The sequence below is a fragment of the Macaca thibetana genome, chromosome 14, assembly GCF_024542745.1.
Source record: "Macaca thibetana thibetana isolate TM-01 chromosome 14, ASM2454274v1, whole genome shotgun sequence".
Taxonomy (NCBI): Eukaryota; Metazoa; Chordata; class Mammalia; order Primates; family Cercopithecidae; genus Macaca; species Macaca thibetana.
In genome coordinates this window covers 101,881,006-102,002,966 of record NC_065591.1, presented here as the reverse complement: position 1 = coordinate 102,002,966, position 121,961 = coordinate 101,881,006, and the positions used below count along the sequence as shown (strand labels likewise).

At 38.7% G+C, this 121,961-nt stretch overlaps 1 protein-coding gene across 4 annotated transcripts; it reads right to left on the bottom strand.

The window, feature by feature from the left end:
- Nucleotides 1-779: 779 nt before the first annotated feature.
- Nucleotides 780-78,998, bottom strand: ZC3H12C (zinc finger CCCH-type containing 12C). Of its 4 annotated transcripts, none has more exons than XM_050757685.1 (6): nt 78,922-78,998; nt 35,903-36,654; nt 19,876-20,015; nt 13,137-13,371; nt 9,251-9,357; nt 780-8,279 (listed from the first exon to the last, which is right to left on the bottom strand). In XM_050757685.1, the coding sequence occupies exons 1-6, from the start codon at nt 78,943-78,945 to the stop codon at nt 6,883-6,885; spliced, it is 2,655 nt and encodes an 884-aa protein (XP_050613642.1). In that variant the 5' UTR covers nt 78,946-78,998; the 3' UTR covers nt 780-6,882. The 4 variants fall into 4 exon arrangements, with proteins under 4 accessions (XP_050613642.1, XP_050613643.1, XP_050613644.1 ...); XM_050757686.1 differs by lacking the exon at nt 78,922-78,998 and adding an exon at nt 78,712-78,785; XM_050757687.1 differs by lacking the exon at nt 78,922-78,998 and adding an exon at nt 73,590-78,338.
- Between the last annotated feature and the right edge of the window lie 42,963 nt (nt 78,999-121,961).

Below are 121,961 nucleotides of genomic sequence, written 5' to 3'. Positions count from 1 at the left end.
CCTTTCCCCACAGTGATCTAACTTTTCCAGCCTCGACTATTAAAGAGATAAAAATTTCCATTTCTGTTCATTCAAATCTATTCAATTTATTTTTACAAACAAAATCCTTATTCCTGTTGGCTATGTGGCCCTGCACATTCCAGGCCAGCTAAAGAAGTTGAACTCCTTGAAGGGGGCATGTATGTACCCTCGTTCTCTGTGCCCCACTACCTGTCAGGGTGTCGTGGACATCAGTGCTCAAAGTTTTGCGCATCCTAGTAAATACCACTGCACCAACATGAGTCTTTTCGATACATTTTTTTTTTTGAGACGAAGTCTCGCTCTGTCACCCAGGCTGGAGTGCAGTGGCACGATCTTGGCTCACTGCAACCTTCTCCTGCCTCAGCCTTCTGAGTAGCTGGGATTACAGGCGTGTGCCATGAAGCCCAGCTAATTTTTCTTTTTGTATATTTAGTAGAGATGGGATTTCACCATGTTGGCCAGGCTGGTCTCGAACTTTTGACCTCAAGTGATCCGACTGCCTTGGCCTCCCAAAGTGCTGGGATTACAGGCGTGAGTCACTGCGCTCGGCCCTTTCAATACATTTTAAATCAATTGGCAGCCCTCATAATCAGAAAAGAGGATGTCGTGCCATCTAGCATTATCTTACAAACTCCCTGGACGAGGTCCCTACCAACAATACTCCTAGCCAGACACCTGATGATACTTCAAAAGCACCGGGAACCAACACTATAATGACGGGTTAGGGAAAAAAAAAACCACTCTCATCATGCCTTAAGTTATGTCTAGTTGTCTTTGACATTTAATTTCAATTTTCATAGAAATTAATTATGGCTCTAACATTTACATTGATACTGACCATGTGTTTATCTTACACAATGCTCACAATGTTAAGCTCTGAATGCGGGCAAAGTAGAGAAGTATGATGCTTTTATTTATTTAGCATCTATGGTGCCATATGAGATCAATTTCTTCATTAAAGAAAAACCAGCAGAAGAAAAAAGAATTTTTAAATTTTTTTCTCAGTGGCAGAATCACATAGCTGTTTTGATATAGATTTCCAGTAGATCTAAAATACTGCTTTGGGAATTATAAAGATTCCATTACAGAAATACACAGAACAGAGGATAAATACAATCACATCAGTTTATCAGATGGTTGCACTGAACATCTTTTGCCTTACTTTTCCTATAAGAAAAGTTTGCAGGATCAAATAAAAAATTCTACTAGCAGCATACGACTCTGGTTTGGGAGAAAAAACCCTGAAAGGAAAAGATAAAATCAATAACCTGGTACACTTGCAATGAAATGCTTTGTCTCTGCAGAAGTCTGCATGTTTGTGAATATTTCACATAAGAAATTTCTAATTTCAAAAAAAACTGAAGGAATTCGAACACGTATTCTTCATAAAAAGAAACGTTTGCTTTTCGATGCCTTCTTTCCTTGGAACATAAGCTGCTTTAAGAAAGGTGGCGAAAGCTTTAATGAACAACATTTTGTTATTCATCTGAAATACTTGGACAGAAAATTGGCAAATTTGGTATATGGTTCAAGAAGTTAAAACGTTAGGGATTTTATAAAGCTAAGTTAAAACATGCACATTTTCTACTGCCAAGTGGCCAAAACCTTAAATTGTCTTTAAATCTAAAAGACTAAGGATCTTAGGGGAAAAGCCACTTTCTAACATATAACAGTTAACACTGCAACAGGAGTTAATAAGCAAGTTAACCGAAAGTATTAAGGAAAAACAAAGTAACCACTTAAAAAAAATAAACATTGTTAAAACCCAGAGTTGCATTCCAATTTTAAAATAAAGTTTAACTATTTAAGTGGATAATGATGTTCATGCTGTTTAAATGTTCTTATAAAAATGATATTATCCATGCAACAGCCGGTATAAAGCACTGTGAATGAACATGCTCAGCAGCGTGTACTTCCAACGAACTCAGAATTACACATGATCATATGAAGAATATCATTGACCAAGGACAGTCCCAAAGCATCTAAAAAACCTAAAGATCTGGACAGACAAAGCAGAGATACATTTTATTTCTTATAAAGAGTTACATTGTAACATGCCACTCACATTATAGCTACGATTACACTAGTCACAAGTTTTAATCTTACAGAATAAAGCTATAGCATGTGAAATTACAATATATTTATCTTCTTTAAAACCATTTTTAAAGAATGGCAGATATATCATTTATTAGAAGCCAAAACCAACAGAAAAATGTAACTGGTAAATGCAGCCAAAATGTATTTGTGGCTAATTAAATGCTGCAACAGATTTTTTTGGTCCATGAGGCTGTTAAAAAACAAAAGGTTGGTAAGGGATTCCCATTTATCAATAGAAATGAAAAGTTCATGAAAAAAATTCAATACATATTAAAACATTTTAACAGAATGCTTTTTTTGTGTGTGGTGAAGCACAAGAAATATCTCTAATAAATAACGGGTGTAAACAGGTAAAAAACTCAAATGAATTAGGATGCTTTAATATGAATGTCTAACAATCCTCTTTTGAAGGATATCAAAAACTACCAGATTTTCTTTGAATGTCAACTGAAATGCAATTATGATTTCTTCTGTTAACATATACTAGGATTTACTTCTTGAGATCAGCAAACCCTGGCCCACAGGCCAAATCTGACCTGCTTCCTGTTTCTGTAAATAAAGTTTTATTGGAACACAGCCACACTCATTTTACATGTTATCTGTGGCTGTTCTTATGCTATACAGCCAGAGATGAGTAGTTTTTACAATGGTATTTTAGGCCCATATGATTCCTGTATTATTTACTATCTGATCCTTTACAGAAAAAATCCGCCCCTGCCCTAGGGGGCTAAGATAGTGTATGTTTTTTTACTTTTATTAACGCTCTGTTTTCTCTTATTCTAAGGCATGTGTGTAATCCATCTCTTTTTAATACCTCACTTTATTTGTCAGTGTATACCTTGGAAACTTAACATGTTAGCTGAATTACCATCTTTAATATATTTGGAACATAAGTATATGTCCAACCAGAACCTGTTTGATTTCAGGTCACTTGAGAATTCTCCAGGAGTTATATGACAATAAAATGGATGCACCACACACCAACAGAATGGCCAGAAAACTGTACATCTTATTTTATCTTGAATAAGGAAGCTGAATAGCAAAAAGAATAACGAAAACCATATATACTTTAAAGTAAATACCATTGTAAATCAGAGGAAAACAGCTTGAGTTTTCAACACACACACACACACACACACACACAAACACACACACACCCCCCAGAGCCATCCTCCCACCTGTCACAAACAAGAGCTATAACATAAGCAAAGTATATTTGTTTTATAAATATATTACTGTCTATATACATATAGATACATCCATAAGACATGTTAAATAATTATTTGTATAATCAATACTACTTTAAGTTTTTTGTGTACTTTAAAATTACACATTCTATTAAAAATATCAAAATAATTCTTTTAAAATACCAAGAATAAAACCAGTGAAGAATCGCTTTCCATCCAAGTGGTTCTAAATCTTATCATTGGCTGTCCAGACCCCAGACTTGGTCGTTCACAACTCAAAGAAACATAGTTCAATTAGAGAAAAGTTAGCCATCAGAAGCACTCCCCCAACCCCTGTTTTTAATACCTCATAACAAATACATATTTGTGTATATATAGATATATATAAAATACTCTTCAGTTATATTACATATTCTCATAAATGAATTTTCATAAAAACACAAAGGTCAAGTTTCCACCAGTATCAAATATTGTATACTGGGGTGCATTTCTTCCAAATGTGTAGGTCAGTGACAAACTCTTATCAGGATATATAGAGAGATCATAAAAACAAGACTGAAAACGTCTGTATCACATGCAAGAAAGAAGGAAATACCAAGAGCCAGTATTTGGCCAGTTAGGTGCTATTCCCTCTGGACTAAGACACAGAGACAACAGACTGGCTACTTACTGTGTAAAGTACAGTCAACTGTCAATTATTCAGGGGCAGAATATTCCAATCTGAATCCTTTTTTTGTTTTTGATCAGTTGAACATTTCTGGCAATTTCACTTATTAACACACCTCTCTGGTTACTTATTAGCAAGTCTGGTAAAAGATTTGGTTAGAGAGAAAGTTTTGGCTAACATGAAGGCTTGTGATCAGCTATGGATTTAATTTAATGATGGACTCCTTTGACTTATTGCTTTAGATAAGTAAGAATTTGCTGTACCTAAAGTCTGCCAATTATCTCATTCTACAGCTCTGAACGCAACATTGGTGATTCAAAACAAGGGGACAAATTGTCCTCTTCACATAAGAAAACTGCTATTTTTAAACTCATAATTAATTACACTGAAGGATTTAGTGTGGGTAGTTCAGAGCTATTCACTTCAGTAGAGGTGGCAGCTGGCTACACTATTTTCCCATAATTTAAAATCCATGAGGCAATGACAAATAGTCAGCTAATAACACAAGAAGGTCAAATTCAAAGTGTCACACACATCTCACCTAAGATCTCATTTAAATAAATGGAGTAAAATTTGGCGAATGTTCAAATAAATGGTAAAATGAAGAAAATGGAAGCAAAACCTACATGTATAATTTAAAAGTGATTTCATACTAAAAAAAAAAAGTCTTAGAATATGACTAAAATAAAAGATATTACACATCTGTAACCCTAGTTTTGGCACTGGAGTTAGCCTCTACGTTTAAACTTGCTTTATAGTGACCAACCAAATCAAGGAGAACAATTTCACAGGTGAGTAGCGTTGCTCTCAGACAGACACCACTCACAATGGGTTGTGTGGTCTCACCCATATTATTTCTGGGTACAGATGAGTGCCACACTCATTTCAAACACAACAGCAATAATTGTGTAGAATACCACTTTCCTGAATTAAGTTTGCTGAACACGGTTCAGATTATTGGTTATGTCAATATGCACAATGCCTTTTAGAAGCATTTACTGTATACCCAAATCCTACTTCGTGCAACACACAGTGTCGCACAAGTAGTGAAAATGTTATCCTAGTCAAAGGTGCTTGGACATTATTTTCAGGCAGCATTTTACCTTTATTTTAAGTTCACACTAGGTAAGTTTTAGGAGAAAGAAAATGCCAATAAATTTATGTAATGTGTTTTAATATATTATATAAAACTAAGACAAACACTTTTATTTATCTAAATTGTTATTTTTATTTTCTAACCTATTCTAGACCTCAATTTTACTTAAAAAATTTGTATTTAAATAAGGGATAAAATGTTGCCCAAAAGTCTAATCATAGTTACATACTTGTGTTTTAACTAGATCTACAAATCAAAACAGTTCTTATAGTTAAAAAGATACAATTTGTATCAACAGTAAAAGGTACTTTCTGGTTTTTCAGGGCTTTACTTCAAACTGTAGCATGTAGAATAATCAGAATAGCCAGGGCATCTAAGCAGACTACAGAAAAAGATCTGAATGAGTCTGTTACACAAAGTACAATTCAAAATCTGGAGGCAACCGTCAAGTGATGTCAGTCACACAACTGTCTGCCACTGGCTGCAAAATCTGTCTTCTAATCCGCAGAAATGTATTCACCGCTAGCAAAACCCATGACTTTGAAACCAGAAATATCCCTTACTAATACTAGAACAGACCTTAGTCTGTATCTAAAACTACACTATTTGTGGCAAGAATCTGGCCTTAATAATATAACAGGCCCCCCAAGAAAACTACCTTCAGGAAAATGGAAAATATACAATATCTTACAAAAATTTTAAGTTACCATTTACAACTTCTCCATCACCATTTCTATAGTGCAGTATCAAGAAATGTTGCATATCCTCAACACATAAACCCACCTCAGGCCAGCCTTGATAAATAGCAGGAAAGCTAAAGAGTATGTTAAATATAAAAGTTGCATTGTGAATAATTAGATTCATTAAAAACAGGCAAGTGCTGTGAAAGGGTTATTTTATCCAGTATTGTTGTGCCCCAAAACAAAAAGACAGACATATTAAAAATACAGGTTAATGGAAATCTAGGAATTCAATTCCACTTCTACTGTCTAGAAGCACATCACAGCTGGATAACAAAGCTCTAACCTGTAACAGTTATAGCTTTTGCCTTATTCATTTAAAAAAAAATGGAAACATTTTTTCCATTGATTGCATCTGCTTTCTTTTAAATCAACCATATTAAATTAACTAATTTCTTAACAGAAAAAAATCCAAACAAAAATAACACAATGAAAAGTGCCATATTGTAAATCATTCTAATATATATACTGTTACCCATTTCAACATAAAACTGGTAACTTACATTTTGTTTAAAATATAAAGTCAGTGCTGTAGTATATCTTTGTTTCTATAAATAATGATTATAGCACAAAGAAACCCACTTTCCCCAAATAAAAATAACTTAAAAAGCTGTAAAAGAGTCTAATTAAGCTTGGCTCGAAAAAACAGTTTGCTAGGTCTAGTCAAATGTCCCACATTCTGAAGGTATTGTAATTGCTTGCAATTGATAGACAAACACCAAGTTAATAAAACACAAAACAAGGATAAAAAGTGCTGCATATAAACCCCTGATGCACCAAAGATTAATATCAAAGATCACAGATACATCTATTAAATCAAACTGGAAAAATTTCCAGCCAAGGATATAGCTTTAAAAAGGAAATGTTAAAAAAAAGTTTAAATGTAAAGCAATCCCGTGATACTTCCACCATGTGGGGCTATACATACAGATTCCATGATACAGTATTTCACATAAATGGATACTATATAACCTCCTTGCCGAGAAGGAGATCACATGTGCTATTGTAGCAAACCTCCCTCAGCATTTGAGCTGAACAAAAAAACTACTAAACACCACAAAGATGCATCATCTTTCAATAACCCAGCTGGGATTTCTCCACTAAAATGGCTGCGGCGAGCTGCTGGGCGTCTGTCATGTGAGGATTCCTTTTCATGACAATTCTCACAAGGTCAGGTGGGAAGATGTTGCACAAATTGATATAAATCTTTTCTCGGTTGTCTTGATACCTGGGGGGATCTTGCGGCATTCCACAGTACGGGATCCGCCAGGCGGGCTCCTGCTGCTCGGGCAGGCTCTGGAAGGTGAACTGCTCATAGCACGGCTGCGTGGAGTTATCGGGCAAGGAGTAGGTCTGCCGGTACCCATAGGCGTCGATCCCATAACCCGGCCTCTCCCAGCCTCCCAGGCCTTCCTGGCGGGAATAAGGCTTTCTTTGTCGTGAAGGAGAACTATCATAAAGTCGAGAGTCAGAGATGCTGTCTATTCTCGTGGCCACCAAGGACCTCCCTAGGTGTGGTGCCTTAGAGTGTGCTGAACTTGGAGGAGAGGGGTAGTCGCCGGGACAGCTGGACCGGGCGCCCACAGCGGGGTGCTGCAGGTGCAGAGCCAAGTGCGGAAGAGGAGGCTTGTGATGGAACTTTGGTTCTTCGTGACTGTAACTTTGCACTCTGGTTAAGGGGTCGTGGAAATTCTGCAGGAAGGGTTGAGGATTAAGGCGGCTGTGAGGGTGCATGTGTTGACACTTCAAATTCTCCTCTAGCTGTGAGTCGGGGGAGCTGACATAGGACCGGTCATTGTAACCCACGTAGGAGTCACTGCTCCCACAGCTCATGCTCCCTTCACTGCTGCAGTCAGAAGCTACGGAACTTATTCTATAATCTGTGTCTAAGGAGAAACGCCTTTCAGGGCTTCGTGGGCCTGAGAGACTCAGATTTGAGTATGCATTCAACATGGAATAATATCCAATGTCGACAGGCGAGTCACATTTTGGATACTGTTCATAAGGCATTAGCGTTCCATGATTTTTGGTTGCCATCATCATTGGAGGATACTGTCCCTGTGGTCTTTGATCCTGAGGTGGGAAATGAACTCCAGATGGAAGGCCATTGCTTAAAGATGTAGTGCTTTGGGGTTTTGCAGTAGAAGTAGCCGGGATGCTAACTAAGGAAGGTACAGACCTGGTTTCCAATTTGTTTTTGGTGGGAAGCTTTTCTTCTAGGTCTTGGTAGACTTGAGTCCTTATGCTTGGATCTGATTGCCTCTTTGGAGCACCTCGTTTGACATCAGAAGAGCTATCAGCCTTGGTGCTACAAGGAACACTGTTGCTTTTCACCAGTCCTCCTTCGTTTGCAGTTTTGGCTGCCGTATTTCTAGACATGGCACGGAGTTCATCAGCCACTGACCGCTGTGGCTGGCTGCCCCTTTCGGGATGATAATATTTGCACTTGTGTCCATAGGTACACTTCTTTCCTAAGAAGAGTAAAATTAATTAGGCAAAGGAGCATACCATCAGATCCGGAAAACACAGTTTGGCCCTATGATTTTAACGTGTAGAAGAGACAACGACAGAAATGGGAGCTGTTTTAAGTGTCACCCTGTTCTTTACTCTTGAGAAATGTCACTTCTCAGTCTTCTCACTTCCTTACTATTAAGAGCAGTAGGAAGTTGGCCGAATGAGTAACAATCACCTCCAGAACTTTTTTTTTTTTTTTTTTTTTTTTTGGGACAGAGTCTTGCTCTGTCACCCAGGTGGAGGGCAGTGGTGTGATCTCAGCTCACTGCAACCTCTGCCTCCTGGGTTCAAGCAATTCTTATGCCTCAGTCACTTGAGTAGCTGGGATTACAGATGTGCGCCCCCACACCTGGTGAATTGTTTTGTATTTTAAGTAGAGACAAGGTTTCGCCATGTTACCTAAGCTGGTCTCAACTTCTGGCCTCATGTGATCTGCCCACTTTGGCCTCCCAAACTACTGGGATTACAGGTTTGAGCCACTGTGCCCAGCCACCTCCAGAACTTTTGGCTAATACCTCTGTGTCCTCAACTCCTCCCTGCCTCTTCTCTTCCAGTAGGACTTTATAATTAGGTAGGAAATTCTGTTTTGAAGAGCACAGTGTACTATTGTAGGGCGAAAGAACCATGCTAATCTGATTTGTATCTAGATGAAAAAATTCCAAATTTTTATTCACTTTGAAGCTAACTTCATGTAGAATTAACAGTGTTTTTTGAACCATGTTTTAATATAAGGAAATGCATTTGTATTGAATCCAAACAGGTAAAAATAATTCTTTTTCATGGCCAAGACATTTTCTGAAATTTAATTGGAATCCAAAGACCTGCATATTATGCCATCCAAAATTTTAAGTGTTTATTTTTATTAACAAAAGTTTAATAATATATTGTGTTCTAACGGCATATACTCAATATTCATAAAGCAAGTTACCATATGGACAAGGCTGCTTTTTGTGTTCAGGAACAATAGGTTTCTTCCTCAGAAAATTATCCAGACTGGGGCCATGTCTGCCAAGAGGGTCATCAGGGGGCATGAACCTGTCACAGAGAAAATAAAAAAATGATACCTAAGTTGGAAGCTGATCATTTAATTCTAAAAAGAGGACAAAGATTTGTTCACTCTAAGGAATTTTTTTTGAAATTTTAATCCAAGCGTTTTGATTCAATGTTTACAGAGTAAAAAAGAAATCAGTAAATGAAGTTCTCATGTCTTAATGAAAATTCAACTGTTTCGAGCTCTGAAATTGTATTTGTTTTCATTCAAGTAAGTTTTGAGTTGAGCATATCCTATTAATTCTTCCTTCCTCTCAGTCTTGGGATTTTGTAAGGGTTTTAGAAAATGATTTCAGTCACACTTTAGGAGTTTCATCAACACAGACCTCATGAAATAGATTGCTGCAGGTGGGGCGAGGCGGAGCAGCTGAGAAGGGAGGGGCTAGAACACAATGGGAAGGCACAAACTTACCGAACACGGGTTAGCGCCAGGCACTTTACACACTACACCACGGCGTCCTAACCATGAGCCCATGAAGTATCAGCTCCATTTTACAGACAAGTAAACTTCTCTAATTTAGGTTTAGATAAATTAGGTGATTTTTATCCAATGTCGCATGGCACAGTCGAGATTCAATTATATCTAACTCCAATCTATTCTCTTTCCTATTTGAATGCGCTTCTCAGCTGAGATAGAAAAAATGCTAAGGAAATAAACCTAGTATTTTGGATGGACTAATAAAGAAGAGAAGAATTTATGGCATGAATAATGAAAAGAAGTTACACTTGAAGAATTCTGCTGTTCATTATATCACCATTTGAACTTAAACCCAAGTATTTACCTATAAAATGTGAATAATGGGAATAATGTAAGAACCCTTAAAGGAGTGTCAACATGGCTGATTATTAACACTTAGCAAACACAGTGTTCAGTATTATAAAACAATATGGTAACATTACATGTTACAAAACAGAAGATAAAGTCACTCAATCCCACAATCTTAATACAATTACTTTCCATGTCCGTGTTAGATTGAAGTCATTTTCATTGTGCACATATCATTTTACATGGCTTTAATCAAACACAAATATGATTTTACACTTTGTCTTTTTAACATAAAAAACTTTCCCATGTTTCTTAATAGCCTTCATAATAATTCTTTTTATCTTTTTGACACAGAGCTTTGCTGTTTCACCCAGGCTGGAGTGAAGTGGTATGATCTCGGCTCACTGCAACCTCTGCCCCCCGGGGTTCAAACAATTCTCCTGCCTCAGCCTCCCAAGTAGCTGGGATTACAGGCACCCACCACTACACCCAGCTAATTTTTTTTGGATGTTTAGTAGAGATGGGGTTTTGCCATGTTGGCCAGGCTGGTCTCAAACTCCTGGCCTCAGGTGATCCACCCACCCTGGCCTCCCAAAGTGCTAGGATTACAGGTGTGAGCCACCACACCTGGCATAATTCTTTTTTTCATAATAACCCTGAAGAGCTGAATAATATTCCAGTAGGAGATGTATCATAATTTGATTGATTTCTCTATTGTACATTTAGTTGCCCTTGAATTCTTGCAATTATAAATAATATAGAAATGAACACATCTGGTCTTTATTTATTCCTCATTATATAGTCCAAGAAATGAGATTTTTGGGTTGATAGAACACAATATTCTTGAGGCTTCTGTGAACCTCTGCCAAATAATATATCAGTGCATCTTTAATAGCATGAGGCATACACAAAACTATTGTTGTGAATTAAATGAGTGAGAAAATATATTCTTTTTAGATTCATTTGCATTTTTAATTAGCACAAGAGGTGAACTTTTTCTACATATTTATAAATACATTTACTTCTCATGAGACATGCTTGTTGATGTCATTTGTTCATTCATCAACTTTGAGACTCTCATCATGGCCAGAATCTTAAATTAGTTTAAGAACTTTAAAAATTCATGTACAGTCACGTACTGTATAACAGCTTGGTCAACAATGGACTGCATATATGACGGTGGAGCTGAAAAGTTGCTGGTAACGTGATAGCATAATGTATTACGCATGTGTTTGTGATCATGCTGATGCTGGTACAAACAAAGCTACTGTGCCCCCAGTCGTATAAAAGTGTAGCACATACTATTACGGACTGTGCATAATACTTGATAAACTACGATGTTACTGGCTGTGCATCATGGCTCACGCCTGTAATCCTAGCACTTTGGGAGGCCAAGACAGACAGACAGCTTGAGGCCAGGAGTTTGAGACCAGCCTGGCCAACATGGTGAAACCTTGTCTCTACTAAAAAAAAAACCAAAAATTAGCCAGGTGTGACGGGGCATGCCTGTAATTCCCGCTGCTCAGGAGGCTGAGGAATGAGAATTGCTTGAACCTGGGAGGCTGAAGTTGCAGTGAGCCGAGATGGCGCCACTGCACTCCAGCCTGGGCGACAGTGCAAGACTCCGTCTCAAAAAACAAAAAAACAAAAGAAAACTAAAAAGTCCCCAACTACGTTACTGGTTTATGTAGTTACTATATTATACCTTTTGTTTTTATTTTAGAGTGTATTCCTTCTACTTCTAAAAAAAATGTTAACTGTAAAACAGCTTCATGCAGCTTCTTCGGGAAGTATTTCAAAAGGCATTGTTACCATAGGAGATGACAGCTCCACGCACAGTGCTGCCCCGGGAGACCTTCCAGAGGAACAATATGTGGAGGTGGAGGACAGTGATTCTGATGCTCCTGACCCTGTGTAGGCCTAGGATAATGTGTTTGTGTCTTAGTTTTTAACAAAAACTTTAAAAAGAAAGAAAAAAATAAAAATAGAAAAGAGCATATAGAATAAGGCTATAAAGAAAGAAAATGTTTTTGTACAGCTGCACAATGTTTTAAGCTAAGTGTTATTACAAAAGAGAAAAACGTTTTAAAAACTAAGAAGTTTATATATTAATGGTAAAAAAGTTATAAGCCAAGGTTAATACATTATTGGAAAAAAAAGTATTTTTTGATAAATTTGGCATAGCCTAAGTATACGGAGTTTACAAAGTCTACAGTGGTTTATGGTAATGTCCTAGCCCTTCACATTCACTCACCATACACTCACTGACTCACTTAGGACAACTTCCCATCCTGCAAGCTCCACTCATGGTTAAGTGCCCTATAGAGACGTACCATTTAGAAATCTTTTATAGCATATTTTATGGTAAATATACCTCTTCAGTGTTTAGGTATGTTTAGATATACAAGCATATCGTACCACTGTATTACAATTGCCTACAGTATTCAGTACACTAGCATGCTATAAAAGGTAGCCTGGGAGCAACAGGCTGTATGTATCATATCGCCTAAGTGTGTGGTAGGCTGGACCAGCTAGGTTTGTGTAAGTACACTCTACGATGTTCACACCCATGACGAAATCGCCTGAGGACGAACTTCTCAGAACATATCCCTGTTGTTAAGCCAAGCATGGCTTATTGAGTAAGCTATCAACGCTCTACATTGATTTTGAAAGGCAGTCCCCTTTGAGGGTGAAGATGGGAATTCCCCCTATGTCTATTTCCTCAGGTTCTTCAGACAGAGTCTTAGAAGACTTCCTCTACCTTAGGTGTTCTGTGAGTGACTTACAGGGAAAGGTGGGGCCTGCCACTCACACCGGGCCTCCTGTGGCAATGATTCTGCAGTTTTCCTGACTCCCACTGAGGAACAGTGGGGAGATCAGTTGTTAGAAACCTGTTTGAGGTCTGGACAGTGGCAAAAAGAGAATTCTGTAGCAGCTACCAGGGATAGTTATATTTTCACAGAAGCAATATCATTGGCAAGTAAATGGTTTTACTTACTTGTCATTGACAAATGAATACATTAATAATCGTTCATCTATGAACTTCTTCCATTCTGGTTTCTCGTTAGCCAAATCCCTGTAGTTATCATTGGACACAATGATACCATCCGACTCAAAAGCCAGCTTCACGATGAACCTGTCGTCATAGCACACCACTCTCCTCCCCTGGACTCGCCGGGATGGCGTGAACACCAGGATTTTCTCCTTTTCTAACTTACGTAAAATTTCCTGATCTGCAAGAATAATGATGGTAGGATTTCAGAAAGGAAATACACAGATAACACACATGGCAACTTTCATACAATGTGAAATTCTAAAACATTAGCTGTATATATGTAGTCCTTTAATTAGGGATTATGATTTAATTTGTAGATACAACATAATTTCCAACTCTCAATAGTATTTTTCCTTCAGGAATTTTAATAATAAAGGCTTTAAAAATAGTTAAAAAATATGAACAGTGTAAAATTGAAACATGACTGGGCAAATTCTGTCATTATGTGAAGCTTTTGCTTAAGAGCTGGAGCCATCAGCACGACCACTATGGACACAGCTTCTTCCACGTTCCTACTTGAACACCGTTCTAACAGAGCAGCTATATGTTGTGTGGGGTTCAGGTGTGAGCAATACATTTTTTTCCTCCTAAGTTTGTTCGCATATTTTGTAGTTGTTTTCTTCCAACTAGTGGGAGAGTATGAAAGGAAGCAGAAGTTGTCGAGGTAGCAAAGGGAAAAATCTTTAAATGCAGAAAGTTCAGAGAGAGAGGAGGCAGTGAGGTCACAAGTGTTGTTATGAACATGGCTATGATATGCTTCATGACCTTTCTGTGAGACAGGGTAATGAATGCCAGCATTCTCGTGGGGGTCGAACTGAGTAAGAAGTAAGAAGTGATTATGTAGAGAAAGCATCTGTTGATTAGAAAAGGCCGGGTAGAGAGATGCTCATTTTGTCTGTGGTTGGCATAGTCTTTTTTTTTTGTGACTGAGTTTTGTTCTATCGCCCAGGCTGGAGTGCAGTGGTATGATCTTGGCTCACTGCAACCTCCATCTCCCCAGTTCAAGTGATTCTTGTGCCTCAGCCTTCTGAGTAGCTGGGATTACAGGCACCTGTCACCATGCCTGGCTAATTTTTGTATTTTTAGTAGAGACGGGGTTTCACCATGTTGGCCAGGCTGGTCTTGAACTCCTGACCTCAGGTAATCCACTCGCCTCAGCCTCCCAAAGTGCTGGGATTACAGGAGTGAGCCATTCGCGCCCGGCTAGTTGGCATACTCTTATGGCACTTTGTAACTCTATTGACTTGTTTTGTGATTTAAAAAAGGGTACGAGAGTTCATATGTTGATCAATGATAAAAATTCTCTTTCAACCATCCTTTCCTTCTACTTTTGCTCCTCTGTCCCCCATTTTTCCACCATTGTAAATTCTGGCACAGAGTACGGGGCACAAACCTACAGATGTCAGGATTTTTTTTTTTTCTTCTAAAAGCTCACTACTTCTCAAGGCTTATTAACTGGACTTACTAAGTTTTTTTCAATCCATCTCCGCAACAGATGATTATTACATACCTTCCTGGTATTGTGCTAGGTGTTAACAGCCATCAAGACTAAAAATGACCTCTCCAAAGGAGCCTCAGTCTCACTGCACTGGACAGACACATAAGCCAGGTAAGCAAGAGTTGTAATTGCCACAGCAGAAGTGTGAGCTGGGTACGGATGGAAGAGTGACGTGGGTCAGCTCTAATCCTGGCATACAGATTGATGATGCTCCTGACAGAAGAATTCATTAAGACCAGACATTTAGGAGGCTGAGGCAGGCAGACTGCTTGAGCTCAGGAGTTCAAGACCAGCCTGGTCAACATAGCAAAACCCTGTCTTTACGAAAAATACAAAAATTAGATGAGCGTGATGGTGCACACCTGTAATCCCAGCTACCCGAGAAGCTGAGGCAGGAGAATTGCTTGAACCCTGGGAAGTAAAGGTTGCAGTGAGCTGAGATCATGCCACTGCTCTCCAGCCTGGGCAACAGAGTGAGACTCTGTCTCAAAAAAAAAAAAAAAAAAAAAAAAAAAAAGACCAGACCTTTGTATGAGTGGAAGAAATGTGGGCATCAGCAAATCATGGACAAATCTCAGGTTCTGCCACTTTCCACATCAGAAAATCACAATCTTGTTGAGCCTGTTTCTCCATGTTTTCAAACGCAGTTGATAAACTATGAGAAGTACATGAGTTAACTTACGGCAAAGCAGCTAGCACAGTGCCTGGCAAGCTCTCAATAAACACTGTGCTCTTCAACTTAATTTTGTTTAATAGATGTAACTGCCGATCGCCGATCTCTTTTTTTTTTTTGAGACGGAATCTTGCTCCGTCTCCCAGGCTGGAGTGCACTGGTGCGATCTCAGCTCACTACAACCTCCACCTCCCAGGTTCAAGCGATTCTTCTGCCTCAGCCTCCTGAGTAGCTGGGACTACAAGCGCGCGCCACCATGCCCAGCTAAGTTTTGTAATTTTAGTAGAGACAGGGTTTCACCATATTGGCCAGGGTGGTCTCGAACTCCTGATCTCGTGATCCGCCCGCCTGGGCCTCCCAAGGTGCTGGGATTACAGGTGTGAGCCACTGGGCCGGCCTACTGTTGATCTCTTTTAGAAACGAAAGAATACCAATGCAAAATCGAGTGCCCCGTCTCAATTATAGGAGTTGTCATATTATAGTTTTGTGTGTTAACATGATAAGCATTTTGAGGGCAGGTGCCATATGTCATTTATCTTTGTATCAGCACCCAGCCCATGAGGCATACCAGTAGATGTTCAGTGACTGTGGAGTGAATAAATGAGTTACTTAAACCGATATACTCTGAAGTCTTTCAGTTCATTCATAGTCTTACATTCATGAGTAATCTATGGCATTTTATTATTTGCGAGGATGTTTACTCATCTATGCCATGTCTTGATCCTCACCAAAGTGAGTTGTAGATTAAGTTCGGTGGCCTCACAGTCATCATGCTTAATTTGCATTTAATTGTTAATGAGGTTAGAAGGACATTAATTAGAATGACATAAATAATCCTGACCTAAGTAATATGGGTTCAGTAAAACTAGAAAGTTAACTGAATTTCTAGTTCTTAGCACAGCACTTGATACACAGCTAGTGCTTGTTTAATATTTGATAAATGAATGGAAGATTGGCAAAAGTGCTAATCTGAATCTACGATGCTGACAACTTGAAAATATTTCTTATCAAGTGTCTTTTTTTGGTGCAGTGAAAGAGTATTAGGCTACTCAATTTACCAGGTATTATCTGGTTGAGGGATTTAGTCAAGAGAATTATCACCCTAGGATTATAACACCTAAAAGCCTCTGACATTAGTTTGGCATTTTACAAAGCAGTCTGCATACTGATGTGTTCCAGGGACTGGCATGCTGGTATTTTTTTTTTTTTTTTGAGACGGAGTCTCGCTGTGTCACCCAGGCTGGAGTGCAGTGGCGCGATCTCGGCTCACTGCAAGCTCCGCCTCCCGGGTTTACGCCATTCTCCTGCCTCAGCCTCCGAGTAGCTGGGACTACAGGCGCCCGCCACCACGCCCGGCTAGTTTTTTGTATTTTTAGTAGAGACGGGGTTTCACCATGTTAGCCAGGATGGTCTCGATCTCCTGACTTCGTGATCCACCCGCCTCGGCCTCCCAAAGTACTGGGATTACAGGCTTGAGCCACCGCACCCGGCCTGCATGCTGGTATTTTTAAAACTAAACTTAGACACAGTGTACTATCATTTTCTCTTCTTCTTGCTTTCATATTCCTTTCATGTTCAGGAAGCTTTAAAGTCATTTACATGCTTAAATATTGTTTTTTTTTTTAAGTTTACTTTATCCCTTCCCCCATTATCAAAACATTGTTAGGTTCCTGTAGAAAATTAGAAAGGTAAGGACAAGTACTAAGAAGCAGGGAGAAATAAAGACCTCACAAAGTTGCAACCAAGAGGCAATTACTGTTAACAGTTTGGTATATTTCCTTCTCATCATTTTCTGTGTATTTTGTTCTTTCCATTGTTGATATATGTGTGTATATATATATGTATGCCTGTCTGTGTGTCTGTCTATAAAATAAAATCTGCCTTTTATGTAAAACAGCATTTCCGCAGATCATTAAAAATTCTGCCTGAACATTCTAATGCATATTCTATCATATTGATACATCCTAATTGATTGAACCATTCTTCTAATGAATGAACACTTTTTTTTTCTATTCTAAATAATAATACTGCATGGGATATCTTTGGTCATAAGTATTTGTCTGTACTTCTTATTTTCTTGGAACTTATTCTTAGAAGGCGAACTAGTAGATCCAAGAATATTAATATTTTAAGACCAACTACTTTCTTGACAGGTTGCAACAATTTCCACAGCAGCCTATGAGTAACTGCTTCAGGGAAATGAGTGTTATCAAATTTTTACTTTCTGCTAATTTTTTTTTTTTTTTTTTGAGATGGAGTCTTGTTCAGTTGTCCAGGCTGGAGTGTGATGGTGTGATCTCAGCTCACTGCAACCCCTGCTTCCTGGGTTCAAGCAATTCTCCTGTCTCAGCCTCCCTAATAGCTGGGATTACAGGTGCCCGCCACCAGGCCTGGCTAATTTTTTGTGTTTTTAGTGGAGACAGGGTTTCACCATGTTGGCCAGGCTGGTCTTGAACTCGTGACCTCAAGTGATCCATCCGCCTTGGCCTCCCAAAGTGTTGGGATTACAGGCGTGAGCCTCTGCGTCTGGCCATCTCTGCTAATTTGTTGGGTAAAAAATAACATTGTTTAGATTTGCATTTATTTAATTACTAATTGGGTTGAACTTTTTTTCTTATTTAGTGCTTGCATTCTGGGAGTTGTCTATTCCTAGCCTTTTGATGCTTATATACCGGAAAGAAGTTTGTTTGTTTTTTTAATCAATCTGTATGAGCTCTTTGTATTAAGGACATGATTCTTTGTTGGATTTTTTTTCCTTAGGCAACTGGTCGATTATCATTTTTAAGAAAGTTTCTCAAAATGCAGGAGCTTTAATTTTGATATAATTTTATCTCTCTTTTCCTTAAGTAATTTCTTCTAAAAGTTTTAAATTTAGAAAATTCTTTTGGTCTCTGATGGTTTGATTTTTGACAATTAAGTCTTCAATCATCTGGAATTTATTGTTATATGGTGTAAGATAAGGGTCTAAACAAGTACACTTTTCCCAAAGGGTTATCCAATATTTGGTACTACTGGTTGAATTATGACCTCTCTGCTTTACGTTTATATACATAGGCTAGGGTCTGGTTCCATGCTCTGGGCTCCACCATGACTTGCCTATTCATTCTTATGTTAATTTAACAATGACATAATAATTATACATAAAAATTAAGTCTTATTTTTTTTTTGAGATGGGGTCTCACTGTGTCACCCAGGTTGGAGTGCAGTGGCACGATCTCAGCTTACTGCAACTTCCGCCTCCAGGGCTCAAGTGATTCTCCCACTTCAGCCTCTCAGGTAGCTGGGACCATAGCACATACCACCACACCCGGCTAATTTTTTTTGGATTTTTGGTAGAAACAGGGTTTCACCATGTTGCCCAGGCTGGTCTCGAACTACTGAGCTCAACTGATACGCCTGCCTCAGCCTCCCAAAGTGCTGGGATTACAAGCATGAGCCACTGTGTGCGGCTGAAAATTAAATCTTAATCATACCCTTTGGGTATATATTAGGTGGTCTCTTTGTTTTTTATTTAAAATGTTTTACAGTTTTCTTTACACAGGTGCCTCAGTTTTTGTCAATACTGGATGTGGAGAGAAGGACAAGAAAGGTTGGAGGTTGATTGTAAATCACTGCAATTGGGCAAAATGTTCAACAACAGTAATGAACAGTTATAGAGGATATCATTGCCTGAAACTCAGACATTTAAACACTACAACATAATGCAAAATACATTTCTTTCTACTGGACTGAAGCACATCTTATGGTCTTACATGTCTTTTTTGAACTGTTGTTATTAGAATCTGACCGCCACCTAATGTCACAATAGCACATGAGAAAATTGGGGCCCAAAAGGGTTCATTGTGTGGCTCAAGGTCTTCACAGCTAGTGAGCAGCAAAGCCAGAATTTGGATCCAGATCTTGTGACTTCTGGCATCTCTCTAAAGGTCAGAATTTCCCAAAATTTGAAGTCAGAATTTCCATAAAAGTAAAGACAAAAACACCTGGCTTATGTAGTGATGATTAATGTTTAATTAATAAAACCAGATAGTTTTCAAACTCAAAACCAGGACAGGCATGGCAGCTCATGCCTGTAATCCCAGCACTTTGGGAGTGAACAGTTATAGAGGCCATCATTGCCTGAAACTCATACAGGTGGGCAGATCAGTTGAGGTCAGGAGTTCAAGACCAGCCTGGCCAACAGGGTGAAACCCTGTCTCTACTAAAAATAGAAAAATTAGCTGGGTGTGGTGGTGCGTGCCTGTAGTACCAGCTACTTGGCAGGTTGAGGCACGAGAATCGCTTGAACCTGGGAGGTGGAGGTTGCAGTGAGCCAAGATCGCACCACTGTACTCCAGCCTGGGTGACCGTGTGTGACTCCATCTCAGAAAACAACAACAACAAAAACCAACGTTAGTGTCCCACTGCATACACGGAGTAAGCGAAACGGATTTAGGATACCTGACAGTGCCAGACACTGCATGGGAATTACAGGAAAGCGAGGAACAAGCAGCCGCCTGGAATAAGCCTACCTGTAATGAGAGCATCAGGTCGGGATTGCTCTTTCCTCCACGCAGGAACAAAAACTGTAATATCTTTGTGGCCTCTTTCCAAAAACCAATCCACTGCCAATTTTATTCCTCTGCAGGAAAATACTTCTTTGTTTCCATGGCTGAAAGATTATTACAGAACACTTAAAACACAATAAAACCTAAATTTAAGTAAATTAATTCAAGTTTATAAACAGCAATTATTACATAATTACAACAGTAATAAGAGATGTCAGATTTAAAATGGAGTTTATAGCTCAGAGACACATCAAGATAACTAAGCTGAAAAATCAAGATCTGTGAGGAAAGACACAAAAGAAAATTGGGATGATTATTTTCCAGAGCAGAAACAAAAGTGAGTTTTCAAAGGTAAAGCTGTAAAGGTTAACTAGTCAGAAAGACACAAGCTGTTTTTGATCAGAATAAAGAAAACAGAAAGGGCTTCTTTCAACCACAGCAAGAAGAATTTCAGTCAAATGTCAAGAACTCAATACAGAAAAAAAAATCTGTAAAAACAGTGGTAAAAATCATTTGTAAAAAAATCTGTAAAAACTCATAAGTAAATAGTTACGAGTTTCTAAAAACTTTTCTTTCTCAAAAGTTCTTAGTGTATATTTCAATACTCAATGACTGAGTAATGCACAAACTTTATTAGGTGACCAATGTAAAACAACATACTACACACTCACTGAAAGGAAAAACATGTTCACAATGCTTAACTCCATAGAAGAAACACTTTGCATACACTGCAGTAAAAAGACACCTAGTTTCTGTTCAACTATATTGTGTTGGACAAGAATAAATGATGACAAAACGGCATTCAAAATTGGATTAGCAGCTTTAGTGCCTAAAAGAAAATGCCCAACTAAGAGTGTAGTCATTCAGTAAGTATTTATCTAGTACCAGGCCCTACCTGTACACTTTAACCTACTAATTAAAAAAAAAAATACTAATTCCAATGTTTTTGAAGAAAAAGCCTCCTGCTTTGAATGCAATAATTATGTTCTTTTATAGTGTGAAGGCTCTATTTGTTATCTATAATGGAGATATTTTTTCTTCTTAGGACTAAGGAGGGCTGAATGAAATAATGTAGGTAAATGCTTTATTAACCTTTAGCAGAAACTAAACATTAGGCATATTCATATTTTGTTCTAGGGTTCCCTGGGAAACCCTAGTACCATCTAACATATGGTTAATCATTTTTAGTAAAAAACAGAAATAGACTAACTTGCTTTGTAGATGTTGAAGGCTCCAAATACAAACAAGAAACAATACCTGGTTCCATAGTCCTGTCCTAATGGTCAGCATGATTAGATGGGAAATCAGATGCACTAAGTTTCAGGGAATAGGATAAGGAAAGGGAAATTTTGAGGTCATTTTATAGGTAAGAAGGGTGACCTGATAGCCTGGTGAATGCTCCAGCAAAAGGTACCAAGTGATATTAGGTTTCATGGAAAATACTGAAATACTGAAATCAGTCTTCAGAAAAACTGTAGAAAATGGTATCTCTAGAGAGAACACATGTACCAAGTATTCCTAGATACAAAAAGTCAGCTTGCTAAAACCTCACTATAATTTTACTTTGCATTAATGCTTTGAAATCTATTGCATTGTGTCTACGGCCATACCACCCTGAATGCACTGGATCTTGTCTGAAATCTACTGTAATAAGCTTTGCCAGTAAACTAATGATACTTGGTTTACTGAGAGTTGAGCATTTAATTGCTTCTGGCTCTAACGACAGGCCTGCATAAACATTTCTTCCTGGTAATTTCATTTGGTAAGGATAACTGTCACATTTACTCTAGAAATAGGAAATTCTATCTCCTAATTAATTAAATAACTTTTACTTTCATAAAATGTGTGTAAACAGCAAACCATTTACAATTACGGGATAAAGATTCTATAGATGATAAACAGGATACTGTACTATGCCATTCTGATATTAAAGGTTGTTTCATTATCCTCCCTCTCCACAAAGACTCACAGGGAAAAAACAAGGATGAGGATGAAAAACGGCACACCGTTAGTGGTAAATATCTCCATCTTGTTGAGAAACATATGATCCTCCACGTGTTTAAGAAACTGTGGTCAAGCTTTCTGTTGTCTGCAGCTGAAAACATCCCTAATTGCTATGCTAGGCATACCATGAACCAAAAGAAAACTGGCACAGCTTCTATGAATACCAAGAAATATATTCTATGGCAAAAGCCATTATTAGGAGCAGAAAAGTTATTATGTAATAGTTAATAGGAAGCTATAGTCATTCTAAACTCATCTCCAAATCAGTAACACAAAAGATCACAGAATTACTAGACAAAATGAAAAAAATCCACAACCATACTAATTGACAGAAGAAGAAAACATTGAATAAGGATATAGATAATTGCAATAATCAATTACAAGCTTGATCTAATGGACATATACAAATTCTGCACAAAACTAAAGAGAAAAAATATTTTTAAAAATATGAAAACTTTATAAATAAATTGGCTATGTACTAGGTCATAGAACAGATTTCAACAGATAGTAGGAATCTGTACCATACATACGATACACTCTTCCACCACAATATGTTATTACATTGCAGATATAACGTCTTGTTAAAAAATTAGTGTTGCTATAGCAGCAAAACCAATGTACAATTTTAATTTAAAAAGATCCAATTTGTAATGTAATAAAAGCCATACCAATCTTTAAAAAAAAGACATGCAAGACCTTTATAGATAAACTGAAAATCGAAAACCTATATTAAAGGGCATAAGGGAAGACTTAAATAAAAGAACAATATATTATTTTTATGGACAGTAAGATTCGATTAATAAAGACGGCAAGTGATTTCAAATTTATCTGTATGTTGCAATTCCAATCAAATTCTCCAAAGGTTTTTTTCACAGAACTTGAGAGGCTAATCTTAAAATTAATACAGAAAAACAAAAGGCCAGCAATAAGGTGACATTATAAATCAATGAGGAAAAGATGAACTATTTAGCAAATGGTACTAGGGCAACTGGTTATTCCTATGGAAAAAATAAAACTGCATTTTAATCTCACACCATATACAAAAAATAAATTGTTGATAGATCAAATATTTAAATATGAAAAGAAAAATTATAAAAGTTTTAGAAGAAATTACCAGAGACATTCACATCAGGATAGGAAAATACTTCTTAAACAAGACATAGAACTACATGCTATTAAGAAAAATAGATATGTTGGGGCACATGAAAGTTCTTTATACAAAAGACTCCATAAAAAAAAAAAAACAAAAAAAAAACAACAGGTCATAGCTTTGGAGAAGAGATTTGTAACATGTAAAACCAATCAAAAGGTTAGTACTCAGAATATAAAGTACTCTCATATATTAAAAGAGGTAGCCAGTTGTTTTTTAAGGCAAAAGATATGAACAATCAATTCACAGAAGAGGAAACTCAAATGACCAATGAACATAGTTTGAAAAGATGTTCAATAGTAAAGAAATGCAAATTAAAGCCAAAATGAGACACTACTTCACACCCATCAGATTGGTAAAAATAAAGTCTGCAAACACCAGATGTTGCCAAGAATGTGTGAAAGTAGGAACTCATACATCACAGGTGGGAGTGTAAATTGGTATAACTATTTGGGAGAGCAATTTGGCAATACTTCCATAAAGCGGAAGGCGTACTTTCTCTAAAACACAGTAGCTCTGCATCCAGGTACAGTAAAACCTCACAGGAACTCGAAATTAGATTCAATACAATTGGCAGCTGCCTTTCATCCTCCCCCCAGCCTTAGGTGGCACTTGGGGACAAGCTACTGTTCTTATCTTTTAAACGGCGAGGGAAAGGCAGGTAAGTGGGGATGAGCAGGGTGGGTCCCTGAGTTACCAGGACTTTCCTAGCCAGTATTCCCCTGATCAGGCCCCAAAATGAACGCTAACAGAGAAATCTCCAGAATGGCTATGGTTGTCTTGGAAGTCCGTGTCAGGCATCAAGATCCAGAATCATTCGTAGTATAATAACTTAAGCCTGAGCAGACAATTACCTGGCGGCTCAAACCCGCAGATGGGACTTGTCACGCTAGGAGAGGTTTTGGGAGACTGAACTTAATCTAACCTCACTGACGCATGATGAAGGATGTGACTCATCATACATGCTAGATACAATATAAGGGACAACTGGAGGAGGTACTGATAAAGAATTACAAAATCAGAGTGAGCCAGATAAGGAATGATGATAAACAGGATGTCAGAGTAAGTGCCATGTAGCTACTGATGCAAATGAACTATCTGTTGACTATTTACTAAAAAAGGACCGTAGCTTTAATTCCATATAAATAGAGGACATTCATCATAGCTCTATAGCCACTTATGGGCGGTCTGCAGGGACGCAGGGGTTTTCTGCTCAGTAACAAAATTAGTTAATTCTACATTTACGAATTAGCATGTTCCTTTGGGCCTTGATTACTTTTTTATCCCAACAATTTGGCAATAAGGAAGATTGGTATATCTCAAGTGAGTCCTTTTGCTGGGTGAATTTGTTGGAGGATTTGTGGTCACCCGAGATTAGGTAAGAACTCTGAATGTTTGCCAAAAAGTCTCCCTCTGACTACTTTGGCTGAGTGGGATTCGGTTCCCACTCAGGGAAAATTCCAAAGCCTCCCTGCAAATTCCAAGTTACAATTGAGCAAAATGGGTAACTCACTGAAGGTCCCATCTGATTCATCTTTAACAGTAGAAGAATATGAGATGCCTAGAATATTGTCAGTAGGTCTCTTTTTAAAAAATAAAAGGCTTCTTTTATTCTCTCACATTTGGCATAAGCGTACTTACAAAAATCCTGCTTTGCAATGGTCAAAAGAAGGCTCATTTGAAATAGACAAACTGATGTATTTACAGGAATTCTCAGAAAAACCCCACTCTAAAGGATTATTGGTATCTCTGGATCTCAGGAAATGAAAGAAGGAATGAAGTGGGCAGCCACAAAGAATGAATTAAGAAACCAGAGGAAGAGATTAAGTAACTGAAAGCTCCTATCTGTTCCTCCAGGTTCTTGACCCCTCTCTGCTGTTGCTCTTTCTGCTTTTTCTACTTCTTGTTACCCTTCTTTGCCTCTATCTAGGACCTAGAAGAGTGGGGCAATGACCTTCTGGATGGATGGATGATTCCCAATGGCTACAGGATCTGGAGATAACTTCTCTTGGAAGGGGGAAAATTGTTAGCCTTATTAGAATATTCTAACGTGGATTCTATCTCCAAAACTTTCCTAAACTGAACATGCAAAACACAGCTAGGGAGGCAGAGATGAAGAAGAAAGAACAAGGAGTCTGAGAGTCTGGATAAGAGACTGTCCTAGAATTAAGGTATTAGGTTGGCAAGTGGTTGCTGTGGTAACTTGGATGAAAGGGGAGGCAAAAGGAGTAATGATACCAAACAGCAAAATGAGACTGACACTACAGTGCCATACAAACCAACTTATTTTTTTTCTTTTTTTTTTTTTTAATGTTACTTTAAATTCTGGGATACATGGGTTGAACGTGCAGGTTTGTTACATAAGTATACATGTGCCATGGTGGTTTGCTGCACCTGTCAACCCATCACCTCAGTTTTAAGCCCTGCGTGCATTAGGTATTGGTCCTAATGCTCTCCCTCCCCTTCCCTCTGACCCCCCGACAGGCCCCAGTGTGTGATATTCCCCTCCCTGTAGTCACGTGTTCTCGTTGAATCAACTTATTTTTTCATCTCAATGTGAAGAAAATCAGCCCTACCCTTTTGTAGCTCCAGTGACTCAAATGCTTTTTTAAAGTGATCCAGGACTGCCAGGTACATCAGACATGGTAGGAGTGCATATGACCTTTTCCCCAGCTGATCGTACCCATCTTAAAGAGTTATTTCCCAGTGCTCTGAAAAGATCTGGAACGTTTGCCAAGGTGCTCTGTGGCACACTGGCTGCTGCATGGAGTTGCTCTGGCTGACTTTGTTTGACTAATGGAACAGGCATGATAGAGGCAAATGATAACCCCTCCTGTAAGGGAGTGCCCTGGCCTCAGGAAGCTGACTGCCTCCCCAAACAACAGGCGACTACCTCCTCTCATGCCTTAGAAACCCACCGCGAGGTGACCTGGGAGAAGCTGCAATGCTGCTGTTGGGTGAGTCCCCATTGATTTTCATCAGTGGTTCAGTGAGGCATTTTCTAAATTAACAAGGATGGATTTAAGAGCAGATCAGAATAGACCCTTATTCTTCTCTACGTTTATGGCAGCCTTGTTACTGGGAATTCAGGCACACGTAAAAGAAAAGGTATGTGGATGGTAAGAACAGACAAGTTTCTCAGGTATTGGCAATCGCAATCCAGTTTTGGGGAAAAAAAATGTAGGAAGATAAAGACAGAAATTTAAGACTGCAGTGTTACCTTCCCAGTTAGACTTGTTCACAAGGGGTGCAAACCCCTTTCTGGGACTACCAAGAAATAAGAGAAGTTCCTCTAATGAAAAGTCACTAGGGCACTACTATAGGAAGCCAGGACACTGGAAAAAGGGATGCTGGAAGAGACTGAGGAAGATGCAAGAGATGCAACCCAACCATGAAGCTTTACTACCCCCTCCAGAGATATCTCCCCTCAGAAAATCAGACAGGAAATAACCGGCAAGTGGCGCAAACTAGGAGCAAAAGTGACATAATGGAAGGGCCTCGGTGCTGGAAATGGGAGAACCTCATCTGTTTGCTTGTTTTTCCTGCTGTAATCTTTTCCCGCTCTGTCTTGTGGAGACTAGAGCCATGAATTCTGCAGTTTCTGCTCATCTTTCTTGTTTTTACCCTGACCCATTAAAACAAGTTATGGGGCCGGGCGCGGTGGCTCCCGCCTGTAATCCCAGCACTTTGGGAGGCCGAGGCGGGCGGATCACAAGGTCAGGAGATCGAGACCATCCTGGCTAACACGGTGAAACCCCGTCTCTACTAAAAATACAAAAAATTAGCCGGGGGCCGTGGCGGGCGCCTGTAGTCCCAGCTACTCAGGAAGCTGAGGCAAGAGAATGACGTAAACCCGGGAGGCGGAGCTTGCAGTGAGCCGAGATCACGCCACTGCCCTCCAGCCTGGGCGACAGAGCGAGACTCCGCCTCAAAAACAAAGCAAAACAAAACAAAACAAAGACAACAAATTATGGGTTTCTCTCAACCAGCTTCTACCTTTTCTGTCTCCTCTGAGACTCCTGAGCCAATAGGTCCTCTGTTCGAAGAACATGCCTCTTTGTTTCTTGCTGCTGTTAATTTGTTGTGAAGGGAGCGGCTGTGTAACCTAAGGGCCATCATATTCTGTACTCTGGGTATTTGGAAGATTCTGTGAGACAGGGCACTTGAGCTGATGAGTATGTGCTTGTTTATATCAAGAGTAAGTATGTCCTGGGGATCTTCCATGCTATGGGCCACATTTTGAAGAACAGAGGCGTCCTAACATCAGGGGTAACTAAAATACCACATAGGATAGGAGATGCTGATTTACTAGAGTTACTGCAACTTCCTCCCCAAATTTCTGTAATTTGTTGTAGAGCTCAGATTGGATAATAAGATAAGATTAATCTGCAGGCCAAGCTGTGAAAAGGACTACTACACTTTGGACTGGGTTAACTGAAACCTCATTACTTCTATCCAAAAATGCCCACTCAGTTTCAGACAAATGCAACTCCTTATGAACTAGACAATTGGAAATTAGGGAGAGCTAAATGAACATAAATTATCTTAACAAATATATTCTTCATAAGACTTTCACTATTATAAATTTTCATTTTTCTGTAAATTCACTTTGTCTCATAGCTCTTACAAGATTATCTTTACTCAAGGCTAATATATTGGAAAAGCACATAAATTCTACTTTTCTGTTCTTTTTTTTTTTTTTTTTTTTTTTTTTTGAGACGGAGTCTCACGCTGTTGCCCAGGCTGGAGTGCAGTGGCGCGATCTCGGCTCACTGCAAGCTCCGCCTCCCGGGTTCCCGCCATTCTCCTGGCTCAGCCTCCTGAGTAGCTGGGACTACAGGCGCCCGCCACCGCGCCCGGCTAATTTTTTGTATTTTTAGTAGAGACGGGGTTTCACTGTGGTCTCGATCTCCTGACCTTGTGATCCGCCCGCCTCGGCCTCCCAAAGTGCTGGGATTACAGGCTTGAGCCACCGCGCCCGGCCTACTTTTCTGTTCTTAACAGAAGGGGCTAAGAAGTCAAAATAATATCTTGCATCCTATAACACCATATGAATTGCCGCCGGAGAATTATGCTTGTTTGTTAATGGTACTACATTAACCACCTACAATGGTTAAGAGATAAGAGAGGTGCGTTTTATAATGCAGAGAAAAATTCCAGGGACCATGTATTTTAATGCAATGTACCTCAGTCTGGGACCTAGAGGGGAAGATGATGGGCCAACCATTTTTAGATCTGCCATACCTAAACAACCATAATGTTACATATTAATGTTTTCTTTGGGTATATATACAGATACCATTAACTAGGTTAACTGCAGAACAGGAAGGGTTATTTTAGAATTATAACTGTTACCTTCCAATGATAGACACGAGGAGTAATTGAAAAACATGGAAAAACCTAAAAAGAGAATGAAGGCATCTATAAAAAGAGACTGCCTCTTTTTAATACTTTATATGGCAGTGAAGAAAAGAACAAAGGAACCTCTTTTCAGTTATCTTTTTATTTCCTCAAATTTGATTTTACTACAATTTGCATATTATATAATGCTTGTTAAAAACCTTGGAAATTATAGGTGATCTTTATTTCTGAAACTTATATAATACGTATATTATTTACATGATCAAAGAAGACCTATTCTTATAAAGTCTTTTTCACAAATCATCTAAAATCTAATGATACGAAGTACCTGGAATGGCACATTTCAGTACTCCAAATAGAGATGGCTTTTGAAGATACTGAAAATAATACAGCCTCTGGAATTTGACAGGAGTTTAATTCTTTTCTTTACCACTTTTCTGTGTGACCTTATTCTGAATCTCAGAGATTCTTATTCTGAATCTCAATTTCTCATCTTTGAAATGAAAATAACCTCACCTACCTTATAGCGTTGTGAGAACTGAATAAGGTAATAAACCTAGCCAAGTGCCTGGCATATCGAAGGCTTCAACACATGTTAGTTTCTTTACTTTCTCATGTCCTCTCAGTCTTAATGTTTAGAAAATGGAAAAAAGCTTGTTTTGGAATAAAAATGAAACCGATAAAATACATCTTTATTTAATAGCTTTAATCTCACAAAAGTAAACTGTGACTTTTAGAGCAAAATGCATGATGTGTAGAGATCACTAAACAGTGTTTTAAAAAGAAACCAAACAGAAGATCAAGGTAATTATGGGATTCAAAAGGACATGCAACTGATTTTCTATAACCTTTTCATCTTTTATTTAAATTAAAAACTTGACCTGTAAGTTTGCTGTATTATAAGATGCACTTGCATAAGATACCTTCCACTGGGAAAATAAAGTATGACTATCAAGTTTCTATTACTTTAATGGGTAATTAGATTAACCCAACTATTGTGATAAGGACACAAGTTAGCAGGGTTTGTCAATGAAGTGGCTAGAATGGAAATATAAAGGTATCTTTTTAGGCTGGGCATGGTGGCTCACGCCTGTAATCCTGGCACTTGTGGGAGGCTGAGGTGGGAGAACTGCTTGAGCCCAGGAGCTCAACCAGCCTGGACAACATAGTAAGACCCTGTCTTTATATATATACATATACATATACATATATGTGTGTGTTTTTAAAAAGAATCTTTTTAAACTAGAAAATCATACTTGAATCTTTAGTATCAAAATCCTTCCAGTTTAGATATAGTTAATTATATTAGAGAAAGAGTATAGTAGATTTTAATCACAGAATAATTATAACAGAATATTAAGAAATATTTATAGAACATTAAATTATTAATATAAACTCCAGGTACTCTTCAAATATTTGGTGAATTAATTTTATTTTTTTCTCATATTTTAGGCCTGATTTTACATAAACCATCTTGGACACATGAAAATAGATTTTAATTTTAAAGGACTCTAAAAAAAATGACTTTAAGACCTTCTTCACTGATGCATTTTTCAATGTTTAATGATTGTTAAATTCTTTTACATCTATTCTGTATTCCTTAAGCAGGGGGAAGTACAGCTGCCTATCATCTTCAATAGGAAAATACAGAAACGTAGAAACAGGATGTTTTACTTTCTCTCATTGTAGTCCAATTAAATTTCATATTTATTTGAGAATCTATAATTCATCTCATGGGCATCTGGAGTTTTTTCTTTTGTATTGAAGGCTCATAACTATTTATGCATTCCTATATTGTTATTCTTATAGCTACTCAACTTTATTGTCTCTGATCTCTTTTCCAATATACAAAAATCATTCTGAAGCTAAATCTCATTCACAGGATGCTAAATATTAAACATACCACCAGAAAACTAAATCCATGTCCCTTGTTACAGATCATTTAAATCAATGCTTATCAAGCTGTGTTCCAAACAGAAATTCCATGGCATGGCAGGACCTTCTGGGGAGTACAGAAGGGAATTTTAAAGTGGGGAACACAACCCTGTACATCCTTCCCAATTCAAACAGAACTCTGCTCTTGCTTGATTTTAAATATTGGGCTTCCATGAAGAGATTTGCAGGACTGTACTGCTTTAAAGGAAAATAGAAGCCTGACAGTCATCGATTTAGGACAACAAAAATATTTAACACCAAAATTACTATGGAAGTCTATTATGAAATAATTATTACCCTTCAGTTGGTTATGAGCTTAACAGCAGTACAGTTGAGAGAGGTAGCTTTGAGAATTGAAGAGGCTAAGGAAAAAGGAAAGGAAAAAGATTTCCTTCACCATATGAGGTCTACAATTTGAGGCAACATCTAGCTGGTCAAGATCCAGTCTAAAGATGATAAAGAAAACACATCTGTTTAGCAGGTGTAAAAAGGTCTTATTAACGAAAGTAGAAAACATGGACTCTAACCACTTTTTCCTCATTTTGTGTAACTGGTAACACTAGTTAGGTGAAGATCTGTGATTAACTTTATTTCTATGTAATAGGATTACTAAGGTTGCCCATTTTTAGGTTAGAGTTGAAATAAGCACACTTGAGGTAATAGGAAAGTTCACTGCTGATTGGTCTATTAAAGTACATGATGTTGATCACAACTAGAATTATGTACTTAGAATTATAAAGAGGTGCAATGGAATATAACTCTAACATCTGTCTTTGTCACGCTCCACAATGATATAACTAAACAACAACAAAAGCTAGCTCTGATTATTTGATTCTTTTCATAGTCTCTAAGGATATTCTTTAAAAACAGTAAGAGAAATGGGGCACTGCCAAATGAAGTAATACCTGTGACACTCACCTAGAGGGAATTTAAGCTATCCTTTAATAAATGTTACTTCTAGTAAACTGGGGCTTACAAAACAGTCTACTAAGAGGCTATTCAATAGAAATATAATGTGAGCCACATATGTAGTTTTAAATCATCAGGCATAGCATATTAAAAAAGTAAAAAGCAGCTGAAGTTAATTTTAGTATATATTTCATTTAACTCAATATATCAAATTCTTTAAATCCACAATCAACATAAAAGTTACTCAAATAGTTTACATAGTTTTGTACTAAGTCTCTGAAATGTGGTATGCATTTTATATTTACAGCATATCTCAATTTGGGCTAGACACATTTCAAGAGTTCAACAGCCACGTGTAGCTGGTGGCTATCCTACTGTGGATCATGCAGGTCTACTGCACATAATTTTGATACAGTTTTGTTGAGAGAGTCAAAAACACATTTGTATAAATTCTGGCAATTTTTAGTCTCATCTGTAGTCTAAACCATATATTTGGACTAGGTGTCCAGGATGATTTTAGTAAATATAAATCAGTGCTGTACTTAAATGATAAACAGGCAACAGGAGAGCAAAACCAACCAAACAACTGAAGGCAAATTTTAGAACCTAGGCAAGAAAGCCTTCAGTATTCAAATTTATAATAAAAAGAGTTCTCAAGTTCATACAGTTTTACAAAGCAGATTAGATATAAGAAAGGCTTTGTACTTTTTAAAAGATTAATCAGAAGCTTAAATCTTGATTGTACAGATTGCTAAACTCTGCTTATATTTCATAAATATATGGGCTTAGTTCATTTTCTTGATACAGAGGAAAGTTATCACAGCTTAATGTATTTTCCCTGTTCATATTCTGACTCTATAATCTATATCTGATATCTGTTCAAACTTTAAGAAAATTACTTCAGTGATTTACCTGCAGTGCTTTTTTTAACACCCCAGTTAACAATCAGATGTGTACTAACACCAGCTGTTTTCCAATATGACTCTTTGGGGAACTGAGTATAAACTCTCAAGCAAATGGTTGGTTTATTTCTCTATTCTGTATCATTTGATTGGTATACAAAAGCAATGATGTTCTTGGTGCATCTTTTTCCAGGATTTGTCCACAATTTAACTTTTGCATACATTTTCAAACATAAGTGGGTCTCTTTGTCTCCAATCTTAGTGCTCAAATCCATTCTCTACATTTCTCTACAGAGTGATTTTTCCTAAAGGCAAATATTACTATGCTACTTTTTTCCTTGCTTGAAATCTTCTGGTAGCTCCCCATCACTAACAGAGAGAAAATACAAGCATGGATCCCATTGGCAAAAGTGGTTCACCTGAGATTATTAGCAAACAAAACATTTATCCTAATACTGCACACAAACATGCAAAAATAAAGCCTACCCACCAGTCAGGGGAGAGATTTGATCTAACCCCAGAAACCTGGGTTCACTGCCCAAAAGGTAGAACTTGCCATGATAAAGGAGGGAAAAGTTTCAATAGTCTGTTCATATCAAAAACACAAGTGTGGTGTGGCCAGCTTTCATTCTAACACTCAACAGAAGAATGTGTGCTATGGCATGACATGGAGGTAGCCATTGAAGCTGTGGGCTTTTTCATTCTTATTTTATATAAAATCCGGAAGAAGCTGAAGTAGGATATGGAGATTTGGTTAATCTTAATGAAGTCAGATGACTAGGTCATGGAAGTATATTGAAGAACTCAAACACTTTTAGGTACCAAAGGGGTCTAACATCGTTTTATCACATTCCCACTCTGGATAGCTCACTAGAATTTGTTGCTATTGTTGTTGTTTTTGAGATAGGGTCTCACTCTGTCGTCCAGGCTAGAATGCAGTAATGTGATCTCAGCTCACTGCAGCCTCCGCCTCCCGGGCTCATTCCATCCTCCCACTTCAGCCTCCCGTGTAGGCATGCACCACCATATCCAGCTAATTTTTGTATTTTTAGTAGAGATGGGATTTTGCCATGTTGCCTAGGCTGGTCTTGAACTCCTGGCCTCAAGTGATCCACCTGCCTCGGCCTCCCAAAGTGCTGGGATTATAGGCATAAGCCACTATGCCCAGTCTTAATTGTATTTTCTTAATAACAAGTCATTTGAACCTAAAACCAGGGAAAAATCTAGAAAGCAATGGATTCATTTAAGAAAATATATTAATTTAAACTAGAGGGTACATGTGGATAGAGACTAATTCTATATTCCACAAGAGTAGAATGCTAGAAGATGTATTTTTAAATAACTCATCTGATAATTCTGTTATACAGCCATGTTTAGGTTAGGTGTTCCTCAAGGATCTATGACCTTCCTTCACTATTCCCTCCTTTGGCAATTTTATGGCTTTTGGTCTTACATGTTATCACTAAGGTAATCATTCAGACATTCTGGATTATTACAAGAAAAAGATCATTTTGTGGTCAAGTTTGGGAAAGATCAAACAATAGAGAGGTAATCTTACTGAAGTCCTTCTCAAAGCCCTATGCACATTCCATACCTCTATGACACTTGGCGAGATTCTTTCCACTCCATTAGAAAGGGTTTGTATCCAAACTGATCTCCTACCTCCCAAACATCACTGCAAAAATTATCAGTATATGGCACAACTCCACTCTTGAAACTCCTCTACTGAAAACCCTTCAATGACCCTTCGATTACAAAGCCAGCTTTAAATTCTCTAGTAAGATCTGGCTTTAACCTTTTCAACTTAGTTTTTCTCTTTTTTATATGATGAAGCATATAGGCTTTTAAGTCAGACATATTTGGGTTTGAATTCCATTTTATCTTGGCAAGTAATTCAAATCTTGTTGAATTTGCTTATAAATGAAAGAAAGATAATACTCCCTCCACCCAAAAAACTATTTAGAGGATTATAGGTTGGTTCTCCTCATAGTCTATGTGAAAGAGCTTGCTGTCACCTACAGAAAACAGTAGTTCCCTAATTTCAGCATACATCATTATTGGAAGGCATACTACTTACAAAGTGATGCCTGAGTTACATTTTGAACTTGACTTGGTAGGTCTGCATGGAGCTTGAGAAGTGCATTGTCCAATATAGTAGTCAATAGCCACATCAGGATACTGAGTACCTGAAATATGGCTATTCTGAATTGAGATGTGTTATAAGATATACACCAGATTTCAAAGACTTAAAATCAAAAGAATAATGCAGGCCAGGAGTGGTGGCTCACGCCTGTAATCCCAGCACTTTGGGGGGCCTAAGCGGGCAGATCACTTGAGGTCAGGAGTTTGAGACCAGCATGGCCAACATAGTAAAACGCAGGCTTTACTAAAAATATAAAAATTAGCCAGGCACAGTGGCATGTGCCTGGAGTCCCAGCTACTCAAGGAGGCAGAGGCATGAGAATCGCTTGAACCTGGGTGCAGAGGTTGCAGTGAGCCAAGATCGTGCCACTGCACTCCAGTCTGGGTGACAGAGTGAGATCTTGTCTTAAAAAAAAAAAAAAAAAAAAAAAGAAATGTAAACTATCTCATTAATAACTTTTTAAAATTGATTACATGTCAGCAAGATATTTTAGATTTTAGACATGTTAGCCTAAACAGTATACATTAGTCACATTAATTTTACCTGTTTCTGTTTACTTTTTAATGTAGGTACTAGAACATTTAATATGGCATACATGGTTTGCATTGTATATTTCTCTTGGATAGCACTGATATATATAATCTGCATTTTCAACAAGTCCCTCAGATGATTCTCTGGTAGGCATCCTTAGGTCACCTTCTGAGAAACTGCATTTGAAACTCTAAGCTCTCCAGAAGAACTAATGCTTTTATACATGTATCTTTTTATCTTCACAGAGCTCTGAACATTGTGAGCAGTTACCCATAAACTGATTGAATTTAGATGTGCTTTAAATATTAAGCCATCAAAATTACTAAGAAAAATTTCTTTAAATATTTTATTTTAAAAATATATATATATACATATATATATTTGGTATAGGTAGGCGTTCCCTATGTTGCTCAGGCTGGTCTCAAACTCCTGGCCTCAAATGATCCTTCCACCTTCACCTCTCAAAGTGTCGGGATTACAAGTGTGAGCCACCCTGCCTGGCCAAAAAAATTATCACTGAAAGTTTTGCTTCCCCCCCCCCACCCAGTTCCCTAAGAATTATTTCTGATTTGCATTTCTTGAATGGAAACAACTCAAACTACAAAATAATTCAAACTACAGCTTTGGTTTTTTCTCAAATCAATAAAATACATAGTTTATTTGCTAGAAGAATTAGGGTTATTTAATTTCTTAAAGAAATAGACCATTTGACTAGATTCTAAAATTGTTGAATATTATATCAAATTATTCATTTAAAACTACTGATTAAAAACCAGAAATACACACTAATTTTTATACCATAGAAATTTAGCCAGATGAGGACAAAAAGAGACATATCTGAGAAAAACGGGTCTCTATACAGGGATAAATGAAGGAAAGATAGGGCTGAGTGCCCTGAAAGAAGAGAGACGGAAAACTAATGTTTTCTAAAGTTAACATCAGGATACAGAAAAAATGTTGACCTTAATGACTATGAGAAGGAAAATAGCCACAAAATTAGAAATAACTTTTAAAGATTATTTGGTAGTAATTTTCAGTAACGATTTTTCCACTTACCTCATTGCCACATTGCTGCCATCAATAACTATTGGTCTCAGATTTTCACCATCATCTGTTACAATCTCTTGCATTGGAGATTCAGACCTCTGAGATTCCAGGGAAGAAGTTTCCCGTGTTATAGTGTTAATTGTACTAACCGTCTGATCAGCCTCACTTTTATTTCCAAGTTTGACAAGTTCTCCCAAAATATCATTGATTAAAGCATCAGTACCAAGTTTGTTTAGTACAAGCTGAACCTGTTCTTCAGAATAACCTAACTTAAGTGCAAACTCCAGTTTTGTTTGGTATTCTCGCACCACATCAGGTGGTTTCTTTGCTTCCTTGGATGTAGTCTGGGACTCTTCAGGTTTAAAGTCTTGCAAAATTTCATTGCGCTTGAGTATGTGAGGCTGTAAACAGGGAGACCTGCAGAGTTGTCTGTGAGTCTTAGTTATTAAGCCTGGCTCTACTGAAATGCTACCCGATTGTTCTGACTCATGATCAGAATTTGTGTTTTCTTCAGAGTCACCAGAGCTTGCATTCTCTTCAGACACCTCTTTTTCATCCTTTCCCGCATTAACGGTATCCATACTTGGTCTCTCTACTGTTGACCAAGGTGCAGCTGGACTTAACTGTGGGTCAGTGCTCTCCACATAAAGGTGGCCGAGGTCATGTCCTAGGTGATCCTTCAAGCCCATGAAGCTGTTATGTGCACTTGACTCCACTTTGCTGTTTTTTCCGTATTCCTGAATGCAAAGCACCCCGTATTCCTAGAGAAAAATGTAAAATGTTTAGAATTTCATAGTTATGGCTTGATTTCTGTCTTGATGGAGAAGTCAGAAGAGAATTACTCAACTACTGAATATCTATTAATATTTTGTATTTTGTCTACATCCTCTCCTCCCTCCTAACACCCTTGCCAAGAGAGTGTCATCTGCTATTTTTCAGAAGAAGTTATAAATTAGAAAGGTCATGTAATTCCTCCAAGGCAACAAAGTAAATAAGTAGTAGAAGTGGATTTTTTTACCCAGTTTCATCTGACTCTAAAACCCATGCTTTTCCCACTATATCATGCTCCTTCTCAATCTCGATGAATCAGATTTTTCTACTTTTAGGACAGCTTATAATTCTAGAGTGACACATAGAATATTATCAAAAAGTATGTTTTTAATATGCATGACAGGTTATTTACATTTTTCTCTAACAGAATTTGTAAGTATCTATATTCTTTTAAAGAGAAAACCACATGGAAAGAAACCATTAACTTACACTTGAAAAATCATTATTAATCTGGATGAAGCTTAACAGCAATCTAAAGAACTTTCAAAAATAATATAGATACTGCAATGAAAGAGCACATATTCTAAGATGGCCAGAATGGAATTAAATTATTACAAAGTGAGTTAAATTCTTCTTAGAGATGAACAGGGTTTTGCCCTAGTAATCATGATTTTTTTGACTCTGGAACATGATAACACAATATACTTTCTAGCATTATGCTATCCTTATTAAGTGCCAGGGAAACAACAGTCTCTTTCATTCCAGGAAAAAATAAAACTTGTTTTATTCTGTCTGCACTTGTGGAAAGCAGAGATGATATCTCACATAAAATTAGCAGCAAACAATTAGGCATATTAAATAATGTTATCTCAGTTTCTTGAATTTTATGGCAGAAAATGCTCCTGTATTATATCAGATTAACTAGCCCTTAATCTGCATTTGGTTAAAAAGTGATCTTTTTTCCTATTTTTCACCCTATAAGAATACTTTTACTATTTAAATTTTTTTTTTTTTTTTTTTTTTTTTTTTTTGCCATTTTACTATTTTTCCTTAAAGACTATTGGAAATGTTATTTCTCTACTAGGAATGGGTTAGGGAAATAAAGCTATTTTCTCTGGTGCTTCATTGTAAGAACTACATCCACATCAATGATTTCCTTTTTTTTTTTTTTTTTTTTATATGGGAGTCTTACTCTGTTGCCCAGGCTGGAGTGCAGTGGTGTAATCTCAGCTCACTACAACCTTTGCCTCCCATATTGAAGTGATTCTCCTGCCTCAGCCTCCTGAGTATCTGGGATTACAGGTGAGTGCCACCACGCTCAGTTAATTTTTATACTTTTAGTAGAGACAAGGTTTCGCCACGTTGGCCATGCTGGTCTCAAACTCCTGACCTCAAGTGATCCGCCCGCCTCGGCCTCTCAAAATGCTGGGATTACAGGTGTGAGCCACCGCGCCTGCCCTCATGATTTACTTGTTAAGGCAATTCTAGTATTCTACCCAGACACAGCATAAGCAAGCCAGCGGCAGTTGAATTTGAGACTGCCATAAAACACCTATTTAAAACTAACCTGAAAAAGAAAACTGAGAAAATGTTTCTAAAGCTCTTCCACATCATATTTACACTAGAAAATAGCTATTATATGAATGTTAAAAGAAAATGCTAAGCGATTTTCTGAGAAGTCACAAATTTGAAAGCATACCTGGTAAAGTTTAATTAGAGAGTCAAGTAATGAAATACATTTTATTAACTATGGTAAATACTAGAGAAGAGAACATGGGATCTTCAGCTTGATAATACACTTAACATTCCTTCAGTGTAGATCTCATACATGCTTCTACAGGAGTTTCCTCAGGGCTTATTCCCTGAGAAGATAGACAACTTTAATATCATTGTTCTACTAATACAGCATTCATTAGTTTTAAAGAAACATCAATTCCCCTAGCTCTGGATTGCCCAACTCATAAAAAGAAATATCCCTTAGGAGAGCTCTATATACATCTGCTTCATTATTAAGCTGTATCCACTTCATTTTTTCCTATTAATATGGATATGCATGAGCCCAATTATTTAGAATTGAAGGAAGGAATTTTAAAAACAGATTTTTACACCCCGTGATTTATTAACTACTGTAATATACTAACACCATAATACAAGTAACAAATCACAGCAGCATCCTAATAAAGGGATACAGTTAAAAGAAAAGTCCACACTACGGCCTTCGTGGCGCTCCCACCAAAAGTATCTTAAACGAGGAAAACCTATTGGAAGCTGGGCTGCTTGGCAACCAGAAGCTGGTTGCTAAGCTGCACTCCTTTAACATGCCATCATGAATGCTAGCACAGTGAAAGAATAATTTGGTATGAACAAAAGCCTATAAAAGAGACTGGGACTTAAGTGCGTCTGGTTTACCCTCCAAGAACAATGCAGCTGCCAAACCAATCTGGAAGCTCCGACATCATTGTTCTGTAAACCCCACAATCTGCTCTGACTGCAGGAAGTGCATTTAATGGGCAACATTTTTGATGTCCCCTGAAAAGTTTGGGTTTTGTACAAGTGCTGTTGTGAGATAATTCTTCAAGATAATGACTTGCTGACCAAATCCCTGAATTGACCTAGGAAATATTATTTAATATTGAGCAGTTTGGGGTTTGCTTTTGTTTTTGTTTTTTGTTTTTTTTACATCAGACAAGATGAATACCTTATGAAAAATACAACCAGTGGCAAATATTAGAACAAAATGTTCTGCTTAAAGGATAATTGGAATTATTCTTCTTAACTTTCACATTTTTCAAAGTAACAAAATTAAATACTGCAAAGTTTTTAAACTGAAAATCAATCACTCTAAAGAGTATTTAAATCTTTCTGTATCTTCTATCTAATATTTTAAAAAAGTGTCAGTGATACTACCTAAACCTGCTATACCATGTAGTTTTATTATATATGGCTATCATGATACAAGGGGGAAAATGGGATTTTCAGTTTCTTTTAATAACTAAATCACACAAACCTCATTTGTATACCAATGTATCTAGTGGATACCACATACTTTTAACGTGTGATAATTTATGTAATTTGCACATAATTTTAAGTAAAAAGTTTACAATAATTAGGCTGACTTTTTAATGCTAAGGATAAATGTAAGCCTAACCTACTTAAAAAGAAATTAACATCCAATTTTTTAGGCAAATAAGTTTTGTCTTAAAATATTCTAGTTGAACTTTTTTCACACTGACAGGCCTCTCTTCATCTTCTAGATTTCATTGGTTAGCTCAGAGAAGGTTATCCAATGTCACTGTGTACTAAACAAGCAGTTAAATGATTTTTTAGTCCTTGCAAAACAAGAAACTAAATAGAAACCATACAAATAGGGACAAATGAGTTCAATTTCCAGGCCTATAAGCATACTACAAATTTGAAATAACCTGATTTGTAGTGATCCAAATGGTAAAGATTTGGTTTTTAAAACTTTGATCTCTAGAATGCTTCCTTACCCACTGGTAATTAGCAAATGATTGCCCTTACTTAATAGGGCACCTAAAAACAACCCAGAATTTGGCAATGTCTTGAAATAATTCAATGAAGAGCTACATGATAAAGATTTAAAAACATGGTATTTTAATAGGCTGCTGTATTTGTTAATATAATGCAATATGTAAAACTTACAAGAAATTACTATGACAAACTTAAGAAGAATGGTATATAATCTTTATTTTCATTCAGTTTTTTAAAATGATTCCCAGAACCAAATGGGAACTCATGGAAGTCAGGAAAGAAATGGAATTTTAAAAGAATGGAAAAGACCATTAACAGCACAAAATGTATTATGACATGTAAAGTAGAAAATATTTTTCATTTCTTAAAAAATTATTAGACTTTTAGGTTTGCATTTACTACAATGTAAACTCATATAAACCATCTTAAATTTAATCAATGAAATATTAACTAATAGGGGTAATTTTGCTCATTTCATGAAGCAGCATAGTCCAAGTTTCACAAAGTAGGTCAGTTTTTACTCCCATAGTTACCAAAAACCTCCAAGAAATACAGCTAATTTTTAAACTGTATCATCAGGGCTTCATTGTAATTGACCTTAAGACATTATAGTCTTGAATACAAAAGGAATTGGGTACATATACAGTGATTTGTGAAGATTCCTATAATTATAAATCTATAAATTCCTTCCAGATACGGTATTGGAAACTCAATTTTTCTTGCTAAAAGGCAAGTTGAAAAGTAAATAATATTATTTGTTGAAAAAGAACTAAATGTTCTTGCTAATTCTGTAGATGATGATGAAGTGTAGCTAATTCTTTTAATTATCAAAAAGAAACTGTACTAGCTGAATGCAGGTTTACAATATAATGGCTATTCACTAGAAATTTATTGCACACACTGAAATTCCTCCATCTAGTGACCAAATTTTCTTAAAGTTCTCATTAGTTAACTTGGATAATTCTTCATCTCAAATCAGATTTTTAAAAAAATCTTTTTTCTATTCTAAAGGGCCTCCTATTAATCAGGAATATTAGACCATAAACTTGTTAAGCCGATTTATTTGTTTGTAATGTAAAGTTACAATGCCATAAAAGTGGGTTCTGGTTGTTATCCAAATGGTAATACTATGAGAACAATAAAAATAAAATAATGAATATGTAATAAATACCTACTGCTGTAGTCTCTGTGTATTTAATTACCATTGTATTTGAGTGAGTGCTGTTGTCTGCATCCCTCTAGCTAACAAAGGAGGGATGTCCCTTTGAACAGATTGGTTAATGCTCTGGGGCAACAGATGTCTACTGGAACTGCAGGAGACCAGCAACTGGTGGCCTGCCCATCTTCAGAAAACTTTCAATAGACTTATGCATATGTTCGCACAATAGGGCATGTGGTAGAAATGAAAACCTCTTTTTAACCCTTTATGCTCTTTCTTTCCCTCCCAACTGATAGATGCAAGTCTTTGTTTCTTCCTCCCTTCCCCTTTACAGAACTCTTGAAGAAAATAGTTCTTGGAATGACATCTTCAATCTAATGTCTGAAACTAATGTAAGGGAGAAGAAAGGTGAGAGTGAAGAAATGAGAAACTGTACATGAATACTGAGATTGCTGACAAAGCAACTGAATGCTTAATCATCGCATCTAAAACGAGTTGAAACATCTACCTACATCAATCCATCTCCCCAAGCTAGACTTTTAAGACAACAGAAAGCTCTATCGAATCTTACCATTTTATAGCACCTAGGAACGACAGTGACATCTTAAGAAACTTAAGACTTTGACAAGATTTAAATCCACCATTTATCGAAAATATCGGAACATTTATTATAACTTGACTTTAAGCTCCAAATGATTATATGTCATGCTTAATGCCTTATAAATGTTCATGATGCTATAAGTAATTATATAACTCTAGAATAGAAAAGTGTAAAAATCTGCTTCGCAGACATATTTTACAAAAATAACTTTCTGGTATGTTGGCACTATGTAATAACTTGTAGACTTTCATTGGAGGTGCTTTCTTTTGCAGAGTTCAAATTAATACTCTGAATATTTAGCAAAGTTTAACTTCCAAGGCATTAAAGTAGCACAAATACTCACGTTAGCAGGAAAATACAAAGACATTGGTTTCTGTAGCAGCTTCAGCAGTAAACTCCTTAACACAATTTTAGCTGCAGACTTCCAGGCAGGCAAGGAGAACAATGAATGGTTGAACAGATGGAATGGCAGTGTCTTTGCTTAACCTATTACCGAGTGGAATCACAGCCAATCATAGGCCAGAAAGCTCACAATTAGTTGGCCGGGCAGATGCAAGACAACCTCAGCACCCTGCGTCAGGTTCGTAGGTTTCTAAGATAAGCAAGTTGATGTCATTCGCAGGGTCTGCCCCGGGCAGCATGTGTATTAACGAGGGGTGTGCAGCAACAATAGGCCATACAAAGCGGACTAGTAGGCAGCTGCTCTATGAGAGCGGAGTCATTAGAGAGCAGGCTGCCAACAAGAAACACCTGGCTTGGGCAGACTTCAGCTTTTCCTCCTAGTTTTTAATGCGTGAAACAAAGAAACCAATTATATTTTAAAGTAGTAAAAGTTGCATGTTTCCAAAAAGTTGAGGCTATACTGTAGTCTATGAGCTTTTTATTTTTATTAAAGAAAGAAAATGAAGTGTGTCAAAGTAGCAATTAACTACTGCAGTAATCCCTGTCTTTAATAAATGAGTTACTGGTGAAATGAGACAGAAGGGTATAGTCAAACTATTTCCCTGGAAATAGTGGAAAATCTGTATTTTTAGGCATTTGTTAATTTGCTGCAAGATAAGAAAACAAAAAGGAGAGATGATGCAAATACAATTGCGAAAGAAAAAGACTTAAGAGATCACAAATAGAACTGATTTTTAAAAATTCACTGAAAGTGTAGCATAGTAAGATAAAACACAAGTTCTGTCTAACTTTGTGCCAAATGAGTCATCTAAACTGTAGATTTAGACAGAATTATTTAACTTCAACCTAAAATCACCAGAATAACCTATCCTGTGTATGCCAAGTAGCAGTGTAAAATTGTTTTACTATAGATACTAGTTAACCATGTAATTAAAGAGAAGCAAAGTCATTATATTTTAATATACAACATAACTATTTAAAGCATTTGTATTTCATAAAATGTGTAAGATGTAATACTCAAATTTTAGCTCAGGAACAAGTTAACATTATAAATACTATGACTTTCTGTAGTGTACAGTGTATATAAAAATAAGCCCCTTTGGTGAGTAAACTTGTTATCCCGATTTATTCCAAAGTTTCAGACTGCAGCATTTATAATACTGTGGACTACTTGCTTTTGTGGGCTGCATAAGTTATACCTTGAGTGGCCTCTGATTATGAACAACAACAACAAAAAATCAATCAAAATGTAACTACTATAAGGCATTGTAAGGATATTTCCCTACTAAAGAAAAAGGAACTCTATAGCTGTTCTACTATTTCCTTATGTGATGTAGAACACAAGCATGCACATTCCCTTTTCATTCCAGTGCAAATTAAAACAGTGAAGGCAAAGAACTGCTCTTCACATAGAATTTTCTGCTATAGGCTGATTTATGCAGAGCCTAGACTTTTTCATTATATGATCATGAATTCTAAAGATATGAAAAGTACCCAAAACAATCAAAATCAATCTCCTTTTATACACAAATACAGAGGTTACACACAATTAGGATCGTTTGTGAATAGTTGGAAAAAAGTAACACTAGTTTAGTTTGGGACTCCTGGCCTTGTCCTTATTGTGCCTACTCAAATGCAAATGAGATCATCTCTATTTACAAAATAAGAAGATCTACATAGTTAAGATTTTTCAGTTATCGCACAGAAAACACTTCTTCTGACTACTAAAAACTGAAAATTATTGTTGTTTCCAGAAAGAAAACTAAAATATAAAGTACCATATTACAGATCATCATTTGTTTACAGATACTTCCTCAAGAGAGTTCCAATATTTTATTGATATATGCCATTCCAAAAATGGTAGGAAATTTAAAAATCAGTGAAAATATTTTTGAACTAAATATAATTACTGGGTTCTGAATGACAAACTAATTTCTAAAGTAAGACCAAAAGGTTATAGCAATATTACTGATATAGTTAAGGCAATGGTCTAATTTCATAAACCCATCAAGGATCAAGATAAAACATCTCTAGTATTATCATTTATTGCAAATTACAGTGTGAATTACACAGAATTCAAATGTCACATCTTGGGTAAGCATATGGATGTCCCAGAAATGAAGAAAGACTTTATCTTTTTTTTTTTTGATGGTGGTGATAGTTCTTTTTGAAATCTCCTGAGTAAAAAATATATCAGCCCTGAAAGGAATAAGAGAAAGGCCACTGTTATGGCTGATAAATGTAATTCTTCTGGTAAAACTGAGATTGATTGAGTAGGATAAATACGAAAAACGTAACGTGCATGCACACAAAGTCGTTACAACTGAAACCTAATAAAACTTAATAGCTGTGCACTGACTAGAAGAGACACTGAGGTCAGTATTTACGAATTCATATTAGAAACTCTTTCTTTTGTATATATCAAGGAAACTACTTGGTGTGAATAGACAGTCTTCTTTTTTCCCTTGGGTTTTCTTCCTTCTCTTTATCCCTTGCTACTATAGTTACTACTTCACAGCTTTAATTTAGGAGGAGGAGGAATCTGCTCACTAATGCCTGCCACTGTGAACACAAAGAATGAGAGAAACTACCCCAGGGCTCACCAGGAAGCCTGATCTCTAGCACTGGATTAAGCTTTTTTGCAAACAGCAAATAAAGGCAGTGATCTGAAAAAGCTAATCAGATCCTGCTGTGGTATTTAGACTATTTCGGTTGCTAGTATTGGATAATGTTAAGCACATTAAAACATCTGTAGGTGAAAAGACAGTCCCCAGTCTGGCTTTCTTAGTCACATGGCCCTAGTCCACTTCCCACTACAGGGCAAACACAAACAGCTGGACTGGGCTCTGTTTGGGTCACTGCAATAAATGACTGAGCACAATGCACACTTATGACAGAAAAAAAAAAAGTGTAGTTTTAGGAGTATTATACTAAAATCTGTCTATGCCAAGGGTGGGTCTAATATTTGAAACTTCAACCATTTGAGAGGGGCTTGTACTTTTCCTGAGGCATGAATGTGAAACAAGTAAGATTTGATGTGGGGGTATGGCATCAATTATCTTTGCCAGCAGTGATCTGAGTTCACTTTCCTGGGACCACTCTGGTAATACGGACTTGTTCCTCTTTAATATATAATCTCTCTCTCTGTCTTTTTTTTTTTTTTTTCTTGAGAGAGTCTCACTGTGTTGCCCAGGCTGGGGTGCAGGGGCCCAATCTCAGCTCAGTGCAACCTCTACCTCCCAGCTTCAAAGGATTCTCAAGCTTCAGCCCCCTAAGTAGCTGGGACTACAGGCCCCAGCCACCACGCCCAGCTAATTTTTGTATTTTTTAGTAGAGATGGGGTTTCACCATGTTGCCCAGGCTGGTCTCCACCTCCTGGCCTCATGTGATCTGCACACCTCAGCCTCCCAAAGAGCTCGGATTACAGGCATGAGCCACCACGCCCGGCCTATAATCTCTTTTGATCCTAATGATGACACCATGGAAGTAAGCTTATTATATCAAATTTTCCCAACTGTCCCCAAAACGTTGAAGTTAAAATTTTAATCAAAAACTATTATTTTTGAGAGTTTAAAAAAAAACCAACCAACAACAATAACAACAACAGAAGCTAATTCATACACACAGTGTAAAAGAATGGAGTAAAAAATCAAACAGGCATTAACTCTAACATCTGAGAGTTATTATATTTAGGAAGTCAGACAGGCCATGAGCTCTCTTACAGAAAACTACACTTCTGAGTGCTATTTGAAAAGTGTTAAAGACTAACTTTAAACCACAAAACAATGCTAAGAATATTGCCTGTATGAATTAAAGACAAATAAATTGCTGTAGATCTAGGGAGCACTAGTTAACAGAAAGTCGTAGGGTCGAATGTATCAAGAACCTGATAAACATCTGAGACATGCCCATTCTAGAAAGTACTGTTGAAAGCGTTAGACATTCTCCTAATTCCTTTCTGTCCATGAAACCATGCCACTTTTCGGAGAAGAGGCAGACCCCAAAAGTTCCAACATTAGCCCATATTTGAAGCCTGCCCTGAATACAATCCACCCAAAGTAACTTCTGGAAAAAGGTACCTTTATATTTAACATTAACTGTAAGGAAAAAGGTCTCAACTGTAATCAAGATCGTATGTTTAAAATAAATCATCAAATATAAATGACTTTATATAAAATAAAGCTCATAAATAGAAAAGTATTAATATGGGGCAGAAAAAGTACATTAATATTAGTGTACTTATCATTAAAATATGAACATCGGGTAGAAAATAACTAATATTAACCAATAATAAGGAAGAAAACAAAAATCAATGAAAATAGCACTATTGGAACATGCAGTGCAAATGAAAAAAGTTCCAAACACATTTTCTGCTCATACTTCCTCCAATAACATGGCCATCTCTGCCATTTCTTACTATTAACATTAATCACATTACTGGAAGTGGGGGCTGAGGGGAAGGTAGATTAAAATTATCATCATGATATAGTTACCTCCATAGCCATTAAGTAAACTACTGGTATTTTAATAATAAGAAAGAAAAACATCTGGGTGCAGTGGCTCGCACCTATAATCCCAGCACTTTAGGAGGCTGAGGCAGGAGGACTGTTTGAACCCAGGAGTTAAACACCAGCCTGGGCAACATAGGGAGATCCTGTATCTCAAAAATAAAAAATAAAAAATTAGCCAGGCATAGTGACATGTGCCTGTAGTTCTAGCTACTCGGAAGGCTGAGGCCGGAGGGTCACTTGGGCCCAGGAGTTCAAGGCTGCAGTGAGCTGTCATTGTACTACTGCACTCCAGCCTGGGCAACAGAGTGAGGCCTCATCTCAAAAAAAAAAAAAAAAAGAAGAAAACAACTACTTTTCCTATCCAAATCCTAAAAGAAATTGTATGAGAACTCATTTTCTTTGTAAATCATATATGCTCCTAAAAATACTAAGCAACTACCAATAGGTAAATAAAAGTTAAAAGGGAAAAAGAATAAGATATAATAGATGCATATCAATTTACTCTTTTCTTCACTAGCAAGAAAAACAGGCCTTTTAAAAAAGGGCTTGGGACATTTATTGGAAGAACACGAAGGAGCTCTCAGAGTCAGAAAGAGAACATTCAAGCCTTCAGGTCAGAGACGAGGACTGAACCCTGAGTTTCAATTGCAGAACTTCTAGACTCTCTCTCTCTGATGATTCAGCACTATGTTCTCTGACCTTGTGTTCTCCATTCAAGGTTCAAATTCCTGAGACAGAGAATCTGATCAGCACAGTTGAAGTCATGTACTCACCCCTTTGCCCTATTACCGTGGCCAGATGTATGTGGGGCCATGATTGGCTGCCCTGTCAGGCCATAAGGAGATGTTGGGGGAGGCGCATTCCTTAAGTGGGGTGATATTAACAGAAGCAGAGCGGGGAAATGCTAGGTGGACAGAACATGAGGCACCCAGTACGGAAGCACATTAAACACATTAGAGAGGCCAGGCATGGTGGCTCACGCCTGTAATCTCAGCATTTCGGGAGGCCAAGGCAGGCAGATCACTTGAGGTCAGGAGTTCAACACCAGCCTGGCCAACGTGGCGAAACCCCGTCTCTGCTAAAAATACAAAAAAATTAGCCGGGCATGGTAGCATGTGTCTGTAATTCCAGTTATTCGGGAGGCTGAGGCAGGAGAATCCCTTGAACCCGGGATGCAGGGAGCCAAGATCACACCACTGCACTCCAGCGTGGACGACAGAGCGAGACTCCATCTCGAAACAAACAAGAAAACCACACACACATACACACACACACACACACACACACACACAAATACTGGAGAGAGATTCTATCTGGTTCCCATAAAATCCATCCAAATAACTTTTAAAAAAGGAAATAGAAATGGAATAAACATCAGTCTTGAAGAACATATGCATTGCTTGGCTTCCGTTTTCACATCTATGAGCAACAGTGTATCTCATTCCCAGTTTCCCTTAAGGGTGGCTATCACTGTTGCAACAGTGCATTCTTAAAACCTCACAGACACCTTTGTCTATTTCTCAATTGTTTCATTCACTTAATACATACTGAAGATCCAGTTAATCAATTCTTGATTATTTTTCTCTTCTCCATTTTCTCATTCCCATGGCCATGAGCATCCCCTAGGCTAAGCATTTATTCCCTCAGTCTTAGATTTTGTTTCTTAATTTATCTCCTTCCTTGAATATCCCTTAGGTACCTCCCTGCCAAAGTAATTTTCAATGACATCACTCTTCTGCTTAAAAAAAAAAAAAATCTCAGTTGCAGATCACAAGTCTCTGGTCCTCTGCTTTGTTTTGTTTTCGAGGCTCTGTCTACAAACGGGGCCTTCTCTGGCCCTGTAATCTAATTTCCCACTTAAGGTGAAGGGACAGCAAAAGTGAGGGCACAGATGCCTCTTTGCCTTAAGTGTTGTCTTGCACTACTGCCTCACCTATCCAGATCAAATCTATTGTTCTAAGCCCAGCTCAAGGCTTATTTTTTCCATAAAGCCTTCTTGGACTAGTTCAGTTTTTATTGTTTTCCAATTCCTTCGAACTTCTGTAACATGAATAGTCCGTACAGTACAATTTAGCACTTACTTATGAACCAGGATGTAGGCTTCTTGAGAGCAGAACCATTCACTCTCCCATAATCTACATAGTACAACCAATACGGCATGCAGCAGTGTGCTGATCTCTAGATGATCGTCAAGTGAAAACTCAACCAGTAAAAAAAAAAAATACGCCCCTGCAAATTTGAATGCAGGCATTCACAAGAACAAAAATGCTGCTCTGCTAGTCTTTATTTCTCCCTGTGACAGGGTGAGTTTATCAGAGCCCTTGGCTATAGGCAAAGTTCTTGTAGCCCTGATACTGCCATTGGGCTGCTTCTAACATTCAAAAAAGCTCAAGTCTCCCAGTGATGACCCGTCTTTTCCCACAATCTCATCTGGATTAGCTCCCCAACTAGAGCTGCACCTGTGGAAGTTCCACTGCAGCTTCTGCCTCCCCACTTGACGATGACTTCTTTGTTGGGTAAGTCTGTGAGGACCAGTCACTTTCAACTGCACATTTCTCTTTGAGATCAGCCCACAAGCAGAAAATACTTGGGTGCTTTGCTCTCCAGCATGGCCCGGAACTGGATGGTTAAATCTTTCTCATTCTGAGGTTCAGTGTTACTAAGCTCTTTATGCTGTTCTCTTAAATCACCTTCTCTCCAATAGTTCCATGGATGGAAAGGGCTGCTATTTTGATCTCCATCTGCTTGGCTCCTTTGTCTATTTCTCAATTGGTTGAGAAATAAGGCAGGAAAAAGACCCCTCAAACTCCAACAATAATCAAGAATAAAAAGAGTTTTGTTATAAAGAAATACTAAGAAAAATAAAGGGTAATAAAAACTACATGAATTAACTCTAATCAGAACACTTATCTAACACATATGAAGGGATTAATTTCAAAAAAGAAGAAAAAAATAGAGTCACAAGAAAGATAATGCTCCTCAAAGTCAAAATTCTTGAGGTTTATGAAAATCTTTCTGTACTATGTCATCAGGAGTGGACAACCTTCAATTCTGTTTAGGAACCAGAAACAAATACAAAATAAATCCACAACAACAGCATTGCTTTCCACTGGTCTAAAGACAAAGGAACTCTTCTACATTCATTTTAAATGAAAATATAACCCACATCCCAGGACTTCATCCAAATATTTCCCAGTGATTAGTTTCCCATTTAGTGTTTTTTAAAAAATTCATTAAGCAACTAGCTCTTAAAAAAGATTACCTTCAATTCCTACAAAACCTGTAAATACTCACGGAATGAGGAATTTTAGAAAAGTACAAGGAATGCAAATGACATCCAAAGTGCTGATGTAATAGGTTCTAAGGCAGCTAGTGTATGGGAAGAGAAAACTCGTGAGTCAAAAAGACATTCAGCAGTCCCCCCCTTTATCTACATTTCACTTTCCTCAGTTACAGTTACCCACAGTCAACTATGGTCCAAAAATATTAAATGCAAAATTCCAGAAATAAACAATAAATTAATACATTTTTAATTGTATGCCATTCTGAGTAGTATGAGAAAATCTACTGCCTGCTTGCTCTGTGGCACCCAGGGTGTGAATTATCCCTTTGTCCAGTGTATCCACACTGTAGACCCTACCTGCCTGTTAGCTGGCTTGAGTAGAAATGAAAAACCGGAGTATAGATACGCCTTGACTTACAATGGGGTTATGTCCTGACAAACCCATCTTAAGTTGAAAATGCATTTAAACATACTGAATATCATAGCTTATCCCGGCCTACCTTAAATGTGCTCAGAACACTAACATTTGCTTACACTTGGGCAACATCATTTAACACAAAGCCCAGTTTCTAATAAAGGTTGATTATCTCATGTAATTTATTGTACTGAAAGTGAAAAACACTTGAATGGTATCTGTGTACTTGAAGTACAGTTTCTAGCAAGTGTATATGGCTTTCGCACCATCATGAAGTTGAAAATCTTAAGGTGAACAACCCCATAAATTGGGGACCATTTGTATATATATATGTATGCCACAGTTCCAGGCATCCACTGTGGGTCGTAGAACATAACCTTCGAGGATAAGGGAGGACTATGTATGATTTTTTTTTTTTTTTAAAGCAGAAGGCACATGATTATCATTCATGTTAACAAAATACACTCATGGTTATATTAAGTATAACTGAGATTGTCAGAAAAAGATGACCAAAAATGTGTAATTTTATACAAAATACAATGTATATAGAAGACATCTTGAAATTATAAAATATCTGGTGGTAGTTAAATGACAATGTATGGTAATAATATTCAAAACGATCACCATCAAAGCCCGGTCAGACCTCATCTCATCTCTCCTTTGGATGCCACTCTCTCTGCCATCCTGAGCCACCACCTGGTATGTGCTGCTCCTCTGCCCACATCATATCTTTAGGCTGCTTGTACCAAAAGAGGGTATGTGCATGTTTTGTTCTTAAGTGTTAAATAATTTACTTAGGAAACTAATTAAAAACTGCTTGACCAAAGCATTGTTAAAAAGTGAAATGGATAGACTACAAAGAATAATTGCATCAGAATTAAAAGAGTTATGCATTTAGGTCTGTTTTTACTAAGAGTCTAAAGGAGTGTGTAAACAACATATTCCATGCTTGTACAGGAACTCAGGAAAAAAAATAAAATATGGTGTACGGCAAATAATCCAAAAGGAGCTGCAAACCCACTATGACCCAAGAAAACTACTTTGTTAATTGTAAGTCTGCTCTCAGCATAAACTCTTACTAAGCATCAATGTAGAAAACACTTCTTTCTACATCAGTGTTCTTGTAAGACGGGAAAATGAAAAGCTTGAGTTATAATTTCCAATGGCCTCACACTACTGATTTTAAATAACTGCATACTACTGATTTTAGACAAGTGTACTGGTGTGCAAGAGGCTAGAAAAAAAAGGAACGGCTGTGTTAGAAAACACTCAGTGAGATTAGCACAAAAGTTTATAGCAAAACTTTCTTTAGAGTTCTATTCATATCAAAAGGTGATGTAATATTTTAGGCATTAAATTAAGAATTCTGAGCCTTTAGGACAAGATTCCTTCTAAATACAAATCATCATATACTATAAAAAGTTAAATCTAGAATATGAATCATCCTGAACAGCTGCCAATGCATTTTGATTGTTAGCACTAACAGGGTCGGGATTCTTGTGTTTTGCTTTCTGAAGTATCCCCACCACCTAGAAGAGTGCCCAGCACACAGCAAGTGAATACAAATGTGCTAAGTAAATAATAGTCTTTCAATACCTGGACCAAAATCTCTTTTCTGGATTCATTTGTTTACTTCCCTCACATAACCTATTCTCCAGCCAAACACAGGTACTTAAAGCAGCAGTTCTCTCAATTTCAGATACACATTAATATCATCTCAGGAGATTTAAAATACATTGATGCCAAAGTCCCACCCTAGAGATGTTACTTTTATTGGTCTGGATGAAGCCTGGCCAGAGGCATTTTAAAAGCTTCCCAAGTGATTCGAATGTGTAGCCAAGGTTACGGAAATTGATTTAAGAGTTTCTTTCTTCCCAAATACTTTTCTCCACGGTTTCACCTGTTAAAATCCTACCCATTACAATTGAAGATTAGCTAAATACCCGACTCAGCCACACCTGAAACACTGTTAAATTCATCTTTAAATTATTTGAGTTTTGCACAGGGACATGGCTAGGAATTGATCAATGTTTAAGTGCTGCATAATCCTGGGAACATGGCACACAGTAAAACTCAATACACAGTGATTGAAAAAATGATGTACAGCTGATCCTCATCATTTGCAGCATCCTCATATTTGCAAATTTGCCTACTTGCTAAAACTTCTTTGTAACCCCTAAATTAACACTTGTGATTTTTAGGTCATTCCACAGACGTGTACAGGGAGAATGGTGAAAAATCTGAGTTCCCAGAGGCATATGTTCCAGCAGAGGCTGAATGAGAAGCTCTGCCTTAGTGTTTCATGTCTTTGTAAACAAGTGAAGTGTCCTTTTCTTTGACGTCTACTTAGTGCTACGTTTTTCCCATTTTTGTGTTTTGTTGGTGAATTTGCTGTTTAAAATGGCCCCGAGTGTAGCCAAAATGCTGTCCAGTGTTTCTAAGTGCAAGAAGGCTGTGATGTGCCTTATAGAGAAAATATGACTGTTAGACGGGCTTTGTTTAGGTGTAGAGTGCTGCTGGCCATCAGTTCAATGTTAATGAATCAACAATATGTATTAAATAAGGCATCTTTAAACAGAAACACACATAAAACAAGGGTGTACATTGATGGGCTGATAAAAATGTTGTGACCAGAGACCATTTCCCTTAGCAAATGGGCACCTCCTAGGTGCCAAGCCCTGAGGCTACAGTAAGAACAAAGCAAGTCCTCTCCCCAAGGTTGCACTGCAGTGTGTGTGGAGGCAGGGGAGATAATTTAAATAATAAATACGTATCAGGTGATGGTAAGTAATTTTAAATCAGGGAAGGCATCTTAGATAAGGTGATATTTATGCAGATACCTAAACAAAGTGAAAGGAGATGTGTAACAGGGCTATGATCTGAATGTTGGTGTCCCTGCAAAATTCATATATTGGCAACTAACATCCAATGTGATAGTTTTAGAGGTGGGGCCTTTGGGAAGTGATTAAATCACAAGGTTCCACAGTTGTGAATGGGATTAGTGCCCTCATAAAAGAGGCCTGAGCAAGCTCCTTTGCCCCCCCATCACTCTGAGAGGATACAGTGACAAGACCCCACTGATGAGGAAGAGGACTTCACCAGACATCGAAGTTGCCAGCACCTTGATCTTGGACTTCCCAGCTTCCAGGACTGTGAGCAATACATTCCTATTATTTATAAATTACCCAGTGTAAGGTATTTGGTTATAGCAGCAGGAACGGATGAAGACAAACAGGAACAAAGCTGTGAGATGAGAGTGTGCATGGTGTGCTCATGGAACAGCAAGGTGGCCAGTCTGAGGTGGCCAGGAGCCTCCAAGGGAAGAGTCAGAAGCAGCAGGAAAGGCAAGGTTAAGGGAAGCCAGGTCATATAGTGCATTAAAAGACATTGCTTTGCAAGCTTTAAACAGCATTTGAATCATATAAGGGTCTTGAAGATTCTGATTGAGGATGTCTGGAGTGGAGTCTGAGATTCCACATTCTAACAATTTCATAGGTGATGCTGTTGCTATTGGTCCCTGGATCCCCCTACTTTAAGTAGCAAGGTTGTAGATCACATGAAGGAACTGGCTTTTATACTGAGATGGGAAACCGCTGGAGGGTTTTGAGAGGAGGAGTGATGATCCTATTTTATATTAATATCTTATCAACTTGTGCTTACTTCCACACTTCCAATTGTGTTCCACTGATCTTTTGCTATTTGTGTGCCTGCAGCACATGTTAATAACTGTAGATTTGTAATATATTGTGTACCGTGTGTGCAAGTCTTCTCATTTTCATATTCTTATCCTGGTTATTTTCACATGTGCATGCTTCCAGATACTCTTTAGAACTGTTTTGACAAGTTTTAACCAAAAAGCTGTTGAGAGTTTGATGGAGATCGTGCTGCAGAAGTAGGTGCTTAAAAAGCATTGCTGACTTATTAAATTGTTCACTTAATAACAATTTATCGAAAATTTTAAAATCTTTCAATAGAGTTCCCTATATTTCTTTATGGGGAACTTACATATTTCTTCACAAACTTTTTTTTGAGACAGGGTCTCACTTTGTCACCCACGCTGGAGTGCCGTGTTGCCATCTTGGCTCACTGCAAACTCCACCTCCAGGTTCAAGCAATTCTCCCGCCTTAGCCTCCTGAGTAGCTGGGACTACAGGCACATGCTACCATACCCGGCTAATTTTTGTATTTTTAGTAGAGACGGGGCTTTACCATGTCGGCCAGGCTGGCCTCCAACTCCTAACCTGGGGTGATCCACCCGCCTCGGCCCCTCAAAGTGCTGGGATAACAAGCGTACGCCACAGCGCCTGGCTTGTATTTCTTAATAAACTTTTCTTAAAATATTTTGCTTTTTGTTCTCGCTGTTGTGAATGGAGGTTTTTCTTCCCCCATTATATTTTCTAACTGGTTATTGTTGGTGTCTAAAGAAACACCTATTCTTGTATATGAAACTTCAGTGAAAAAGTTTTACATGTCTCAGTGAATTCTTAACGGTAGTGTTTCACTGAGGCTCTTGGGGTTTTCGGGTATATATAATAATATAAAATAATCAGATTTCCTTATCAATTTTTTTATCTCTTGATCCATGCTTTTGTTCCACTGCATTACAACATTAAAGAACAAGGGTTATTTTGTGGTGTTTCTGATATTAACGGGAATGACTCTAGTGTTTTAATACAACATATATATGTGTATATATATGTGTGTGTTTATATGTGTGTGTGTATATATGTATCATGTGGGACAAATTAACCTCCCCATGCCTTAGTTACCTCAATTGTTAAAAAAAGGATAAAATATGGTTGTTATGAAATTTAATGAGCTAATAAATATAAAACTCTCAGAACAGCACCAGGCATATAGTAAGCACTCATATGTTAGCTATATGTAATTATAGCTTTATACACATCTATACATATACATACCACACTACATACAGCCTTTGAAAAATCATTTACAGAAATACATTTTTCTCCTACATAAAAGATTTAGAGAAAAAAATTTAGAAATGTGGATTACATTAAAATGATCTATTAGACAATCAGTTTTTTAACTTACTAATATTGTGAATTATATTAATAGATTACCCAATATAGAAATATGATTACTTTGAGGAGGATTACATACGCTGATATTTCACTAAGAATTTTTACATCAATGATCATAAGAATGTCTTGTCACTTTCTTTAACCTATTTGCTTTGCCACCATTGGGCACCACTATTTTGTTGATTTAAAAGCGGTATGGTATTCCATTCAGAACTTGTTCTCAATGGCAAACCAAATGGCCAGTGCCAAAGGAAGCTAGGCGAGACTGGACCACTTGTTCCTATAAAGGGACAACTATTTCCAGAGATCTGGCTTACTGGTATTCTGAAACTTGTCTCTGAATACTTACTGTAAACTCCAGGGTACAATTTATTCTAGTATAAAGTACAAAGAAAAGAGGATGAACTACAGGGTGATTTTATAATTCATGGATATAAGAACTAATCCCATACCATGCCTTCTCCCTGAAACTAACCAAGCAACCTGTACAAGTTACTTAACCTCTCTGTATTCCATTTTCCTCAAATATAAAATGGAGATGACAATACCACTAACAGCGTAGGGTTGTTATGAGGATTAAATGAGTTAATTTACATAATAACTTACAACAGTGATTGTCACATAGTAAATGGTGAGGTGTGTCTTTAAAAAAGTTTAGTGTAAAAATGAAATTGCAGTACAGAAAAATAGAAAACCTGATTGTCATTATTTATTCCATATTCTCATTACTATAATTCTAAAACGCCTCTCCTTAGTAATACAGAAGAATATTATGCAGGCAAAGGCTTTAACTGGGTCTCATTAGCTCTTACCACATATTTATAGAACCAAGAAATCAGAGACATTAGAGTTAAAATGCCCTAGAATTAAAATGCCCAACTCTATTCCTTTGTGCATGATATCCCAACATCTGAATTTTGGAAAATAAAGAAAATAATTTAGAATAATGTTTCTCAAAGGGAAAGGGAAATAACATTTAGTTTGGAAAAGCCAAACATATCTATCCTTTTTATAAAAAAAAAAATTGAAGATTAAAGTGCTGGGATTAACACTTTGGCTAGTGCAAATAATTAGAAAATAATGTTAGAAACTGGTAAGGAACCTAAGTGTAAGAACGCTTGGAAATGAGTGATTTAGAAGAAATACATTGCTTTAATGGTGGGCAGGAGTGAAGGCAAGAGGGAGAAAACTGAAGTTTAATTAGAAGAAAATACAGCAGGCACCTGAAAGGAAACAAAGATTTTCTTCCAGAAAATGAGAAAACAGGCCGGGTGTGGTGGCTCACACCTGTAATCTCCGCACTTTAGGAGGCTGAGGCAGGTGGATCACCTGAGGTTAGGAGTTCAAGACCAGCTTGGCCAACATGGTGAAACCCTGTCTCTACTGAAAATACAAAAATTAGCTGAGCATTGTGGCAGATGCTGTAATCCCAGCTACTTGTGAGGCTGAGGCAGGAGAATTGCTTGAACCTGGGAGGCAAAGGTTGCAGTGAGCCAAGACTAGGCTACTGTACCCCAATCTCGGAGACAGAGTGAGTGAGACTCCATCTCAAAAAAGGAAAAAAAAAAAAAAAAGGAAACGAAAGAAAATTAGAAAACAGTTAGGTGTAGTGGCTCATGCCTATAATTCTAATACTTTGGGATGAAGGGGTGGAAGGATCACTTCGGGCCAGGAGTTCAAGACCAGCCTGCGCAACATAGCAAGACCCCCATCCTATGAAAAAACAAAATAGGCCGGGTGTAGAGGCTATGCCTGTAATCCCAACACTTTGGGAGGCCAAGACATGAGGATAACGTGAGGTCAGGCATTCGAGATCAGCCTGGCCAACGTGTCAAAACCCCATCTCTACTAAAAATACAAAAATTACCCAAGTGTGGTGATGTGCGCCTGTAAACCCAGCTACTCAGGAGGCTGAGGCAGGAGAACTGCTTGAACCTGGGAGGCAGAGGTTGCAGCGAGCCAAGATCATGCCACTGCACTCCACCCTGGGTGACAGAATGAGACTCTGTCTCAATAATAAATAAATAAATACATACATACATAAATGAAAAAATAAAATAAAAATAAACTAGCTGGGCCTGGTGGTACACGCCTGTAGTCCCACTACTGAACAGGCTGAGGCAGGAGGATTGGTTGAGCCCAGGAGTGCGAGGCTGTAGTGAGCCATCATCATGCCACTGTACTCCAGCCTGGATGACAGTGTGAGACCCTGTCTCTAAAAATAAATAAATACATAAAAAATAAAGAAAATGAGAACTGAAACCTTCATTTCAGTTTAACAATATAGATGGTGGATACTGAAAAATTATTATAAAATAAATGGCTACAGACAAATTTAGTGCTGCGGTACCCTCCTACCTCTCCTATAATTTCATTAACATTTAAATTTCTAGCCACAGAATTCCCCTAAAGTCATATCAGTTAGCTTTCTCCAAAGATCTATAAATTATTGAAAAGTTAAAGCCATAATATTTTTCCCCTAAAATAACTGTTAACTTAAAATCACTTGTGTAAAAAAAATGATCCTTGTGAATGAGGAGCTTATTTTACTGATAGTGGTATAACTTGGATGTATAACTTAAATATAAAATACCTTAGTTCTTGGGGCATTTTAGAGACATGAGTTAGTTGATCAAATTTTACTTCAAAATTCTATACAAATAATACACTTTTAAAGTAATACTTTCATGAGAAGCAGAAAACTAGCATCATGGTCCACGATTATCCAGTCAAACAAAATGAAAGGTTAAGCCAGTATCCAATGAATTAATTTACTCATGGAAGAAACATTTATCTGAATGCCTACTATGAGAAACAGAAGATGCTTAGTTAAAGACTGAGGTTACAAACATGAACACAAGTTGCTGCTCTTAAGAACTATAACATTTATTAAAGAAAGCAGATAAATGAATATCTGTAAAATACAGGGGATGCCTGCATATAGGGATATGTCATAGAGTACAAGAGACAAAGACTTTGCTTCAGATTTGGGAAGCCTCTGAGAGGTGACATATAAACTGAGTACACAATGACAGTGACAAACTATTCCTGTATTCCCTATGGTCTATGTGTTTGTGTTAGGTAGAAGGAGGGGAGTAGGGTGAGGCAAAGAAAAAAAGGATTGTTGCCCAGAGAACAACAGGATCAAAGGTCCAGAGGCGTGAAAGATGATACAACAAGCAGCAGACTGTGTGATGAACACTCCTGGAGAAGCGGCTAGTCAGTCAGGATGTGGCTGGTTTGTGGAAAGTCTATCATGCTATACGGAGTTTCACCTTTGGTAGTGAGGAACTACGGAAGATTTCTGAAAAAGGGAATAGTGTTCTTCTCCCACATTTTAGAAAGGTAATGGGAACCACTGAAGGTTTCTGAGCACATATTTCTATTTTAGAATGACAACTCCAGCTGTATTAGTTTTGGGGAGGCAAGAAACTCAAAGATGACAAGGTAGGAAGGTCTTATAATAGTCTAAGTAAAAGTTGACTAAGTTACCTAAAGTTATGCAGAAAAAAAAGAGAAACAAACATGAGACATTTTCTAAGATACAGCCAATGGGTTGAGTCAGGATTTGATACGAAAGACAAGAGAGGAAGGAGTTATAAAATAACTGATGGTACCAAATGATACAAACACATCACAGAATGACAGAGAAGAGGATGTGGGTCAAGGTTACTAATGGTCCCTGAGAGAGCTATTTCTGTAAAAGGAAGAGAGATGGGATAAACAGGCATATTTTTGTAACATAGACCCCTTTCTCAGTCTAATGAAGTCTACAGACTTCTTTTCAAAGTAAGGCTTTTCAATGCATAAAACAAAAACATAGGATTGAATTGCAAAAGAAGCCAATTGTATTATAGTCCTCAAAATATTAAAAATTGTGATACAGTAAAATATGTGCCTTTTACTAACACATTAAAATAACAAGATGTAGCAGCAAATCTATTAACATGATTTTGACATAGTTAAAAGTGTAAATATTTCAGGATATTTGTTTAAACTGTAGTATGTAGGGAAACATCATTTCTATGGGTGAATACTGCTATTAACATTGGGTTTGTTGCTTACATTCATAATTAAGGGAAATGCTAAATTTCAATTAGAGGTTGTAGGAAAAAAAAGATGAAAATTTTTTCCCATCCCCAACATCACACAATTTCCAAATTCTATCTATCGACCCTTTGGAGAAGCATGGAACACAGGTTAAAAACTCCTGGCTAAGAAATAAGTATGTGCTAGAGAGAGATGACAGCATATGTTTGGCAGGAAAAGAATAAGATAGAGAAGGATTATTTTGGGGATGGCAGGGAGGGATAGGAATAGTTTCAAAAGAAGACTTTTTCTTCTTTCTTTCTTTTTTTTTTTTTGGATAAGAACTTTAAACCAGGAGATTGGATTCAGTGGGGCAGGATAGATGATGGGTATATGCGTGCACATCTGTGTATGAATGAATTAATGAATCGATTACAACAACAGAAAGAATAACTTACAGAAAAAAGAAGGAATAGCAGTGAAATGGGGAAAAACAACAGACTTGGTTCAGTCAGGCAACCATTGGCTTTCCATCCTGTAATTCTCTGCCAAAATCAACCACTCGCAACTCTGCAGTCCTTCTTGCCCTCTATAACACTCAGTGGGCCAGGACTGACTGGGAGTGGAGAGTGAAAGGCAAGGAAAAGGGCCTCTGGCAGGCAACTGCCAGTTATCAGAAGGAAGCAGGAGGTTAACTTCTGTGGCTCTTCTACCTCCTTTTCTAGTCCTTCTTTAATCCTTCTCAGCGCTTAATGTTGCCATTTGGCAGTCTAAATACTCCTAGTTGCTCCTTCCATTACCTCTTCCACCAAAAATCAAAATTCCAAAAGGGATTGGGTGTGGTGGCTCACACCTATAATCCCAGCACTTTGGGAGGCGAAGGCAGGAGGACTGCTTGAGCTCAGGAGTTTCAGACCAGCCTGGGCAACATGGCAAAACCCCATCTCTACAAAAAATTAGCCAGGTGTGATGGTGTACATCTGTAATCCCAGTTATTTGAGAGACTGAGGTGGGAGGATTGCTTGAGTCCGGGAAGTCAAGGCTGCAGTGAGCCAAGATAGTGCCATTGCACTCCATCCTGGGCAACAAAGCTAGACCCTGTTTCAAAAATATATGCGTACATTTCAAAAGGAAGATCAGTGAAGGTATGAAGATGCTTACATGACTACAGTAATTAAACATCTATATGTGAAGGATTTTTGAGGAGGGGATGTAAATGTAATGGATATTATAAGGACAGCAGTCCTAGTATGTTCCTGGCCTGTGGACCTCCTTCCTTATCCCTGCACCTTTCCTCCTCCATGCTTGTGTATGTTCACATGCATGAGTGTTCGCGTGTATATGTGTGCATATGTGCATGAGCGTGCACATGCACTGAACGATGAGGATGTGGGGAGGATAAAAGCAGCTTACCCTATTTCTCACTTGCAGAAAAAACTTTTACTCCATTAGATTTGGTAATCAAAAAGCTACTGGGGGCCAGGTACAGTGGTTGACGCCTATAATCTCAGCACTTTGCGATGCTGAGGCAGGAGGATGGCTTGAGCCCAGGAATTTGAGACCAGCCTGGGCAACACAGGAAGACTTTGTCTCCACAAAAACTAAAAAAAAACAAAAAACAAAAACAAAATCAGGCAGGCCTGGTGGTGTGTGCCTATACTCCCAGCTACTTGGGAAGCTGAAGTGGGAGAATCCTTGAGCCAGGGAGGTTCAGGCTGCAGTGAGCCGTGATCGTGCCACTGCTCTCCAGCTGGGGTGACCAAGACTTTGTCTCAGAAAAAAAAAAGCTACTGGGGAAGCAAAGATCTAGCAATTAGACAAATGAGTCAAGTCTTCAGAACTGGTGTTTCTAAAATAAGTTACTGACTTTTATTTTACCTACTAATTCTGTTTTTTTTTTTTTTTTGAGATAACACAAAAAGTTGAGTAAGAGTCTATCACACATTGAAGAATATGAGAACTCTATACACTGTATATAGGTTTATAAATTATTTCAGGATTTTGATCATATGTAAATCCATGTTGAACTGTCCTGCTCACATTAGGTGTATACCATCAAATAAGTATCTAATCTAGTAAAATGCACATTCATTTGCTATCAAAGTAGGAAATAAACAGTTATGATCTACCTGTTATTTTGAGGAATGCTCAGGCCCAAGACTCAGCACCTGGTAGCACACTTGCCAAAGTAACATTCTGGCTCCTGGCTGTCACTCAGGAGTTCCAAAGTGCCTTCTCCACCTGCCACATCTTCACTCAGGTGCTATCACAGCACGGGATGATCTCGAAGCTAAGCTGCAGCTGCCAGCCTGGTATGTGCTTCCCAGACATCCAGGCCAGCAGTACAATTTCCCACCTCAACCAAATCCACAAAATTAATTTTGTGAAGTTTTTTCTTATAAGCTGATTCCCGAGTTTTCTTTAAAAATCATACTTTAAATTATACTACTGACACTCTGAAGCTAGTCTTTCTTTTAGTACAGAATATCTTTCTAATTTGGAGATTCCAAATTTGCCTTCAAATATTAGCTGCTTTCTGTTCCCTACTCACGTTCTATTCCAAAGAGGGGTTTAAAAGACCTGAGGACCAGTCAGAGGCTCTCTCATTAATGTAACCAGAAGAACTGACAGAACACTAAAGAGTAGGAAACCTAATAGGAAATAAAAGGGCAGTGACTTGATGTATTAGTTGTCTGTTCCTTGTCTTACAGGAATCACTAAAATTGCCACCCTTCTCCACTCTCAAGAATGTGGAATAATCTCTGTAATTCCACTGTTCCTATGGCAGTTTATTCATTCCATCCATAAGCAGGACAGGAAATAGGAGTTAATTATTATTTCCAAAGCTTTAAAATCTTGAGTGTGAGGGTGGAGAGTGTTCAGAAGTGCTCCTGCAAATACTATTAAACTGGTAAAAAAGAGTACAGTGGGGGCCATGGAAAAGCCACAGGTGCTGGCTCAACTTCCAATGCCCAAGAAATCCTATAAAACCCATAGACAGGAGCATACCAGGGCCAATCAGTGTGGAGAACTATTAATATCACAGGGAAACTCCATTTAAGGAACTCAAATACTTTTAAAACAAACTAGGAAAAACACGTTTATTTCGAAAGTTACACCATCCCTGTCCTTACCCAAAAAGGACAAAAAGCCCTGACAACCAAAATTTTATTTCTCTTATCCACAGGCCTTAAATAATGGTGATGGTATTAAACTCCAGGGTTTAGCTGTTTAAACAACAACAAAAGCAACCCCTGTATCTCAGGTATTCATGTAATAATTTACTGTGGGCTGCTTGACTTCAAAGTTGAGATTCAGGCAGACATTTGTGCTAGAATAACTTTTTCAAGGCACTGAGGAAAAACTCAAACCTGGAAAATAGAAATAAACCGTCTAAAAATCCTACTATCTGTAAATTAAAATGCTCTTCCAAATAACTGTAGTTAAAGAGAAATAAAAATTACAGACTATTTAGAAATGAATGACAATAAAATTATAGCCTATAGGATATGGCCAAACTGATAGTCAAAGAAAAATTTATGTTGTAAACACATCTAATAGAAAACAAGAAACAAACTAAATAAAATATTTAAATTGGAAGAGTTAAAATGAGCAGACAAACCAAATAAAGGTGAACAAAGGCATAAAATTAAAAGCTGAAATAAATAAATTAGGAAGCAAAATTAAAAAGTAAAACCCATTAACAAAATGGAAAGCTGGTAACAAATGATGAAGGAATGAATGAGTGAATAACCTCCAAAAAAGTATGACCAGGAGGTCAGGGAACTCCACAAATATATAACAGTACAAATGTAATATTCAGTGAGATGAAAGGGATGCTTAAAGTGTGCCATTTCTGCATAAATCTTTATGCCAATAAATTAAAAACATATAATCAAAGCTGACTTGGGAAGAGGTTACAAATATGAATAACCATGGATGGAATGAAAGCTTTATTAAGGATTTATATACTCTATTCCATACCTAACAAATAATCCTTTACCCATAGATTCTGTGGACATGCTATAACAAAACTCGAAGCATCTAACAATCCCTGTGTTTCTTAGATGATCCTATGACATTAAAGATTGAAGGCATCCCAACTGATCTATGAGGCTAGCCTACCTGTTGACAAGGCTCAACAAAGATGGCACCCAAACTAACCAAATATATGAACAGATTAATCTTATATGCAAAAGCTCTAAATGTAAGAAAGAAATTATACAGTATATTCAAATTATAATAATATACGTTAACCAGGTAGGTTTTATTCTATGATAACAGATTTCCTAATATTGAACAACTTTGTTAATTCAACTTGTTGCATGTATTGGTTAACAGCTCTTAAACTGGATTGAGTGTGCAAGATGAAGGAAGTATCAAGAACTTCTAGATTTCTTATTTGAGCGGGTGAGAAGAAGGTAGTAACATTTAGACTTAGAAAGGAACAGATTTAGAGGGATAAAAATTCTGTTTTGGATAATTTTAGTTTCAGATACCAATAACTATCCAAGTGGAGCTGTCCACAAGACAGCAGTGTACAAGAGAGAAGTCAGGATCGGAGATATAAATATGGTAGTCATCAGCACATGGATGGTATTTTAAAATACAGTATTGGATGGACTATTTTGGAAGAGTGTAGAAAGAGTCCAGGAGCAAAATTTTAGTAACCTAAGAATAGGAAGACATTACCTAGATTTGTGAATACCTTATTTTCATGTAGTATATATGCCACTAAACTTAATCATTTTTTGCATGCTAAATTAGGACTTCCGTACAAAAACTATTTAACAAAAACCTCATGATATCATGATGTGGTTTGTCTGCCAGCCTCTGAAAAGCTCCATTTCAACAGCATGTCATTTTCGGTGTTTGCAAATTATTTGAATCCTTTTTGAGAGAGCAGGAGCTTTCAAAACAGTGCTCTTGCAAAGATACCTAAGGAGCCAGGTAAGGAGGGCATAAAGATCATGATCTTAAGACTGCATTAAGGCCAGGCATGGTGGCTTATGCTAGTAATCACAACACTTTAGGAGGCCGAGGCAGGAGTATTGCTGAAGCCCAGGAGTTCAAGACCAGCTTTGGTAACATACTGAGACCTCATCTCTACCAAAAACAAAACATAAAAAAAACCAGGTGTGTTGGCACGCATCTGTGGGCCCAGCTACTTGGGAGGCTGAGGTGGAAGGATAGCTTCAGCCCGGGAGGTAGAGGCTGCAGTGAGCCATGATTGTATCACTGTGCTCTAGCCAGGGTGACAGAGAGACTGTCTCTGAAAGGCTGGGTGTGGTGGCTCACACCTGATTCAGCACTTTAGGAGGCCAAGGCAGGTGGATTGCTTGAGCTCAGGAGTTTAAGACCAGCCTGGGCAACAGTGCAAAACCCTGTTTCTACAAAAAAATGGAAAATTGGCCAGGTGCGGTGGCTCACACTGTTATCCCAGCACTTTGAGAGGCCAAGGTGGGTGGATCACCTGAGGTCAGGAGTTCGAGACCAGCCTGGCCAATATGGTGAAACCCTGTCTCTACTAAAAATATAAAAATTAGGCAAGTGTGGTGGCAGGCACCTGTAATCCCAGCTACTGGGGAGGCTGAGGCAGGAGATCTGCTTGAACCCGGCAGGCAGAGGTTGCAGTGAGCCAAGATTGCGCCATTGTACTCCAGCCTGGGCAACAAGAGCGAAACTTTGTCTCAAAAAAAAAAAAAAAAAGAAAAAACTACCTGGGTATAGTGGTGTGCGCCTGTTGTCCCAGCTACTTGGGAGGCAGAGGCTTCCATGAACTGAGATCATGCCACTGTACTCCAGCCTGAGTGACAGAGTGAGATTCTGTCTCAGATAAAAAAAAAAAAAAGACTTCATTTGAATAAATGGTTTTGTATACACTATTTCATTTACCTTTACTCATATTTTATAGATATGGCATAAAAAAACGAACAACAGTGATAAGAATAGATCTCAAAATTTATACTACTGAGACAAGGATAGAATCATTAAATGGATTGAAATCAGTAAAATTTCAGCCTTCCTGGATTTAAACTGATTGACAATATGTTCAATTAAAAAAGACACCACGTCTTAAATACTGAAAATACATTGTTGAAGATGTTTCATAAAAGATACTTAGGGGTTTAATAATTTAAGGGAATCCCTCTATGGCATGTAAGTCTATTTTTAAGTTTATCACATTTGACCAGTATAGGTATTTTCAGAACATGCATATATAAGCAGGAGATACCTATGTTAGAAAACAAGAAGTCCCATTAAAATTGGAAAAAGAAAAGGCTGAATGCCTACTACTAACCAACACTGTTCTCTGATTTCAGCCAATGCAAAAAAACAAGAAAAGAGGTATAAATTGAAATACTGAAAAAACCTTGATAGTATTGGGCCATTATTATAGATCCTGAAAATCATGAGACTCAACTGAAAAGTGTTGGAACTAGGTCCTGCAATTGATTTAATAGTACATCAAAGGGTTCATTCAATAAGGTAGCCAGATGATTACATAAAAACAAACAAATTTCTTTTATATCGGCCACTACCAAGTATAAAATATAGCATATAATGAGGAGACATCACATTCATAATAATGATAGCTGACATTTCTCAATAATTTAAGTGCTTCGATATATACCATCAAATAATCTCTACAACCATTACCATGACCTTACCATTATATGTATTATTATCATCATTTTACAAAGAAAGAAACTGAAGCTTAGGGACATTTTATAAGAAACTTACCCAAGATCACATACATAACCCCCAAGTGTCACAGCAGGAACCCAATCTCAGTCTCTCTGACTGTAGAAAATGAGCTTCTTAGCACTATGATGCGCATTCTTATCTATCAAATGAACATAAATAGGCTGTGCGGGGAAACAGTGATGGGTGCAGAGAAATGGACACATACGTTGCTGATAGAAATATAAATTGGTGTAACTTTTCTAGATGGCAGTTTGCATGACCACATCTAGGAATTTGTTAAAAATATATTCAATAATGTGAAGAAGATCTACATATACATTTATCACACTGTTATTACAATAAAAAACTGGTGACATTCTAAAAAAATATTTAACAATATAAACATAATTAAGTTGCAGTACTTAAATATGTTGAATGCCATTCAGCTAATAAAAATAATCTCTTAAAAGGATGTTAAATGACACAGGAAGACTCTTATGATACACTGAATGAAAAGCAAGAACCAAACAAAACTACATATGTATATACTTCTTAAAAAAATGTGTTTATAAAGATTAATAGTTTTTTTTAAAAGATGAAAACAAGAATTATAAATTTTAAGTCATCTCTAGGTGAGAATTATAGATGATTTTATTATCATTTTATGTTTTCTATATTTCACATATGTAATAAAATGCTAAAACAACTCAAAATTTAACCTTAGAAGATAAGCTGAAATAGTCAAAATAATAGAAATGTAGTTTAGAAAACACTTTCCCCATCTGAAACTATTTTTTCATATGCATGATTTAACATACTTTATGCCCTTTTTTTGTTACCTAAGGCACTTTTCCATCTTAGCAAAAATAGAAATAATGTATTTTAACCTAAAACAGACATTTTTTGCACATTTCATATCTGTTCTAAGCATTTAAAATTACAGCAAAATTTCTTAAAGACTCTAATACATAAGATCATCAACTCAATGAGGCCATCAAAGAAAATGATGCTAAAGATTTTTTTTTAAAGTGTAAGTCAACAATGAGGAGACACCCTCAACTATATGGGAAAACTGTTCCCTGTGAGAGCATAATAAAAATAAATTATAAAATAAAAGCCAAGATTTGAAACAGATTAAATCACAGAATAAGGATAAAATTAAGCCCACATAATTTTGAATAGGAAATGAGTACAGATGACTAAGAACAAAGAATAAAAACTAATTTTAGCTTCACCCTATAAGACATAAAGTAATAGATTTGAAATCTCTTTGAAAAACCCAAAATATAAACTGACATATTAAAAGCAATAAAAGTGAACTTGATTTTATATCTGGCTATTTCAATGACTCAGAACACAACTAAGAGCCAATGAATAAGTAGAAAAGCAAAACAAAATCTCTGTCCAATCAAATCAACAGACACTGCTAAATCATTTCAGAATATTGAGTGCCTTCTATGGGTCAAGCACTTTTACACTCACTATCTTGAATCATTGAAAACAACTCTGCAAAGTAGATCATGTTTGATGGATAACAAATCAAAGATAAATTGAGATTCTCGCTGAAGGTCACAACCAGTAAATGGCAGAGATGGGATTCAAATCCAGGTCTACCTGATTTCAGAGGCCCCACCTGTTCTCTCCACACTGTGCGGCCTTTCAGGTCTTCAACCTAGATTATATGAATATCTTATAGCTTTTAATTACTGCCTGAACATTTTATATTTAATATATAATGTTAGCATGTTGTCATCCAGGTTCACAATCCACAGCGTAAGTCTCTCCTGCAAATCAGAGGGAGGGAATGATGATGTCAGCAAGCAACAGCTAACATCAAGGAAACAAGACCCCAAATCACTAACATGAATCCATATAAATTGGTTCCGGCCAGGTGCAGTGGCTCACTCGAGGCCGAAATGATCCCAAAGTTGATTACTTGAGGTCAGGAGTTTAAGACCAGTCTGGTCAACAAGGCAAAACCCCGTCTCTACTAAAAATACAAAAATTAGTTGGGTATGGTGGTGCATGCCTGTAGTCCCAGCTACCGGAGAGGCTGAGGCATGAGAATTGCACGAACCTGGGAGGTGGAGGTTGCAGTGAGCCAAGATCGCACCACTGCACTCCAGCCTGGGTAACAGAGCGAGACTCCACCTCAAAAAAAAAAAAAAAAAAAAGAATTGGTTCCCGCTGCCCCCTACCATCTAAAGCAAACAAAAAGCATAACAAGTATTGCTGTTTCACTTAGGATAAATTAGAAATGTCAGTAACTTGGGCCAAGCTACTCAACAACTCCAGGCATCAGTTCCATTACCTGGAAGATAAGCAAAACAGTACATACCCAATAGACTTCTAAAACTAAATTAAATAATTTAAGCAAAGTTCTTAATATTGGGCCTGGCATAAAGTTAGTACCAATAAATGTTAGCTACTATTATCTTTCAAAATAAGTGAAATCATAGGCTACGCATTATTTGAAAGACGAAAAATATACATGCGTATAAATTCTTTCATTTAAAATAGTTAAAATGTTATGCTCTTGCACACTTTAAAGACTACCCTTTTGGAAGATTCACTTTTATAGTATTTTACTAAGAGAAGTAAATAAGGTTAATTATATTCTTCAAAGGCAAATGTGTATTGCCCCTGAAGAAATTACATGACACATTCCAGGTTAAATTTTAAATGTTTGGGTATCAATTGTATCTGCTCAGCATGTATTATTGTTACCATCTCTTACTCATCCATAGGCATACCTTGGAAATGTTGTGGGTTTAGTTCCAGACCACTGCAATAAAGTGAATGTCACAGTAAAGTGAATATCACAATAGGGCAAGTGATGCAAATTTTCTAGTTTCCCAGTGACCATAAAAATTATGTTTGCACTACTCTATAGTCTCTTAAATGTGTAATAGCATTATGTCTAAAACATTTACATGCCTTCATTAAAAATAGTTTAATGCCACAAAATTCCAATGATGATCTGAGCCTTCAGTGAGTCATATTCCTTTTGCTGGTGAAAGCTCTTGCCTCAATGTTGATGGCTGCTGACTTATCAGGGTGGTGGTTGCTGAAGGCTGGGGTGGCTGGGGCAATTTCTCAAAACAAGATGATAATGAAGTTTGCTGCATTGATTTCCTCTTCCTTCCATGAAAGATTTCTCTGTAGTATGCAATGCTGTTTGATAGCATTTTACCCACAGAACTTCTTTCAAGGTTGGAGTCAATCCTCTCAAACCTTGCCACTGCTTTGTCAACTAAGATGAATTTTTGAAATCCTCTTTGCTGTCATTTCCACAATGGTTCATGGCATCTTCACCAGTAGATTCCAAAATTAAGAAACCGCTGTCTTTGCTCATCCAGAAGACACAACTCCTCATCTGTTCAAGTTTTATCATGAGATTGCAGCAATTCAGTCACATCTTTAGGCTCCACTTCTAATTCCAGTTCTCTTGCTATCTGTTCCACATTTGCAGTGATTTCCTCCACTGAAGTCTTGAAGCCCTCAAAGTCATCCATGAGGGTTAGAGTCAACTTCTTCCAAACTCCTATTATTGCTGCTATTTTGACCTCTTCTCATGAATCACAAATATTCCTGATAACATCTAGAATGGTAAATCCTTTCTAGAAGGTTTTCAGTGTATTTTGCCCAGATCCATCAGAGGAATCACTATCTGGCAGCTGTAACCTTAACAAAATATATTTCTTAAATAGTAAGACTTGCAAGTCAAAATTACTCCTTGATCCATGGACTGCCAGAACGGGTATTTTGTTAGTAGGCATGAAAACAACATTAATCTCCTTGTAAATCTCCATCAGAGTTCTTGGTGGTACCCTGTCAATGAATGGTAATATTACATATTTTGAAAGGAATCTTTTTTTCTGAGCAGTAAGTCTCAACAGTGGGCTTAAAATGTTCAGTAAAGCATGCTGTAAACTGATGTAAACTGATCCAAGCTTTATTGTTCCACTCATAGAGCACAGGCATAATAGATTTAATTAATTTAATAGCATTGGGCCAGGCAAGGTGGTTCACGCCTTTAATCCCAGCACTTTGGGATGCCCAGGTGGGTGGATCATGAGGTCAGGAGTTCAAGACCAGCCTGGCCAATATGGTGAAACCCCGTCTCTACTAAAAAAATACAAAAATTAGCTGGACATGGTGGTGTGGGCCTGTAATCCCAGCTGCTCGGGAGGCTGAGGCAGGAGAATTGCTTGAATCCGGGAGGCAGAGGTTGCAGTGAGCCAAGATCACACTACTGCATTCCAGCCTGGGCGACAGAGCAAGGCTCTGTCTCCAAAAAAAAAAAAAAAAAAAAAAAAAAAATAGCATTGATTCCCAAGGGCCTCAGGATTTTCAAAATGGTAGATGAACACTGAACTCAAAGTCACTAGCTGCATTTGTCCCTTAAAGAGTCAGCCTGTCCTTTAGCCTGTCCTTGCAGCCAGGCATTGTCCTCTCCTCTCTAGCTATAAAAGTCTTAGATGGCATTTTCTTCCAATATAACGCTGTTTAGTCTATAGAAAAATCTGTTTAGTGTAGTCACCTTCATCAGTTATCTTGGCTAGATCTGGATAACATGCTGCTTCACCTAACACTCTTGCTTTTTTCCTTAAACTTCATGAACCAGCCTCTGCTAGCTTCAAACTTTTTTTCTGCAGCGTCCTCGCCTCTCTTAGCCTTCATGGAACTAGGGAGAGTTAATGCCTTTCTCTGGAATAGGCTTTGGCTTAAGGGAATGTTGTGGCTGGCTTGATTGTCTGTCCAGACCATCACCAGCAATACAGTGAGAAAGTATAGCTGATATGTTCTCTGTATCAGCAATAAGGTTGTTCCCTTTCTTTTCATTTGTGTGTTCGCTGGAGTAGCACTTTTAATCTCCTCACACTTTTCCTTTGCATTCACAACTTGGCTGTTTGTTGCAAGAGGCCTACCTCTTGGCCTATCCTGGCTTTCACATGCCTTTCTCCCCAAGCTAAATCATTTCCAGCTTTTGAATTAAAGTGAGAGAACCTGAATCTTCCTTTCACTCGAATACGTAGAGGCCATTATAGAGTTATTCACTGGCCTAATTTCAATATTGTTGTGTCTCAGAGAATAGGGGGGCTGAGAAGAGGAAGAAAAACAGGGCAACGGCTGGTCGATGGAGCACTCAGAACACACACAACATTGCTCGATTAAGTTTACTATCTTCTATCAGCACCCCCCACAATTACAATAGTAACATCACGGATTACAGATCATAGATCACCATAACAGATAAAATAATCATGAAAAAGTTTGAAATATTGTGAGAACTACCACGACGTGACCCAGCAACACTAAGGGAGCAAATGCTATTGGAAAAATGGTACAGACAGACTTGCTTGACCTACGGTTGCCACAAACTTTCATTTGTTTAAAAAAAAAAAAAAAAAAAAAAAAGCAATGTCTGTGAAGTACAATAAAATGAGGTATGCCTGTACCTCCTTTTGTTTATCATACCCACTACCAGCAGATTCATTTAAAGTACTATATTGCTTTTCGCTGGGCCTGGTGGCTCATGCCTGTAATCCCAGTACGTTGGGAAGTGGAGGTGGGTGATCACTTGAGCCCAGGAGTTCGAGACTGACCTGGGCAACATAGAGAGACCCTGTATCAGAAAAAAAAAAAAAAGTAACATATAGCTTTTAATAATAAAAACACATTCATGAAGTATGAACTATGTGCCAAACTCTGTAGAAGAATCAGGATAAAATAATGTGGCTCACAGTGTCCTTGCCCTCAGGGAGCCTAAAGACTACTAACAAGGTAAAAATCCTAGGTACAGTATGGTGTACTATTATTATCATTTTGTACTATCGGTTAATTTTTATGACTAATCTATACACTAGGGAGTATTTTCTCCATTGACAGATGAATAGAAGAGACAGAAAGCAGAAAAGAAACGAAGAAGAGTTAACTATCATCTAATATGCAGGTGTTATGGAAAAAAAGTATTTTGAAAACACAGGGAAGTGAGCAATTACCAATTACTTTTGCCTAGGACTGGGGGATTAGAAAATGCTTGTGATTTTTTTTTTTTTTTTGAGATGGAGTCTTGCTCTGTCACCCAGGCTGGAGTGCAGTGGCACAATCTCGGCTCACTGCAACTTTCACCTCCCGGGTTCAAGCAGTTCTCCTGTCACAGCCTCCTGAGTAGTTGGGATTACAGGGACATGCCAGCACACCCAGTTTATTTTTGTAATTGTGATATGTTTTTACTTAAAAATTCATGTACAAATTCTGTAAAGTATAACTACAGGAATAAAAAAAATAATTGGGTGAATATTTACAAAATATTAACCTGAAGTTATTTCTGAGAAGGAGATTTCAGGTGGCTTTTTCTCTGTACTTTGCTTATCTTAACCAGTTTGTACTACCTTAATAATTTAAAATAAAGTAGAAAAGTCAGCATTAAAATGAGATATTAATGCTCATCATCAAACTGTCAAGCACTTTCAAAGTTAATACTTCGTGGCTCAAACATGGGATGAAATCAGTACTCTGACTCTATGTTAATGGTTGCACATATCAATATAACTTTTCTGAAAAGCATTTTGGCATAAAAAACCCTTAAAGTTTATTCTGTTTTATCACTACTTCTAGGAATCCATCCTAAGAACACAGATGCAGAAAAAGAAATTTCACTGGGCTAGTCAAATAAAGCATTATGATATTAAAATATTGGGAACAAAAATACATGTCTAACTGAAATAGTAGAATGATTAAATAAAACAACACAATGTTAGAAATATTTTTAAGTGTCATGAGAAAATCCTTAGCGTATGTTAAATGAGAAAGCAAAGGTAGGATATCAAGTTCTATAAGTAATATAATTCCAATTATACTGGAAAAAGATGTATCTTTTTAGAACCAAACTCCTAAGAAAGATGATTTCATTATTTTGCTTAAATCTCACAACAGTAGACAAATCTATTGACACGTATTAGGTTACACAGACCTTAACACAGTCATGTGTCACTTGACGAAGTTATGTTCTGAGAAGGAACATAAGATGCCTTTCTTCCTTAGGCGATTTCTTCTTTGTGCAAACATCACAGAGTGTACTTACACAAACCTCTAGATGGCTATACAGCCTACTACACTCCTAGGCTATATGGTATAGCCTATGGCCCTAGGCTACCAACCTGTACAGCACATTACTGTACTAAACACTGTAGGACACTGTAACACAGTAAGTCTTTGTGTATCTAAGCATAGAAAAGGTACAGTAAAAATGCAGTCTATAAGATAAAAATGGTACACCTATACAGGGCACTTACCATAATGAAGCTTACAGGACTAGAAGTTGCTGTGGATGAGTCAGTGAGTGAGTGGTGACTGAATGTGAAGGCCTAGGATATTACTGTACATTACTGTAGATTCCATAAACACTCTACACTTAGGCTATACTAAGTTTATCAAAAATATTTTTCTTTCTTCAATAAATTACTCTTACTGTAACTGTTTTACTTTATAAACTTTTTCATTTCTTTAACTTTTGGACTCTTTTGTACTAACACTTAGCTTAAGACAGAAACACATTGTACAGCTATACAAAAATATCTTCTTTCTTTATATCTTTATTTTATAAGCTTTTTTCTATCGAGAAAATTTTTTACTTTTTAAACTTCATTTAAAATGAAGACACAAACACACACAATAGCCTTGGTCTACACAGGGTCAGGATCACCAAGATCACTGCCTTTCACCTCTACATTTTGTCCCACTGGAAGGTCTTCAGGGGTGGTAACAGGCATGGCACTGTCACCTCCTATGATAATGCCACCTTCTGAAATACCTCCTGATAGACCTGCCTGAAGCTGTTTTACAGTTAACATTTTTTTTCGTATAAATAGAAGGAGTACACTCTAAAATAACAATAAAAAGTATAGTATAGTAAATAAATAAACCAGTAACATAATCGTTCATTATCTTTCTACCATCAGTAGCACAGTAGGTTTGTTTACACCAGCATCACCACAAACATATGAGTAATGCCTTGTGCTATGACATCAGGTGATGGCTATGACATCACTAGGTGACAGGAACTTTTCAGCTCTATTATAATCTTACACACCACTGTCATATATGCAGTCTGTTTTTAGCTAAGACATGATTATGCAGTGCATGACTGTATTTGTTTTAACAGGGACTTAGCCTGGCTAAATTAATTGGAACCCTCATTGTGCTATTATTAATTGTAGGAACTCGGGTAAGTTATTTAGCCACATTGTGGTTCGGTATTCTCATCTGAAAAAAGAGGTACTGAAATACCTCTTCATTAAGCAGGTGGTAAGCATTAAATGCATTAATATCATGTAGAGCACTTAGAACAATACTTGGCACAATAAATGTTTCATAGCGTTCTCAAACTTAAACCACAATTCAGTAAACCAAGTGACATCTAAGCTGAGGCCTGAATAAGGTGTGACTCAGGCAAAAGGTGAGGGAAGATAGTGTAAAATGTTCCAGGTAAGCAGGAAGACCGTGGGATTTTCTACTTATTCCATGTCCACCCTTAGAGATGTGATACTTATCTTAAAGGCAGAATGCTTTGAACGTTCAGATATCTGTTTATGAGTTCTGCTTTAGGCTACGTCACTGGGCATAAGAATTATTGTCAGTAATTGTAATGTAAAACCATGTATATTATACTTTAGGGGAAATTAGTTTCCATTTTCCCTTAAGAAAGTAAAACAATCCTGTGATGATGCTAAGAATAATTAAACAGTGAGAAATTTGCCATAATGTTAAATGAGTTATCTCCGGATTATGGGACTACAGGTGTTTTAAAATCTTTATACTTCTCTATATTTTCTAAATTTTCCCACAATAAGCACATTACATTTCTATAGTCTGAGAAAAGAGTTATAAAAATCAATTAAAAATTACTCATTAAAAATGTTTGTTGCTTTTGAAAAGTGCTCCTTTTTGTGAACTACACTGCTGTTACATCATTTGCCACGCTGGGCTGAAACTGTCTTTTGATTTTTCTCTTTAGTGAACCCAAGCAACCTGGCAAAAAGACATGGTTCTTGCCTTCAACTTACCTGGCCAGACAGGATTTCTGTATTGTCCTATTACTATTATACTTTGTAGAGGAAAGCCTTCTCGTCTTACCTATTCACTATGCATCACGTAATTTTCAAATAGTGTATGTCAACAAAACAACACACGTGATGACACACTTTTTAGAGAACAAACTAAAAACAGAATCCTACTGAGGCAGAACTGCACAGTGGTTAAGATCATGGCTTCTAAAGTCAGACTGCCTGGGTCTGAACTCCCTTCTGCAACTTACTAGCTATATGACTTTGGGCAAGTTACTCAAACTCAGTGTCTCAGCTTCCACATCTATAGAATGGGGATAATAGAAGCAATGCATAAAGGTATAGAAGGGTTAAATGAGATAATGCATGTAGACTTAGCATGTTGCCTGGCACATCAGTGTATACACATGACTATTACTATGTCACCTATAAAAACCAAAGCAACAGTAGAGAATTGATACCACCACAACACAGATCTGAAAATTATCTTTATGCTATCAGATGCCAAAAATTACTATGGTCAGACATTAATCCTATGACATTTTTAAACAAATCTTGAATCACCAAGAAATTAGAGATCTGAAATAGATCTTTCTTAAAAAAAATCACATTCTTGATTGATCATTTCTCTGAACTATTAATTGAAAAACAGCAGCAGAGATTATAACGTGTTTTGTTGAATCTTCACACGTTTTCGCTTTGTAAAGTCATGAGATTTCATATGCTGCAGACCCATGAGGCATATTAGCACTCAAAACACAAGCAGCTTATTTAGAACATTTGGTAGATTTACAATCAAATCCTGGAATCTCAATATTTTAGGCTTAAATTTGGAATCCTGATTGAATTAATTTTCATTATTCACTGACCATCTTATTTACTTAATATTGCTCTAATAAAAACTCTACTCCAAAATTCTATTTGCCACCTTACCCACTCACTACTCCTGTCATCTGCCCCAAGCACCACATACTGGACCACCCACTCCCTGCTTTCCTGCCAGGGTTCACTGACTCATTTGGAAATGACTCCCAACCAGCTCTACCTACTCAAATCCTCCCTTTGAGGCACTCCCCAGTACCTGAATTTCTCACTTCTTTTTTCACGAAACTTAGTACATTCCACTTAGCATTATGTTCTGTTCATAATCTATCCTTTTAGAGGTTGGGGGCCTTACACAGCAGCTAGAGTGATAAGTAATTATTTGCAGAGGGAACAGAAGCATACCAGTTTCAAATGAGCAATAACTGCAGATTAGTGTTATTCTACATTCCAACAGTAAAAAGATACAAACATTCCCTACTTAATATCTTGTTTGTTTCTTAAAAATGTTATCAAATCAGAATGAAAGAATCCTAAATTAATGTAAAAAAAAAAATGAAACAAACTAAGAAGTTAAAACAGCAACACTTTTACATTTGTGATAGTAATTAAAACTAATGTAGCAACCACTGTGGTCTGCTAGAATGAAGACCTAGTTGTAGAAGGAGAAAAATGTTTTAAAGGTAAAATTTCTATTAACAACTTGGGATCCAATTTTGCAGATGTTGGTAACCCATGAAAACCTAGCTCCAAAGAATCCCATAATATAAAATAGGGTATTTATATATAGTCTGGTCATTAAAACAAAAATTTAGTAAAAGGAAGTGACTAATAAAAACTCCCATCAGTATAGAAACATTACAAGTTTCTGTTTCCTATTCTTTAATATTTCCCATTACACTAAAATAGTTCCGTTAGACTTCCATTATTAAATAAAGGCTAAAAAACACCAATTTGTTGTTTATTTAAAAGTTCATTTTACTTTGGTTATAATGTTTTAAGTACTTTTATGATGACCAAACACTAGAAGTAGAAACTTGTAAATTACTTTGAAAGTAAAATTGACTCTTTCATGTAAAAATATTAAAAAATTTTGAACTATGGGCACATAGTCAACAGGCCATTCTATTTTTATGGTACCATCAAGTAGACAGATTTAGGTAACTTGAAATAAGCATGCCAAATTGGAAGAAAACAGGTGAACAGGGGGTCAAGTCTGAAATAGGCATCTTCCTGGGCTTATGACACTAAGATTAATTTTACAAATCTTTGATGAAGCTATCATGTAGTCAAACACCAGAGAACACTAAAATTAAGAAACTGCCACTAAAATCAATTGTATATGTGATTAAAGAAATGGAAGTCATACCCTCTAAATCCTAAGTCCATTAAGACAAAAACATTTATAACACACTGTATTTATGACTTCTTGTGATTCTTGAAAAGTCAAAAATTGTGTTTGAGGTTTATCTCTTGTTTTCCGTTTGTAATATGCATTTTAAAAATTGAAAAAACTCAAGCACGTAACAAGTGAAAAACTAAACAACGTTACCAAATGTCTAAACATACAATACTTAGCTCCAATTATCTCTGCATCTATTCTAAAATGGTTTAAAAAAAGTCTGAATCAATAAGCGCCTGATGGGCCTGGGATACTCCAATACAGTCTTGTCAACCAATAGGAAAACTTTCCCTAAATCTGGATTCGTATTTCATCTCTTTATCACAAAACACCGAGCACAAACCGGGATTGTTAACGGATAACCAAATGGCAAGAACCCCAGACAGAGTAATCAGTACTTGGATGTTAGGGCTGTTTTTAAGGGCTTTAAATGAGACAGCTTAGGGAAGAAAAGCGGGATTCATTTCCCCAAGTTCTATTTGTAACACTTCTTAGTAGGGAGTTAAAAATGTGAACTAGCCGCGCTAAAATGAACGCAGCGTGTAAAAGGGATCTGGACTGGAGCCTGGGGGTGAAGGAGGGACGAGGGGGGAGTGAGGGGCTTTCGCGACGCCCAGCCTGGGGGTGCTGGCGATCTGGATGGAGCGATGGATAGTAAAGCGAATAGCCGGGGCTGGATCTGAGATGCCAAGTGATGCCTCGCCCCACGAGCGCGCGCGAGTCTGAGCCGCGGGGGCAGCGCAGTGTGTCCGTTTCCATCCGCGGCGCCCGAGCCCGCCTCCATGTTCGGGATCTATGCCCCCGGGCGGGCGGACGGGGACCGGTGCCCTAGGCCGCGGGGCCGGGAAGCCCGGCCTCACCTCGCCCGAAATCCCGGCGGGGACGGTGTTGCCTGCGGAGAGGATGCGCCGGGCTTTCCGCTCGGCCCCACCTGAGCGGCGGGAGCTCGGCGACTCGACCTCCGGAGCCCGACCCGCCTGGGCCTGGAGATCACCCGGCGCGGTCGCTGCGGCTCCGGCGCCCTCCACCCGGTGCCCGGGCACGGCCCCGCGGCCCTCCCCACGACCGGCTCCCCCAGGACCGCACTCGCCGCCGTCCGCGCCCCCCACCCGCTTCCCGAGGACAAACCTGGGAGCCGCTACCCGGCATGGCCAGCCCCGCGACGAAGCGGCGAGCGGCCAGCGGGGCCCGCGGAGACAGCGGCCACCTCGGCCCTCCCGCGCCAAGCCGCGCCCGCCCGCGCGCCCTCTCCGCGGGCCGCAGCCCCGGCGCCCCCTCCCCGGGTTGCACAACTCACACCCCCCACGCGCGCGCACTCGAATCTGTTGCTCAACCTACTTGCATTCTCTTCTCCGCAGCCATCACTACATGCCCTGGAGCCGGGGCAGCCCCGGGGCCCTCCGCCAGGCGGCCGCCTCTCGCCTCAGCCCTGGGCTGCCGCGGCCGCCGCTAGGGCGCGGGGCGAGTGCGAGGCTCCCTCATGCCTCCCGCCCGGCCAGCTGGCCGCACGCCGGGGCTCCGGCTCGGGCGCGCCCGAGCGCTCGGCTCGGCCCTGCCCGCCGTCCGTGCCGCTGCTCCGCGGGCGAGAGCGAACCCGGCTCCGCCGCCTCGCTCTGCGCTCCTCGCTCGCTCGCTCGCCCGCCCGCCCGCAGCCACCGCAGCCGCGCCGCTTCCTCCTCCCCTTCCCTCTTTTCCTTCTCCTCCGTCGCCGCCTCTGGAGCCGAGGTTGGCAAACCAGCACCTGCTGCTGGAGAACGCCGAGAACTGAAACAGGAAACCCCGAGCCAAGGGGAAAACCCGGGAGGCGTGGAGAGGGGTGAGGGGAGCTGCTGGAACCTGTCGGGCTCGACCCAACCGCTGGGGCTGCCCGAGGTTCCCGCGCCGCCTCCCCTCGCGCCCATTCCCTGCCCCGGCCCAACCCAGGGGTCCCGACCTCCCCGCGCCGCTCCCCCGGCCTGGTGCAGGACGGCGCCTGTCCGCTCGGCGACACCTTCTCCACCCAGCAATAACACGGATCATGTCCTGGGCAGTCAAGGAGATCGACGGGCCGCCTTCTTAGGGCAGGTTCCCCGTGGTTGTTTACTTATCAATATTCCGTGATGAGGAAAAACCACACCCTGCATTAACAAGGCCAATAAAAGAATTTAAACAAATGACTGTTGGGATTTCACCCAGGGGTAGGACTTCTTTCAGCAAGGAAATTGGCTTTGATGGAAATGGCAATCAAAGTGTCAAAATCGAGCGTGAACCCAAGATCCATCCAGATCTCTTTCAGGAGATCGGAAGGAAACAGCCCTTTGCACAGAGGTGGGCGCCTGAGTCGCAGGCTGAAGAGCACCGGGAGCAGAGAGTCTCTACTTCTGTGAATCATACAACACCCAGCACAAACTAAGTCAGTGTTTCAGAAATGTTCCAATAACCTTATTCACCCACCCTTGGAATCATTACCAGGAGCCTCATGCCTAGCCTTGGGCAGGATGAGTCTGCTTCTGGAGTGAGAAGGAAGGGACACTGAATGGGTTGTGCCCCTACCATGTGCCACTTGCCAAATAGCCTGCTTTAAATCCACTGTCCCATTTGTCACCACAGTCATGTGAGCTGGGTATTAGAAACCCCTTTATCCATCAGAAAATCGAGGTTAGAAAATTTACCTGCAGTTACACAGCTTGAATGTGAAGTATTCAGATCTGCTACATCTAAAGGGCGCATTTGTTTCACTGGACCATGATTCATGCCTTTGATCACACTTTTCACCTTTCATAAAATTAGCTATTGCCTCTGAATTGTTTTCAGTAGGGCATATATATGGTTTAAGCCTGGATCTGTTGCATTTGCTTGGACTGCCCAATGGTATTCATGATGTTTTTTTGGGGTTCAAACGTGATAATTTTCAGTTTAATATTCTCTACCAAATATAGGATTTTACGGCTCAGTTGAGCAGCACAGATGTCCCCATCTTTTTGGTCAGCATCAGTTGCTCTTTATCTGTTGATGATGGGGTCCCAGCTGAGAGTATCCAACTGGCTGGTGCACATGGGCATCCTGATTCTGCCTGTGAGATGAAAGGAGTGTGTCTTACTGAGCTTCTTTTCCACATCAGTAGGCCAGTCGTGAAGCCGATTAAATAAAATTCCAGATAGGCAGGTAGGCTGGCTTCTCTGGTTCTCTGGTTCACACATTTTTTTTTCTTTTAGAGTCTGGCCCAGTCGCCCGGGGTCGAGTACAGTGGGGCGATCTCAGCTCACTGCAACCTCCGCCTCCGGGGTTGAAGTGATTTTCCTGCCTCAGCCTCCCCAGTAGCTGGGATTACAGGTGTGCACCACCACACCTGGCTAGTTTTTGTATTTTTAGTAGAGACAGGTTTTCCGCATATATGTGCCCGGGCTGGTCTCAAACTCCTGGCCTCAAGTGATCCACCTTCCTTGGCCTTCCAAAGTGCTGGGATTACAGGCGTGAGCCACTGCGCCCAGCCAGGTCCACATTTTTTCATACCACCTTGAAGCCCCTTAGGAAGATTGGTAGCCTGCTGTCTGCAGCTGGGTCAGATTTTATTGGCAGGAAAGTAGGGACTGGGAAAGCAGCCCCTTTACATTGTGCCAAAACCTTAGAGGTCTCTGGAGCAGAGTTAGAGGCCCTTAATCTTAGGATCTCTAAGGGACTTAGCAGGCACTTAGAATGAGGCTGTTTGATGGTAAGTGACAGCATCTATGGCATGACTTTAGTGATGCCAGGAAGTTCCCCCATTCCGCAGTATTCTGCCCACACAGTCTACCTCTTACCTTGTAAATCCCACGATTGACTCAGTTGAACTCCATTCAATATTGATTAAGGCTGGTTAAAAAGGTAAAAGAGATGAGTTATAATTTTAATAACTAACATTTAATGAATGCTTACCATGTTCCAGATACTATTCTAAGCACTTTGCATGCATTGTCTCATAAAATGCCCACAAAACCCCTGTAAGGAAATACCTACCACTATTTCCATTTCACAGACGAGACAATTAAGACCAAGATTATAGTCAGTAAATAACAGTGCATGGGCTAAAATGCAGTCAGTTTGACTCTAGGAATCAGGACCCATTATGTGAATAAGATACAGTAACTGCCCTTATTACTTTACTATTTATTTGGGGAAATAAAAACACATGAAAAGTTAAAAGAAAACTAAGAAGAGAAGATAATTTATAAGTGTCAAATGTGAATGTAGGTAATAAATGCCATGAGGTATCAGAAGACAGAGGAATCACTTTAGGTTGGGGTGGTTAGGAACGCTTACGTAGAAGATGAATCTGCGTTTCAAAAAGGGGAGATTTGAGCTGGATTATGATGAATGAGTAGTATTTTGGTACGTGGAGAGGATAAGGAAGGGCATATTCGTAGAATTGACAACATATACAAAGAGTACCAGGGCAATTTAGGGAACAGGATAACAAAAAGCTGAAAAGGAAAAGTAGGACAAAATTACAGAGATCTGCAAAACAAGCAAGGAATACACTCTCACTCATGCACAGAGTGAGAGCGCAAGAGAGAGAAAGAGAGAGAGAATTTGGCCCCATGTAGTCTATGTACCAGTAGGGAATCTGGAAGGATTTTGGTCAGAAAGTGATGTGGATAATGTCCCATTAGAGGAATACCAATATTATGATGGTCACCGGATGGTTTGGAAAAGGGAGGGAAACAAGTTTGCAGGTTAATATGGGAGAAATGACCTGAAATCACGAAGTGGACAGTGAGGGAGGGAAGAGAAGAAATGGGCTAGTGAGACATTGTGGTATACGAATCATAGAGGCTTTGTGAACGATTGAGTGCACTTGGTGGAGATGGACTTAAGAAAAAGAAGAAGTCTAAAATGACTTCATGGGTGTGAATGTGAAACCTGCAGTATTACTAACGGAAAAAGGGGGCAGTGTATGGGTATAGAAACGACTTTTAAAAATGTTCAGAATAGTTTGGCTTTAGGTGTGTATTTGAGATAACAGCAGGATATGCATGTGGAAATATTTTATGTCCTATCTCAGAAAGGCAGATAGTTCAGTAAATGAGAGTATTCATTATCTACTATTGAGAGCATCAGTATGAAAAGTTAAAATTGTCACTATCATAACAATAACCAGGCATGGCTGTTCATCTTTAATAAACCAGAGTGGAAAGAAAATTTCAAATAAACATAAAATGTTTATATGACTCAGTATTAAATAGGCATTAGGGAATTCCACTCATATTCTGTTTTTACCCCCAAATTATATTTACTTACAGAGAGAGAGAGAGAGAGAGAGGGAATGAATATATTGGGAAGAATTTTCATGGGTTCAGGGGATGTTAGGATAATGAAAAGAAACTTAGAGATCATTGCAAAATTGAGGATCAAATTCTGAACATCTGATAGTAGACTTCAAAACAGGCATTAGGCAAATATGGCACTTTAGCTATTATTGATTCTGGATAACTAAATCTTTTTTAGTTACAAAGTTAAGTCTGGACCTTGGATTGCGACTTGGAATTGTACATAATTAAAGAACTCTAGTGGCTGTGGCTTCAGAGTAGGCAAAATCTAGGAATAAACTCACTAGTAGAAAGCAAATGCTTTGGAAAGAGCAGCTAGAGAGAGAATGGTCACAAAGGCAGCAGTCCTACCTTCTAAAATATGGCTCTTAGGTAGACTTCCACACACCTAGATTCACATTTGAGCCTTAAACGGTAGAGTTTCAGATCCTCCTCACATCTCACCTTGGCTGCCTTAGTCCAGAACTTCCAATTACCTTGTCACCTTATCTAAGACCTCCTGGGGCTTCAGATGCTCACCCTCAGGTGGCACACCTCCTGGCAACTGCTTTTAGTTCTATTTAGAGGTTTCCCAGTGGTGTCCTCAGGAGTTTTCTCATTGAAAATGTGTGGACCCCATGGCTACACTTGGTGTTGCAGGAGAGTTCTGTCTCCTGCTTTCATGTCTCACGCCTCTGCCATTTCTGCCAAAACACTTACCTTAGTTGAAGCAATATCAGCAGTCCCCCGGAGGCGCCTTCACCTCTGTCTCTTTGGCCAGCACCTGATTTCCTCTAGTTGAAGAGCTTCACACACATAACCAGGTGACTGTTGTGATGTTTCATTCACAGTTTCTTTTATGTCTTTTAGAGAAGTTCTGGTTAATTCCAACAACCCATGAAGCATTACTACATTACAACCATTTACTAAGCACCTGCTGTGTATAAGACAGACACTGAGGGCTGAAATACATCCTTGCTTATGAGCTTCAGTGACTGGCTAGAGTTCCTTTTTAGTACTGAGTTCTTAGGGAAAGGAAACTAGAGGACACAAGAAGTGTGCTGCTGACCAATCTTAGGGCTTCTTTCTTTTGATGGGTAACTGCAAGATTCCTTACCAACAGCATGACTGTTTTTTCCCCAGTATTTGCAGGAGGCTACCAGAAAGACAGAATTGCAAGGCTGTAAATATGCTAGTGTCATGAAGTCATGTGCTGGATTTTCTACCTGAAACAGATAGTGTGACTGCCCTGCTATAGCCATGTTTGGCCAGTGTAGGAATTTTGAGAACAGTGAACACTTAATACTCAGATGACATTTTTGCCACCCTGACAAGGACCATGCCTGCCATTCCATTGTGGTTCGCCTTGCCCAGAAGTTTTAAAATTTTTCTTTCAACCTGTGATTTCAAGTGTACTACAGCGTCCTCTTCACCTATACAAGCATCTGTTGTTTTAAAAGGAAACTGGTAAGTAGAATTATAAATGTACAAAATTTAGATAGTTAAAAACAGAGTTATAGAATTTGCAGGTTAGAGTACATCTTCTGTTAGAAGACTGTATTGCAGAAATGTTAACTGTAACTTTATTTGCAAAGACAAAAAGTATTAGGATCAGTCTAGATATCCATTAATAGGGGACTTTAAATAAATTGCAGTATCTCCATACATTGAAATACCATTCACCTGTTAAAGAGAGTGGTGTGGCTTTATATGTGTGGATAAACTTCAAGATACATTGTTTAGTGAAAAGGGAAGGTAAAGACCAATGTCTACTACCATTTGTGTAAAAAAAACCTCTGTGTTTGCTTATATATGCATATAATATCTCTGATGAACACACAAGAAACTGGTAAAGCTGGTTGTCTCTGAGCAGAAGAACTGGATAATTGGGAAGAAAGGGTGGAGAAGAGTCTCACTTTTTACCCTATACCCTTTCATAGCTTTTGAATTTTAAATTAGGCACTTGAATTTGCTATCAAAAATATTTTTTAAAAGGCTGCATTTATTGGTGATGTGTGCTCTGCCCATGCCTTTCTTTTGCATTCTGTGAATAACCAGCCACCATTTTTTTCAAATAGTTGCCCAGTCACAAGGAAGAGGAAGTTATAGGAGTCCTGTGAGTTGCACGTGTGGAGGCTGGGGCTTCCCAGGCAAGGGAAAGGTCCCTATGATCATATGAAAGGGGAGATCCCATTATTGCTCAAGGATTCCCAGCCAGCATTAATGGAGTTAGTCATTGTTTTACAACTTAATTGTCAAAGGCTCTAAACTCAGATTCTATGAAGATTTTTGCTGGGAACTGCTTTACCCAAGGGGAATATCCAGGGATGTTCTTGTGGGCAGACACAGGAGGAAGTGCACAGAAGCTGGAGGTATCACAGTGGATCAGCTGTAGGCATGGGGCCGAGGCAGCATGCGTGTTTGTTCATAACACTCATCACCTCGAATTGTATTTGCTTATTTGATATATTATTGGTCTTCCCACACGAGAATGTAAGCTCCCTGAAGCCAGGAGCTCTGTCTGTCTTGCTGCTTGTGTTGCCCTTAGTTTTTCTGTGCCTGGCATGTGGAAGACACACGGGTTGGCTATGGACAGTGGAAACCCCGATGACTCTTCAACCTGTGGCTGCTTGTTTAAACATTAATTTGTTAGAAGGTAGTAAAAACATGGCTATGGGAACTGGGATTCAGAACTCCAGTCTCTGAAAGATAGGATTCAAATCTCAGAGGAATTGGGGAATTAGAAAAATATTCAAGCATGAGGGAACAAGGAAGGAGCCAACTACCGAACTAGCAGAAGAAGGCAGGGATTCGGTTAAAAAAGAAAAAGACAAGCAACTGACTAGCAAACAAATTAAGACAAAACAATTCTCCAAACAAACAGCAAATAGCACAGCAATAAAATAGGAGCAAAAGCCCATAATTAGGGCTGCAGTTTACAGGAACAGCAGGATTATCAGCAGGGCAGGCTTGCTGCCAAGTCACTGAACCACCAGAGACTTGAGTAATTGGGATGGATCAGGTCACTTGACTTAGGGTCTATATTGTCTTCAGAGTCTAGGATGGGGGCAGGTAAATGAGCTTAGTGACTAAGGACAGAGGCATGGAGGGGAAACAAGCAATCTAGTCCCAGGTACTCACTTTCAACTTTAGAGCGGAAGTCAATGGAAGATATACACTTACAGCTATTTTTGATTGAACACCGAATTCTAGGAAATTTTCAGCCCAAGAATATCCGGAAGGAGTCAGAAATAGGGAATCTAGCCAGAAAGGAGATGTTAAGCACATCTCTATGAGTCCTATAAGCAAGTGCCATTGGCCTTGGTAGGCAGCGATTGAGACCAGAGAGATAAATAGGCTAGAGCCATCCAATAGTTTTTAATGGTTTCGGTGGGTCGCAGATCACATTCAGGGATTTGGTGGAGGTGAGCTCTGACCTTAGAGGAGCGATTTGTCTTCTGCCTTTTCTGTTCTGTGGTCAGTCTAGAGCACAGAGGTTTAACCTTACAGACAAAGGTAAGTCCAGCTATACTTTGGGATACATTAGAGCCATTCACCTATTCCTATGTCTCATGGTCCTTCATTTTAGTCGAAAGTCTTACTTTATTTGAAACGGTATCAGTAGTCCCCTGAAATGTTTCTCCAGCTCTTCACTGGTTATGTGACTTACTCTAATGTTTGAGTCTTATACACAGACCTCTGAAGATTCATTGAGAAGGGCTAGGCCTTCTGATTCATTCTTACAAGCATCTGTTTTTAAAAGTGAGCATTGTCTGTCTTTGGCATTCCCTACTTTCTAATGGAGATTTTGCTAGAGAAATACAGAAACTTGTCATTTTATTTTGGATAACTACAAGAGGCAGTTAAATGTTCAGTAAGCTTTGGCAAGGACAACTTGTTTACGAGAAGACACAGTTCTGATGAAATGTACTACCACTGCTTTTTGTGGCTTACTTTGCTAAAACATATGTTTGCAAGAGCATTTTAGAGTGTTGGTAGGATAGTGTCTGTATAATTACTTGTATTATCTTAATGGTCGGTTCTCCATATACAAAAATGGGAGCTGGCTTTTTCTAAGACTCTTTTATACATATAGCCAACCAATAGTTAAATTGAGGCTCAAGTGTTTCATCTGTATGGACCTAGAAGAAGGTTAACAGAGATGGATTTTACTGCCTTTAACATCTGGTAAATTTTAGTATTTTAATATATTATTTTAAATTGTAACAGAAAAGCATGCTCATTATAGAAATTTTTTAAGAAACATAAAGTTTCAAAAATGCAGATGATCTCTAATCCCATCACCCAAAGATAACCAACCACCTCTTCTTTCATTGTCTTCATGCTATGCCTATATTCTACTACTTTTTTGATTTTATTCAATCAAACAGCTGTTTGTTGACTGCTGGCACTGGACTCAGAATCATTAAAAGAAAGGACATGGCCCATATCTTAAATAAATTTAATATTTTCTTGGAAAGTAAGAGATACATCTGGGGGAGAAAAGGTCTGGAGAAAACACTAAATTAAATATAATCAAGTGCTAAACTTGCCGGAGTTAAGGGTGAACTCAGTCACCTGGGATCCCAAGGGCTTGTTCTCAAAATAATTCTCTGTCCATATTGTGGATTTTTTCATTAAATGAATGTTTACTGAGCTTCTGCTGTGTTCTGGGCACTATTTGGATGCACCACTGCTTCCTAAGTCAGACTTGGAGAATTCCTAAGTTGAAGGCAGGTGCTGATTTCTTCAGTCTATCCTGCCAAGCCCTCATCTTTTACAGCTCTCTCCTTTGCTTATTCTGCACTAGACACACTGACCTTATTGTTCTTTTTGTCTCTCTCTCTGGAGCCTTCCCTGCCTACCCCCCCACAAATCTACAAGGCTTATTCTCTAATGTCCTTTGGATTTCTGCTCAAATGTCACCTTATTAGAGAATCTTTCCCTCAACACCCTATCAGAATATCACACGTATCTTCCCTCTCTCTGCATTCTGGTCACTACCCATCTCCTGAACTCTGATTTTCTTTTTAGCACATGTATTAGGTGATTATAAGTGCGAATACACACACACACACACACACACACACACACACACACACACACACACACACACACACACACACTTGCTGAGAAGGGGGCCAGATAGGATGCTTATGGCTTCAACCTTCACTTAACACAAGCTGAAAACTATAGACTCATGATACTATCAAGATTTTGATGGCTGGAGAAGAGATCAGGATCAGAATATAAGTATGGTAGATTCTGTCTTGTTAATAAATAAATACTTTTATAGGAAAGGCAGAGTAGTGGTATATGAATGGAAATTTGTTTGCCAAAGGTGAAAATGTAGGAAAGTTTATTTGAATAAAATAAAAAAAGAGAACAGATATGGCATCACTACTGGGATATATCACAGGAAACGCAGACAGATGGTAAATATATAGGTGAGACTTTCTTCAGAGAGATCCCTAAATGGGCACAGTGAGAAACAGCAGTAAGTGAAGTCTTTAGATATCTAGGAATCTGCTGTACATTATCATCAGCCAGAAGCAGATTATCTCATACAGTCATGGCTTACCCTGTGGATTCTGTTTTCCTTTGGCTTTCTTTGGAAGACGAAGATGCCACTTCTTACCTGGATCCTCCCCTTACTATCCTTATCAGTCTCTTTGGGGTCTTTCTTTGTATATTTAGGCCTACAATGAATTTCTCTCGATCTGTTATCTTTTGGCTCCACCCACATGCCCTGGCTTTTCTCACACATTCCTGTGTTGTCAGCTACTACCTATGTTCTGATGATTGCCAAATCTATCACTGTAGTCCATGGTACCTGGCACGGAGTAAGTGTACAATAAAACCATCACTTGATTATTCAAAATTAATAAATGGGCTTTGTTGAGCTTCTACTGTGTGTCACTACTGTTGCAGGTGTTGGAAAAGTTTCCTGCTCCAATACAGCTTATATACCCAACATACAATTAAAGACACAAAATGTACACATAAACAAACGAACAAAATAATTTCACATAATAGTAACTGCTCAGAAGAAACAAACTGGAGTGGAGTACTGGCAGGTCTGGAGCTGGCATGTGGGTGGTAATCAGAGAAGGCATCTTTCAAATGCCATTTGAGCTGAAATGATGTTCAGGAGCCAGCCTTGCAAAGCAATTTCCAGGTGGAGCATATAGCAAGTGAAGGAGCCTCCAGACGGTATAAGCAGTGTATTGGAGCTTGGTGAGGGAGGGGAGTGTGACCTTCGTAGAGGTGGCCCCTTCAGTTGAGTCCTGGGCTGAGCAGTTTGCCTCAGGAACCCACGTCTTCCCATTGTCTTACCCCTGGCCAGCCTCACTTATTTACCTTACTTGCCTGGTGCTTGTAAACATTTATGTTCATGTCCCTTTGCTGCTCTTGATAAATTGCACTGGCAGTTATCAAAAGCTCCATGTTTCACTTTACTTCCTGGCCTTCACATCCGCTGCTCTCTCTGCCTGCAACACCTTTCTCCTCACAGCTCTGCGAATAAAGATTTAACTCGGCATTTCATTCCGTTCTAGAAAGCATTCTTTGATCTCACCTCTCTGGGTTAGATGTCTTTCGTCTATACTCTCAGAGTACCATGTGATAACCAAGGCACAGAAAAGTTGAATAACTTGCCCCAAATCACACGACGGAGACAGGATTTGAACTCAGGCAGCCTAACCTTATTCTTAACAGCCTCATGAGGCATGGTGGTTAGGAGAGTTACATGGGTGATGCAGCCATGGCTTAGCACAAGCCATGACCTTTAGAAAATAATCAACGTTAGGTCTAATTACAGAGACAAGCTCTGTTCCTGAGACACTTATGGTTAAATGAGGGAGCTAAAAGCCTAGTAAACAAATGAAAAAGTTGGGAGAAAACAATTTGAAATTCTAGAAAAATTTTTATATAGTTTTTATTGTTTCTCTCATTTGTATCCCTTTCTTAAGTACTTGCCACTAATAACAGTGATGATGAAATTCTTTGAAGAAGAAAATATTTGAAAAAGAGAAGGTCTTGTGAACAAAATGATGAATTCAGTTTTAGACATGTTGACCCTGAGATACTTCTGGAATATCCATTTAGAGATGAGCAGTAGGCTGGACAAATGGCAGCACAATTCACCCTGTTACTTAAGCATCATCCTTGATTCTTCCCTTCCCTCACTTCCACATCTAATTCAGCAATTGAGCCTTGTTGGTTCTGCTTTCAAAATATATCTGTAATCTGCCCTCTTCCCTTCTCTACTACAACCCTGATCCAAACCAACACTATCTCCCTGTGCCTCGCTTTCTCCATCTGTAAAATGGGGATAGTGTTTACCTTATGGGATTGTCATGAGCTTTCAATAAAATAATTTATGTAAAACACTCAGCATATTACCTAGAACATAGAGGAAGGAGGCACCAAAAAATAGAGGACCAAGATTGTGTGGAGCCAAGGAATCAAAGGAGCAAATATTTCTAAAAGAAAAATGTTTATCAGAAGTTAAGAAGATTGGGAACTTCCAAACATGTAATATCTTGTTCTGTTAGGACATGTTTTCCTAAGAGTGGTGAAATAGAAAGTTGAACAAGGTTATTCTATGCAATCAGTTAATCAGAGTAGTGCATACAATTATCTCCAGAAAGATTGAGTCAACTGGAGTCTCTTGATTAGAAGCAACAAGAGTCAGCTAGAATCTGGTTGACTCAGATCACCTCTGTTGAGTCAAAAGTTTTTGTGCCAGGCCATCTCACAGGCTGCTGACCAATTTGTGGATTGGCTTTTTTTGGGGTCAGTTACCCAATCCTGTTCAATCCGTGGAGACCAGAGAGGGGTATAACAAAACCACCATGGTCAGCTAGGGCTGCCCTTGGGGCTCCAGATGGAACAGTTTTCCTTAGAAATGGCTCTTGGCTCTGGATGTGGCAGGCATAGTTATGTTGAGGAAAGGAATGAGGTTTGAAGTCTAACGCCTGGTTTTGAGTCCCAACTATGCAGTTCCAGTTGGGACCAGCTGTATGCTGTGAATAAGTTAGTGAATTTCTCTAATGCTTGGTTTATACTTTAATAAACAGATATGTTCAAAATGCAGCTGGGTGTGGTGGCTCCCAGCACTTTGGTAGGCTGATATGGGCGGATCACCTGAGGTTGAGAGTTCGAGATCAGCCTGGCCAACATGGTGAAACGCCCGTCTCTATTAAAAAGACAAAAATTAGCAGGGTGTGGTGGCAGGTGCCTGTAATCCCAGCTACTTGGGAGACTGAGGCAGGAAAATTGCTTGAACCTGGGAGGCAGAGGTTGCAGTGAGCCGAGATGTGCCAGCCCCAGCCTAGGTGACAGAGTGAGACTCCATCTCCAGAAAAAAGATATGTTCAAAATGCCATAGATGTTTGCTTTGGAAAGCACTTTATAAAGCACAACCACCCTGAATCATCCAGGTCCTGAATAACCTTTTAACTTAGTAAGACAAACATTTTTAAATGGAATTATTAAGTTAATTGTTAAAAATCCTTTGTTAACATACTTTGTTAAAGTGGCACTACTCTCTGGGAATAGGATGGATATAATTTTCTCAGGTGGTTTTCTTTTCTTTCAGAATTATAGGAAGAAGAAATTCCTTAATGCTAGTGAGAGATAATATTTGGCCAACTCCAGTCAGAACAGTCTATACATGCACAAGTCCCTGCTATGATTTTATTTCCTAAGAATTAGGTTAAAATGCAGTAGACTAGCCAAGACTCTCCTTTTTTAAGAAATTAGTTATTTTTATTGGCAATCATTATGTATACTTATGGTGTACAATGTGATATTTTGATATTTGTACATATTGTGGAATGACTATATCAAACTAATTAGCATATGCATTATCTCACCTACTTTTTTTTGTGGTGAGACATTTAAAATCTACTCTCTTAGCAATTTTTAAGTACTGTGTACAGTATATTGTTAAGGATCTTCTTTAAAGAAACAAAATTGTACTAAGGAGCTCTTGACAAGAAAGTGGAAAGAGAATTAATAAAATGAGAGCAAGTTCAACAGGGCCAGAAGGTTGACCTAGGATTTCTTTTCTTTCTTTTTTTTTTTTTTTTTTTTTTTTTTGAGACAGAGTCTTGCTCTGTTGCCCAGGCTAGAGTGCTGTGGCGTGATCTCAGCTCACTGCAACCTCCACCTCCTGGGTTCAAGAGATTCTCCTGTCTCAGCCTCCCAAGCAGCTGGGATTACAGGTGCACATCACCACACCCAGCTAATTTTTGTATTTTTGGTAGAGACAGGGTTTACCATGTTGACCAGGCTGGTCTTGAACTCCTGACCTCAGGTGATCTGCCCACCTCAGCCTCCCAGAGTGCTGGGATTACAGGCGTGAGCCACTGCCCCGAGCCTGACCCAGGATTTCCAAGATGTTCTCAGTGGTTGCAAATTTCTCCCAAAGCCACACCCCCTCAGTGGGCCAGTCAGCTGTGGAGAGTGAACAGGCTGGAAGCCACAGTATGGTATGAGGACTGTAGAGGTAAGAGAAAACAGCTAAATGCTGATGCACATTACATGTTAATTCACAGTCATTGTCTCCTGGAAACTACATTCTGGAATTTAAAGTGAGAATGCCCCAAACTCACAGCACATGTTTTTGCAATCTCAAGGCTGACAATTGCCTTGCCATTGCAAAACGTGTTTCTGTGTCCCTTTCTCTCTTTACTAATTAGCCTATGCATTACCTTGACTTGCTTGAGAAACTGCCTCATTCCCCAAGCTATAATATATAGCTGAAGTAAATATTTTAAAAAATAAATATTGAACATTTAAAAAATGTTCATTTTTTTTATTTTGAAAATGTCCAATATTTTTTAAAGTAAAAACAATGAAATAATCAGGATTCTGGTCTCATGTGATAGAATTTATTAAAGAATATTGGTATGCCTGACAATCTCTAGACGTGCTGGAGAACTGGGCTTGGAGACTGTGGAGCCTGGCACTATGACCAACATTATGCAACATAAGTATTCCAGGAAGATATCAACGCCTCTGCCAATAGGCACTGACACCACAGCTTGTCTTACCTCCAGCCTGATGCAGGCACTAGAGGTGGCCCCTAGAATTGCTATGCTTGCTGCTTCTGCAAAATGAATATAGCCTCTGTCCCTGCTGTTGCCAGAATGGACTCCTTGAGGTTCCTCCTTCTTTGGTCATGACCTCCGGGTTCAAAATGTGAGGGGAGTGAATCTAATCAGATGACTCAAAGTCACATGCCAGCATCCTAGCTGCAAGAGAGGCCAGGCAAGCTAGTACTTAGAATGTTCAGCTTCTAGAGTGGGAGATGGGCTCTGCCTCATGAGGTTTCTCATGCATAGCTAAGGGTCTTAGATTCTGGGGAGCCAAAAACATTACAAATATACACAAGGTTTGTCTTCTAAGAATGCTTGATTTTGGTTAATAAGCCCTTGATTTAGTTAATACAAGATATTTTGACACACAGCCTCTAATATTTTAGACATTTCCTTTATGGCTTTCAATTTTTGTTGGTAATTCCTGCAAGGTCCCCAAGATAATGATTCACTAGAACCTTTTACCTAAATAATTTTTCTCAGGAATATTACATAAATAGTATTTTTAGTTCAAAATCTTAACATTTACTAGCATTAAAAATCAAGATATGTTTTTGGTTGCACAAATATAATTGTTAATATATTGAATAATTAGCCATAAAAATAGTGAATCAATTGGACACTTTTTTATTTAAGATATGCCAAAATTACATAGCATTAAAACATGTATTATCATGATAATATACTAAACAAGGAAGGAGTATCACAATAAATATTTTATTTATTCTTATATTTTTTTTTAGATTTCTGTCTGGACCTCTGACAATATACAGATGCAGTGAAGAAGATTCAATTTCTTTTTGTTGCTGGTGGACTATTTTTGTAGTCCAATATCTAGACTAATAAGAAACTGTCTTATCAAAGCTACATAATAGTCATTTCACAATTGATTAGCAATGCTAGTCGTGATGCAGATACATGCCACATGTAAAAATTTCTAATATCTATGGCCACTGTTTATTCTCTTCAAACTCCTGTGTAATTAATTTACAAGTTAGGAAATGTATAAGCCAGATGGGAATTAGACTATGCTCAAAAGCCCAGGAGATTTTTGTCCATATGTTTTTGGTTGTTCCATAGTGAGACCATATTTTCCCTAGTGATGTTAATGAAGGGATGAGTGGCCTTTCGTTGGTGCTTACTCAGTCTTTGTCTTTCCTGTGAGTCATTATTGTTTTCCAGCTAGATACTGTGGCCAGCCCCGCTTTCAATATGTCATTTTCATTCATTTGGAAACTAAAGAGCTGTGCTTTGCACCACGTCCTTGATGTCAGCAAAGCCAGCTCTGTTGGACTAAAATGCAGAGACATGTTTGCAGCTAGTGCAAAGAGCTGCAGGCTGCCTATCTCAGGGAAACAGCTGCGTGGAGCATGTTAAAAGCTCCATTCAGAAGGGTTTGAGGACTGTATGCCTGGAGTTATCAGCACCTCAAGACTGGCCTTGGTAAGAAAGCTGGCCTTCATCTTTGTGACTTGGAAGTACAGAATGTACCATGTAGGGGAGATATGAACTCCCTGTAAAATAGTGACATGACATATATCCCTAAGTGTCCCATGGGATGGTCATCTTGTAAGGGATAAATGAGTTAATACATGTAAAACAGAAAGAGTCTTGGTTATTAAAATGATGTAAGCTTTTCATATATGTTATCTCATGCAATCTTTATAACCACTCTATTCAGATTAAGGAAACCAGGTCTAGAGATGTGAAGTAAATTTCCCAAGGTCACATAGCTAGTCAGTGACTGAGTTAAAATTCAAACTCAGTTCTGCCTGACAATCTGAGCCCTTACCCTTTACTAATGAACTCAGATTCAAACACCTGGAATTATATTCTGTTAGTGATAGCAGGGGCAAAGTACTGTAGTTCACATGGAAAGAAAAAAAGTATGAATTAAAGAGAATTGTCCTGAGCTTGCCCTAGTGTGATGCTCAGATAAAGGAAGGGACCCCTGCTATAGAGTTTGGAAGTTCCAGAATGGAGACAGTTGAGCTATGTCCAGAAGCTATTTAAAAGTCTGATGAGGGATTCTGTTGACTTTTGCATTCTTCAGTGTATTTATACCCTTCCCCAAATTACTTCACTATATAAGTAAACCTACAGGTGGGGTAAACTGAGTGTGTGATAATTAAGATTGGAGACAAAGAATTTAAAAAGTCAAGATAAGAAAACCCTTCGGTTAGTGATAATGATCATGGCACCTCAGTAGATGTCTAATAAATGGATGAAGTAACTTAGAGATTATCTCAGAATGTTTTGTATGTAAGCTTGGATTACATGCAAACAGAATTACAGCCTTTTAGATCATAATAAAAATAATTTATGGATGAATAATTTTAACAGGTGGTTTGAAAAAACCTGGATCCTTCTAAGAAGAGACATGTGGTTGCGTAAAACAGGAAGATTTACTGCAGTCAATTCTCGAAGGCCTCGGAGCTCTAGTTAATATGGCCCCAGGCATTTTATGGTTTTTACAATCTATTTGCCTTTAACTATATCAGCTTCTAAGGGCTGAATATCCTTCCGGGAGTAATGCTGTAAGGAAGTTCGCGTTGTCCAAGACCCTAAAGCACTGCTGTTCAGAATCTGTCCTTAATAGTAACAGAAGTGTGTGATATAGTTTGACTATGTGTCCCCACCAAATCTCATGTTAAAATGTAATCTTTAGTATTGGAGGTGGGGCCTGGAGGGACGTGTTTGAGTCATGTGGGTGGCTCCCTGATGACTTGGTGCTGTCCTCTCAGTAGTATGTGAGTTCTTGAGCGATCTGGTGATCTGGTCCTTTAAAAGTGTGTTGCACTTCCCCCCACTTCTCTCTTGCTCCTATCTTTGCCTGTGATATGCCTCCTCCTGCTTCACCTTCATCCTGAGTAAAAGTTCCCTTAGGCCTCCCCAGAAGCTGAGCAGATGCATCCTTCCTTTACATTCTGCAGAAGCGTGAGCCAATTAAACCTCTTTTCTTTATAAATCACCTAGTCTGAGGTATTTCTTTATAGCAATGCAAGAACAAGTTAGCACAGGATGTCTCTGGACAAGGGGTGCCTCTGGGCATCAGATGATCACTTAGTGGGTTAAGTGGGTAAAGGGTACACTTTGAAAAGACTATGGTCTCCTAATTCCAGCAGGATTTCCTTTCTCTGACTCCAAAAATTGGTTAATTGCTTCTCTGAAGTTTTTCCACGGCGTTTTGCATGTTATCCCACTGTGACTCCCAGCAGGACTTTATGGTATAAGCTGGTAATGAAACCACCTTTGCAAAAATCATAACTGAGGAAATTGTGACGGTGAAAGAGATCAGACTTAACCGACCCCTTCTTGCTTCTGACCTCTAAGCTATCCTTGTTCATTCCTGGGCATAGGCCAAACTAGCCTTGGAAAGGAATTTAGTTTATAGTTTAAACTCTGAAACAAAATTGATAATAGCTGTTTCCCGAAAAACCCCCTCTTGCCTGGGGACCAGTCTGCCTTTGTAAGACTAACAAATTAGCTACAAGATTAGAAATTATGGTTTCTAATTAGAATTAGAAGATTAGATTAGAATTAAGATTAGAATTAGAAGTTCTGGCTGCAAGAGTCTGAACTTCCCCAAATTGTTCCTGGGAATAACATCCCTGTTGCAAAATCTAAGATCAGTGCTTGAGATACATTGCAGACCCTGCATTCCTATGCAGCAGATGACACCACCCAGACCTACAAATAATCTGGCTCAACCAGTTCTGCAATCCCACCCAGGAGCAGAAGTCAGAAAGAAGAACTCACTTCGACCACCTATGATTTCATCTTCAACCTTACCAATCAGCACTCTCCACTATCCGAGCCCATACTCACCAAATTATTCGTAAAAACTCTGATCCCCGAATTATTGGGGAGACTGATTTGAGTAATAATAAAACTCTGGTCTCTTGCACAGCCGGCTCTGCGTGAATTACACTTTCAACATTACAGTTCCCCCGTCTTGATAAATCGGCTCTGTCTAGGCAGTGGGCCAGGTGGACCCATTGGGCAGTTACAGTAACTATAGTATGGATCTGTGTTCCCTCCCCAATCTCATGTTCAATTGTCATCCTTACTGTTGGAGGTGGGGCCTGGTGGGAGGTGATCGGATCACGGGGGTGGTTCCTCATGAATAGTTTAGCACCATTCCCTTGGTGCTGTTCTCATGCTAGTGAGTGAGTTACCATTAGATCTGGTTGTTCAAAAGTGTGTAGGGCAGGGTGGTGGTTCACGCCTGTAGTCCCAGCAGTTTGGGAGGCTGAGGCAGGCAGATCATGAGGTGAAGAGATCAAGACCATCCTGGCCAACATGGTGAAATCCCGTCTCTACTAAAAATACAAAAATTAGCTGGGCGTTGTGGAGGGCGCCTGTAGTCCCAGCTATTCGGGAGGCTGAGGCAGGAGAATCCTTGAACCCGGGAGGCGGAGGTTGCAGTGAGCCGAGATCGCACCACTGCACTCCAGCCTGGCGACAGAGCGAGACTCCGTCTCAAAAACAAAAAAAAGTGTGTAGCACCTCCCCACTCCTTCTCAGTCCTGCTCCTGCCATGTGAGACACCGCTCCCTCCTTGCCTTCTGCCATGAGTGAAAGCTCCCTGAGACCTGCTCAGAAGGAAATGCTGCCATGCTTCCTGTACAGCTTATGGACCTGTGGGCCAATTAAACCTCTTTTCTTTATAAATTACCCAGTCTCAGACATTTCTTCATAGAAATGTGAGAGTGGAACTAATAGAGCTGGTTTACTTGTTCGTTTCTTTTCTAGAGACGTGGGCTGCCAACGTTCACTAAGGTATCTCCACCGCTTTGGCATATAACAGGCATTTGATAGGTAACTGTTGTTTTTAAAGTTTTTAAAAGGCCATGGGAACAGGGTGATCTCTAATTGCAGTTAGCACAGCTGTCCCTATGAGTTGTTATTTAAAATTCCTTGCATTTGAATTGCAATGGATTATGATATACATATTTTATACCATTATTAGGTTCAGTTCAGAACCCACATGTACTGTACGCCGGGCCGTGTGATGAATAAAACATGGTTTTCACTCTTAAGGAGCTGCCATTCTAGTGGGATAGAGTGAGCCTAAATAAGTAACTATAACCTAATGTCATATGACCAATGGTAAAATTGCTCCCTATGTGTCCGACTCTGTTCTAAGTACTGTGTATTCTTTATATAATTTAATTTGAACAATCTTATGGGATAGACAGTATTACTGTCTATCAGGAAAGTTTGCATATCAGAAAACGGAGACCCAGAAAGACTATATACATTGTTCAAGACCACATAGTGACAAAGTGGTACATCCAGGAGATGAACTCAGATGAATTTGAATTTGGAAACCAAGCTAGAAACTGTTGCACTCTACCACTCCGGTACAGAAGAGGGAGGGATTACTCTGGGGAAGGAGGAAAAGAATAGAGGAGATGCCAGCAGGCATCTAGGAGAAAGTGTCTTAAGCAGTAATTTGAATGATAAATGGGAGTATGCCAGATGGATGAGTTGGCAAAGGAAGGGTAAGAGGGAACAGCATTTGCAAAGACATAAAAAATTGAAAGCCTGTGATCAGGGAACGTGGATAATTAAGTCATACTCTACTGACTAAGTAGAGCATGCAAGGAACAGAGTGGGTGAAGAGTTAGATAAAGATCATGTCAGGGGAATTAGAACCTCCTCAAAAGTCAGTAGCCTTTGGGAGAATCTGCCCCTTAGCAGGAGGTTGTAAATGAGTAGACTTTCGATTTTCATCACCTTGCTGTTCAGCTCCTTCATGGGCACATAACGTCTGCAGGGGCCTCTGGCCCAGGAAGACCAATACTAGGGACTAACTGAGTTGTACAAAGCCTAGAATTTCAACAGAAAAATCACAGGTTTGTAAAACAGCTAAACCTCACTTAAACTGCAAACTCCATGATTGTTTCTGTCTTATTCATAATCTCTAGTACATAGCATAATACTTAACATGTAGTGGACTCTCTCTGTCTCTGTCTCTGTCTCTCTCTCTCTCTCTCTCTATATATATATATATATATATTTTTTTTTTTTTTGAGACAGAGTCTTGCTCTGTCGCTCAGGCTGGAGTGCAGTGGCACGATCTCGGCTCACTGCAAGCTCTGCCTCCTGGGTTCACACCATTCTCCTGCCTCAGCCTCCTGAGTAGCTAGGACTACAGTCGCCCGCCACCACGCCTGGCTTATCTTTTGTATTTTTAGTAAAGACGGGGTTTCACCGTGTTAGCCAGGATGGTCTCCGTCTCCTGACCTCGTGATCCGCCCGCCTTGGCCTCCCAAAGTGCTGGGATTACAGGCGTGAGCCACCGCACCCAGCTGTCTCTCAATATATTTCAATACATTCATTGCATGAATGAATAAAAGAGCAAGACTTAAAGGCTTAAGCCTAAGAAAAATAGAAGAAAAGCAAGAAGAGATGGATATTGTGAACTTAAGAGACAGCAAGTAAGGGCTGGAGTGGCCATGTTGCCTGATAATGGTGAGGCAGAACTTGTACTGTGAATAGGGTTGGGAGAACCCAGAGAAGTCAGCAGGCTTCTGGGCTGCAATTTTGACTTACACTTATTAACAGAGAGAAAGCACACACAATTTCTTTTAGGGTAGTGAAGACTTTCCTAGTCCTGTATTCTTTTTCTCTCTCTTTTTGTTTTAAAGAAATGTTATACTTGAAACTTTATGTAGGCAGTAGTCATTAATGAGCCCAGTGATTTTTTAATAGGAAGTCAAGTAGTAAATTTTCTATGACTATTTCTTGCAGATTTTGTTGATAGACATCTCATTAGATGGTTTGATTTGATTCAAGGCTATAATATAGGATCTAGAAGAAGCGAGGGATTGCATGTCACAAAAGAGAATTTCTAAATAATACCACTCTCAGGAAGGCTGATAGAAGCTGGGTAGGAGGTGGGTAACGTTGAGGTTGCCTGCCCGGTCCAGGGACTGATTCATCAGTGGTCTCTGTGGCTGGTTGAGATCAAACCATACTTTGAAAATAAAAACAGTAGAGGTCAGAATGTCATCCTATTATTAATATATGAAATCTTTCAGTACATCTTGGATGATTATTCTACCTCCACATGGAAATGGGTCAGAGAATCATAAGTACAGCATCTATGAGATGTGGAAGGTGGGGTTTGGGGGACTATTCTTCCCCGTCTAACTTTTCAGAATAAACACAAATAAATAAAGAAGTAGAACCATCAAAAGCACACACATCAGTTAAGTAAGTTGTAAACAGATCTCAAGATTCTATTCTCTGATGTTGCACACACAAAATATTATTTTCCCATGTGGTCATTATGGAAACAATGACCACAAAAAATTATGAACACTTTGATAGAACTCTATTAATAATGACAATTCTATGGCATCATCTCTTCCTGGACAATGTCCTGCCTGCCTGCCAGAATGATGTACCCTCATAGTATCACTTACGCAGCTTTATATTTACCAGATACAAATACTCCTCCTCTCCTAACTTGTAAAATATTTGTTAGTTATGATTTCCTTTCTGGTAACATATATGTATACATATATGTATACTATATAGGTATTATATATGTATACTATATAGGTATTATATATATATATGGATTTTTTTTTGAGGCAGGATCTCACTTTGTCACCCAGGCAGGAGCTCAGTGGTGCAGTCATAGCTCACTGCAGCCTTGAACTCCTGGGCTCGAGTGATCCTCCTATCTTGGCCTTCCAAAGTACTAGAGTTACAGGCATGAGCCATTGCACCTGGCTAGTAGTTCATATATTTGAAAATGATATCAAAGCAAACATTTTCGTTTTTTACCTAGCAAAACCATAAGTCTCTGACTTTCTGAAATTCTTTCTTTTTCTTCCCTTCTTTCCTATCACAACCTCTTCTATTTCAGAATTCCTGGAGAATGTGTCCCAGAGAAACAACTGTGACCTCTCTCACAATGTTGGTCACAGACTATAGAATACATGCTTCGCCTTCTCTTTTACTATTAAGAAATCAATGATATTGCCCAACTCTGAAAAGTTGTTAATCCAAAGGTAACATTAAAATTTTCCCAGGAATGTATTTTAGATCTACTCTAACTTTCATTCATTCATTTGTTACTTTCCTTCATTCAACAATTATGCTGGGCAAGATATTATGTTAGGAACTCAGGATTAAAGATTAACAAAAGACAGTCCTTTCCTTAGATTCTGTGGATTAGTGAGAAGACAAACATTAACAACAGATGATTACAGTGATATACAACAAGGTTAGAAGTCCCTGTAGGACCATCAGGAATGAACTGGTAGGTTCTGCTGAGAGAAATCAAGAAAAGGTCAGGTGAGGTGGCTCATACCTGTAATCCCAGCACTTTGGAAGGCCAAGGTGGGAGGAACACTTGAGCCTAGGAGTTCAAGCCCAACCTGGGAGCGAAGGGACACCCTGTCTCTACAAAAAATTTAAAAATTAACCACGTGTAGTAGTGTGCATCTGTGGTCCCAGCTACAGAAAGCTGAGGTGGGAGGATTGCTTGAGCCAGGAAGGTTAAGGCTGAAGTGGGCCATGTTCATACCACTGCACTCCAGCCTGGGCAACAGAGCAAGACCCTGTCTCAAAAGAGAAAAAAGATAAGTTTTCTGGAGAAGAAAACATTTATATTTAATTTTGAAGACTGAGTTAGAATTTACTTGGTAAATAATACAAGAAAGAGCATTCCAGAAAGGGGGAATATCAGAGGTAGGAAAAACATGGTACATCAGAGAAAATGCCAGAATATCATAATGGTAAAGACAAAAGTCATGCATTCTGGTAATGGGGGAGTTGTGAGTCAGCTGGAGAAGGTGTTTGGAGAAACATCATGAAGGACTTGAACTGCCATATTTGCCAATAGGGAGTTTGAACTTTATCTTGAAGACCATAGGAACCACTCAAAAAGTTTAAGCAGGGGAAAGACAGTATAAGCATTTAATTTAAGAAAGAAGAGCCTAGCTTCAATTTAGAGGCTAGATCAGATATGAAACTAGATTAGAATCTAGCTTCAATTTAGAGAATAGGTTTGATAGATAGATTAGTGGTCTTCCCCTGGCCAAGAACTGGATACTGAAGGACTGGTGTGGGACCAGTCTCCCAGACCCAAGTGTTAGGAGTAGAATATTAGAACTAGGTGACTATCAGGATTGTGCCTGGGAGAGATAATGAGGTTGAACTGCGGTAGAATATCCACAGAGAACCGTCAGCACTAGTCAGTGACCCAGAAGAGACAAGAGCAAAGCATATCAGATTGGAATACATGGGCACAGAAGGTGGCCTGAGTAAATTCCAGGGCTGAAAGTCAGCCCCTGTGATAGTCTGTTCTGTGTTCCTGGTGTACAGCTGCATATTCTTACACATATGTGTGAGCTGAATGGGTTCACTGGAAGTAGCCGGGGGAGACAGATCAGAGGCACAGAGACCGTAAATGCTGTTGAAATTGTCCAATCAAGAAACATTGAAAATCAGAAGGTGGCAGAGTTGATGAAGAGGAAGAGACAGGTTTCAGAATTTGGGAGTTGCTTTTCTGGGATATTTTCCAGGACAAATTAAGAGAAAAATGTACTTCTAGATAACAGATCAAATTAATTTACAGTAAGTAGTTACTTTACATTAAACTTTGGAGTTTAGTTTTACAGACTATCAAAGATATATACTTTTAGCTTTAACATAACTTATATGGAGACTCTCTGGCAATAGACTCAAGAATCATTTTTTTATGGACTCCATGCCCTGGTTCATAAGAAAATCATATGAATATACTGTAGGAGAATACTTCTCTCCTTACTGTCTGTGGCAGGGGACATCCTCCAGGTCAGGTACACTAATTTCAAATTATGAATGTATAAATTAGAAAGAAGTAGGGTGGGAACGCATACCACTGGAGGCTGTCATCTGACTTGTCAGGAGACCACTTGTGTCTATCCTGGTTTCGTGTGAACATAAATAACCAGATGCTATATTGAGCTCGAGCAGCTTGGCCTAGAGCCACTTCCTGCCTCCAGAAGGAAAGGGAAATGACAGGGCATTACAAGTCATAAACAGTTGTAACGAGATGCCCACACTACTCTCTCCCTGCTGGAGTTGCTCCAGTGAAGCATTGTCTGGTTCCAAAATCCAGGCATGAGAGCATCTCCTTCTCTGCCCAGTGGTTGGTTCACACGTGTCCTGAAGTGAGACTAGTGATTGTCTGAATGTGACCAAATGCCTTGGTGTATGAGGACTCCAAGCACTAGCCAGGCAGAGATCCCTCTCCTGCAACGTCCTGGCAATGGCTGGCTGAGGTAGAATGTTCCTCTTTCTCAGGAAACAGCTTGCAGTAGCTTCTACACACATTGTGCTGTCCCACACAGTTGTTCCCTTCCTTGTGCTGAATTAGGACCCTTGGGAATAAGGTGACTATCCTTTGTCAGAGACCATTTAGTTCCTACCGCTGACTGTGTAGACTGGTCTCTGACAAAGGATAATCACCTTAAACTATTCATGTATGAAGTGTATTCACATGAATTACAAGACTTGTGGCCAGGTTCAGGCTGAGGCGGTTAACATCTATTAGTAGGAGCTAGGCAGGGCAATTGGAACAGCTCTTCCAGTTAAAAAGAAAAAAAGATTCTTACAAAAACAGGAACTGGCCAGGCACAGGGTTCACATCTATAATCCCAACACTTTGGGAGGCTGAGGCAGATGAATTGCTTGAGCCCAGGGGTTCAAGACCAGCCTGGGCAATATAGTGAGACCCCATCTCTATTTAATTAAAAACAAACAAACAAAAAAACAGGCTGGGCTCGGTGGCCCATGTCTATAATCCTAGCACTTCGGGAGGCTGAGTTGGGTGGATCACCTGAGGTCAGGAGTTCATGTTCTTACCAACATGGTGAAACTCCGTCTCTATCAAAAATACAAAATTAGCCAGATGTGGTGGCGGGTGCCTCTAATCCCAGCTACTCAGGAGGCTGAGGCAGGAGACTCTCTTAAACCTGGGAGGCGGAGGTTGGAGTGAGCCGAGATCATGCACTCCAGCCTGGGCGACAAGAGTGAACCTCTTATCTCAAGAAAAAAAAAATTAAAATAAATAAATAAGTAAAAAACAGGAACATTTTCCACATTTCAGTTTAATGAGCTCTTAGTTTTAATACTGCAATTATCTGTAAATACAAGTTCGGAATCCCTACCATAAGGGTTATGAAGAGAGGACTTTTTTCCTTTACAACATTCATTGACCTACTTATTTTGTTGTTGTTGTTTTCAGAATTAAATAGCTTTATTTTATATAAAATATAAATTGGATAATACAAAATCTATTTCTCAGTACATCTAAATTTATTTACCTATAGTATGTAAGTAAATGTATATAAAAATAAGTAACATATCTTAAAGAATTAAAGCTACATATAAAAATTAAAAAAAAGTCAAGTTCATCTAAAATTCCACTATCCTGAGATAACCATCATTCACCTTTTTGTTGATCATTATTTTCATGTATCTTTTTAGGAGTACATATAAAAATATACATACACATACCTATTTAAAAGATATATTATGCATTAAATATGTGTTTATATATTAAACATGTATATTAATTTATATATAAATTTTTCATGAACAGGATCACGTCATATATTCTGTTTCTATCATGGAGACCTGTCATCCCACCCATCCCAGATTTTCACATCCCATTTCAGTTCCTTGACCACTTCAAATGACCCATATTAATGTCTAGTGAGTCCTTTTTTATTTTATTTTGGTTTTTATTTTGAGACAGAGTCTCACTCTGTCCCCCAGACTGGAGTGCAGTGGCATGATCTCGGCTCCCTGCAACCTCCACCTCCCGGGTTCAAGCGATTCTCCCACCTCAGCCTCCCAAGTAGCTGAGATTACAGGTGCACACCATCACACCCGGCTAATTTTGTGCGTTTTTAGTAGAGATAGCATTTCACCATGTTGGTTGGGTTGGTCTCGAACTCCTGACCTCAAGTGATCCACCTGACTCGGTCTCCCAAAGTGCTGGGATTACAGGTGTGAGCCACTGCACCCGGCCTAGTGAGTCCTTTTTTGATGTTTTCATCCACATTTATGTAATTCTATATAGGTCTGTTATTTCTGTTTTTGTTTGTTTTGTTTTGTTTTGGAGACAGAATCTTCCTGTATCCCCCAGGCTGGTGTGCAGTGGCGTGATCTCGGCTCGCTGCAACCCCCACCTCCCGGGTTCAAGTGATTCTCCTGCTTCAGCCTCCCAAATAGCTGGGATTATAGGCACCTGCCACCACATCTGGCTAATGTTTGTATTTTTAGTAGAGATGGGGTTTCACCATGCTGGCCAGGCTTGTCTTGAACTCCTGACTTCTGGTGATCTGCCCGCCTCAGCCTCGTAAAGTGTTGGGATTACAGACGTGAGCCACTGCGCCCGGCCTAGGTCTATTATTTCTATCTATCCATCACATAAAGATTTTTAAAAATTATTTTTAAAAATAAGAACAGATTATATTATAGATGCTTTTTTTCTGGCATCTGGCTTTTCTCCTTCAACAGTAGCTCCTGAAGTTCCTCCAGATCTTCTATTGCTCCAGTTCATCCTTTGGAATGACTGTGTGGTATTCTGTAGGCATACCACAATTAATTCAGCCCAACTGATGGACTTTCACTTTGCTTGCAGTCCCTGTCTCTTACATGTATCCTAACATTTTGGCACTTTATTCCATAGGGTATATTTCTGCAGGTTTTCGTAGTATAGTGGTTATCATGTTTGCCTCACATAAGGTAGATTTCTGGGAGTGGGATTGGGAAGTTGATAAGTATATATATTTTAATTTTCATAGATGTTGCCAGATTGCTTTCCATAAAGGGTATAATAAATTTCAAAATTCACCCTCCATATATTTTAGTATTGTCCCTTATATCTCCCCAAATGAAAATGTTAAGCGTTTTTTTTAGGTTCTGCAGTTTGATGGGTGTAAAGGAATTCCTCAAGGTTATTCTACTTTTAATTTTCCTGACTATGAATGAATTTGAACATACTTTTACATAGTTCTTGGGCATTTAGATTTGCTTTTTCTCTGAGCTATCTATTCATATCTTTTGCTTACTTTTTCTGTTACTTCTTATTTTTATTTACCCAACCAACTTGTTTGAAAGGACTCTTTATATATTATAGGAAATTTAAATGGTGGTTTTCAACATGGACTAAAATATTCATCCCAAGAATAGTAATAAGTAAGCCAGGGCTAGCTACTAGAAAGTCCAAAACATTAATTTGTAAAGCTCAGAAATAAGTGAAATTTACACTAGCCTCATTCCAGAGGCTAGGCTGTCACTCAGCAATATTTGTTGAAATGTATAGATTTGACAGGAGACTTTTCACTTAGGTCCAAATAACTCTGTAGAAAAGTGGCCTATGCCACATGGAAACAATCCTTTTGGTCCAACTTATCTCATGGTCTCAGGAAAAACTGTCAAGACTGTCTGCAGTCTTGACATTACAATCTTCAGAGATGAATACCACATTTACCAGAGGCCAAGCACCTGAACAATCAGTGTGCATCCTTGCAGGAGAGGCATATCATGCTCACCTTATCACAAATATGAATCAGATGGGCGTAAACAGGTGTTACAATATGATCCTGGAAGGTTTTGTTTTGGAGGGTGGGGGGACCTTGTGTTATGAATTTTATTTTAAAATCCACATAGATGGCCGGATGCAGTGGCTCACGCCTGCAATCCCAGCACTTTGGAAGGCCAAGGTGGGTGGATCATGAGGTCAGGAGATCGAGACCATCCTGGCCAGCACAATGAAACCCAGTCTCTACTAAAAAAAAAAAAAAAATTAGCCAGGCGTGGTGGCGGGTGCCTGTAGTCCCAGCTACTTGGGAGGCTGAGGCTGGAGAATGGCATGAACCTGGGAGGCGGAGCTTGCAGTGAGTCGAGATCGCGCCACTGCACTCCAGCCTGGGCAACAGAGTGAGACTCCGTCTCAAAAAAAAAAAAAAAGTATTAAAATCAACATAGATATTAGATAAGCATGAGGAAAAGAACCATATTTACAGAGATTTAAATCCAGAGGAGTTATATATTTCCATTCATCCTGAAGATTTAGTCTGGGCATTCCCTCCTCAGCTGTCATCTTGCAGCTACTGTTGGTTGATTCATAGATGACATAGCCTCAGGAGAGCAAAACAATCCCAAGCAGCAATGCAAGGTAAGGGAGTGGCAGCTGCAGGCCCTAGAGTAACCTCCCAGGAGGTGGTTGTGGGGGTGGCAGCAGCTGTCTGATCCTGGGAGCTGAGTTACAGTCCCTTCCACAAGGCTGTAAATTAGGTAGGCTAATTCCCTCTTTTCTCTCATTGTTGTCTCTAAGAAAATTAAAAAGGCTTCGATGATTGGAAACGAGAGCTTGCTTTCTAAATATGGATTTCTCAGTAGCATAATATTTTAAAGCATGCAAAAATACATTTGGTTGTAGGATGCTGTCCCATATCTGTTTCTTGATGGAGTACTCCTGGGAACCTCCTGGGCCTGTGAGGAGCCATGCTCCCTGGAGGGTGCTCCTGGGCCTGAGTGTAAGCCTCGTGAAGCCCAGTGCCGAATTTGTCTTTCACTGCTGGTTGAGGATGGGAATCAGAACTGGCTAGCTGTGGTTCATCTGTGCTGAGGTACATAAGGCAGGGCATGACCTAACCCTTTGAGATGAAGACCCTGCGGGCCTTTAAGACGAGCAGAAGTTCAGCAGGCACATAGGAGTCTCTATGCTCCCTCAAGCCAGCCAGCTCAGAAGAATGCACAACCATGGCTACTCAGTAGGGAGGTACAGGAGTTTGGAGTTATTAAATACATGCTGGTAAGAAGCAGGCTGAGCTCTAAGCCCCAAAATATTTTTCCAGGAAAGGAAATAACATTGATAATGTTAAGGAATTGATGAAGAGGAAGCAGGGAGGTGAGGAGAGAGAGAGAGATTTTGTTTTTTTGTTTGTTTGTTTTTTGAGACAGGGTCTTGCTCTGTCATCCAGGCTGGAGTGCAGTGGTACCATCACAACTCTGCAGCCTCAACCTCTGGGGCTCAATTGATCCTCCCACCTCAGCCTCCCAAGTAGCTGGGACTACAGGCACACATCACCACACTGAGCTAATTTTCAATTTTTTTGTAGAACTGGGGTCTCGCCGTGTTGACCAGGCTGGTGTCCACCTCCTGGGCTCAAGCGATCCACCTGACTCAGCCTCTCAAAGTGCTGGGATCACAGGTGTGAGCCCCCATGCCTGGCTGAGGGAGACTGATTCTTATTTAAACACATTCTTCAGGAAATGTAAGTGGAAAAATTAACTTGTGAAATTTCTCTTAGTTTAGAGGAATCATGGACATGGGCTAGGCCCTGATCATTTATCAGGTTGTTTTCAGAAACTCAACTTTAACCAAAATGGCATCCTGCTTTCTTTGAGGGAATCAAACGGAGGAGTGCAGGTGTCTGGCCTTAGCCCCTTCTCCAAACTGAGTGGCCTCCTTTGTGAAAAAGTGATCCTTTTAGTTGGATTGAGGCAACTTATACATTCTTGTGAGGGTTTGAGGTTCACAGCACGCTCCAGCTGCTTAATAAGATTCTGGTCTTCAAAGGATCCAGCAAAAGTACAGCTGAATGTAATCAAAAGACCATCTATCTATTGATCATCTATCTATTTACCTACCGTCTATCAATCATCTATGTATCAATAGTCTATATATTATATATCTTTTTATTTATCAATCATCTATCTATCTGGAAAAAACCAAACTAAAACCAAACCAAACCCACACTCTTATTAGAGATAATTCCTGGCATAGCTCACTTCTCCTTCAAACTTGAAACTCAGTAAGGTGTGTGGGTTACCTACTTAAGAACAGAATTTTTTATTGCAAACTTGGAAAATAGATTAATCATATTAGTTATAGGCAAGTTGAGGGAGTTTATGTTTTTTAAAACCTTCAGGTTTTGGCCAGGCATGGTGGCTCACACCTGTAATCCCAGCACTTTGGAAGGCCGAGGCGGGTAGATCGCCTGAGACCAGGAGATCGAGACCAGCCTGGCCAACATGATGAAACCCCGTCTCTACCAAAATTACAAAAATTAGCCAGGCATGGCGGTGAGTGCCCGTAGTCCCAGCTACTTGGGTGGCTGAGGCACGAGAATTGCTTGAACCCTGGAAGTGGAGGCTGCAGCGAGCCAAGATAGTGCCATTGCACTCCAACCTGGGCAACAAGCAAGACTCTATCTCAAAAACAAAAACAAAAAAGCTTCAGGTTTTGTGGGGTCTTTAAGGTAGATCCTTTTTTGGAGAGATGTTACGTTGGGATCTCCCCTGCTAGAATAAGCTTGGGGACAATGTGAAAGAAACCTCGTGTCGCCCTCGTCCTCCTGTTGTACGGTGATTCTCCACAGATCTTGTTCCCATGCATTGATTTTATACAGGAGAGACCATGGATTCTAGAGCACAGAACTTCTAGCAGAAGGACGTTACCAAGCACAGTGTGAGACACAAATACCATTCCCTATGGGCGAGCATGTGCAGCTAAAATAGGAAATATACTGTCCAAGGAAGGAATTGTGGATGTTAAATCTCGTGAATTGTCTGGCTTGAGGGGTTTAGCTGGGAGTTTGAGAGTGTGGAGGGGAATGGGGAGTGGCTGTTAAAACTGGGAGAAATAGGGGAGCTACTAGGCAATGCTAACAAAGCAGAAGCAATACTACAACTAGGTAAGGAAAAAAAGACAAAACAAATAAATATAGCTGTTACAGGAAGTAGTTAAGAGAATTAAAAGCCACTGCAAAATTAAATAAAAAATACAGGCTTTTAAATATGACTAAACATGGTAAAATGTTACAAACAGGAAGGACAAGATAGGTTAAATGTCATTAAGAGAAAATAAAACCATCATACCTAACTAAGATATTTAACTATATATATAAAACAACATAATAAAAATAATGCAATTAAGCCACTTAGTTTCTCAAAATATTAAACAGGTGAAAATTCCCTGAGTTGAAAGGGAAGGTAAAAATGGGTAACAGACAAATATTCTAAAGCTTAGCATCTCCATCTGGGGACAAACCTCCCAGGCTTCCAAGATGAGGCCACGGGTAAGTCCTCAGAGAGCTGAAGACTGAGAACAAGAACTGTGGCCTCTTTCTGCCCCTTGCACTGCTGACTTCCCCCCATGCCCTGCTTGGTTAAGTGGTCTGTGTGTGTGGGTCCGCAATGTCTACTTATCCTTGTTACTAGCTCTCCAAAGCCTGGACTGACACACCAACAACCATCCATAGGATGCTGGACAGTATCATCAAAGCTTGGACTGGAGGATAGGCTTCCAAGACACCAAGAGAGGTGTAATGCTTTAAAATATTGCAAGTTTGAAAAACAGTGAATTGAATGACATGTTTTGGGTTTTAATTCACCATTTTTTTTTTTTTTTTTTTTTTGAGACAGAGTCTTGCTCTGTCACCCAGGCTGGAGTGCAGTGGTGTGATCTTGGCTCATTGCAACCTCTGCCTTCCGGGTTCAAGTGATTCTCCTGCCTCAGCCTCCTGAGTAGCTGAGACTACAGGTGTGTGCCACCACATCCAGCGTTTGTAGTAGAGACAGGATTTCACCATGTTGGCCAGGCTGGCATCTTAACTCTTTATATATTATACCCTCAAATTGTCTTACTCAGTTGGTAAAATCTTGTAGTGGAAATGAGTGTAGTCTAAGCATGTTTTCCTGTAGTAGAACTATTAGCTGAGCTGTTACTGGAGAAGAGAGGGTTAAACATAACCTGGGAATTCCAGATGCCCAACGTTTGGGAACACATAAATCAGTTAGAAAGGCAGTTGGTGACTGGATTCAGTGTGGGTATGAGACAGACCCTACAATAATGTTCCCTTCAACAGTGTTTCACATTGGTTGACACATGTCAACTGGACACATGTTTTACACTCTAGTATTTCACTCCTAATGCAATGACCTAGGTTCAGATGGCTTCCAATAATAAAGAGCTATTTGCCTGATTCAAATCTCAATAGAATTTAGGGAAATTACTTACAGCTTTTATTGCTTCATGGAAACATGCCAAATCACATCACTTCGTTTGTACATGTTGTTGTATTCAGATGGCTTTCCATATGCTGTATGTGTAAAAATGTTTTCTGGTCTTTTTTTTTTTTTCTGGAACCAAATCTATAGCCAAGAGTTTAGTAATACATGTAGAGTTTTATGCATTTTTCAAGAGATTACTTAAAGATGCATTCATGTATGAGTGATTGTTTTCTCCTCAAATTTTTGGTAGCTACTGCTCCGTCTTCACTTTCCACTGATGGTCTTGCTTCCTACTTCACTGCAATATTGAGGCAAATGTGGAGGAAACAGCACAAGCTCCCACCATCACATTTACCCACTTATGTTCATCTGTTCCCATAAATTCTGCCTTCCTCTGGGACTATTGGTTAACACTCCGCGTTCTTACCTCCACCGCTTGGATACTACAGCCATTCCCCTCTTGCCTACTCAAGAACATGTCTCCAACAATCATCCTTTGTTTTTCTTGTAGCATCAATTTTTTCCTTTCCACTCAAGCATAACCATCAGCATACAAGCATGATGACATTTATCCAATCTTTAATACCCCCACACCAACCACACCACTTTTCTGCCATTCTATACTCTGTTTTTTTTTTTGTTGTTGTTGTTGTTTGTTTGTTTTTCCAGCAGCCAGAGTGGTTCTGTTAAAAATCAGATCACATCACGTTATTTTTCTGTTAGCAATCATCTGATGCCTTCCTATCTCAGTTAGAGCAAAGGGCAAAGTCTTAACAATGACCAAGAAGGCTCAACGTGATTTCCTCTCTTCCTCATTTGCTCTGCTTCAGCCAGACTGGACTCCTTGCTGCTTCTTGAACATGCCAGGGGTGTTCCCGACTCAGGGATATTACATTTGCTTTCTTCTGTCTGGAATGCTCTTTCCTATTTTCCTACTCCCTTACCTTCCTACAGAACTTTGCTTCAATACCACTTTCTCAGTGAGGTCTACCTCGACCACACTATTTAAAATTGCTTCCCCTATCTGTACTCCCTATGACCTTTCCTTGCTTCAGTCCCCTCTTATCCCCTCCAAGATTGATCACCTTCCAATATATTATATATGTTATTTATTTATGTAATCATTTTCTGGTTTTCCTCCACTAGAATGTAAATTTCATGGAGGCGGGAATGTACACCCAGTGCTCAGTAAAAGGCCTGGCTTCTCAGTTAATACTTGTCATCTGAATGAAAGAACATGGAACCCCCTAAATTTAGGAACCTTTGTTGGCATGTTTATTGCTCTATACCCAATGACTAGGATACTGTCTGACTCACAATAATTTTTCAATAATGACTTGTTGGATGAATCACGATAGAACCTGAAAACTAAGAGAAACTGCTCAGCACCATTTCATGGCACTGAGCCAGTCATCCCCCCCCAACACCTCTGAGTTGGCAATCCAAGTTCTTTGCTTTTACCTGCTTTTGGCTCTGAAATGATCCTACATGAATTTATGGTCTTCACTTTCAGCCAAGTCCTCAAATATTTCGAAAAGATGGGGTGAGCCTGGGGAAGAAGGGGAGTATGAGTCTAGAGTGGGGAAGGGTTGGAGTTACAACTGTAGGGCCAGGAATTCTGCCCTGAATTCTGACTATTGGGTTGTGAGTTTACTTATTCATTCAAGAAATATTCATAAAATTTCATCTATGTGCTGGACACTAGAGATACAATTCACTCATTTATCCTTTCATTTAACAATGCTGAATGTTCCCCCTGTTCATGCAACTCCAAGTTGTCTTCACATAGTGGCTAAGTGTTCAGATGCAGGGCTGGTACCTTGGCTCCAGAAAATGGTGAGGAAGTGAATTACAATCCCCTCCTGAAGGGAGGTGGCAATCGGAACAGCTTCATTCAACTGGAAATTGTGATTCTGCTGGCTGTCCTACCTGATCCACAGGACACTATGAGCCCATAGGAATAAGTAAAGCCCCAAACTGTCCCGCGTTTTAAGCCTTCTTTGAACTGGAGATGTTACCTGACTATTCTTTGATGATAAAATAACTAGATCTTGGATTCACCTGGCAGCAGTTTGTATTCCTAATTCTTTGTTGCCAGCATCTTATCTGAGCTAAAAAACTGGAAGTTTGTTTGACATCATTCTACTTTAAGAATTTTTGTCCTTAAAATTTGTTTTGTTTCTGGTGGTGGGATTTATATTTTTGGCCAGAAATATATTATGGATGACAAACTTCTCTCAAAAATCCAGTAGCTAATACCGAACAGACTGCTTTGTACATAGATATTCAGCAATGATTTATTTTATTCATTGTGTGTTTTTGTATAGCAGGGAGAAAGTCTGTATTTTCTTTCCCATAGATACAATCCCTATCTTTTCCTTATTTCAATTTTTCTCTGCTCACTGGAAGCTTATGCAAAAAATTGGCAAAAAAATATATAGACATAGATCCTTTCTCTCCACTGGTTTGAATGGGAAATGGGCTGGAGCTATAGGTTTTTTTTTTTTTTTTCAAAAAACTTGCTTATGAAAAGAAGACAAGAGGGTGGAATAGAGTAAGGGGGACTTTTGAAATAGGATGTGGGCCGGGCGTGGTGGCTCATGCCTGTAATCCCAGCACTCTGGGAGGCCGAGGTGGACAGATCACCTGAAATCAGGTGTTCAAGACCAGCCTGACCAACATGGAGAAACCCTGTCTCTACTAAAAATACAAAAAATTAGCCAAGCGTGGTGGGAGGTGCCTGTAATCCCAGCTACTCAGGAGGCTGAGGCAGGAGAATCTCCTGAACCTGGGAGGAGGAGGTTGCAGTGATGGCGCCACTGCACTCCAGCCTAGGCAGCAAGAGTGAGACTCTGTCTCAAAAAAAGAGAAAAAAGATGTGAGTGCCTTCACCATGTGTATGGCCTGAAGCAAGTCAGTTGAGAGGAAGAGATTCAGAATATATAGAAGAGAAAGGAAATAATTAAATAATGAACAAAGGCATGAATTAATGTGCTGAGGGAATAAGGGTGTTGGGGGCATGAGGGAGGAAGGAGGCTTGAAGAGAAGGTGAAGACTTAAAATTTCCCTGAAGCCAATAGATGGGGCTGGATGTAGGCACAGGGGAGCACTGCTGAACTCCTGGCTGAGGCCCTCACATACTCAGTAGCACAGGGACAGTCATATCACTTCAGAGGAACTGGAATTAGAAAGGGTCCTTGTGAAGGCCTGGCCTGCTACCTGCTACAGGGGCACTTAGGGGCAGTAGCATTTGTTATTGTTATTGAATTTAAGCATCATTTTAGGGGAAAAATATATATTTTTCTGGAGACAGGGTCTTGCTCTGTTGCCTAGGCTGGAGTACAGTGACATGATGGTGGGTCACTGCAGCCTTGAATTCCTAGTCTCAAGTGATTCTCCCACTTCATCCTTCTGAGTAGCTGGGAATACTGGTGCACAGCACCACACCTGCTTAATTTTTTTAAAGTTTTTTTTGTAGAGATGGGGTCTTGCTATATTGTCCAGGCTGGTCTCAAACTGTGGCCTCAAGTAATCCTCTACCTTGGCCTTCTGAGTAGCTGGGGGAATTTTTTTTTTTTTTAATTTTCGTTCTAAATAATTTCAGACTAAAAGTTGTAAAGCAGTATAACAATTTCTGTTGACCTGTCACCCACATTTACCAGATATTAACATATTACTATACTTGCTTTATCACTCCTTTCATAATTCTCTTTCCATATATGTATGCAAATCATTTTTCTGATGTTTGAAAGTTGCCATATAATGACTCTTTACTTCTAAATATTTCAGTTTGTATTTCCTAAAAACAAGAACATACTCTTACACAGTGAAATTGTCAAAATCAGGAAACTAACATCAATCTAATACTATTTCCTAACCTACAGACCTTGTTCAAATTTACTTTGTTGAAATTTTAAAAAGTGAATTATTATACCTGCCACCTTTCAATAGATTGGAAGAGTTTTTTTTGTTTTTTGTTTCAAACTAAGACTATTGCACTAATATTCTCAGTAAGTCAGTGCAAAGGTCATAAGAAAGCATAGCTTACTTTTTTAAAAAAATGAAGTTTTTAAAAACTGTATGTTCAACTAGGGAAAAGATGTGGATTGATTTAAAATCATTTGCAGTGGTTATAGGAAAAGGCTCAGTCTATTTAAATAGACTGAGCTAATGGGGTTTTGGTAATGGCAAAAAAAAAGAAAAAAAAGAAAAAAAAGAAAAAAGATGCCTGGGTCATTGTTTTTACTGTAATTTGTTAGAATTCAGGATTACTTTTAGAAAATTACTAATGGAGGTGTAGAAATAGCAAGAATCACATTTCTCATTGGTCTTGTAAAATGTGAAATTTGTATTTCTAGCATGCAAAAATGTCATCATGTGTACAAAGAGCTATAAGACCTCTGTCACAGTCAATAGGCAAGGTCTGAGTGTTTAGGAGAAGGCAGGCGGCTCTGTCTTTCTATGCTGAGAGGATTATACAATTCCCCAACAACAGAAAGCAGAAAGGAGGACATGGTGGATGGGCAGCTGTTTTAGATGAGAAATGACTATGTGCTGCCCTCCTTTTGGACAGCCTCTCATAAACCGTTAGAGTCCCGATAATGCTGCTCGTTTTAACTCTCAAGGCAGTGTATAGATTCTTTTTTCTTATTTATTTAAATTACAAAGACAGTACATGTAAAGTTCTTACTCTATTGAGTCTTATGAAATTGCTGTTTTTGTAGGTTAAAATAGTCAAATAAGCAGTGTAAACTAAAAATGAAATTCTAAGCCCTACAACCATCTGAATGGACCCTCTCTTCTTGGCCAAGGGCATTCCAAAGTTAACCTAAAAAACTAGTTCAGGCTGTGTGATGAAAAGGGAGAGTCAGACATGCCTCATTATACCCTCCTCCCTTTTGGAATTCAGACCCAGCTGATCAGCGTTAATATCAACACAGAGCTCTCAAGACTGATAGAACAGACTCTTTAAGTCTGATAAGAAACATTTGCAATCTATTTTCTCTTAAGCCTGCTACCCAGAGGCTTCATCTAAATGATAAAATCTTGGCTCCACAACCCCTTATCATAACCCAGACATTCCTTTCTATTGGTTCCAGGTCTTTAGATAATAATTCAACCAATTGCCAATCAGAAAATCTTTGAATCCGCCTGTGATCTGGATGTCCTCGTGTCCAGTTGTACTGTCTTTCTGGACCAAATCAATGTGCATCTTACATGTATTGATTGATGTCTTATGTCTCCCTAGATGTATTAAACCAAGTTGTAGCCCAACATCCTTGGGCACATGTCATCAGGACCTCCCAAGGTTATGTCATAAGCATGTCCTTAACCTTGGCAAAATAAACTTCTAAATTGATTAAGACTTGTCTCAGATATTTTTTGTTTTACAGCAGTAATTCCACATCAGTCCAATAAAAGAGGTACAAGCTAAAGTTCAAACAATAGAAAATACATGGAACAAAATGTTAAATGGTATCTTAAATTTTGCTTACTCCCACTACCCTTCCCAGAGGTAACCTCTGTGAAATGTCTTTTTTCTGAACACTTACACAATATCCACATACACGCAAAATGTGTAAGTAAGCTTATTGTGTATGCATTGTTTTTCAAATTATACTATGAATGTAAAATTTTTGTTATGTCAGAAAATTTGGTCCGTTTTCTTCTGGTAATAGTTCCATGACTTTCCATATGACTGTTTCATGGTTTATTTAACCATCTGCTTATTAATTCCCCTATTATATTATTCTATTTTTAAAGGCTTTAGCTGATACTATAATGAAGATTCTAATACATATTTATTTGTGCATGTAGACAAAATTTCTATAAAACAGATTCCTAGAAATGGCATACCTGGGCCAGAGGTATATGGATTTGAAATTTTAAGTACTATCAAATTCCCTTTCACAAAGAGTTTACCCATTTATTAATTTACAGTGCTTATTTTCCTGCATCTTTGCTTATTTTAGGTATTATAAACCTTTTAAACTCTTATTAACCTGGTGGGAGAAATATAATATCAAGACACTTTTTCCCCCTTGATTATCAGTGAAGTCAGACAACTTTTGATAGGTTTTTTTGTCCAGTTATATGTCTCCTGTCAGTTACCGTTTTATAACCTTTGATTTGTGTATAGATTGAATATTAATTATTTGTTTTATGTTTTAATATTTTGTACCAGTATTGTCTTTTAAATTTACAGTATATTTAATCATCAAGTTTTTATTTTTATTTAATTAAATCAATCTTCAATTTTGAATTCTGGAATTTCATAATTTAAAATGGGCTTTACATTAAGATTGTACTTTTTTTGTATTTTATTCTGATTTTTAAATTTGTTTTTCACTTTTAGCTCTTTAGCACATTTGCTATTATTTTTTGTATATAATGTGAAGTAAAGGTCTGGTTTTATTTTTTCAAGTAGATATTTATGCTAATACTATTTGTTAAATTAGTACCTTTTTTCCTAACTGATTATAAATGCCACCTTTACTGAGTAAACTAAATTCTTATTTATGTATGGGCCTGTTTCTGGATTTTTAAATTCTTTTATTTATTCACATATTTCTACATTACATACATATCACATGGATGTAATATAGTTTCAAAGTATTTTTATTTTATTTTACTTTTTTTGAGATAGCCTCTTGCTTTGTTGCCAAGGTTGGAGTGCAGTGGTGCAATCATGGTTCACTGCAGCCTTGACTTCCTGGATTCGGGTGATCCTCCCACCTCAGCTTCCCAAGTAGCTAGGACTAGGTGTATACCACCATGCCCAGCTAATCTTCTGTATATTTTGGTAGAGATGGGGTTTTGCCATGTTGCCCAGGCTGGTCTCAAACTCTTGGGCTCAAACAGTCCTCCTGCCTTGGCCTCCCAAAGTGCTGGGATTATGGGCATGAGACACCACTGTTGCGGGAAGTCAGGGACCTCGAACAGAGGGACTGACTGAAGCCATGGCAGAAGAACATAAATTGTGAAGATTTCATGGACATTTATTAGTTCCCCAAGTTAATACTTTTATAGTTTCTAACGCCTGTCTTTACTGCAATCTCTGAACATAAGCTGTGAAGATTTCATGGACATTTATCACTTTCCCAATCAATACTGTTGTGATTTTCTATGCCTGTCTTTACTTTAATCTCTTAATCCCATCATCTTTGTAAGCTGAGGATGTATGTCACCTCAGGACCCTGTGATGATTGCGTTAACTGCACAAATTGTTCGTAAAGCATGTGTGTTTAAACAATATGAATCCTGGGCACCTTGAAAAAAGAACAGGATAACAGCAATGTTCAGGGAACAAGGGAGATAACCATCAGGTCTGACTGCGTGAGAGCCGGGCAGAACAGAGCCATATTTCTTCTCTTACAAAAGTGAAGAGGAAAAACATCGCTGAATTCTTTTTCTCAGCAAGGAACAGCCCTGAGAAAGAGAATGCATTCCTAGGGGGAGGTCTCTAAAATGGCCGCTCTAGGAATGTCTGTTGCAGATAAGGGCTGAAATAAGCCCCTATCTCCTGTAGCACTCCCAGGCCTATTAGGAGGAGGAAATTCCCTCTTAGTAAATTTTAGTCAGACCAGTTGTCTGCTCTCAAACCCTGTCTCCTGATAAGATGTTATCAATGACAATGTGTGCCCAAAACTTCATTAGCAATTTTAATTTCACCCCGGTCCTGTGATCTCCTCTGCCCCAATTTGCCTTGTGATATTTTATTGCCTTGTGAAGCATGTGATCTCTGTGACCCGCACCCTATTCATACACTCCCTCCCCTTTAAAAATCACTAATAAAAACTTGCTGGTTTTACGGCTTAGGGGGCATCACGGAACCTGCCGACATGTGATGTCTCCCCCAGACACCCAACTTTAAAATTTCTCTCTTTTGTACTCTTTTCCTTTATTTCTCAGACTGGCCGACACTTAGGGAAAATAGAAAAGAACCTACATTGAAATATTGGGGGTGGTTCCCCTGATACACCACAACTGGTCCCAATGTGGGTTTAATCTGTATTTCCCTAAAGATTAGTGATGCTGAACATTTTCTCATATGCTTTTTGGCCATTTGTGTGTCTTCTTTTGAGAAATGTCTATTCAGATTATTGTGTTTTTTTTTTTTTCCCCCCTTCAGTTCTGTTGAATTTGATGCCCATTTTTAAATCAGATTATTTGTTTTCTTGCTATTGAGTTGAGTTCTTTATATATTTTGGATGTTAATCCTTTATCAAATGTTTGGTTTATTGAGTTTTGACAATTGGATTGACTCAATTTGCCACCCCCAAAATAAGATACAGAATATTAACACGACCTTAGAAAATTCTTTCATACTCCAGGTTGAGGCTACAGTGAGCGTGATTGTGCCACTGCATTCCAGCCTGGGCTAGGCAACAGAGCCAGACCCTGTCAAAATAAAATAAAATAAAATAAAATAAATAAAATAAAATAAACAAATTCTCCCATACCCCTTTCCAATCAATTCCTCCTCTTTCCAGGGGCAACCACTTTTTGATTTCCATCCACATTAATTAATTTTTCCTGTCTTTGGAGTTCATTTAAATGGAATCACACAGTATATATTTGTTGTGTCTGTTTTTCTTTTTCAGTCAGCATGGTATCTGCAAGATTCACACATGTTGTGTGTATCAGCAGTTGTTCCTTTTCATTTCTGAGTAATATTCCATTGTGTAAATATACCACAATTTGTTTATACATTTTCCCATTGATTGACGTTTGAGATTGTTTCTAGTATTTGCCTATCATACATAAAGTTTTCATAAGTATTCTTTTTTTTTCTTTTTTTCTTTTGAGACAGAGTCTCACTCTGTGAGCCAGGCTGCAGCGCAGTGTGTGATCTTGGCTCACAGCAACCTCTGCCTCCCAGGTTCAAGCGATTCTCCTGCCTCAGCCTCCCAGGTAGCTAGAACTACAGGTGAGCACCACCACGCCTGGCTGGTTTTTGTATTTTTATTTGAGATGGGTTTCACCATGTTGGCCAGGCTGGTCTAAAACTTCTGACCTGAAGTGATCTGCTTGCCTTGGCCTCCCAAAATGCTGGGATCACAGGCATGAGCCACTGTGCCTGGCCAGTTTTCATAAGTATTCTTACATAAGTTTTTCTTTTTTTGTGAACATATGTTTCACTTCTCTTTGCTAAATATGTAGGAGTGGAATTACTGGTTCATATGTAAATATATGTTTACCTTTATACATAACTGCCAGAGAGTTTTCCAACGAGGTTGTACCATGTTATACGCCCACCAACAGTGTAGGCGAGTTCTAGTTTCTCTTCATCCTCGTCAGTATTTGGTTTAGTCAGCCTTTGATTAAGCCATTTTAGTGTGAATGAAATACTGTCTCATCGTAGTTTTAATTAGCATTTCCCTGATGTCATTCAACAACTTTTTGTGAGCTTATTGACCAGTCATGTATCTTCTTTCATGAAGTGACTGTTTAAATCTTTTGCCCATTTCTAAAATTGGTTGTCTTTCTATTATTGATTTTTAGGAGATATTTTTATGTTCTGAATACAAATATATTCTTTGTCATACATATGTGGTGAATACATTTTTTTCCTATATGCGACTTGCCTGTTTATATTGTAAATGATGTCTTTTAAAGAGTAAAAATTTAAAATTTTGATGAAATCCAGTCTCTTAATGTTTTATTAATGCATTTTTTGTCCTATTCAAGAAATGTTGGTGGACTCCTATGGTCACAAAGATATTTTTATATGTTTTCTTCTAGCAACTTTATAGTCCTGGTTTTTATGGTTAGGTTTATGATCCATCTTAAATTAATTTTTGTATATTGAGTGAAATGAGATCAAGGTTCATTTTTTTTTTCTGTACAAATATTCTACTGTTCCAGAAGCATTTGTTAAAAAAAAAAAATGACCCATTGAAAAAAACCCCAAATGACCCATTGAATTTACTTGGTGCCTAGTTCAAAAATCAATTCAGCATATCTATTATTGAACTCTCTTTTTCTGTTCTACTGATTTATTTACCTATGCTTATACCAAACACTTAATTATTATAGCTTTTTTTTTTTTTTTTTGAGATGGAATCTCACTATATCACCCAGGCTGGAGAGCAGTGGTGCTATCTGGGCTCACTGCAACCTCCACCTCCTGGGTTCAAGTGATTCTCTGGCCTCAGCCTCCCGAGGAGCTGGTTTTACAGGTGTACACCACCATATCCAGCTAATTTTTTTTGTATTTTTAGTAGAGATGGATTTTTACCATGTTGGCCTGACTGGTCTCGAACTCCTGACCCAAGTAATCCGCCTGCCTGGGCCTCCCGAAGTGCTGGGATTATAGGCATGAGCCACAGTACCCTGCCTATTGTAGCTTTTTGGTAAATCTTAAAATTAAGAAGTAACTTCTCAAAGTTTTTTCTAGTTCCTTTGCATTTCTATATAAATTTTAGACTCGCCAATTTTTACAAAAAATTGACAGTAATTTTAATAGGGATTGTATTGAATTTATATATCAATTTTGAAATAATGGACATCTTAACATTCAGCTTTCAAAGAATTGTCCATAAACATTTATTTGTTCTTCATTAATTTCCTTTAGCAATGTTTTGCAGCTTTCAGTTGGAAATCAGTTAGAGAGAGAGCAGGAGAGATAGGGAGGGAGGAGAGGGAAGGGGAGAAAGTGAGAGAGAGAGAGAGAGAGAGAGACTCATTGTGTTGTCTAGGCTGACCTCAAACTCCTGTGCTCAAGCAGTCCTCTAGGAGGTTGGGATTTCAGGTATGCACCACTGTGTCTGGATAAAATCTTACATATATATATATATTTGAAGTTTATATCAGGCAAATTTGTTTACTCAAAATGTCTTTAATGTTTGAAAACACCCAACCTCCTACAACAACCGAAAACTCCGCTGAGTTAGAATCTCGCGCCGTGGTGGCTTGAGAACGTGCACGGTTGTGAATGGACTAAGGAGCCAAGGCTGTGTGGGGGCCA

Coding starts and splice junctions, on each gene's coding strand:
- ZC3H12C (XM_050757685.1), bottom strand. CDS start 78,945: ATGGCTGCGGAGAAGAGAATGCAA. Junction 13,372..19,875: donor ACCTGATGCTCTCATTACAG/GTAGGCTTATTC, acceptor TTATTCTTGCAG/ATCAGGAAATTTTACGTAAG. Junction 9,358..13,136: donor TATTCATTTGTCAATGACAA/GTAAGTAAAACC, acceptor TCTCTGTGACAG/GTTCATGCCCCCTGATGACC.